Below are 125,434 nucleotides of genomic sequence, written 5' to 3'. Positions count from 1 at the left end.
AGAAGACTGTGTGATTGAATAAGCCTGGGGCACGATCCACTGGGAACTTCTCCTTCGTAAGCCCCATTTAGATTAATGGTTCTGTGCAAGACGGTTGTTGAGTTCCCATTCATTTCACTGAGGTTTGCGCAGGACACGTTCTAAGCCAAGTGTGCACGGCTGGGGACTGGTAAAAGCTGGCGTTTCTTTAACGCAGCTTATTCGGATGCTGCTCTTACTTATTTCAACCAACTGGGACGAATAATTTCAAGGGCAATATTCCAGAGAGCGAGAGCTATGGTTTTCTTTACTGTTATGGGAGAGAGATGCTGAAAATCTTTATTATCCCTCCTAAAATTTGTTCCTAGAATGTTGTAGTGTAATACAACACATTTGTTCCAAACTCTAGAAGCTCTCCAAAGACAGCCATTCAGCTGTCATAAAATCAGCTTGGCATTCCCGTCAAGAAACCTATTGCTTGGAAGAAAGTCCAGTTAATTCCAGTGAAACTGACTTTTCACATTACAGAAATACAACCAGGGAGCAAGACGGGTCAGCTTCCCCAGTCACTGGCAATGTTCTAAGCACATTTCACAAGGAACGAATGCTCACGTCCTTTCCTTAACGTGGCTGTTTTATTAGTTCTGGTTAGACTCTTCTAGAAAAGCATACAGTTACTGTCCAGCATTGATCAAGTAGGAATGCTGCTGCAATTGGCAAAATGCAAGGCATTCGGTTGCCCCCCCACCCAAGCCTTTCAAAGCATCTGCTTGTTTACCTAGATAGCCAATATTGTACTAAAAGTAAATGAAGGCACAAAAATAAACCGGGAGGGGGGGATATAAAAGCAGACAACCACAGAATTTGCTCATTGTTGGCAGAACTGGAGCAGTATGACATTAGGAAAGGTCAGAAACGGTGTCTTTGTTTTTTTGTTTCTGTACCCACATCATCACACAACATACTCAGCCCCTGCCAAATGAGCAGAGTGACGATTTAAGGTCTGTGAATGTGAATATTAGGTGTTGTATGTCTATTTTCCCACTGAAGTTGTAACTTTTAAAATGACTGGAAGGTAAAAGAGGCTGAGCTGAATACTATAATGGAAATAGTTGGGCTGCAATTCTAAAATCCTTTTCCAGCTTCTAAATCCCCACTGATGCTCCTAAATAGAGGATCCTGAGTTGGTTGGAGCATCCGTCCATCTCCAAAATATGGTCCCGCTGCACATTCTGGGAAAGACTCTTTTGATCAGAGAAGGCTCCCATCTGCTCTCTGAAGGAAACCCTGTCACTTACCTCTGGCCTTTAGAAAAGATTCATATTTCAATGTAGAAATCTGTGCCTCATGTTTGTTCCCCCCCACTTTCAAAAGAAACATATTTTCATCTTTCCTAAAGCTGCTGGGATAACATTTTTGGACATTTCATGATACATGAAGTTGATTTACAGATGACATTACTTTGATGCTGGTCTTATTTAATTATGTTAATTGTACATTTGGTAACTGATGTCGTATGTCACTAGTCTTGTGCTAACTGCCAGATGTAAGAACAAAATAAATATTTTCTTTTTTTTTAAATCACCGTTTATTTGTGCTTTCCTAGTGAGGCCAACCAAATACGGCTCAGTCTAGTCAGTTATCACAGATGTGAATTGGTTGTGTGTCTGGGTCTCTTTTGGTATCCACAACACATACACACACATGGACTTCTGCTTCCCCCTGCCCCCCCCCCAGCAGTTCTTGTGCTGCCCCAGAAACAGTGGACACGTCTAGGCTTGCCAGGTCCCTCTTCACCACTGGTGGGAGGCTTTTGGGGCGGACCCTGAGGAGGGTGGGGTTTGGGGAGGGACTTCAATGCCTTAGAGTCCAATTGCCAAAGCGGCCATTTTCTCCAGGTGAACTGATCTCTATCGGCTGGAGGTCAGTTGTAATAGCAGGAGATCTCCAGGTGAACTGATCTCTATCGGCTGGAGGTCAGTTGTAATAGCAGGAGATCTCCAGGTGAACTGATCTCTATCGGCTGGAGATCAGTTGTAATAGCAGGAGATCTCCAGCTAGTACCTGGAGGTTGGCAACCCTAAACACGCCTGAATTTTGAAACTCCTAGCTTTTTGAACGTCTCTTGCCTTGAAAACCCTACAGGGTTGCCATACGTCAGCTGTGACTTGACGATAATTTACACACGTACAAGCAGTGCAGCCTTCAGCAATTTTAAAATTATTTTATTGACGTTATTTATAGTCCACCTTTCTCCCTGAGACTGAAGGGGGATTACACAATGTAAGTAAATGCATACAATCAACAGGATGGAACATCCAATAAACAATGCAACAGGAATTGGATTGCAGAAAAATGAAACTAAGTTGAAACAATGCTTAAGTATTAACATGACTAAGAATACAGAAATTACATAGTAGCATCAGACATACACCAAAAGACAGTCCGTACTATACATAATAGTAGAGTCCACTAGACCTGACTTGGATGGCCCAGGTTAGCCTCGCCAGATCTCAGAAGCTAAGAATAATTGGGTTTCACATTGTTTGGAGAAAGCCAGGAGAGAGGGACCTTTCCTGACCTCATCAGGCAGGCCACTCCATAAGGTGGGAGATACCACTGAGACACATGCACATGTACAGGCATGTGATGTTGCCCATTTTCAGGGTGGCACCTGCAGAAGGCCCTGCTCAAATGACTGAAGCTGTCCTGGTAGAACACAGGGGAAAAGGGGGTCCCGCAGATATGAACTATCAAGGCCAAGAAGGGTTTTATATGTGTTATATATAACTGAACCTTGAACTGAACCCGGTAACTGATGAGCAGCCAACAGAGTGACTTCTGAAAGGGAGTAATATGCTTGGTCCACCTAGATCTTGATAATAACCAAACTGTAGTGTTCTGCACCAACTGGAGTCTATGAGCTTACTTCAAGGAGAGACCTACGTGGAACGCATTACAGTATCCTAGTCTAGATGTTACCATGGCATGTATCCAAGTCACCAGATCAGCCATGTCAGGGTAGAGGATAGGAGTCCCAACCCCCAGGTGGTAGCTGGAGATCTCCTGCTATTACAACTGATCGCCAGGCAAAAGAGATCAGTTCCCCTGGAGAAAATGGCTGCTTTGGCAATTGGACTCTATGGCATTGAAGTCCCTCCCCTCCCTAAACCCTGCCTTTATCAGGCTCCACCCCCAAAATCTCCAGGTATTTCCCAACCTGGAGCTGGCAACCCTAGCTGAATGTGTGATACAAACCCCACATTTTCTCCAGGTGAACTGATCTCTATTGGCTGGAGATCTCCAGCCACCACCTGGAGGTTGGCCACCCTATTATGTTCAGCTACACATGCTTAGGCTGTAACATGAGAATTAATGCACACTGTACACAGATTGTACATGTGTTCAATGTAAAATGTGAACAGGGTGTCTGTCAATACTTCCCATCTCTGTGGAAAGCCCATTAACAGAAAGTTAAGAATGTGCTTCATAACAGAGGGCACACATGCGGCCCAATCCTATTAGACATGTTTACTTGGAAGTTAATCCCAAATAAATTCATAGTAGATATGCACAACAGGATCTAACGACAAGCCTATGGACGCTAATTCTGGATTCACACGTACAAAAGAATTGAGGTAGCAGAGACCAGAGGTGCGGACGTAGCTTGCCCCACTTCAGCCTGCGGATGGCAGACATACTTGAGAATAATTCACAGTGGGTAGCAGTGTTAGTCTGTCTGCAGTAGTAGAAAAGGGCAAGAGTCCAGTAGCACCTTAAAGACTAACAAAAATATTTTCTGGTAGGGTATGAGCTTTCGTGAGCCACAGCTCACTTCTTCAGATACAGCTAGAATGTAAATCCATCTGCTTTAAGTAGAGGAGAGTGAATTCAGACAAGCATTAGTATGTAAATGTTAACAGTATGTAAATGTGAATAGCAGGCGTGATGGGATTAGGTGTGGTATGCAGAAGAGTCTGTGATGTCCAGGGGAGAGATGGGTGTGGAGAAATCAGCTTTGGTAATGAGCCATGAATGCAAGGTCTTTATTCAGCCCAGGTCAATGCATTGACTTTAGTTTGAATATCAACTGTAATTCAGCAGTTTCTCTTTCCAATCTCCCTTTGAAATTCACATTCAGATGGATTCACATTCTAGCTGTATCTGAAGAAGTGAGCTGCGGCTCACGAAAGCTCATACCCTATCAGAAAATATTTTTGTTAGTCTTTAAGGTGCTACTGGATACTTGAGAATGTTTCCCTATGTTAAAGATTCCCTGCAATCAGAAAACCAGACCAGATAGGCTGCGGAAGGGAGAACCATTTCCCCTGCTGAGCTAACTTTGCACGCATTCCAAACCCAGAGTGTGATTTCCTGAAACCTCAAGGATCTCTCTCCCTTTACTCTCCTGCACGAGCCTCTTGAGTAAAATTCCAGATAGGGAAGCAAACCCACTGCCACCTCCATGACAAAAACTAAACATAAACATTGTTCGTCTTTAAGGAGGCCTATTGTTTTTATATATATATATATATATATATATATATATATATATATATATATATATATATATATATATATATATATATATATATAATTTTTTATTATTTTCTTCATTTAATATAACAGCATATAAATCAACATATATTACTAAAAATTGATAAAGTAATAAAAAACAAATAATAATAGTAATTTAAACTTAAAATGACTTCACTCTCACTCTCTTCCACCTAAAAATAAATTGTATATATTTTTGCTAACAAGGAGGCCTGCTGTTTTGTCACGCACGTTTGCTTATTAAAAATATATATACATATATATATTGGTTCTGCAAAGCAACAGGGTGCAACACGCCAAACAAGCCAACGCAATGCAGAAATTCCCACCGGGCACTGGGGGCCAGGCAGAAAGGCTAGCTGGCTAGCCGACGTTGCGCATGCGCGGCATTTGCCATCCGCGCATGCGCAAGGGTTCGCTCCTCTCCCTCGCGTTGAGCGCAGCGTGGCCGCTCCGGAGGGTGAGGGTGGACAAGCCTTGCTTTTGCGCACGCGCTCTTCGTCCCCGTGCCCTTCGACCCGGAAGCGGAATGTCTGAGGCGTGTGAAGGTGAGGGGGGGAGGGGTGGTCGTTAAAGTGAGCGGACCGGTCACCTGTTTGCCCTCGGAGGTAATGGGGGGGGGGGGAAGCATGCTAACTGGGGAGGGGGTTCTGTGAGAGGGGGAGGGGAGCCGAGGAGAAGGTTGGAAGGGATTTCTTACACTGGTGTTCTTGAGTCCTGGGTTCAAATCCCACCCCCGTCAGCCACGTAGCTCCCTATGTGTCCTGTGTGTCTCAACGCCTACACTACCTTGCAGGGTTGTTGTGAAGCCAGTGGACGAGGGAAGGATTAGGCACAATGCCTGAGTTCTTTGGAAGAAAGGGTGAGAATTACAAATGAAATAATAGCTGGAAGGGGAGAACACTTCATTAAGCTTAAAACCTTAGTTAGTGAGTTATAGAAACAAATTTATTTACTTTTATATTATTATTATTATTAACAACTTTTAAAACTGTTTAGACACTTCTGCGGAAGTCAGATGAAGGGTCACTTTTTAAGGTGGGTGGAGGGTCAAAAGAGTATTTTAGCTTTGTTGAACTTTATAACTTTGTATAATTATAATTGATACTCGTATTTTTTAAATTTTCTTTTAATTTTTTGTTATTGTATTTGTTTTGTTTTATATTATAAAAATAAAAAAATATATAAAAATAAGCTTAAAACCTCTCCCCCCCTTTTTTTGGGGGGGGGTTTTGCTAAAGATATCTCTGCATCCCTTTTCTCTGTATGTCACATTTCATCTTTTGTTGACAGCGTTGCCAGGACCCGAGAGAACTCAGGATCTGATCATTGCAGCAATTCCCGGCAGGGTTACTCAATTCTGAGCCCATGGATTTCAGTGGGTTTAGGCTGATGGTACACTGGGTTATGGTGTAAATTTACCAAATGTCTACAGATGCAGAATAAGAGCCTCGCAACCCCTTAAAGATTGTGGTGGAACTTCTTAGTCTGTCCGGTGGTGTGAGGCTAGTGTTGTTCTGGCTGCAGCAGGTTAATTGGGATAACCTCACAACAATCCTGCAAGGTAGGTGGTGACTGACCCAGAGTTGCTGAATGCTGCTAGTGGATTTGAACCAAGGTCTCCCTAACTTTTGTTTGATGTCCTGGGTGCGCCGGGCTGGTGCTTCAGTCATCTGGACTTGAGAATGCTACATGTGGGTTTTAGAATCATAGAGTTGGAATGGACCACCTGGGTCATCTAGTCCAACCCCCTGCACAATGCAGGAAATTCACAACTCCCCCCCACACACACACCCAGTGACCCCTACTCCATGCCCAGAAGATGGCAAAAAGTCCTCCAGGATGTCTGGCCAATTTTGATTAGTCCATGTAGGGATGTTTTGGTTTATTTAAAAGTATGAACTAACTCAGATAGTACCAGAGTGAGCTTCTGAAAAATAATGCGTGTGAATTCTGTAAATTTTTGTGAATTTGAAACTCGGTAGAAAATATGCCCAACTGCTGCTAATCTGGAAGATGTTATTTTCTTGACAATAGGAAGTAGAATATATCGCCATCTCCCTCTATATGAAGAGTTTGAGTGGGATAGTAACATAATATTGCAGATGCTATTTAAATATTCATATATTTTTAGGATCTTTGGTTATAGACAGATTAACATTGCAGTTGAAATGATGACTGTGCATGGTGGTGTTGTAGGTACCTATCCTAAAGGTGATAATGAATGGAAACTTTCTTAGTGGCATGCAGTGGAGAAACACTTCCTGGAGATCAGTTATCCGTTTTTTACATTGCCGTCAGAATATTTTAAAATGATGAAAGGATAGTGCTCTTCCATACATCCCAAATTTGTGGGCAGATGGAGACACTCAGTCTAAGTATAAATAACTGCTGAGGGTGTCCTCTCCATACGTCTCATAAAATAAGCTCTAACTCACAAAAAGCTTGAACTGGAATAAATTTTGTTAGTCTCTAAAGTGCCATTGGACTGATGTTTTATTTTGCTGCGACACAGCTAACCTCTGGAACGCTCAGTCTAAACAGTGAGTTGGATGCAGACTTAAGTTCTGCTTATGCCAGATACTCTGTTAGTGGAACAGAATGTTCCTGCTGTCCTTCAGTGTTACTACTCTGAAGATGCCTGCCACAGTTGCTGGCGAAACGTCAGGAAAGAAAATTCCAAGACCACGGTTACACAGCCCGGATAACCTACAAGAACCAAAGAATGTTCCTGCCTCTCCCCGCCACCCCCAGCCCACTGGTCTCCAGCATGGTGCAGAGGATAAGAGCGGTGGTTTGGAACGATGGACTCTGATCTGGAGAACCGGGTTTGATTCTCCACTCCTGCACATGAGCAGCAGAGGCTAATCTGGTGTCCCCACTCCTCCACATGAAGCCAACTGGGTGACCTTGGGCTAGTCACACTCTCTCAGCCCCACCCACCTCACAGGGTGTATGTTTTGGGAAGGGAAGGTGATCATAAGCCGGTTTGATTCTTCCTTAAGTGGTAGAGAAAGTTGGCATACAAAAACCAACTCTTCTTATTCCATAAAATGCTGCTCCTGGAGGAAAGGGGACAATCAGGAATAGTATGAGAGGCAAATTGGAATCTGCAGCAGAAAGGGAGGAATAGTGGAAATTAGCCCGTCTTTTCTGTTAGCCGTAAATGTAGCCTGGAAACATTCCCTGTTACGAACTGGGAGCGCCAAATAGCTATTTTGGAATCCAGGGTAAATCATGATGGTGTATATTTACTTTTCCATGAACTAGCAGTACAACACTTAAGCTAAATTAGTGCGCACCTTGAATAAGCCTATTTATTTCACTCCTAGCAGTCTCTGTATGTTGATTCATAATGTTAAATAAACCAATGTAATGAAAATGGAAAGAAGCATATCCATACAAACTGCAGCATGGAGTTAAATGTTTTCTTGGTATCTCAGCTTGACCTGGAATAACTGACCTGGTACTAGCTAAGAAAACAAAAACTAGCTAAGAAAACAATATGCTTTGAATGCAATCAGATTTACCTCTGAAGCTCTGCTGCAGGGTATGCAACCTTTTTTGCCCATGTGCTGAAAAAATACATCTACCTGTGAAGATGTTGGTGTGTCAGCAAATAAAGTGTGTGTGTGTGGGGGTGTGTGTGTCATACTCACCCAGATGTGCCTGGAGTGAGCCAAGCCCTGGTGGTAGGGATGCCAGTCTCCAGATAAGACATGGGGATCCCCTGGAATTACAGCTCATCTCCAGATTACAGAAGTCAGTTCCCCTGGTGAAAATGGCTGCTTTGGAGGGTGGACTGTATGGCATTATACCCCATTGAGGGCCCTGTCCTCCCCAGTCTCCATCCCCAAATCTCCAAGAGTTTCCCAACCTGGATCTGGCAACCCTACTCTTACCTCCCCCATCGTTGGCCAGGGTGGGCCTGGCAGCCCTACCTGGTGGTGCTAGTAAGTTGGGGATTTGCCTTGGATTTCAACTAGTGACTGCAGATGTGGAAGGTAGTGGTGGACATAAGCCATGCCTGTTGCCTTCTCCTACGACGCTGTCCCCAGCAGTACTACCACTGCCTCGGTTGCTTGCGTAGAGATCTGGCCCTGAGTGCCAAGCAGAAAGGTCTGTGAGCTGCTGTTGCCCCGTTTGCCTTCTCCTGCTCTAGAGGATGTCATCCCTTTGATTAGATAAGACAGTGCTATTAATTTTTCATTGGAGTCTGGTGCATCGCGATTATATATCCAGCTAGCTAGATGAATAACGTTCTGCTTTTATTTTTATTTTATTTTTCATCATATAGAGAGGGACAAAAAGATACCTTTTATCTGAAAAGAGTGAGTTGTACTTGCCTGGAGAAATGATGTGTGTTAGCTTCAACAGCAGTACACTATATACTGCTTTAATACACTATATAATTCAACAATAATACACTATATACTGCTTTAAAGGTTATTTGTAATGAACACATTTCAAACCTTTCCCCAGAAAAAGACGAATTCCAGATGGCGGCTCTATGCACGCTTCCACCCTGTTTAAGTGATGTTCAAGCCCTAGGTGGATAAGCTCTGCTTTCTTCCAATCAAAGGTAAATATTAGTAGCTAGTGTTTTGAGCTAGCTGTGATGGTTAAGCATTACCTCCTGTTGACTAAGTAGTTCCAGATGATATTTTGTGTCTGCTCTCTATGTTTCTAATCCAGTGGGGGTGAGAGAGAGAGATAATATTTTAAAATGCAAAATGTTAAACTAGGCTATGTTTCCCCAACACAGTAACCTCCCCCAACCCACCCAAAGACTATGTCAACCTGAAATTCAAGGACTCTTCAAATTATGTGAGACTGAAATAAACATCAATAAGTATGTCTTCGCAAGCAATGAATCTACTTCAGATGGAATTGTGAAGCTGCCTTATTTTGTTACAGTAAATTTGTTCAAGGGTTTCATGACTCGGTGAAAAATGGATTCTCTGGATCACATGCTCACTGACCCATTAGAGTTGGGGCCATCTGTAGAAGGCAATGGCACCCAAATCATGGAGGATTGTATGCTGGGATCCATAAGAGTCAGCCTGCCGGAAGACCTCCTGGAAGATGTAAGTAGAAAAAAAGTGAAGAGAACAGAAACAGTAGGAGATGTGAGTTGAAACGAATCACATCACCACTTGGCAAAAGTATTTTATCAGTTGACTTGGGGCATCTTTCCCCTCTTGTACTGAACTCACAACATTCTAAAATGTAGTCAAATCGTCTTCTAGTTTTGTGAAGTGATTGTCATAATAAGAATGGCTAATGTTGGATCAGACCAGGTGTCCATTTACTCCAGCTCTCTGTTGCAAACAGTGACCACTTGGGACCACTTGGTCATCTCTGGAGAAACGCAACTGACTTGTGATACTCACAGGCCGAGCTGAATGGAGATAACCATCCTTTGTTACTTGTGCATTGCATTTGATACTCGGTTCCGCTGCCTCTGAACTTGCTGCTTAGTGTGAAACCTCCCATTTTTTCAGAGCAACAGTTCATAATCAAAGAGAACTAAGTATAATAGATTTTGCATCATATAGCAATAAATTTGTTTCTAAAGCCTGTTTGGAAGTTTCCCAGATAATTTCAGTGGTAGTTAACTGAACACATTGTAATTTATACAGCTGTCGCAACCACTTAACGCATTTGAAATCCGCTAACGTGCCTGTACCAACACTAAGCCACTATTCAAGTCAGTTTATGTGCCTCTAGCATGTGAATTTTTTCATATCTATTTTTTCCACTATACTGGGGCTTTTAATATACTATCCTAATATCGCATTTGTCACCAGTAGAATATATTCATTACATTTTCAGGGATTCCTCTTTATTATTTAATTCCTCTTTCTCTCTTGTAGCCTGAGATCTTTTTTGAAGTTGTCAGTTTTTCAACGTGGCAGGAAGTGCTGGTGGATTCACAGCGAGAACACTTGAAAAAATTTCTGCCCCACTTCCCTGAAAACAACGCCGAGTACCAGAACAACCTTATTCTGTCTCTGTTCAGTGGAGAGAACTTCCGCTTTGGAAATCCCCTGCATATTGCCCAGAAGCTCTTTCGAGGTCAGTGGCAGCTGCCTTTGTAGTGGGAATTATAATGCTGCTGGCACATGCTTTTGATTCATTCTGGAACAGTTTTATAAGTCTTTATTATTTGTTTTAAACTTGTAAGCAGCCCTGGGAATCTGTTGATGGAGGGGTGAGAGATAGGCTGACTGTACGTACCATTTTGAACGGGACAGTCCCATTTTTATCATATTTCCCGGCCATCCCGTCTTTGTAATTAAAATGTCAATTTAGTCCCGTTTTGCACCTCATTACACTTCCAACGTTTGTTTCCTTCAGTTCTGACATTTCTTATGCTGCATGCAGGCACCGCTGGGTAAATTCTCATAGAAAAAGCGCTCTGATTGGGTAACACTAATATTACATAACCCCTGTCCCATTTTTGCCATCCCAGTGTCTCGTTTTCGTCTCAAGGAAATATGGTCAGCCTAGTGAGAGACATTTCTTAAATCTGGTTTAAAATACTACTTTATTTTTTAATTTATTTACGTTGTTTACAGTCCGCCTTTCTTACTTGGACTGAAGGCAGATTACGCAGAATGAGTTAATACAAAACAATCGACAGGAAAGGACATTCACTAAACAGGGCAATAGGAATTAAGGTTGTGGAACCAACCAGAAGTCTAGAAACAGAACTGAAGCAAAGCATAAGTATTAACAGGGTATATTAAAGGATGCGAAAATTATATAGTAGGATCCTAGTTTCAGCAAGCTGAACACAGTAGTATAGATCACAGTCCCAGTGTGGTGTAGTGGTTAGGAGCAGTAGACTCTAATCTGGTGAACCAGGTTTGATTCCCCACTCCTCCACATGAGCTGCGGCGCTAATCTGGTGAACCGGGCTGGTTTCCCAACTCCTACACATGAAGCCAGCTGGGTGACCTTGGGCTAGTCACAGTTCTCTTAGAGCTCTCTCAGCCCCACCTACCTCACAGGGTGTCTGTTGTGGGGAGGGGAAGGGAAGGCAGTTGTAAGAATATAGATTTTGTAGATAAATAATATTGCATATATCCATTCATAAATCAGGTTCTTTAAAATGTGCCCATTATCTTTGCGGTGCAATGTTCTGTCTCCTGTGCTCATGATTCCATTGGCAGCCTAGTGCCGAGTGTTTGTTATTCTCAGTAATCTGACACTGTTGTCATCTGTCATAGCATGAAGTTACTTGCACAGTTGAAGAAAAATGTTTCTAACGCTTCCCTTCTCTTGAGAACAGATTGGCATTAGTTTTTTTTTTTTTAATTGGCTTCTCTATCCATTGAGGGGAATATTCTCACTCGCAGTTCAGGGTCATGCAGCAAGGCCCAAAAAGAGTGGAGAGAGATGGGTTGTTCTTCTCGTTGCAGACGGGCACTTCAATCCGGAAGTGGTGAAATATCGACAGCTTTGCTTCAAGTCCCAGTACAAGCGCTACCTGACTTCCCAGCAACAGTACTTCTACCGCTTGTTGAAGCAAATCCTTGCCTCCCGAAATGTAAGTATTTAAAGAGACTGCTGTTGCGTAAATGCCGTATATATTACCAACACTGGAAAAATCTCAAGTGTACGGTAACTCCACTGCTGGAAAAGAGGCGATACAAAGAACTTGGAAATTAGTTTTGACCACTTCATCGGCCATCAGTGGGACTTGTTTCTGACCTTAACCATTTATTTATTTTATTTGTTCTATCCCGCCCTCACACCCCAGCCAAGGCCAGGCTCAGGGCAGGTAACAATAGAATTTTTTTTATATATATATATATATATATATATATATAAAAAAAAAAAAAAACATAAAAATACATTGTGTGTGGGTTAAGTGTCAAGTCGCTTCTGACTGTTGGCGACCTTATGAATCAGTGTCCTCCAAAACATCCTATCCTTAACAGCCTTGCTCAGGTCTTGCAAATTGAGGGCTGTGGCTTCCTTTATAGAGTCGATCCATCTCTTGTTGTGTCTTCCTCTTTTCCTGCTGCCTTCAACTTTTCCTAGCATGATTGTTTTTTCCAGTGACTCTTGTCTTCTCATAATGTGGCCAAATTACAACAGCCTCAGATTAGTCATTTTAGCTTGTAGGGTCAGTTCAGGCTTGATTTGATCTATAACCCACTGATTTGTTTTTTGGCAGTCCATGGGATCCGTAACACTCTCCTCCAACACCGCATTTCAACGGAATCTACTTTCTTCCTATCAAAATACATTACATTACAATCCTAAAAATACCAATAAGTTAATAAATATATCAAATACAACATACAACAAAATGGTGCTCATTCAGAGAATATCAGATACTGAAGACTGATGGAGCAGACGGCGTTCCCCCACATAATCCTTTTCCAAAAAGTAAGGGGATTGGTAGGGAGGCCAGCCCAGATGACAAACTGCGGCTGCCCTCAGTTGTAGGCCCGGTGGAACAACTCCGTCTTGCAGGCCCTGTGGAACTCTTTAAGGTCCCGCTGGGCCCTGATGTTTCTAGGAAGGGAATTCCACCAGGCTGGGGCCGGGTTTCAGAAAGCCCTGGCCCTTATTGTGGACAGGTGCACACTCCTTGGGCAGGGGACCACCAAAAGGTTGCTATCCATAGAGCACAGTGCTCTTTGGAGGGGTGTGCCAGGAGAGGTGGTCCCAAAGGTACAAAGGCCCCAGACCATGTAAGGCTTTAAAGGTCAAAACCAGCACCTTGAATCTGAACCGATACTCCAGCTGGAGCCAGTGTAGTTGACGGAAATAAAGCTGCCTTATCGAGAGCCACATCACTGATCCATCTTGGCCAGTGTGGTCTACTCTGGCAGCAGCTCTCCGGGGGGTCTGAACTGGAGGTGCCAGGCTGAACTTGGGACTTCTGGATGCCGGCTGCGCATTCCGCAAACGACCTCTTGCCCTGACCTAGTGCAACAAAGCAAGATGCTTTAGAATTGGAGGGGACTGTCAAAGGCAGACTTTGGCTTGACTTTTCCTGTTCAAAGGTGGGCATAAGAAGAACCCTGCTGGATCAGGCCAATGGTTCTAGTCCAGTGTCCTGTTCCACACAGCAGCCAAACCAGTTGCCCAGGGGGGCAACAAGCAGGGTTTAGAGGCCAAGGCCTTCCCGATGCTGCCTCCTAGTACTAGTATATTCAGAGGTTTTCTACTTCTGTACATGTTAGTTCCCTTGACTCACCAAGGCTATTAGCTGCAGATAGACCTAACCTCCATGAATCTGTCTAATCCCCTCTTAAATCTGCATATGCTTGTGGCTGTCACAGCTTCGGCTGGCAGCGAATTCCACATTTTAATTATTTGCTAAGTAAGGAAGTATTTTGTTTTTTATGTACTGAACGTATTGCCCATCAACTTCATTGGGTGCCCCCAAGTTCTAGTATTATTGGACCGGGGGTGGGGGGGATATGGGAGCAATGCGCAAAATTAAAAAACACACAGGGAATGTTGAAGCATTTGTCAAGTTTAATACATGGGTCATGTTATGTCCTAAAACCTTGATTCTCATCCTTGGTAATTATAAATATGGTGGCTTTCTTTTGCAAAGTCATGAAATTTGGCGTGTTGCTACACGTTTGTGTCTATTGCAGCACCTGTTAGAACTGGCTAGGAAGGGTGGTCCCGACCTAATCCTGAAGAGAAGACACTCGGCCGCTGCCTGTGCTGCAGAGGCCCGGGACAGGCGGACTCATCAGCGATACTTGAAAATCCTCCGGGAGGTGAAAGAGGAATGTGGAGACACAGCTTTGTCCTCTGATGAAGAAGGTAAACGAAAACAGCCAGGTGTAGACTGTATTGGAAAGTCATTGTGAATGCAGTGTTGGCTAAAATTGTCCTCCGGCTGGGAACCTCAAAGTGGAAATTGGTGGCATCCACAAGCCATCTAAAAGTTTTGTTGTGTGTGTGCTGTCAAGTCACAGCTGACTTACGGCAACCCCGTAGGGTTTTCGAGCCAAGAGACGTTCAGAGGTGGGTTGCCATCGCCTGTCTCCACACCACGACCCTGGTATTCCTTAGAGGTCGCCCACCCAAATACTAACCAGGGCCGACCCTACTTAGCTTTTGAGATCTGAGCCTGGGCCTCTTGCTGAATGAGTCAGAAACGTAGTTAGAAAATAGTCAGGACTACCAGTCCTTGAGTTCTGCCTGTATTTTTATGCCCGAGAGCCAGCATGGTGTAATGGTTAAGAGCGGTGGACTCTAATCTGGAGAACCGGGTTGATTTCCCCACTCCTACACATGAAGTCTGCTGGGTGACCTTGGGCTAGTCACAGTTCTCTCTGAACTCTCGTGGGGAGAGGAAGGGAAGGAGATTGTAAGCCGGTTTAATTCTTCCTTAAGTGGTAGAGAAAGTCGGCATATAAAAACCAACTGTTCTCCTCCTCCACCCCCACATTTACCCAGATCAATTAGTTGAAAATGTAAAAGTTCCCAAGTGCTTTAAATGTATAGGAGTGCGTGCTGTCTAGGAAAATCTTGTGTTCTGGTTTGTTGATTCTTCTCTGCTATTATGGAACCCCTATGACTTTACAGTTGCCGTTCCGCATTTCAGATCTAAGCTCCTGGATTCCAACTTCTCCAGCACATTGTCCAAGTCCCGCTGTTTCTCTCAGAGTGATCCCCACTTTATCAACCCAAGACATGAAAACAGCAGGTAAGATTCAGAATGGCTGGAAAGAAGTACCGATTTCTGGTCCACAATGAAAACTTTGCACAGTCAACAGCGTGAGGTATTTTTTTTAGCTCTGAGCTTTTTTTGATGTAGGATTTCTGGAGCTATTCCTTCCAGTATCTTTAAAGCTGCTAAAAGAAAATTTGCCCCGCTCCGATCTTGATGAATATAATTTCCTTCAACCTGCGGTCTCTATCTTTTTTTCTTTGAAGCTGTCCAGAGGATAATACAGAATACACACTGACCTGTTATACTATAAAAGTCAAGATTCATTCTGTTGCAAACATTTATACCATTGCCAGTAAGTAAAGGTAAAGGTTAAGAGCCCAATGGCACAGAGTAGTAAGCTGCATTACTGCAGTCAAAGCTCTGCTCACAACCTGAGTTCAGTCCCAACGGAAGTCTGTTTTAGGTAGCCAGCTCAAGGTTAACTCAGCCTTCCATCCTTCTGTGGTTGGTAAAATAAGTATCCAACTTGCTGGAGGTAAAGTGTAGACGGGGAAGGCAATGGCAAACCACCCCATAAAAATATAGTTTGCCTAGTAAACATTATGTGACGTCACCCCATGGGTCAGTAATGACCTGGTGCTTGCACAGGGGACTACGTTTAGCTTTCACTAGTAAGTAACACTTATTGTCAGAACCAGTGTAGTCAAGAGCCAGCATGATCTAGAGGTTAGAGTTTCGGATTAGGGTCTGGGACGCCTGGGTTCAAGTACCCCCTGTGCTATGAAGCTTGCTATAGGACCTTGAGGCGGGCATACCCTGTTGGCCAGCCTGCCTCTTAGAGTTTCTGGGATCGTAAAAGGGGGAATGGCTTATGCTGCCTGAGCTCCTTGGAGAAAAAGCAGGACAAAATGTACTAGAAAGACGTTGGCACACTATGCAAAATTACCCACAGGGTAGGCTTGGTCACTGGCTGGATGTCATGGTGGTGGAAAGTGCCATCAAGTCACAGCTGACTCATGGTGACGCAGTAGGGCTTTCGAGGCAAGAGACGTTCGGAAGTGGTTTGCTATTGCCTGCCTCTGCATAGCAACCCTGGACTTGCTTGGTGGTCTCCCATTCATGTCCTAACCAGGGCTGATCCTGCTTAGCTCATGAGATGGGATGAGATCAGGCTAGCCTGTGGCTATCCAGGTCAGGGCGGTAATAGCAACCGGCTCATGGCCATCCCCTAGGGTTTTCAAAGCAAGAGATGAACAGAGGTGGTTTGCCATTACCTGCCCCTGTGTTGAGACCCTGGACTTCCTTGGTGGTCTTGGTGGTCCAAGTACTAACCAGGACCAACCTTGCTGAGCTTCTGAGATCTGACGAGATCGGGCTAGTCTGGGCCAGCCAGGTCAGGCAGGGCTTCACATTAACTATGAAACCTTAAGTTTGTTGTAGGTGGAGGTATCCTAGTTCATTGTGTGTTGTGATGTGTTTGCAGTGAACTTTCAATAGGATTGAAGCCCTCCCCCCCTTCTTTCCCCCAGATAAACTGGAATTTGGTGAGAACGATCTGAAGATGATGCTGAAGAAGCACCATGAGAAGCGCAAGCGCCAACCTGTAAGTTAAGTAGGAGTCTGCTTTTTCCTCCATGCTTTCATTGGCTCCCTACAGTAGCAAAGTGAAACAGGGCCAACAACCTCACCAGATCAATGGAGAGGAGCAGGCTTTCATCCTTGAGAGCCCAGTGGGCCCAAGAGAACACAGTACTGTTACCTGCACGACCTTGGCAGCAGCTGTAAGCCTGTTTCACACTCCAGATTTTTAGGTAGAATATGGAAGTGAAGGGAACTACCTAGCTCTGATTCTAGACTCCAGAGGATTATACCTGCTGGTAGAAGACAACGATAGAGGTAGACAAATGAATTTCCGGGGAAGTGGGGAGGTTACCAAAGTTTTGGTGCCACAATTGAGAAGGCCTTATCTCGAGTTGTCGCCCATCTAGTCTGAGATGGTGGGGCACCCGAAGCAGGGCCTTCGAAGATGTCCAGAGTGGACAGCTAGCTTCATGTGAGGATATAAAGGGCTTCAAAGCCCAAGGTATATCAAGGTCAATACCAGCACCTTGATTGGGTCTGGAAGCAAATTGAGAGCCGGTATAGGTGGCAAAAGACTGGAGTGATATGTTCCCTACTCCTGTCAACATTCTGGCCACAGCGTACCAACTGTAGCTTCCATACAGCCCTCAAGGGCAGCCCCATGTAGAGTGCATTGTAGTAATCTAAATATTCTGATGGTGTGCCTCTGTCTCCTTTATATAGAACCACCCGGATTTAATGTCAGGGGACTTGACGCTGAATGACATCATGATGCGTGTGAATGCTGGCAAGAAGGGGTCTTTGGCAGGTGGGTGATTCAGGTGCAGCGCTCCTGTAAGACAGAACCTTTGCTCTTTGCTGCAGCTGCTTTTCATAGCTGTCACACTAAGGAGCTGAAACCATTCACAGATAGAAACATGGAACTGTTTACAGTGGCAAGCAAGAGTGTTTATAAACAGGCCATAGTAGCATCATGTTTTCCATACGGGAAAGCATCCATTTAACAAACAAAATGTCTTTATTTGGGGCTGTGTTGTTTGAGAAAGTGTGGTTTTAAAACATGCATTTTTTTTCTTGGTTTGAAATGGAAATTTGCAAATCCTTTGCAAAGTTCCCTGGAAATGAGAACATCTGTTCTCAGATGTCTCTACTCAAATGCAAAGAACAACAGGTCAACTCAGGCTTATATGATTTCTTGGCTTGTTATGATGGTCTGCCATTTGAGACCTGGTGGGAAACAGTAGAAATACTAAACGCTTCTGCACTTAATTGACATTCACATTATAAATATATTGACTATGATTCCAAAAGGTATATGCTTTGTAAACGTGGGCTAGTTGAGCTTGAAGTATGTGTCTAACTGTGGGAAAGCGCTGTATGGTGTGTTGCTTTTTAAGTGGGGTCTCACCCTGCTGTCATTTCACAGAATGTACAAAACCGAAATGTTCAGGGGGCATTTCTATAAAGGGATCGGACCTGTAGTGTAGTCGGTTGCAATATTCACTTTATGCATCACCTTCCTTTTATTGCATTGTCTTCTGTCTTTGTAACCCACTTTCTGCGTTATGGAATATCGTATACTGACAGCTTTTTCTTTTATATTATTGTTGTTTGAACTGTTTTCCGATTCTGTAACCCTCATCCATTATTGGAGGTCCTTGCTGTCCGATTGAACTGGGTTTTTTGTACTTAAAAAAATGTAATCCACCTTGTGTCTCAGTGAAAGGTGGGTTATAATCGAGGTAAAATTGCATAAACATGACAAAAACAACAACAACCCTGTGGTGCATGTGCAATCCTTTGCAAGCACATGAAGGTGCTCACTGGATCCCACCAGCTGTGTGTGAAGTTGCAATCCTTTGAACTCTTACTTAAGCCTGTTCCCCGCTAGTGTTGGTGGGACTTCCTTCAGAGTAAACATGCATAGGGCCAAGCTGCAGTTTTGATCCATTTGTTTGTGATCATTTCCATGCTGTGTCTGGGATTGAATCAGTTGTATTAGTAAGTTGCTGCCACTCATACATTTGTATACTCTGATAACAGCAAGAATCTGCTACTTTCCCTGTTGTAGCTAATAAGGGATATCCTGGTAACATGTCACATCTGACTTAGAAATCCTTCCTCTCTTTTTCACCTGAAGCCTTGTTTGACCTCGCTGTACTCAAAAAGAAGGTGAGGGAAAAGGAAGAAAGAAAGAAAAAGAAGCTGAAAGTGATTAAATCGGAAGTAGAAGATTTGTCTGAGTCCTTGGGCAACCCTGAAGGGATTCCACCCATGTCTCAGGATCCATCTCCTCTGCCACTTTCATCTGTCAAAGAAGAGTAAGTTAGTTCCTATAGAGACTGTCGGTATGATTCACTAACCACATATATAGCTACTTAAAATAATAATAATTGTGTGCTGTCAAGTCGCAACTGACTCACAGCAACACCAGGAGCATGGGGTTTTCAAGGCAAGAGAGGAGTAGAGGTAGTTTGCCATTGCCTGCCTCTGCTTAGCAACCCTAGTCTTCCTTGGTGGTCTCCCATCCAAGTACTAACCATGGCTGACCCTGCTTTCTGCCTAAACCAGAATGGTCTGCTTCTTGCCACATTCCCCCAAGCAGAAATGAGTGTTTGGGAAACTGGGATTGCAAATTCAAGCATCAGAACAAATCAGATGCAGACCCTACTTTGAAATCCTGGTATTCTTAAACTGTGGTCTATACCGGCTGAAGTTGCTCCCTCAGCACCCTTGTATGGACACATGAAGCTGCCTTATACTGAATCATACCACTGGTCCATCACAGTCAGCATTGTCTACTCAGACTGGTAGCAGCTTTCCAGGGTCTCAGGCAGAAGTCTTTCACATCACCTATTGGCAAATGCTTTAACTGGAGATTCTGGGGATTGAACCTGGGACCTTCTGCATGCCAAGCAGATGCTCTGCCACTGAGCCACGGCCTCTCCCCTTGGATCTACAGTATGGAGATAAGCTGGTGTTATAAGATTACTGCAACACTATATGTGCACAGATAGAAAATTATATTACTCAGTTAATCATCATCAATTTTAGAATGTGGGTTGTCTAGATGGCTCTTAAAAAAATCTCCCTTTCTTCAAAGGCCTCTTGAAGACATCAAGCCTTGCCTTGGAGTAAATGAAATCTCCTCTAGTTTCTTCTCTCTGCTTTTGGAGATTCTGCTCCTCGAAGGACCTGCTACTCTCTCAGTGGTAAGAGCATACACTTTCCCCCCCACCCGTAATTAGACAGCGCTCTGCTTGCAGGTTTTACATCTTTTTTAAAAATTCAATTTATTGTACTGTGTTTTCATTTGGAAGTGCTTTAGAATACGCTTATTGCTACCCATCAACCAGATAGGCGATCCTACTGGATGCTCCAGTTGGAAAAATGTACCATTGTGGGGCATGATGCATTTGCCTAGTTCTTAAACTGCTCATTGATTCTTGGGGAAAGTGGCTCTGAGCTTCCCCTTATATTTCAGACTGGGAATAAGGGCAACCCCTGGCACACATGCCAAACTGCTGCACGCCAGACCCCTTTGCCCAGCATGCAAGGCCGGATCTCCTTCCAGGTGATTGAGGCGAACCCCTGGGGGCTAGCCCTGCCAGTGGGGCTGGCGGCATGGGCATGGTTTGCATGTGTCATCCTCCCTCCCCTCCCTGGGTGGCAGCTAGCCAGGCATGAAGTGAGCCCCTGCAAAGCTGGAGAGCCACCGTGGTGTAGTGGTTAAGATCGGTGGTTTGGAGCAGCGGACTCCGATCTGGAGAACCAGGTTTGATTCCCCACTCTTCCACGTGAAGCCAGCTGGGTGACCTTGGGCTAGTCACAGCTCTTTTAGAGCTCTCTCAGCCCCACCTACCTCACAGGGTGTCTGTTATGGGGAGGGGAAGGGAAGGTGATTGTAAGCCGGTTTGATTCTCTCTTAAGTGGTTGAAAAAGTCGGTATATAAAAACCAACACTGCTTCTTCTTCTTTGTGTCTGATCACGGACAGTCCTCCGCTCTCCCACTGGTTTTGTTGACTGGCAAGCCAACTTCTTTACAACTAGATGAGCCCTCTCCACAAACACACACCGTTCGGGGAATAAAAGCTGCATGCCTCCGTTTCACACCATTAAGAGCTTGCCCAAGTGATTGTCCTCCTCTTTTGTTAAATTGTCCTCTTCTTTTGCTCAGCTTGAGGATAAAGTCATGGACTGGCAGTCTTCCCCCGCCAGCACGCTAAACAGCTGGTTCTCCTTTGCCCCCAACTGGTCCGAACTCGTCTTGCCGGTCTTGCAGTATCTCACGGGCGAGAGCAGAGGTAAGCCCTGCAGTCGAAACAAAAGCATGACTGTCGGAGCTGGCGGACGTTTTCAGCCCTGCTGCCATCATCAGGCTGGACTTGCTTTCTTGGACTTTTCCCAAGAGTGGAAATAGGTTGCCTCTCCGAAGTGGGCCCTGGACAGGTGGTCATTGGAAGCTGGAGGGGGAGAGATTGAAAACAGATAAAAGGAAATATTTCTTCACACAACGCATAGTTAAATTGTGGAACTCCCTGCCCCAGGATGTGGTGATGGCTGCCAACTTGGAAGGCTTGAAGAGGGAAGTGGACATGTTCATGAAGGAGGGGGTTATTCATGGCTACTAGTTAAAATGAATACTAGTCATGATGCATAGTTATTCTCTCCAGGATCAAAGGAGCATGCCTATTCTATGAGGTGCTTTAGAACACAGGCAGGATAATGCTGCTGCAGTCGTCTTGTTTGCGGGCTTTCTAGAGGCACCTGGTTGGCCACTGTGAACAGACTGCTGGACTTGATGGACCTTGGTCTGATCCAGCATGGCCTTTCTTATGTTCTTAAGACTCCCTGCCCCAGGATGTGGTGATGGCGGCCAGCTGGCTATAAGAGGGGAGTGGATATGTTCGTGGAGGATAGGGGTATCCATGGCTACTAGCCCAAATGGATACTAGTCATGATTCATACCTATTCTCTCCAAGATCAGAGGAGCATGCCTATTATATTAGGTTCTGTGGAACACGGGCAGGATAATGCTGCTGCAGTCGTCTTGTTTGTGGACTTCCCAGAGGCACTTGGTTGGCCATTGTGTTGACAGACTGCTGGACTTGATGGGCCTTGGTGTGATCCAGCATGGCTTTTCCTATGTTCTTATAAGTCGTTTGAGACTCATACGGTCATGAGTCCTGTAGGGGACTTTGGGAGCAAGCCTAAGCAGGTCTTCTCTGAAGTAAATCCAATTTTACTCAATGGGGCCTACTCCTAGGATAGTGTTCACCGAATGTAGTCTAGAGTATCCTCTCCTGAATCAATTCAGTTAAGACAAAAGGCCACCTTCCTATTGAATCTGCTTCTGTTTCCAGCAGACCCAGATTCAAACCTTTTCACCTTGAAAGTTAACATATTCAATAATCCAGCAACTCTGTTTGCAACACTGGTATTTAATTGGGCCCCTATAAGTATCGCTTTAGACATGAGCTGTATGGTAACTTGCTGTTGGATTTTAGCCTGATTTTATAACCTGAAATTACAGAAGCAAGTTTAGGTATTACTTTTAAAAGAATAAAATAAGTGTTTATATAAACAGCATTTTGAGTTTATTTCCATCACAAGAAAGGAACAGGCAAAATGAACAGCTAATATCAACAGAAGTAAAATGGTGGGCTGACTTGCTTCATAACAATAAGCAGAAATAAGGTATTTAACAACGTTTGCTTTCTGTTGCAGATACTCCTTCCAGTTTTTCTCCATTTGTTGAATTCAAAGAGAAGACCCAGCAGTGGAAACTAATAGGTAATGTAACTTGCCTTGCTTCTCTGCTTCTGTTAGTAAACTACATCAGCTGTTTTCTGAAGTAATTTGTTTCCCATTAAAAGTTTTATTGTTTTCTACGTTTTTTGCCATCAAGTCACATCTGACTTGAACACATGAAGCTGCCTTATACTGAATCAAACCCGTGGTCCATCAAAGTCAGTATTGTCCACTCAGACTGGCAGCAGCTCTCCAGGGTCTCAGGCAGAGGTCTTTCACATCACCCACTTGCCTAGTCTCTTTAACTGGAGATGCCATTGATTGAACCTGGGACCTTCTGCATGCCAAGCAGATGCTCTGTCACTGAGCCATGACTTATGGTAATCCCTGGTGTGGTTTTCAAGGCAAGAGACGTTCAGAGGTGATTTGCCATTGCCTGCCTCCGTGTCGTGTCCCTGGTATTCCTTGGAGGTGTCCCTTCCAAATACTAACCAGGGTCGAGGCTGAGAGTGTGTGACTGGCCCCAGGTCACCCAGCAAGCTTCCATGGCAGAGTGGGGATTCGAACCTGGGTTTCCCAGATCCTAGTCCGACACCTTAACCACTGCACCACGCTGGCTCTTGTTTTCTGCATAGGGTAGTAGATATAACATTAAAAAAAAACCATGGAACCCAACCCTTCTGCAACATAATTCTTCCCTATTCTTGCCCACTTTAAAAAAATCTCTGCTCTCAGCTGCCTGTATGTGCAGCTCTTTCTTTATCATCCCTTACTTTCTTCGTTGCTGTTGGGCTGTTACCACCACCCTTCTTTGACGTGTAGTCCCTCGCCCATGTGACAGCGGCATATCCATCCTTCTTTGTTTGTTCTTTAATTTCCACACATGGATCTTGCATTGCGTTACACCCGAGGGACAAAGAGACACCCCAGTTCTCTGGTATGAAGCAAGTAAACTGTTTTTTATAAACAAGGGGATCTGTGAGGGACTGAGGAAACCAGTGGTCAAAACTCAGAGTGGAGAATAAACCTTGCATTTGTCAAACTGCAGCTGTGAGGTTTGGCCACTCAAGAACAACTTTCATAAACTGTGACAGCTCTTACGCTTGCAGCTTAACTTCGTTGGATTCAAGGTAGCGGGAGGAGCCGTGGCTCCAGTTAAAGGGTCTCAACAGGAGGTGTTGGAAAAGAAAGACCTTTCTCTGCCTGAGGCCCCAGAAAACCTCTGCCAGGCAGACCGCTGGTCTGACTTGGTATAAGGCAGCTTCCATTCATCCTTTTCTGTGCCAAGGAGAAAGATTTAAATAGACAAATGTGCTTGCTTCTCTTCAGGGATCCTGGAATGGCTTCGCTCTCCTTTTGCACAGTGGCTTGTATATCCCCCACCGTCTTCACTACCGTTAATGTAGTCTGGGCATTAGCAGTAGGTGACAGCCCTCTCTGTCTTCTCCGTTTCTAGGCTCTTTTCAAGACCACGAGAAGGAACTGGCAGCGCTCTTCCAGCTGTGGTTGGAGACCAAAGACCAAACGTTTTTCAAGGTGAGGTGGAAGAGTTCTTGCAATAAAGCACATCCCGGTTGGCTCTTCCACTAGGCTGACGTTAATCTCTCATTAATTGGCAGGATAACGAAGACAGCTCTGATGCCACCACACCCGTCCCTCGAGTGTAAGTACATATGAAATGGGCTGAAAATCGGGAACTAGTGTGTGCAGTATATTTCCAGCGTTGTGTAGTGGTTAAGAGCAGTGGTTAGGAGCGGCAGACTCTAATCTGGTGAACCGGGTTGGTTTCTCCACTCCTCCACATGAACCCAGCTGGATGACCTTGGGCTAGTCACAGCTCTCTTAGAGCTCTCTCAGACTCACCTACCTCACAGGGTGTCTGTTGTGGAGAGGGGAAGGGAAGACGATTGTAAGCCGGCTTGATTCTTCCTTAAGTGGTAGAGAAAGTCTGCATATAAAAACCAACTATTCTTCTTTCTTAAGCGTCCGGGCAGCTTCATTAACAACCAACACTATGTACCCGTTGATAAATAAGTTAGTGCAAACTGGGACTGTTTGTGGTTGGTTTTGTATCTTGAGGGCGGGGCGGGGGGGGCAGAATCTCTTGCATCCAGTGGCTGCTAGACAAGTAACTTTGTGAAAATGGTTCCTAATTTCCAAGAGTTGCCTCATGTGTGAGTCATTGTGCCAAACTAGCTCATTCCAACTTTGGTTCTCATTAGCCATATTGAGCCAATGCAGCTGCAAGGGAGAATGAGCTTAGATCCTGTCCTTTATCATCAGTGTCAGTTTATTTCTGCTTGTAAAGTCTTGGCCACCAACAGTGGTACCAGAGGCAGAAGGATCTTGGTCGGATTCCAGGTAGCATATTGGCCAAACAGCAGCGTTGCCATTCATTTGGCCTGTAATTTTCATGTTGGATTTTCCTTTTCTTCCAAATCTCAGTTGCTGCAGAGAGTAACTGTATAAAAAGCTGCTGGTTTTTTTTCATCCAAAGAATTGCAACATATGGTGATGAATAAATGATATCTCATTTTAGTCTAGTAATTTTTTTTTTAGTGCGTCGGTTGTGGGGGCAGGGTTGTTTTTGCTTATTGCCAATTAGTGATAACTTCTTCATAGTTTGGCAACTGCCTAGTTTTTATCCTATCCAGTGTTAGGAAGGGAAAGTGTTATAAATGAAATAAAATCCAATAAAATAAAACGCTGGATTATAGTGTTTTGGTGTATAGATGACAAAAATGAAGTGGAGAGAGGTAGCTGCTAGGAAACATTTCTAGAATGATTGCATCATGTTAATACTTCTGCTGTGCTTCAGTCCTTTCTGGTGGTTCCAGACTTCTAAAATTCTAATGCATTGGGTATTAACTGTCCCATTTTGTTAATTGTACTGACTCACTATGTGTAATCCACCTTGAGACCCCATGAGAGAGGCGGACTATAAATGACGTAAATAAAATAAATAGAAGTATTGTAAACAGTCCAGCAGTTGAACCTGTGGTATGCTCCAAGCTTCTAGACATTCTCCCCCCTCCCCCTAGTAATTTGGACTGAAATTGCAAGTACAACATATTCTATAAATCGACAGTTCTCAGAAGGCTACACAGAAGTTGGCTAGGTGGGACGCAGGGCTTTCATAACAATTACCAACAGTTTGCTCTCCCTCAATCCCCATGTCCATCTGACATGCCCTCTCCTGCCCACCCACCTGCCACAGATTACCCATCTGTGACTGTTCGACCTGTCTGTCATAACCTGGTACACCTGATCCCTGTTTGATGTGCCACTTCCTGCCAATCTTACCTGCCAAGGATTATCCATTAAAGCCATAGCAATGACATCGAACAACTTCAGAGCAAAAGGTTCAGTTACTCTTAGAGGACTCTGACCCTCAATGTACTTATTTTGTTGCTCGTTTTGTAGAGGCCGCACAGAAGAGTTGAATGGAAGTGTTTTTAGAGATGGGTCCTATTTAAGTTTTATGGTTTCATCGTTCAAGACCTCAGTCTAAGGACGGGGGGTTTGAGTTAAAAATAACATTTACTCCCAGCAATACTATTGCAACTTTTTATGTCCTTAAATTTTACCATAAATGAGAAATATAGCAACAGAATGCCTGTAAACATATAGAAGTTCCGCTCAGAGAAAGTGGGCTTTTTGTCTCTTATCACGGCGGGACCCGGGTTCTTTGACAGAGTGATCGGTGGGACGTAAGATACAAAAGGTTGAGAACCGCTAGCGTAAAGTACAAATTGCTTTTTCCTCCCCTTTCATGTAGTGGTCTGTTGAGGATGTTATAAGGACTCTGCAAGAATTCTTTTGTGGTTACACTTACATTGTAGTTACCCAGGCCTCACACTGGTGTTTGTTTCAGAAGGACTGACTACGTGGTCCGGCCTAGCACTGGGGAAGAGAAACGCATCTTCCAGGAACAGGTGACGAGCTCGGCCATCCTGCCTAGTTTATTGTATATGTTTAATCAATATTAGATGACACAAAGGATGTTTTGGCCCTGACTGGGCTAGTCAGATCTTGGAAGCTAAGCAGGGTTGCCCCTGGTTAGTATTTGGATGGGTGACCCCCAAGGAGGTCAAAGATTGCTATGCAAAAGCAGGCAATAGCAAACAACCTCTGTTAGTCTCTTGCCTTGAAAACCCCAGGGGTGTCGAACTCATTTGTTACGAGGGCCAGATATGACATAAATGTTACTTGGTCGGGCCAGGCCATGCCTCGCCAGCCCAGATTGGGACTGGGGGGCTGTGGCTGGCCCGTGGGCTAGATAAGAGCTCTCAAGGGGCCAGATCCAGCCCACGGGCCATATGTTTGACACCCCTGCCCTACGAGGTCACCATAAGTCCTGGAGATTTGGGGGTGGAGCCTGGGGAGGACAGGGACCTCAGTGGGGTACAATGCCATAGAGCCCGCCCTCCAAAGCGGCCATTTTCTTGAGAGGAACTGACCTCTGTAGTCTGGAGGTGAGCTGTAATTCCAGGGGATCTTCAGGTCCCACCTGGAGGCTGGCATCCCTAGCATCTGCTAATCCTCACCTCCCCAGCCACACTTGGCCTATTCCTGGGGAGTGATGATTGCTCTCCCCTCCTTCTTTCCCCCTGCATAGCTGCTAGCTTTCCCTCTTCTTCCAGCCACTCCTCCCATAGTCTGTGACCTGGGGCTGGCTGAGATAGGCTGTAGGCCTTCTCGGCTTGCCCCTGCTTCCCTTGAGCTTGCCCCTCCCCAGGCCTCAGTGCCTGGGCCGCTGCCGGGCCCAACAGGAGCTGGGCGACTCCTCCCATCCTTCCCCCAGCCTCCTTGGTGGTTGCTGGCACTGACACCTCAATGGAGCTGCCCTGAGGCTGGGCCCCAGACAGCGCAGACTGCAGAAACCGCTTCGCCAATGGGGGCAGCTCAGAGTCCGACACTGTCCCCAGATAGTAGTGTCTGCTGGAAATTTTCTCAGCTCTCCCTTTGCTTCGTGAATCTCTCGCTCAAATGGATGCTCTCCAGAGACCAGCATGGAGTAGTGGTTAAGAGCGGAGGACTCTAATCTGGAGAACTGGGTTTGATTTCCCCACTCCTCCACCTGAAGCCAGCTGGGTGACCTTGAGCTAGTCACAGTTCTCTTAGAGCTCTCAGCCCCACCTACCTCACAGGGTGTCTGTTTTTGTGGGGCGAGGAAGGGAAGGCCATTGTAAGCCAGTTTGATTCTCCTTAAAAGGTAGGGGAAAGCGGCATATAAAAGCAACTCTTCTTCTTTTCGCACGCAGGAGCGTTATCGATACAGCCAGCCTCACAAAGCCTTCACGTTCCGCATGCACGGCTTTGAATCGGTGGTAGGTCCGGTGAAGGGCGTATTTGACAAAGAAACATCTCTGAACAAAGCTCGAGAACATTCTCTGTTGCGTTCAGACAGGCCTGCGTATGTCACCATCCTGTCTCTTGGTAAGTTGGCGTTCAGTGTGGTGGAGTATTTCTATACATTGTGCAGTCTTCCAGATTTTTTATATTTTATTTTATTAAACTTGTATCCCACCCCCACAGCAAAAGCCATAATAGTTCATGAAAGGGGATAGGGCATAGCCATAAAGCCCTGAAGTAAAGATTCATAAAGTCCAAAGTTCAGTCATTGGTATCTCCTGTATGATTTATATGTATAACGTCCCAGGTTTAATCCAGAGAGCCATTATGGTGTAGTGGCTAGAATGTCAGACTAGGATCTGTGAGACCCGGGTTTGAAACCCCACTCCATGAAAGCTTGCTGGGTGACTTTGGGATCAGTCTTGTCTCTCAGCCTAACTTACCTTATAGACTGCTGGTTGTGACAAGAAGAAGAAGAGTTGGTTTTTATATGCCGACTTTCTCTACCACTGAAGGGAGAATCAAACCGGCTTTCTGTCTCCTTCCCTTCCCCTCCCCACACCGGACTCCCTGGGAGATAGGTGGGGCTGAGAGAGCCCTAAGAGAGCTGTGACTAGCCCAAGGTCTCGTAGCTGTCTTCATGTGTAGGAGTGGGGAAACCAACCTGGTTTTCCAGATTAGAGTCCGCCCCTCATGTGGAGGAGTAGGGAATCAAACCTGTTTCTCCAGATTAAAGTCCACCGCTCCAAACCACCGCTCTTAACCACTACACCACACTGCCATAAAATGGAAAAGGAGAGAATGATGTTATAAGCTACTTTGGGTCTCTTGGGGAGAAAAGCAGAGTATAAATATCGAAATAAATAAAATATTCCTGGCTTCCTATTAAAGGGTCTCGGTTAGTAAAACTTCTCACATGGAGAACTGCCGCCTCTCAGAATAGACCATTCCTGTAAGATAGGAAGGTGTCTAATAAACGGTTCAAGTAAATAAATAAAAATAGTATTGGGTGAAATGGATCAGCGCTCTGGCTTGATATAAGGCAGCTTTTGTTCGTTCAAAGAAGATTGCGGTGTTAAGCTGCCGACAGGCTGCTAGAACTGGGAAGCGCAGTCGACAGAAATTTCCGCACCTGGAATCAACCAGTAAAAGTAGGAGCTGAACTGAGAACATGGCACGGCACCTTCTTTGGCGTCGAGTTGATGATGGCTGTGGAAAGCTTGAAAGCGAAAGAAGCTGGGTCGTAGAATAGGGCGGAACTTTTCTGTATTTGAGGAAAGGACAGAGGGATTTTGGCTGCTGCAACCACGCTTGGCAGCTGTCTGTTGAGAAGGCTGTAGGAATCAGGACAGAAGCTTCAGCTGAAATGGCAACAACATGGAAACTCTTGTTTGTACAAGATTGCGGAAGGTCGGGAGGAACTACCGTCAAAACAAAAGAGTTGCATTAGGCGAAGTAGGGAAGCTCCAGGGCAGATGGAACTCGACTGGTTCGAGGACGTGTGTTTCAGTGTATGTTTCTGCCATGCTCTTGACTGTGCTTTTTCCCTTAGTTCGTGATGCTGCAGCTCGTCTCCCTAATGGAGAGGGAACACGCGCTGAGATCTGTGAACTGCTTAAGGACTCGCAGTTTCTGGCCCCTGATGTCACTAGCGCTCAGGTGAGCCAAATTAAGTGAGGGCCAGGTTATCCTTTGTCAGAGTTCCATGCCTGAAAAACTTCCTGTTGAACACTGGCAGTGTTTTGTGATGGGTTTTAAGGCCCACAAGTCACAAGGTGGGGTGGAAAGCTGCAAACCGGCTGATGATGCCGTTAGCAAAATCTCTTTTAAGATCTAGGGTAGTGGTTCCCAAAGTGGGCAGTACCACCCCCTGGGATTACCTAAGGGTGCACTAAGAGGCAAGGGGGCAGCAGTGGGGCGCTAGAGGTGTGCCCCTTCAACAGTTGTTGGATAGGGTAGGGGGCACTGGGGTTGAGTTTGTGGAACCAAGGGGGCGGTGGCCAGAAAAGTTGGGGAATCACTGATCTAGGGCTTTTCCACATGTTTTTTTTCTGCCGGTACTGGCTCCTTCCAGCTTTGGTTTATCCCCTGAGTTTATCACACTTTTTTTTCCCGTTAGTTTTTGCTTTGTTCTCCCCCCCAGGGGGGGGGGGTTGGGCTTTTGAGACCTGTTTTACCCTTATCTTTTCCTGTAAGCTGATTTTGAGTTGGTTTTTTTCCTTCTGCTTAATGTTTCTATTGGTTTTCTTTGTCCTGCCTGCTCCCACCCACCTCCAGCCCACTTTTCAATTATGGGCTGCAGTCATCATCAAACCACTCCCTCTCCTCGCCCTCCCAAAAATGAGTGGTTTCATTTTTTTAAAAAGGCACTAAAATATTGATAATAATATTGTAGTGATAATTTAAGCAGGTTCTCTGAATTCTCAGCTTTCTTAAAAAAAAAAAAAAAGTCCCTAAACCTTTTGTTCGCAGAGATATAAGGGAAAAGACATCTTTGTGAGGGAGGGGGGTAGAGACTTACTTTTTTAAAAAAAGGAAAGTGGAATTCAGAGAACCTCCTTAAACTGTCATTACCAGGCTGTGTCAATATAAGCACGCACAAAACAATAAGAAGGAGAGGAGCTGTGATGCCATCAATGACAACAGCACCCTCCCTTGAAAATTCTCATTTTTAAAGCATGTGCAACTGAAAATGCAGAGGGAGGGCAGGCATGTGGAAGAACTGATTCCAATGATTGTGGATGGACTGCCAAGAAAATCAGGAGTACATCAAGCATGCAGAAAAGCCCCTGAACATGGACACAGCAGTTGGTGGTAGCCTGCAGAAACATAAATATATAATGCAGCCGGTGTCATTTTGGTTGCAGACCTATAACTTCAGTGCTTGAAAGCCCTCTCTCTGTCTGCCATTGGAATAGGTGTTGTTTTGTTCTGAATAGCCAGAGAAATCCACACGTATTCTGCAGATGTTTTCATACCTCGTGCCAGGGATGGCTTAGATATTTGACTCATTTGCGTGTGTGCTGCTTTTTTCCTCCCAGCGTGCCTAAGAACACGCTTGCTACACTGATTCTTTTTTAGATCCCTTATTTCAACACAAGATCTCTTCTCAGGTTAACACCGTTGTGAGTGGCGCGCTGGATCGACTGCACTACGAGAAGGATCCCTGTGTAAAGTACGACATCGGCCGCAAACTGTGGATATACCTGCATCGAGACAGGAGTGAAGAGGAGTTTGGTGAGTGGTCCCTAGGAGGGTCTTACTGTATCCAGTGTGCAGGAACATTGGGATATCATGGGATTTGTGCGGGCTTGCATTAAATGTAGGGAAAAGGGCCACTGTTTAATTAGAATTTCTCTGTGGAGAAAAGCTCACAGCATCCCAGAAATATAGGGATGGGAGCAAACTGTAGCTTCAACTCCTTGGCCTGGAAAAGTATCCAACAGTGCCATTTGTGTTACCTGGGCAATAGTTTGGATAATAGTTCAGTGGCTGTTTTTCCAAATAGTTGGATAACACACAGAGAGACCAAGGAGTTCTATGCTAATCAGGTTAAAAAAATAGATATATCTAACTAAAACCCTGGCAGGTTAGTGGAAATGCAAGGTAAATATGTTTTTACCCTGTTTAATGTAAATTCTGCCATTACAGGGAATGTGTGTGTATATATACATATAATTTTTCTCTTGTTCCTGTCTGACGAGCAATCACTTTCATTAACTTGTCGTGCTAGTTAAATGGCATAAAAGCCTCCCTGGGAGCACGTTTAGGAGGACATTGTATACATGCATCCAGAGCTTTGACCATTTCCATGTAAGACCTGCTTCTCTCTGACTAGCAAGTTATCCAGCTTGGGTGCGTTTTCTCTCGATCACAGAGCAGAGATTCTTGGAATTGCTAGTGTACGCCCACGGGAAAAGGTTGACTGCGTAGACATGCAGCGTCCATGTTAACATCTGCTTGATGATTTGTTACCTATTTTTGCCTACAGAGCGGATTCATCAGGCCCATGCCGCTGCCGCGAAAGCCAAAAAAGCCCTCCAGCAGAAGCCCAAACCTCCTGCAAAGACAGTAAGTTGCCTGGTGCACATGCATGGGGCAGAGGTGCTTTAGACTTCTGTAACTGTTCTCAGCTGATAGGACTACACCCCCTCGCTGGCTGTCTTCAAGCAGGACGAACACTTGTCTGGGATTCTTTAGGCTGATCATGCATTGAGCGGGGGTTGGATTTGATGGCCTGTATGGCCCCTTCCAGCTCCATGGTTCTATGACTTCCAGCTGCCCTGCCTCAAGGGTTCGGGGTGGATAACAGTTTGCTAACTATTTTACCCATATGAGCCCTGTGGCGCAGAGTGGTGAGCTGCAGTACTGCAGTCGAAAGCTCTGCTCATGACCTGAGTTTGATCCTGACGGAAGTCGGTTTCAGGTAGCCAGCTCAAGGTTGACTCAGCCTTCCATCCTTCCAAGGTTGGTAAAATGAGCACCCAGCTTGCTGGGGGTAAGGTGTAGACGACTGGAGAAGTCAATGGCAAACCACCCCGTAATTAAAGTCTGCCTAGTAAACATCATGATGTGATGTCAGCCCATGGGTCAGTAATGACCCTATGCTTGCACCTTTACCTAAGGATTATTTCCCTTTCCTTGCCCCCTCCTTTCCTCTCTTTTGGTTTATTCCCCCACCCCACCCCCTTTTTTTAGTTTTCTGTCTCCTCTCAATGAAGTTATGAGATCTTTGACAGCTGGGGCCCGCTTGTTGTCACTGTAGCCTCCCACCTTGTGGAATATTTTCCCTTTTAGATATGGTAGGGAATAAGCTAATTTAAGACACCATCAATATGTATTTGATATTTTTAGATTAGGCTTTAGGAGAGCCAGCGTGGTGTAGTGGTTAAGAGTGGTGGTTTGGAGCGGTGGACTCTAGTCTGGAGAACTGGGTTTGATTCCCCACTCCTCCACATAAGCGGCAGAGGCTAATCTGGTGAACTGGATTTGTTTTCTCGCTCCTACGCTTCATCCATCAGAGTGCCTCTTCCTTCTGCTTCCCTTCTCTCCCCCCCACCCCCTGCCCAGCAAGCTCAGTGCATTTGTTGTTCCATTGGTGACGATTTTTTGCTGTTGCCATCGCAGAAATCCAGCTGCAAGGAGAGTTCGGTGAAAGTGGCCAGTGGTAACACCTCTGAGCCGAGCCAGCTGAGCCTCAGCGACTCCAGCATGCCTCCTACCCCAGTGACACCCACGGCCCCTCAGTTGCCGGCAATGCCCGTTTCCCCACCCCCGGTCTCCGTGGTCAGCAAAAGTATGCCGAGTGTTACTCCAGAGCAAGCGAAACCCAACCAAAGGTAAGCCATTCCACCTTACTTGACAAAAAGTAGAGATGCATCCGTTCACTGAATTTGAATTAGCCCCCAGGAGTGAGGTGTTCAGACACGTATGGAACAATTTTAGAAAACATAGATCTATCTAAAGCAATTACAATTAACCTTTATTGCTCACTGACAAACAGAGACATAAACAATTTTACAAATTTAGAATAAACACAATTAATAAAGGCTTCATCCATTTGTGATAACAGGGTAAACTTGCATTATCAGAGCTAAACTATCTAAAGCAGGAGTTGCCAACATGGTGCCCATGGGCACCAAGTCAGCACCAACTCCTTTCCTGGCACCCACCAAGTGTTTTTAGGAAGTAGGGGTGACCAGGTGGGGCCTTTACCCAGCAGGTCGTCTGATCGGCCATTGGAGATCTGATTGTGCAGATTGAAAGAAAAAAAGATTGCTTTGGCAGCCGCCGCCACCACAGTACAAGGATCTACATAGAGGCTCAAGTAAGTTACGCATAAGCAGGAAAATACGTTTATACAAGAGTTTTATTTTAAAAAGGCTTCCTGTTTAAAAAAGACTTCTGCCTGAAATGTTGCTGTTGATGCATGACATTACTCCCTGACATTTCATGGTTGGCTCCAACTACAGAGATAGGCATTTTGTTGTTACGCTCAACACCTGTGTCAGAATTCCAAAGGTGCTCACAAAGGCTTTAACGGGTCGGGGACCCCTGATCTAAAGAGGAAGATGCTGCAGGGGGAAACCAGCATGCAGTTCTAAGGCAGAATCTTAATTCAAGGTGACCATTATCATCCTGTTAGGTCTGTGCTACCGGGGCGGACCAGCTGCCCTGCAAGGGAAGGATGTCTTGAAACAATCCTGGTGGCTCAATAAAACCAAACCACACTTGTAAGCAGGAAGGGTGGAAGAGGCCAGAAAGTCTCTTGAGCTGCTCATGGCTCTTTTTGACACGTCTCTTGTGGGTTCATTTTTTTCCAGAGAGTTAATAATGGTTTGCTTTGAGGAGAAAATGATCTCTTGTATGCAGACGCTACCCTCAGTGTAGTGGATGGGCAGTAGATTCAGGACAGACAAAAGGAAATGCTTCTTTTCACAACAAGGGGTTAGGGTTAGGGGGCCAGCGGGATGCCGCTGCCAGGCTGGTTAGGGTCCCAGAGGATGTCGTGATGGCCACAGGCATAGACAACTTTAGAAGGGGGTTAGACAAATTCCTGGAGAACAGATCTATTAGTGGCTACTACCTTTGCTGACTACAAGGAACCTCCACGTTTATAGGCAGTAAACTTCTCAATTCTAGTGCCAGGAGGCAACATCAGGGGAAGGCCTTGGCCAGTATGCCCTTTTGGCCCTCCAGAGTAATTTGGTTGGCTACTGTGTGAGACAGGATTCTGGACTAGATGGACCACTGGTCTGATCCAGCAGGGCTCTTCTTTTAGATTCATTTTAAACACCTGAATAATTTACTACATTAACAGCAAGGAGTTGACCAAGATTGGTCATTGGAACCGAGAGCTGTGTTGCTTCTTTTCAAGTTAACCAGATCATTTCTCTCTCCTCCCCCCTCCATTCCTCCACAGCATCCTTCTGGTGTCTTCTCCTACCATGCCGCAGCTTGGGACGTTGCTTTCCACCACGCAGAATACCACCCAGACTCAGGCTGGCCCTCCGCAGCCCCCCTCTCGGGCAGCTGGCCACACCGTCTCCTCTGGACTCCCGCAGGTCCGAGTGGTCACGGCCCAGGCCAGCCTGCCAGCTGTATCTCAGCCGGCCCCAACGATAGCGCAGCCGCAGCAGCCACTGCCGCCAACATCTGTACCGCAGATCCGCATCCCTGCCACTTCCGCGCAAAGCAAAGTCCTGCCTCAGGTGAGGAATGTCTATGAAAGCAAGTAAAAGAACTCGCGTGGCCCGTCTCCATCCCAGACTGCTTTCTCCAGCACTAATCTCTGTGATTTTACACTTTTTAAGACAGCAATTGAATACAGTGCAGTGCCCTTAAAATGAGTACACTTTTGTTAAACACCATGCAACGTGTAGTAATGCTGCTGAACACCATTGATCTCCAGTAGAGCCAAATAACCGGGGTAGAAAATGTATGGAGTCTCCCTCGCCAGAGATCCTGAAGCTGCCTTATACTGCATCAGACTCTTGGTTCGTCAAGGTCAGCGTTGTCTTCTCAGACTGGCAGTGGCTTTGCAGGGACTCAGGCAGAGGTCTTTTGCGTCACCTGTCACCTGATCCTTTTAACTGGAGATGCCTGGGATTGAACCTGGGACCTTCTGCATGCCAAACAGATGCTGTACCACTGAGCCACGACCCCTCTTCCAGCAAAGGCTTGGACAGCCGTTGGTCAGAAATAATAATAATAATAAAATTCTTTCAATTTATATCCTGCCCTGCCCAGTTGAAGCTAGGCTCAGCTCTAGCTTTGGATTGCCTGCATTGAATGTGGGGTTGGACTAGCTGGCCTCTAAGGCCCCTTTGAACGCCCGAAGTATGACTCCTCAAGTGGGTAACTTGCAAATACATGCAGAGGTCATCATTGTACAGCAAAACATTTCTAGAGAAAACGGGCTTTAAGCAGTTACCAAAAGGATGCATTCGAATGAGCAGTTTCCAAGAGTTATCCTGAAAGGAGGGAAGGTCGTTGACTCACGGGTTCTGATGCGTTGAGCAGTCTGGAGATGAATGCAGGGATCTCTCAAGTAATGTGTGTGACGTCTTGTCTGTTTGCTCTTCCCATTAGGGTGTTATGACTGTCCCGGTGAAAGCTCAAGCCAACCCAGTCCAGGTGCAACGGCCAGTCGTTTCAGTAACGGGGCCAGCCCCTGTTGCTGGGACAGGGATTTCTGCAGCGCCCAGTCCCGCCCCAAAGCCAGCCACTAGTTCCCCAGGCAGCTCTACGCCCAACTCCTCTGCGACTTCCTCCTCTTCCACCTCTTCCTCCTCCTCTTCATCCACCGCTGTCCTCCAGAATGTCGCCGGCCAAAATATCATCAAGCAGGTGAGGATCGGCGCTTTAATGAGAAATGGGGTTAAGAAGTAAATACAAAAGTGTGCTCACTTCGACCATGGGTACATCTAGCCTAGCATTCTGTTTCCAGCAGGGGACAGTCAAATACAAACTGAGCCAGGTTTCAGATTAAGTAGGTCCCTACAATTCAACTAAGTGTTGTACAAGCAACAGGCAATACACAGAGCCCCAAAGGCTTTACAGTTTGATAGAGACAAAGGGAAGAAGAGATGGGGAAGGGGAGTGGGGGCAACAGTGTTCCTGCGTTGCTGAAGGTTGCATAGTGCCTGTTGATGGAGGAAAGGTTTCCTTGCTGCTCTCTCCCGGTATCTGGCTTTTTTGTAATGAGGTTTGTTACGAAAAGCTGTGCCTGTATTTTCTCTCTCCTTTTTCCCGTAAAAGAACGGCCTCCGTCAGCATTCCTGGTACTGCATAACGTTCTCTAGCAGCGATAAGGGCATGGGTTGATTTGACACACTGAGCTTTGTGTGTGCTGGAGAGCCAGCATGGTGTAGTGGTTAAGAGCTGTGGTTTGGAGCGGTGGAGTCTGATCTGGAGAACTGGGTTCAATTCCCCACTCCTCCACGTGAGCAGCAGAGGCTAATCTGGTGAACTGGATTTGTTTCCCCACGCCTACACATGAAGCCAGCTGGGTGACCTTGGGCTAGTCACACTCTTTCAGCCCCACTTACCCCAAAGGGTGTCTGTTGTGGGGAGGGGAAGGGAAGGTGATTGTAAGCCGGTTTGATTCTTCCTTAAGTGGTAGAGAAAAGTCAGCATGTAAAAACCAACTCTCCTCCTCCTCTTCTCCCTCCTCTTCCTCCTCCTCTTCTTCTTCTTCACAGGTGGCCATTACTGGACAGCTCGGCATGAAAAACCAGCCTGGCAGCGGCATCCCGCTGGCCACCTCCAACTTCCGTATCCAGGGCAAGGATGTGCTGCGCCTGCCTCCCTCCTCCATCACCACTGACGCCAAGGGGCAGACTGTCCTGCGCATCACCCCGGACATGATGGCGACCCTGGCCAAGTCCCAGGTCACCACTGTCAAACTGACTCAAGACCTCTTCTCCGCTGCTGCCGGAAGCGCGTCCACCGGGAAAGGCATCTCAGCGACTCTGCACGTCACCTCCAGCCCCATCCAGTCTTCTGACTCGCCCGCCAAGACCAGCGCTCCCAGCTCGGCTTCGCCAAGCCCGGCAGGGCCCACGGTGGTCAAAGTGACTCCTGACTTAAAGACGATGGAATCCACCAGCTCAGCATTCAGACTGATGCCTGCCCTGGGCATGACCATGGCTGACCAAAAGGGCAAAGTCATGACCACCGTGGCATCCACAGAAGCCAAGCCCGCCGCTACTATAAGAATCGTGCAGGGGGTGGGGGTCATGCCCCCCAAAACCGGGCAAACCATTACCGTTGCCACTCACGCCAAGCAGATGTCCTCTTCGGCTGCGGTGAGTGTGCCAGGTACCGTCCACACGTCAGCTGTTTCTTTGCCGACCATGACCGCTTCCGTGTCCAAGGCAGTTGCTGTCATGTCGGGAGGAGCTGGGACACCCATAACTATAGGAACGGGAGCAACCACGATGCGGCAAGTCCCAGTCAGCACCACCGTCGTCTCCACCTCCCAAGCGGTAAGTAAGGCTGCCGTGCTGTGGATTAAGCTGGGCTGGAAAGTCTCTACAATGAGATGCCTTTGGTGTAGTGGTGTAGTGGTTAAGAAGGGTGGTTTGGAGTGGTGGATACTGATCTGGGAGAACCGGGTTTGATTCCCCACTCCTCCACAACCAACTCCTTCTTCTCCTTCCTCCTCTTCTTCCTCTTCCTCCTCTTCTTCCTCCTTTTCTTCCTCTTCCTCCTCTTCTCCTTTTCTTCCTCTTCCTCTGATCTGGAGAACCGGGTTTGATTCCCCACTCCTCCACATAAGCGGCGGAGGCTAATCTGGTGAACTGGGTTTGTTTCCCCAATCCTACACATGAAGCCAGCTGGGTGACCTTGAGCTAGTCACACTCTCTCAGCCACACCCACCTCACAGGGTGTCTGTTGTGGGGAGGGAAAGGTGATTGTAAGCTGGTTTGATTCTTCCTTAAGTGGTAGAGAAAGTCGGCATATAAAAACCAACTCTTCTTTTTCTTCTTCTGCCTCTGAGCTTTCCTCTCAGTTAAAAGGCTTGAACAAATGCTGATGGATCATTGCTTTAGCATGCTCATTGCTCCTTCCATAACACCAGAAGTTATAGTTCTGATATCAAATTCAGGAGGAACTACAGTCCCATAACAGCAGTATTCTAGTGTGGAAGTATGAGTTTCAGAGAGGCATTGGAGCCCTCTTCTTCTATGGCAGAAAGCGCTCTATGGAATTCCTGGTCCTGATTTCTTCTGTTTATCCAGGGGAAGCTGCCTGCCCGAATCACAGTGCCTCTCTCAGTCATAAGCCAGCCCGTGAAAGGCAAGAGTATGGTGACCGCCCCCCTTATCAAGGGCAACCTTGGAGCCAAGTGAGTAAAACGTGGGAGTCTGTGTAATGTTTAGTATTGCATTTCTGATAAATACAGCTGAGAGACAGGGTCAGAGTATGGAAACCTAGTTGCGTAAGATGGCTTGAAAGCACTGACATTTACAAGTCCTGTTTTCAGGCGCTGAAAATGTACCTAATATATGTTAGTATTCATTGAATACTAAACACAGTCTCTCCCCCTGTATCTTTGCAGTAGTGAATGACCCCGAGTTTCCGTGAGTGGTTGTTTTATGTGTCTAATGCAGCGGTTTCCAAACTTTTTTAGTCATGGAGCACTTTTCAGAAGAGAAATTTGTCACAGAGCACTAATTTTCACCCAGCACCCATATACTAAACCAAATTACAGTAGTATTGTCGATAAAAGGTACACACGAAGCTGCTTTATACTGAAATCAGACCCTTGGTCCATCAAAGTCAGTATTGTCTACTCAGACCAGCAGCGGCTCTCCAGGGTCTCAGGCAGAGGTCTTTCACATCACCTACTTTCTAGTCCCTTTAACTGAAGATGCTGGGGATTGAACCTGGGACCTTCTGCATGCTAAGCATTTAAGTAGTTTAAGTAGTTTAAGCATCTGGACATAATAATTTCTACTCGATACTTACCTACACACAGTTCATGCCCACAAAAATTCACAATTTTGAGATCTTGTCACATGTATTTGTTTTTCTTTCCAATCTCTTCACGGAGCACTAGGAGATGTTTCGTGGAGCACCAAGTGCTACGTGGAGCACAGTTTGGGAACCGCTGGTCTAATGCAAAGCTTCTTAAACTGTGGGTCGCGACCCCATATAGGGTCGTGTAACTGAATGTGTGGGGCGTGAAAAAATTGGCAACACTAAAAGGTTTCTTTATGATTTATTATCAGTAAATGCTTGATTTGTATACCTATTTTATATACCTATACACCAAGGGTCACATAAAAATTTCTCAGGTGAAAAGGGGTCGCGAGTGGAAAAAGTTTAAGAAGCCCTGGTCTAATGGATAGTTCCTCTCTTTTTCAACTGGCCCCTGTTTGTTTAATAGCAACAATTCACATGTGACATAATATGCATCCCTGTGCTTTCAAAGTCTTTATTTTCCCATTTCTGCCTTTGAGATGCTGTTAAAAGAACAAAGGGCAGCCTGGTCAGTTTGTAACCATCTCAGGTCCCGACTAGACATGACGACATCTCCAAAATCACCATGGGGACACTGATGCCATTTTAGAAATTAAATTCCCTTTGTTTGTAAAATCTGCAGGGGGCAGATCCTGACTGGGACTGTGGCATGGGGGAGGGGCACCTGCCCCCTCCCCCGCCCACTGTTTTCAACAGCCCAAATGCTGGGGGTTTGGGCTCTTCAAAACAGCATGGGGGAGGAGACCCCCCTTCTTCCCCCTGTGCCATGCTCCTGATCAGGATTGGGCCTCCCCAGGTCTTGTAAACAAAGGTAATTTAATCCCTTAAATAGCAGCCCCGTGGTGAATTTGGGGACATCGTCATGTCTAGTTGGCACCTGATTTGTCAATCCTGTTCCCCCTTAAAGAAACGATCGCTCCCCCCACCTTAAAGAAACACCATCGAGTGCAGAGCTTCCTAGACCAGAGGTTCACAAACTTTTTGAGTCATGGAGCACTTTTCAGGAGAGAAATTTGTCACAGAGCACTAATTTTCACCTAGCACCTATATGCTAAGCCGAATGACAGTAGTATTTTTCTTCCCAATCTTTTCATGGAGCACTCGGAGATGTTTTATGGAGCACCACGTGCTCCACGGAGCACAGTGTGGAACCTCTGTCCTAGACCATCTTTGCAAGAATTTTTTTTTTAAGTGCACACAGTCTTTGGTCTAGAGCTCAGGACTGTGTTTAGAATAGAGGTGCTCATGAGATTGTCGCATTTTATCCTCACCCCATAATAAAAATAAAAACACACATTCAATAGCTGACAAATTTGGCTAAATGGAAGACCTGTTGCAGTGTTGTAAACTATAACTGCTTAGCCGCTCCTGTCAAAGAACTGGGTGGCGGTCCTGATGGAGGCCGAAAGGCCGGTGCGTAGGCATAATATATTTTCCAGGCCTTGCTGCACTACAAGGGGTACTTGAGAGCAATCGGGCATCACCAGTAACTCTTTGATGGGTTTCTTTCCTTAGCATCAGCGGACTGGGTAGGAATATCATCCTTACCACGATGCCGGCCGGGACAAAACTGATTGCTGGGAACAAGCCCGTCAGCTTCCTCACGGCGCAGCAGCTGCAGCAGCTGCAGCAACAGGGCCAGGCAACACAGGTAAGGATCACATCTCACCTTCTGCTTCAGTGGTGCAGCATCACTTGGAAGGCTGTGTACAGTTCTGGTTCCCACACTTTAAAAAGGATATTGCAGAGCTTGAGAAGGTGCAAAAAAGAGCAGTCAAAATGACCAGGGAGCTAGAGCAATTGCCCTATGAGGAGCGGTTAAAACGCTTAGGGCTGTTTAGCTTGGAAAGAAGAGGTCTATAAAATTATGCATGATATGGAGAGAGAGACCTGGATGGGCCAGGCTAGCCAGATCTCGTCAGATCTCAGAAGCTAAGCAGGGTCAGCCCTGGTTAGTATTTGGATGGGAGACCATCAAGGAATACCAGGGTTGCTGTGGAGAGGAAGGCACTGGCAAACCACCTCTGTTAGTCTCTTGCCATGAAAACCCCAAAAAGGGGTCGCCATAAGTCGGCTGCGACTTGACCGCACTTTACACACACACACACACACACACACACACACACACACACACACACACACACATGGAGAGAGTGGACAGGAAGAAGTTTTTCTCCCTCTCCCATAATGCCAGAACGTGGGGTCACCTGCTGAAGCTGGAGGGGGAGAGATTCAAAATAGATAAAAGGAAGTATTTCTTCACAGAACGAATAGTTAAATTGTGGAACTCCCAGGATTTGGTGATGGCTGCCAACTTGGAAGGCTTTAAGAGGGGAGTGGACATGTTCATGGAGGGGAGGGCTATCCGTGGCTACTAGTCAAAATGAATACTGGTCATGAGCCATACCTATTCTCTCCCGTATCAGAGGAGCATGCCTATCATTAGGTGCTGTGGAACACAGGCAGGACAATGCTGCTGCAGTCGTCTTGTTTGTGGGCTTTCTAGAGGCACCTGATTGGCCACTGTATGAACAGACTGCTGGACTTAATGGGCCTTGGTCTGATCCAGCATGGCTTTTCTTATGTTCTTAAATAAAATAAATATCCCATGGCTATTCCTTACATGCAGGTATCATTTGTTGGGCCCTGACCTGGATAGCCCAGGCTAGCCTGATCTAGTCAGATCTCAGAAGCCAAGCAGGGCCCATCCTGGCAAGTATTTGGATGGGAGATCTCCAAGGAATACCAAGGTTGCTACACAGAGGCATACAATGGCAAACCACCTCTGAACGTCTGTTACCTTGAAAACCCTGGGAAGGGTTTCCATGAGTCAGCTGTGACTTAAGAACAAAAAAACCCCAAAACCCATTAGTTGGAAGCGTATCTAATGCTCACTTTGTGGTAGTGGAAAGTGCTGCCAAGTCATATAGTGACCGCATAGGATTTCGAAGGCAAGAGCTATTGGGAGGTGGTTTGCAATTGCCTACTTCCACCTGGGCTGAGAGTTCTGAGAGAATTGTGACTGGCCCAAGTCACACCCAGCAGGCTTCATGCGTAGGAGTAGGGAATCAAACCCTGTTCTCCAGATTAGAGTCTGTTGCTCTTAACCACTACACCACGCTGGCTCTCATGCTCACTTTACCTTTATGCTAGAAGCCTTGCTTTAAACATTTGTTAACGGGCAACTTTGTGAAGAAAGGTGACCGTTTCCGTTCCAGTCTCACTAAGTATCTGTGCTTTTTGTAACATGACTGAGGGTGGAGCTGGTAATTAAAACTAACCTCTGCTTCTTTCCCATTTGCACAGGTGCGAATTCAGACTGTCCCTGCTTCGCATCTCCAGCAGGGCACAGTGTCCAGTTCTACCAAAACAGTCTCCACGGTGGTTGTGACCGCGGCGCCATCTCCCAAACAGACACAAGATCCACAGTGAATGCAGCTGTGGAAGATAACTTGTTTTCAAAGCTAAGCTAGTCCTCTTCTCTCAGTTCTGTTCATCTTGGGTTAGAGCTGGTACCTAGAATACTGGAATCTCCCACGAGGAATGTTTGCCCTTTGATTGGACAGAGAATGAAACACAAACCCTCAAACAAGCACCAGAGGGTACTGTGTTTAACAACATGATATATTCATGTTAAGATGCAGGACTGGCAGTCCAGGGTTTTATGTTTTCCTTTTTGGGGGATTTTCCTTCCAAATAGCCTTTCAGTTCTTGGTATGCTGCCGACACTCACAGTCAAGTTTGAGTTTCAGCAGAGTTTACTGAATACAGCGAGAGAAACCGTGAAGGCCGTGGAATCAACTGGGCAAAATGTCTTGGCCTTGGACTTAAATTTTATCCTGTCCATCACTGTTCTGGTGTCTGTTCAGATGATGGATTTTTAATAGTTTGATGCAGAACCATTTGTTTATGTCTCTTGTCTGTTTTATAATTTTAGTTGTTTTTAACAAAGGCATTTTTTCTTGCTAACTGTCTGTCCCTCTGTCAGCACTGAAGTCTACCTGCTTTATCCTCATCAGATTTTGCACATTGTGATATACAGAAGACCATATGTGAAATGCATCCTGGAGGAAAGGCTGAGAGAAATGTTGGGGGGGGGGGCAAAGCCCAAAGCACACAGCCTCTCTAGGAGTCCCTTAGCAGCAGCATCTTCAAAATGCAAAGGAGTAGAAACTTTCTTGTGTATTCTAGGCTCAGTTCTTCTCCACCAGCCCATTTTAACTGTTGTTGGTCATAACTGTTGATTTTACTTTCCCCCAGTTACCAGAAGACATCTTCTGTCATTGGTACCCTTACCCAAAACTTCTGTCGGTACATTTAATGCAGAAGTGAAAAGAGGCATCTAGTACAGTAAAAGATGGGTTTGTGTCCCTAGTTAAGTTTGGTTTAGGGCTGCAGAAAAAAAGGTGCCCATACACCCTGATGTAAAATATTTATTACCTAACCTGTTACTAGTCTTGACTCATTCATTTGTAAAATGGTTTCTTTGACACTGTCTCCTTGATTTTTTTTTTTTTTTAAACAGTTTGTCTTTCGGGCAGCCTTGGAGCATATTCCCATTAAAGCTAATCTACTTTTGTTTCTGTTCACTGTTTTGCCAAACTCAAAAACCTTCTGCTGTAGCTCCGCTTGTGGGGGGGGGGGCAGCTGATGGGGTACCTGGAGGCTTGGTCAAGGCTCAGCTGAAGCTATGCCTTTGTTTGGGGAGAATGGCCAGCTTTGTGAAGGAAAAGCAGGATAACCATGTGGCAGAAATATCTCAGCAAAACACACCAAAGATTGAAGGGGGAGGGAGATAATTGTTTTCCTGATTTGATCGAGCATTTTTCCCCACAGTACTACAGTGTATTAATAGTGTCACCAGAAAAAAAATTATAGGAGCTATCATATCACCAGTATTTATCTTGACTGGGTTTATTAGTCATGCTGGCTCAAAAATAAAAAAGCGGGGTCATGCCAATGCTTTTCTTTCAAATTTAGACTAAAAGATCGTGTTCAAGCCTTATTTCTTCCCATGTAAATCTGACATTATCACCAGATTTGTCTCTCAAAATTTATTGAGAGCTGATAATGTTTAAAGGCCTATTGCAGGGGTGTCAAACTCAATTGTTACGAGGGTTGGATAAGACATAAATGTCACTTAGTTGGGCCGGGCTATGCCTCGCCAGCCCAGATCAAGACTAGGGGGTGGGTGGCTCGCACGCCTTATGTTTGAGACTCCTGGCCTATTGCAAAAATATGTATTTCCAATCTCTGTCAGGAGTGTGGATGTGGGCAGGCCAAGTTTTCAGTTTAAAATTTTAGAAATTGACCAACATAAAGACTCTTTGCTGGAAATTCTGAAACAATGGAAGATTAAAATTTCCCATCTCCCGCCCCGCGCCTTCATTTAAGTCATCTATTTGTTGAATGCACGTACAGATTTTCAGCTTGTGTTGACAAAAACCACTAGAGCCGTTTAAGGTGGCAACATAAAACAGCTCCCTGCCTCAATGCCAACAACCAGTGTACCAGCAACAGTAAAACTACAGTAATCATAATAACAAATGGGGTAACTTGTGTGAGCACAGAAAAACATAGTTATTTTTTCTTGTGGAATGCCATTTACTGACTACATAAAAAGAAGAATTCTTTAATTTATCTCACAACTTCCCTGTGCTGCACCGTTAGATGTATTATATTTGCTTAAAACCACAGGTCGGTTATCGGTACACGCATTTGACCACTTTATTATATCTACAAGGTTGAAGCGAGATTACGACATAAGCAGGTGAAAGCAGCTACCTTTGACCGCTGCATGATATTGCACAATTCGCAACGGCAGTAGGGTCACAGCAGAGGGATGGCTTTAACTGCATTTTGTAACTTTAGATCAAACAAATGTCTCAGCAGCAGCCAGCTGGGGAGATTTCGTAGAGGGTGAAACACTATGGCTTAGGTCCAGGCTGGGGTTGAAGCAGGAAACGAGTGGGCATCTTTGCCAGTGCCCCTCCGTGTTTATTCACATGCATATACTTAAAACTGGGAGAAGGAGGGGTTGGTTAGAGGCAATTTTGGTCTACCTAGTTGTGTGTCTGAGCACTAGTAAATCAATATTCCATTTAGTTTGAATAGGTTGGTCTCTGTTTTTTTTTCTATTGGGAATACTGAGCAGGAATAACACCTGCGTACAGATGGGCAAAAGATCCCTTGTTTATCTGGCTGGAGACCTTATAACATGCTAATTTCCCCCTCTCTGGGTCCAGTTCGGGTAACATCTACCCCTAGCAATGGCCCTCGCCTCTACCGGATGACCAACTGTGCTCTGCTTTTGGACCACGCTCTCATTACGTAACACACTCCTTTACTGTTTATTTTCTTCTGAATGACAGTTTCTAGTGCAGCCCCTCCCAGTGAATCATTCCCTTGTTTGCTCTTTGAACCAGAAGCTAGTGCGGCTGCCTAGCTAGGTCAACTCTCTCTCTCTCTCTCTCTCTCTCTCTCTCTTCTGTTTTCATTTAAACACCACAGGGCTAACTTAGAGGGGTAATGCTAGAAGTGTCGGCAGCCCTTTCCGTTTGGCACTGTAGGGCCAGTTCCTCATACCAAGGAGAGCCCCTAAGGCACCAAGCTCAAGTCTTACACATGAAGCTGGCTTATTCAGAATCAGGCCATCGGTCCATCAAAGTCAGTAATGTCTACTCAGATCAGCAATTGTTCCCTAAGGTCTCAGGTGGAGATCTTTCACATCACCTACTGCTTAAATCTTTAACTGGAGATGCCAGGCTGGGACCTTCTGCATACTCAATAGATGCTGTACCACTGAGCCAAGGCCCCTCCTCAAGTTTTATGTTCTTTGGCCATAAACAGTATCATAATCACCTCGGTGACCTACTGGTGGTCAAAGCAAAAGGTAGTCTAGATGTATACCCATTTTTTTAATGTCTTGCTGGCTTCAAACAAAAATATTATATTAAAGCACAGAAGCTGCAAAATAGCATTTGCTCCTTCCCCAAAATAATTCTGAAAAACAGGACATAAATAGTTTCTTAGATTCCCCATTTATGCCTCTACTCAAAACACTTCACAACACAAAATAAATGCCAGAAGGGGTTTAAATTAACTAAACATAGATTACTTTTCACCCCCTCCCTGCAGTTTTTAGTGGTATATCCCTGTCCCAAACTGTGATTCTACCATCTTATTCTGATGTCTCCTAATCCTATAAACTAAAGCAGACCTATAACGCAATCCTGAGCCACGTTTGTCCAGTCTAAACCCAATGGAATCAGTGGGCTTAGACTGGAATAACTGCCCAGGATTGCATTTTTATGGAAAAGCATGGTCTTTTGTGGGATAGAGCTGCTGCTTCCACAAAGGCTGTAAGTAGGGTTGTCATCCTCCAGGAGGGGCCTAGAGCCTTCCCAGAAATACCCAGCTGAGGCCCCTCAGGAGTCACCCCCAAAAGTCCAGGAATTTCCCAATTTAGAGTTGACCACCTTAAAAGTCCATGCTTGGCTTTTGGGGTCAGTATTCATTCCCTTTTATCTAGTTTGCTGGGGAATAACTGCAAGTGAAATTTCAAATCAAATCAAATCAGACCTTTATTGGCATAAAAATAAATACATATTGAAATTAAAAGGAGGTTTTAAAATTTGGAACAAGTCTCTTCCTTAGGTCATATATGAAGTTTATTTTTTTAAAAAAAATAAGTCCCAAGAAGCTAGCAACCCCTGCAGTAACCTGAGGATAGCTGTCATTTAAAAGAAATCTGACTAGCTCCTTATCGGTGCCACCAGGGCAATCTTTCAAGAGGGGTTCAATGATCAGTGACCGTAAGGGTGAGCCAAGCTCACAGTGTAGCAGTACACCGTTTCGACTTGTCCAGCGGCACAGGAACATAGCCTTTTCTCGTAGGGGACCTTGGCATATCTGCCCATGGTCCAGGCTGTGGAAAGGAAATTTAGGCAAGCTTACATAAAAAGGCGTCTCAAGAAAGGGGAGTTCAGAGTGTAAAAGTAGCCAGGTAAAGAACTTGGGGTCATATGGATACCATAGGTTAAAGGTGAGCAAGAGCTTGTAGCTCTAGCAAGGAGCATTTGTTTCCCAAGGTCGGTGATCCTTAGTTCTAAAATTCTGAAGGCTTGCGTCTCATTTCAGGGGAGTAGCGCCTCAAAGGACACCCCTATGGATTTAATTTTATCACTGATGGTCTTGCTCCAGGGTGAGACAAAATGGTCTGATCGCATATGCCGCGTCAGTCTCGACAGGGTGGCTCTATAGTGTAGCCTCAACCAGAACTTAAAAATAAGCAGCCAGGCCCTGGTTTCTAAAAGATCTAGCCCTGTCTCTAAACAAAGAGCGGGGTACGAGACACAGTTGGGAATTCCCAGTAGTCGTCACAGGAAAGTAGACTGGGCTGACTCTAGCTTCTGGTTGTGAATTGACCCCCAAATAGGGATTCCATAGAGTAGCAAGGGGAGCAGTTCGCTTTATAGATTCTAAGAGCGGCTGGCACGTATTGACCACCCACAAGTGAAATTTATTACTTATGAGCTGTGAGATTTTTTTTTGTTAAGCTGTAGAGTTTTCTTTGAGAGTCAGCATGGTGTAGTGGTTAAAGTGTTGGGCTAGGATCTGGGAAACCCAGGCAGATCTACATATGAGCTTTTATAAATGGTTTTCAAATATCTTAAAAATACATTTTAAGGGGTACATTGAGGGTTATCTTCCTTTGTACTAACTACCATGAGAGCCAGTGTGGTGTAGCCGTTAAGGTGCTGGAGCAGGACCCGGGAAACCCAGGTTTGAATCCCCACTCTGCCATGGAAGCTTGCTCGGTCATCTTGGGCCAGCCACACACTCTCAGCCTCGACCCCGGCAAGTATTTGGATGGGTGACCTCCAAGGAATACCAGGGGTGTGACGTGGAGGCAGGCAATGGCCAACCACCTCTGAACGCTTGCCTTGAGAACCCTTCAGGGTCACTGTAAATCGGCTACAACTTGACACCCGAAAACAAACAAAATCCAGTTTTTTAAAAAAAAAATCCTTAAAAAAAAAACGTTTAAAAAAGTAGAAAAGAGCAAGAGTCCAGTAGCAGCTTAAAGACTAACAAAAATATTTTCTGGCAGCGTATGAGCTTTCATACCAAGGCCGTGACGCAGAGGCAGGCCGCGGCCAACCACCTCCCAACATCCCTCGCCTTGAAAATAATACAGAAGTGAGCTGCGGCTCACGAAAGCTCCTACCCTACCAGAAAATATTTTTGTTCGCCTTTAAGGTGCTCCTGGACTCTTGCCCTTTTTGACGACTTGAAAATAGTAATAATTTTATGGGAAAATGATAAAAATAATAAAATAACAAAATATTTATTAAAAAAAGAAAAAAAAAAAGAAAGAAAACCTTACAGGGTCGCCCCGAGTCCCCTGCGACTCGACGGCAGAGAAGAAAAGGGGAGTCTTCGGTCCCTTTATCCTCCTTCAATCCCTGCTTTAGCCAGGATCGAACGCACATTCGGCGAAACGCCTCCTGCGCTCGATCCTGGCTGAAACAGGGATTAAAGGAGGATAAAGGGACCGCGCGTTCTCGCCCTTTTGGGAAGCCTCTCCGGGGACGCGCCTGTCGCGCCCGCCGGGTCCCACCTGGGCAGGGCTGCCGCTTCCTGCTCCTCTCACCTGCCGGGAGGGAGGGAGGGAGGGAGGGGCCCAGGTGAGCTCGTGCGCGCGCCCCGCCCTCGAAACTGGCTCCCTGCGCGCACAGAGGCGCAAAAGGGCCGAGTGGGAGCAAAAGCGCCCAGCCGTCTTGGAGGAGCCGCCGCCGCCTTATTCCGGGACCGCATGCGGAGGGAGGCTTGTGGCCGGGGTCTCCGCGCTGCCTGCCCTCCTGGGGCCGCTCGGGGGGTTTCTTTTCCCGGCAGGGGCCGCAGCCCCCCCGTCCCACCCCCATGGAGGGGTAAAGGTTTCGCTCCGCCGTCGAGGGAGCAGGAAGGAGGCGGTGCGCTTTTGCAGCAGCAGCGGTAGCGGCGCCGGACGGAGGGGGGCGAAAAAGTTGGCCGGACTTTCTCCCTTCTTCTTTCCCCCTCCCCGACGGGGAGGCCGAGAAAAGCCATGAAGGATTACCGGCTTTCCGACGACGGGAGCCTGAGCCGTTATAAGCCCCCGGCGGGGGCGCAAGCCATGGCGCTGGGCCTGAAATACAGCAGCAAAAAAGAGGTACGCGCTGCTGCCCGCTCGGTTGGATGGCGAGGCTGGACCTCTCCCCCCCCCCGCACCCCCAGTCCGAGGAGTCCTTTCTAAGGCGATGCGACTTTGTTTCCCAGTAGGTCGGTGGCGAAGGGCTGGCCCGGATCTCCTTTCCCTTCTCTTTTTTCTTGAGTAGTAGAAAAGAGCAAAGAGTCCAGCAGCACCTTAGAGACTAACAAAAATGTTTTCTTTGCAATCTGAGTTGGGCGGTGGTAGAAAAGAGCAAGAGTCCAGTAGCAACTGAAAGGCTAACAAAAATGTTTTCTTTGCAGTCTGAGTTGGGCAGTGGTAGAAAAGAGCAAGAGTCCAGTAGCACCTGAAAGACTAACAAAAATGTTTTCTTTGCAGGCTGAGTTGTTCAGTGGTAGAAAAGGGCAAGAGTCCAGTAGCACCTGAAAGGCTAACAAAAACGTTTTCTTTGCAATCTGAGTTGGGCAGTGGTAGAAAAGAGCAAGAGTCCAGTAGCACCTTAGAGACTAACAAAAATATTTTCTTTGCAGTCTGAGTTGTTCAGTGGTAGAAAAGGGCAAGAGTCCAGCAGCACCTTAAAGACTAAAAAAAATATTTTCTGGCAGAAAATATGTTTGTTAGTCTTTAAGGTGCTACTGGACTCTTGCCCTTTTCTACTACTGCAGACAGACTAACACAGCTACCCACTGGGAATTAACTTTTTTCTTGAGTCATGCACAACTCAGATTGCAAAGACGGGAAAATGTTGGCGTCACTTCTGTCGGCGTGAGACACCGTTGGCAGCAGAAGCCGTTGATGCTCGGGGGGTTTTGCCTTGGGTTTGCTGCTCTGTGGATGCGCGTTTCCCCCATCTGAATTCTCAGAACTCCAAAATCAACCCCCTTGCAGAGTTTTGAGAATTCAGATGGGGGAAACGCGCATACGCAGAGCAGCAGATCCAAGGCAAAACCTCCCCGGCATCAATGTCCAGAACCGAATTCCAGCCAGACATCCAGACTTGGTTCAGCCAAGAATATAACATTGTTGACTCAAACGTTGTAAGCCTCATAAGTGAATAGATTGTAGCGCTGGGCTCTTTGTGTGCTTTTTGCACAGCCCAATCTTATGTAAGTCTGCTCAGAAGGAAGGCGCACTAAATTCAGTGGCGCTGACTCCCCAGTAAGCATTTTGGCCCTTTGTTTTGAAGGAAGCGTTGAGAGGATTAGGGTTAGGCCTGCTATCAAATTCAGGGCTTTGTTGCCTTGGTTGTGAAAATACGCCAAATGGTCAGATGGGGGTATTTTTAGGGGGTTTAGCATGCAAGGTGCCACAGCAATCCCTGCAATGCTTTGTAGGAAACTGGGGAACAATATTAGAACAGCCCACCCCCCCCCGTGTTAGGGTTGCCAACCTGTAGGTGGAGCCTGGAGATGTCCTGGAATTACAATTGAACTCCCGATTGCAGAGGTCAGTCTCCCTGCAGAAAATGGCTGTTTTTGGAGGGTGAACCCTATAGCTTTATACCTAGTGGAGGTTCTTCTCCTCCCCAAACCCCACCTTCCCCAGGCATCAAACCCAAATCCCAAGGAATTCCCCAACCAGAGCTGGCAACCCTAACTTGAGAAGTGCCAATGAGATGAGGTTGTCGGGAGCCTGTTCTAGGAGTTCTCTGATAACTGGTGCAAGGTCTTCATGGTTTAGGAGGTTCTGTTGATGATCCGTAATGCCCTAAAGCTCCCAGGTGTGGCATAAACTTGAGACCACCTATGTTCAACTGCTGCATGGGAAGCCATCCTGGGTAATCACACCATCTATTCAGTAATGGCTTTAGAGGGCCCGTTCTTAGTGGCTGCCTTCCCACTTTGGAATCCTTTCCCTGAAGGCCTGCCAAAGTCTGAGCCTGTGTTTCTTCTCCCGGAAGCAGAGCGAGACGCAGTGTATTCAAGCAACCTGGCTGGGGGATACAGAAGCCAAATGAATATAAAAAGTGAGCTTACATGGCCAGTTATTTAAGGGGAAATCTCATTGTCAGGGGATCTGTGGTGTCACTTCTAGATCATGCTCTGCTGCCCAGCATTTTCTGCAACACTGAACGGGGTTTGGGGGTGCAAACGGTTCTGGGGTGCACTGCCTGGCATTGGTGGCAAATTAGGTGGGTTCCCCTGATCACAAACAGATTTAAATTTTCTCCCTCATAATAACAGAACGCGGGGTCATCTGCTGACGCTGGAGGGTGAGAGATTCAAAACTGATAAAAGGAAGTATTTCTTCATACAACGCATAGTTAAATTGTGGAACTGCCAGGATGGCTGCCAACTTGGAAGGCTTTAAAAGGGGGAGTGGACATGTCCATGGAGGAGATGGGTATTCATCGCTGATGCATACCTATTCTCTCCAGGATCAGAGCAGCATGTCTAATATATTGGGTGCTGCTGCAGTCGTCTTGCTTGTGGGCTTTCTAGAGACACCTGGTTGGCCGCTGTGAACAGACTGCTGAGACTTGATGGGCCTTGGTCTGATCCAGCAGGGCCTTTCTTAATGTTCTTAAATGTGGCTTTTTCAGCTGATGGTAATTGCAAATGTGACTCTCCATGGCTCAGAGTGTTCTTATGGTGGCTGTTGCTGGTTTTTGAAGTAGATCTTCAAAGCTGTTGATACTTTTCAGCCTCCCAGAATGGTGTTGGCTTTTGTACAATGCTTTAAATTAAAAAAAAATGCTTTAAATTAAAAAAAAAAACCACACACACCTGTCGACCTTTCAGCTCAATCTCTTTTTATGGTGCCTTAAACCATAGTTACTTGAGGTTCAAAGCTAATCTTGGTTGAGGATTTTTCTTCCTGTGGTGTCCTTTGTGTTGTGAATGTAAGGGTTAATCTACCTTCCTCTTGTTAACTTCAAGGGCCTCCTTGTTCCTATGGAAGTAGACTTTCCAGTTGAGCGGGTAATCATAAGTCCACGGTCAGAAGCTAGGTAGTTGCCTCTGTGGGTGAGGTCACAGATGGCCTTATCATTATGTGGAAGAGTGTGGGTTTCCTTTAATCAAAATGAATGTAATTAAAATAACCGTAATTTTTAAAATTAAAACCTCTGGGATTACACCCGTAACGTTCTTAAAAGCTAAGGTGTTAAGCAGAAGAAATTTAGCCTTCTCTGTTGATCTGAGTTGCAAAGTAAATTGCGGCCAGTTCTTCTGTTGCCAGAAAGGACTTTGACCTCTTTATTATTAAAGTCATAGAGATGTTCTAAATCAGGGGTGTCGAATTCATATGTTATGAGGGCTATATTTGGCCGGACCTTGCCTCGCCAGCCCAGATCGGGACTAGGGGATGGTGAATGGTTTTGTATGAGCCTTATTGTAGTTTCGGCCTCTTCCTATAAAATTCCTTATTTTATTTTTTTTTAATTTCGAAGGCCCGATACTGGGCCTTCTCACCTTAGAAAACATCCTGGATTATTTACACGACTCTTCTTTCTGTGGTGCTTTCAACAAGAAAGTTAATTAGCTAACCTGTGTAAGAGAACCTGCACAGATGGATTGTTTGACATTATTTCCTTTGCGTCTCCTAATCTTTTATTTCATTGTGGAGGGGAATCAGCGCAGGACACTACGGCACCTCCCAGCCTCTTAGCTGGAATTAATATCTGATTAAAGATTCCCTTTTTGTATAAAAACGGAGTTCGAATGTACCAGTGTCTGGGTAAGATCAGCTTCGCTGTGCTTATAACATGGCCTTGTGTGATTCCACTTGCCTGGGGCAAGTATCAGTCACACGAGGGCAAGCCCTCTCCCCCAGTGGCAAACTACTTGGTGTGGTGGTCTTCCTTGTTTTGGCGTTGCGCTGTGTTAGGCAGCTCTGAGCAGGCTCTGCCTCTCTTCCCTCTTCTAGTTTTAGTACAATGGTGGAAAATGCCACCAAGTCGCAGCTGAGAGCCGGTGTGGTGGTTAGGAGCGGTGGACTCTAATCTGGAGAACCGGTTTGATTCCCCCACTCCTCCACATTGACAGCGGACGCTAATCTGGTGAACCGGGTTGGTTTCCCCACTCCGCCACATGAAGCCAGCTGGGTGACCTTGGGCTAGTCACAGCTCTTTTAGAGCTCTCTCAGCCATATCTACCGCACAGGGTGTCTGTTGTGGGGAGGGGAAGGGAAGGTGATTGTAAGCCGCTTTGATTCTTCCTTAAGTGGTAGAGAAAGTTGGCATATAAAAACCAACTCTTCTTCTTATGGCAACTCCTTGTGGGGTATTCAAGGCAAGAGATCCAGAGGCGGTTTGCCATTGCCTGCCTCTGTGTAGCAGCCCTGGACTTCCTTGGCGGTGGTCTCCCATCCAAGTACTAACCTGCTTAGCTTCTGAGATCTGATGAGATCGTGCTCGCCTGGGCCAGGCTAGGGCAGTTTGAATATACGAGCAGTTTTATAGCAGGGTAGTAAACAGAGCAGGGAAGGGGCAAGCAGTTATTTCTAAGGCTGTGTTATGTCATAATAGCATTTATGCAGCACTTCTCAGGGCATGCCACAACAACCCTGCACGATTGTTCAGTATTGCCATCGCCACATTGCAGTGGCAAGAGAGTAGCTTGCCAGGTGTGGACATGGCAGAGATCAGTTGCTTGAAACGGAAATTTCCTGGTCCAGTGTGGGTTTAGAGTTACACCACACAGAACAACTGGAATGTCTTCTGTGGAATCCTTCGACTTCTTACTTACAGGACAAGCTCTTGTGGAACGAGACATCCAGTCGCTTTGTTCTTCAGCGTGCCTCACCCAGGCGGCTAAGAAAGGAGTCCAGCCTCTGTTTTGCCCCTCCCCATCGCATGCACACCCACAGTGCAAACGCAGGACTCATTTTACTAGCCCTCATTAAACAAGCGGTTAGGTTAACCCTTGATTGTTCGGGTTGCAACGAAAAGCGAGGATTTGAAACGTCGATTTACCGAAGAGGACTCGATCAATCTTGTGGCCTTTCTTTATTGGGTTAGATCCCTTCCTGTTTCTCATATAAATTCGTTGCTGTCTTACGCACCATGGCTTCAATGTCAGATTTCTCTAAGAAGATATTATCTGCGACCATCCACTCAATTTTGTGATCCCGAGAACACTTAAGGAAGCCGCTGATCAGCAATTAGAGGCTTCTTTGAGAAGTAGCTGCTGCTGCTAAGGTGGTTTACCACCAAGTCCTGCAATCATAGCAGCAGCGGACTTTCACTACTCTCGTTTGGCAACTGGAGGAAGGTGCACAGGCATTAACCCTGAAGAGGCTAGATTTGTCACCATTAGCTTTGGCTGCAGTTTGTCTTCATAATGAGGATGGGGGATGCTCTTTTGGAAATCTGGGTATTGATTTTGAAGGGCGTGATGGTTCCAGACTCAACTTCTGGTCTCTGTATGGAGGCACGGTAGCAGCATGAATAACCCAGCTTAGCCCGAACTCTTCAGAAGTTGGAAGCTAAGCAGGGTCAGCCACGGTCGGTACTTGGATGGGACACCACCAAGGAAGACAGGGGTTACTATGCGGAGGAAGGCAATGGCAAAACCACCTCTGCTTATTTCTTGCCCAGAACATCCCACGGATGGGGTCACCATGAGTCAGTTGCAACTTGAAGGCATATTCTTTTTCAATGGTTCGAAGGCATGTTCTTCAGTGGTTCCTGGGTGAATAAGTGGCATGTGGTACATCAACCCTGCGGAATCTCAGCACTCAGTGCCAAGATAGGAAACTTCCAAGGAGCTTCATATATGCGTCCTTAAGTTCAATAAAGAAAGAGAGGTCGGTTTATAAGTGTAATCAGAATTCACAGAGCGAGGGGTGTCCCAATCTCCGAAACACAGGATACCTGCTGTTGGTTTTCTAGGAGCTTGAGATGGAAGTTCTTTGACATTAAGGCAACTCAGAATATCAGAGAAGTGAGATAATGCAGAAACCTTGCTGGTATGAGTCATGCAGTGGTATGGGAGGAGGGTTGTCCTTGATTGCCTTCTTCCTTGTTAATTTGTTAAGGCGGCTGCATGTGGTAGTGAGAGTCTAGATGAAAAAAAGATTCTCGACTATCAAGGCTGGTTTATTAAGGAGCAAGTCCCACGGTGTTTTAGTTGGCCTATTTCCAAGCAGTTCAGGACTGTGCATGTGGAATTCTTGTCTGGGGGCTGTCTGTAAGTTTCACATCCAGACTGGGAAGTTACCCAACCCCCTTAGTGCTTTCTGTAGTATTGGCAATGCACCTGCTGGTGATGGAGACATCAGTTCCTCTTCACATATTTTAAGTGTGTATGTGTGTGTTGTGTGTTAAGAGCAATCAAGTTGCTTTTGACTTATGGTGACCCTAGGAATCAGTGTCCTCCGAAACATGCTATCATTAACAGCCTTGTTCAGGTCTTGCAAACTGAGGGCTATGGCTTCCCTTATTGAATCAATCCATCTCATGTTGGGTCTTCCTCTTTTCTTGCTGCCTTCAACTTTTCCTAGCATTATTGTCTTTTCCAGTGAGTCTTGTCTTCTCATAATGTGACCAAAGTATGATAGCCTCAGTTTAGTCATTTTAGCTTCTAGAGAGGGTTCAGGCTTGATTTGATCTAACCCCACTTATTTGTCCTTTTTGGTGCTCCACGGTATCTGTAAAACTCTCCCCGAACGCCACATTTCAAGTGACTAAACCTTCTTCCTGTTAGCTTTCTTCATTGACATATGGGAAGTATACACCGCAAAATGTAAAAAGTTTGTGGACATGATTAGCCGGGATACAGGAGATTTGTTCTCAGAAGGTCATTAATTTGCACTCCCAAGAACAGTTGTAGGGTGGTGATGGATAAGATTGGAACCATGGCATGTTGGCAAGGGAGAGATCCCTTTCCTTCTGTGCCATTTCCAGGATAAATAGCAACAGATTGCCTGTGTCATTTTTTGGAAATCCCTCCAAGATTAATAGCACAGTGGAGAAGATTACCTGGGGGAGGGAGGGCAGACAGGGGGAAGTTATGCCCTAGCATGTCACTACTCGCCCCCCCCCCCCGCTCCCCTGGAAGCTGCTTTTAAGAAAAAGAAGAGTTGGCTTTTATACCCCACTTTTCTCTCCCTTTTAAGGCGTCTCTAAGTGACTTACAATCGCCTTTCCTCCCCCCTTCCATTAACAGATACCATGTGAGGTAGGTGGGGCTGAGAGAGTTCAGAGAGAACGTCATGTGGAGGAGTGGGGAATCAAACCCACGTCTCCAGATTAGAGTCTGCTGCTCCTAACCGCTATACCACGCTGGCTCTAACCACACTGGCTCTTAAAAAAGTCATCTCCATATACTGTTCTCCATATACTGTTCTCCAGTGTCTCCCTTGGTGCAGCTAAACACTATGACGTAAATGGGTGCAGGTATTTTATTTTTATAAACATATTTTATTTTTTATAAACAGAATAGAAAGAGAATGAAACCATCTCCAACAGCGATTACAATTACATAAAAATAGAAGAAAAAGTATACATATAATAAACAGTGATATAGTAAACACTGTACAATAAAAGATGATAGCAACAGTTATGACCGTAAATATTGATATAATAATGAGCATTAAATGGTAATGAAAAGGGTGGGCAAAATTAGATGAAAGATTGACCCCCTCGCTCATACATTTCCGTAACCTGAATCAACACCTCACATAATTATTTCTGTTTTTAAGAAATGCTCAGAAGGCTGATCTGTGTTTTAGACAACAACGGTGGTTTTCTGGGAAAATAGGTATAGGAAAATATTCTGATTCAAATTTAAATTAATTTAAATATTTAATGTTAGCAGAATTTAAATAATACTCCATGTCCAAGTGCTGGGGTCTGCCAGTGTTTCATATGCCACATTGAGCCCATCTAACATGATTGATTTGCAACATAGCAGCTCTGATAACTATAGATAAGCTGCATTTACACATAACACGGGGCAGAAAGTTTTCCAAAGAATATAGGTTTCTGGGAACATTTCTGTTGTGGACATTTTTTTCCATCCTGCATTACTGGTTTTAAGTACATTGCTGCCTCACCTTCCCTTCCAAGGATCTAAGGACTGTGCACGTGATTTCCCCCCCCCTTTTCCTACTTTATCCTCACAACAGCCCTGTAGAGTAGGTTAGTTGGAGCAAGAGTGACTGGTTCAAGGTCGCCTAGCAAGCTTCATGTCAGAGAGGGGATCCAAACAGTGGTTTCACACCAGATCTTGGTCCAAGACTCTAACCACTGCTGCTCATGGCTCTGAGTAGGAGGCTGTCAAAGAAGTTCGTTGCTGAGATAAGAATTGAACTCTTCCCCACATGCATACGTATACACACACTGCCTACTTCTCATACAATCCTCTTTTTCTGCTCTGCTTTCCATATAGGGTTGCCAGCCTCCAGGTACTGAAAACCAAATCAGACACCTCTATACACTTATCATAAGATGAGAAATTCAGTATAGGAATAGCTATGAGCAATGCCAACAATATTCTGGCTATATATTCACAGTACGTGGTAATATACCCACCAATGACATATATTCCCAACAAGCATATGTATTTATTTCTTTTCCATGTTAAATTTCCCCAAAGCACAAGTTCACAACAATTCCTATGTAAGGTAAGTATGGAATAAAGTCAATTGAAATGTCTTTAAAGATGTACTTCTTTTCTTTGCAGCAGTTGATTAATTGCAGGAGAAGACGATCGTTTCAAGGCACACAGCCCAATTCTTCCTCAGTTCTTCCTATGTAATACAATAAATAAAACTCTTTCATAGTCACAAATATCTTTAAAACCCATTTCATATCAAACCACAACAAATACTACTCCTAACATAGTTGGTAATAAATATATACAAAAGTCCATCATATACTTACAAGATTATATTGCGTGCAATTATTCATCATCATCCATAGTCTCCAGGTACTAGCTGGAGATCCCCTGCCATTGCAACTGATCTCCAGCCGATAGAGATCAGACCACCTGGAAAAAATGGCCGCTTTGGCAGTTGGACTCTATGGCATTGAAGTCCCTCCCCTTCCCAAACCCTGCCTTCCTCAGGCTCCACCCAAAAACCTCCTGCCGGTGGCGAAGTGGAACCTGGCAACCCTATTCCCGTATTCTTCCCTTTCTGTTTCAGTGGAATGGGTTGACAGTCAGCAAATGGAAACTCTGACGGGATATTGCTCATCAGTGATTTCACAAAGGGCCACTGGGTTTGTGATGTGCAAGAAGCGGCCATCGGTCAGAGGCTGGCTTCCCTCCTGCGCAGTGTTTTTTTCTCCTCCATCAGACTCCTTCCCTACGCATCCTCATGAGGGTTACTCAGAAACCCAGAGTTTGCTGCTTGACGCAGAGCAGTTCTCCTGGCCTCCTTCTCACCTTTTCTTGGAATCTCCTAAATCTCCGCTTGTTCTTTGGAGTTTGCCAAGCTGTCTCTCTGTCCTCGTAAAGCAAGAGGGTGTGAGAGTGAATCTTGGATGAATGCAGCACACCATGCTGAGGGTCAGTTGCTCCTGTGGCCAAGGTGCGGCACATCTGCTGCACTCCAAAACTGGTTCTGGTCCCTGTGGATGGTTGTGACTGCTGGAGAATTGTCACAGGCTGGTTTGTGCGTGCATCTCTCCGTATTTGACACTTGTGCCCAGTCCGCATGTTCATGCACATTGCTTGCTTGCTGTGCACTGGATTACAGCCAGCTGACTATGAGAACCGACTCTATGGGAGAGCATTATGTTTAGGGTGGTGTCAAGCAACAGGAAGTGGAATGTGGATTTGCAATGGTGCATTCACTCACACAAGGCATCACCAGGTGTTGCAGGCCGCAAACGTAGAGTCGGCACACAGTGACTCTGCTGAATGTGTGAATAGTTTCGTCCTGAACTGTGTTGTGTTTTGAGTTGACACTGGGTAAATGTTCCACTGCCCTGACCTGGATAGCCTGATTTCATCAGATCTCAGAAGCTAAGCAGGGTCAACCCTGGCAAGTATTTGTATGGGAGACCTCCAAGGAATACCAGGGGTGTGACGCGGAGGCAGGCAATGGCAAACCACCTCCGAATGTCTCTCACCTTGAAAATCCCACTGGGGTCGCTATGAGTCAGATGTGACTTTACGGCAATAAATAAAAAAGATTCCACTTAACGGTGAGTATTTGGATAATTCACACATGCAGTCATCACTTGATGGCACCACCAATGGACAAGCGTTAGTGCACAGAAAGGGTTTCTGATTCAGCATAGTAAGACAGCATCCAGCTTTATACTGTTATCTGGTTGGTTCTAAGGCCTGCCATTTATTTGCCCCAAGGGACACCCTACAATGACCTCATCTGCTTTTAGTTAGATCCTTGCTCCATCTATGAATTTTGGCAGGGAGTGAGGAATCGGCATCCCTTTGCAACGTGGAGGGGGGAGTATTTAAGAGAGGCTCCCCTTCCAAGTAGTAGAAAAGAGCAAGAGTCCAGTAGCACCTTAAAGACTAACAAAAATATTTTTTGGCAGGGTATGAGCTTTCGTGAGCCACAGCTCACTTTCGTGAGCCACAGCTCACTTTGTGAGCCACAGCTCACTTCTTCAGTACCCTTCTTCAGTACTGCAGTCCAAGCTCTGCTCACGATCTGAGTTCGATCCCAACGGAAGTCGGTTTCAGGTAGCCAGCTCAAGGTTGACTCAGCCATCTATCCTTCTAAGGTCGGTGAAATGAATACCCAGCTTGCTGGGGGTAAAGGGAAGATGACTGGGGAAGGCACTGGCAAACCACCCCATAAACAAAGTCTGCCTAGTAAATGTCGTAGTAGAAAAGAGCAAGAGTCCAGTAGCACCTTAAAGACTAAAAAATATTTTCTGGCAGGGTATGAGCTTTTGTGAGCCACAGCTCGCTTCTTCAGATACCAAAAGCTCATACCCTACCAGAAAATATTTTTGTTAGCCTTTAAGGTGCTTCTGGACTCTTGCTCTTTTCTACTACTGCAGACAGACTAACACTGCTACCCACTGTGAATTAGTAAATGTCAGGATGCGACGTCACCCCATGGGTCAGGAATGACCCGGGGCCTGCACAGGGGACCTTTACTTTACTACTTACTCATTCCAAGCCCTCTAGTACAGGATGCCATGTTAGGGATCCCTGCCCTAGGAGTAACCGTTCCATTCCTGTGACACTGGGGGTCGATCCAGACAGCTTATGGGCTGATACAAAAGGGATAAAGGGTCTCCTTGATTACCCAAAAAAGTTTTCATCCCGGCATGGACGAAAGCCCTGTGAGCCAGAAGCTGCAATGAGCAGGGGGATTGGTTGAGACTGAGTGGAAAAGCTAGTTGGATCCACTCCGCCCCAAAAACCTCCCGCCGGTGGCGAAGAGGGACCTGGCAACCCTGCCGCTGGATGTTGTTCTTTGATTACATTGATCATTTAAAAACAAACAAACAGTGACTGCCTTTAACGGTTAGTGGTTCCAGCATTTTCCAGCTAGATTTGGATCGACCCAGGAAGGGATTTTTAACGGCTGCTCTTTTGCGGTTGCCCCTGTTACTTTTGTCATTCTTCTGTGTCTGTTTTAATTGATTTTATTCATTTGGTGGTAGTGTTCTCTTCGTAAGATTTTTAAAAAAGTAGAGGAGCAGCAAATCAATCAAATAAATAGACACATACACCCCTGCCCTTTGACTACTGATTTTGTGCCGCATGGGAGGCCGCACCAGTCTGAGAGGGCCAGATGGCCTTTGCCTGTTGCAGGCAGAAGTGTGCGGAGGAACCAAAGGACAGCGTGCCTCTTCTTGGTCAAGCCCTCAGTTGGCAGGAGTTGCTTTTACTGACCGACTGATCCACATAAGTCCTAACTTGGACATGCGTCTCTACTGTGCATGTTGCTTGCACGGTGAGTCACCGCAGGGAGAGTCGCAAGGCAGGTCGGATGAAACCAGATTGCAGATTACGCAACCACATGGAGGGACTCTGCGCTGGAGATAGGAGGGAGCTAGATGAAAGATCGGAGGCTGTGGACTTGGAGGAGGGAAGCTTTGCCTTTAAGCCCCCGTGAAACGTCCCGGGTGGTTTCGGTCAGTTGCTAAGCCTATGGCTTCCTTGCAGGGTCATTCGGAAGGTAGAAGAATGCAATTGTCCAGCTTTTTGAATGCTTTTTTTTCTAAAATAAAGCCTCATAATGAGGGAAGGGTTGCTGCTCCCCCCCCCCAGTAGGTTTTTATCTCTTGGGTACAGTGGGAAGTGTTAGACTGGGATCTGAGAGACTCAGGATCGAATCACCACTCCGCTGTGGAAGCTTGCTGGGTGGCCCTCACACACTTTCAGTCTAACCTACCTCACAGGGTTGTTGAGAAGATAAGGTGGAGGAGAGAAGAATGATGTTAGCCACTTTGGGTCCCCACAAGAGCGGAAGGTGGGGTATAGACTATGTAAATACTTCACTGGGTTCTTTTGGGTAGCTGGCTAACTTTTAGATAGGCAGCGAATTGTCCAATGTTTCCCTGTGAATTTTGTGGCAGAATGAGAATTTGAATATGTATCTCCCAGATCCTAGTCCAGAACTCTAACCACTACGCCACACTGGCTCTTCCGTAGTGAGGAGGAGAAGTAGCATTGCACGTGTGTGTGTAAAGTGCCATCAAGTCGCAGCTGACTTACGGCAAATTGTATACAGAGCACCAATAGCAAGAGCTCTGCTTCTGTATTCATCCTTGGAAGTACTTGCCATAGGGATGCCAGCCTCCTGGTGGGACCTGGGGATCCCCTGGAATTACAGCTTATCTCCAAACTACAGAGATCAGTTCTTGAGAAAATATGTGCTTTGGAGGGTGGACTCTATGGCACTGTACCCCACTGAGGTCCCTGTCCCCCCCCAGGCTCCACCCCCAAATATCCAGGAGTTTCCCAACCTGGATCTGGCAACCCTACCACCCATCCCCATTTTGGTGGCCAGGGAGACCTGGCAACCCTAACTTGCCAAGAGGTGCCTCCTAGTATGGAAAGCGAGAGCTGCCCTCTAAAAGGCATTCTTCCCCCCCCCCCATATCTTTTTCTTAAAAGTCTGTTTTCTTTTGCTGGAATCACACTGCGCCTTCATGTGTCTGCCCCAAGCCAAAGGAAGCAGACGTATAACTTTTCCTTTCTTGAAACTGCGCCCGTACTGTCTGGTCTGTCTTTACAGGCTAAACTCTGCCACCTCTGCACGCTTGATCCCCAAAAGCGTCTAATGCACAGGGTGTGACCTGTTGTGGTGCGATCTGCTCTGCAGCGTGTGGGTGGGGTTGGAGACGAGCGCCAGCCAGCTGGGGGAGGCAGGGGTGTTGTTCTCTACAGGAAACGGAGTGCCTGAAACTCTGCAAGTGTGTGAGCAAGGCTTGGATTTCTCAGCGGTTTCTGGGTTTCTCGGCGGTTTCTGGGCATGAGTGTGTACGATGCTGACGTTGACTCGTCTGTCAGAGTTTCTGCATCCTAATGAGCAAAAGGGGAGCGGCGGTCTGTTTTTGTTTCCTGATGGGGAGCTGCTTTTTAAAGCTGGTGTAATGTCAAAAAAGAGAGAGAAAGAGCTGAGCTATTCATTAGACTTACCGCAGTCTCATGATATTTACTAGCATTTTCAAGACGGCTTCCTTTCTGGGACTGGTTTTAAGAGGGTACCGTGTTCATCTTGATACATTCATTGAGGCGGTTAGATGATTCGGGTCTAGTAGATGATTCGAGTCTCCAGGATCAGAGGAGCATGCTGACTATATGAGGTGCCGTGGGACACAGGCAGGACGGTGCTGTTGCAGTCGTCTTGTTTGGGAGCTTCCTAGAGGCACCTGGCTGGCCACTGTGTGAACAGACTGCTGGACTTGATGGGCCTTGGTCTGATCCAGCAGGGCCTTTCTTATGTTCTTCTTGTGTTCTTATGTTGTAGCACCTTAGAAACTAACAAGATTTTCAGGGTATAAGCTTTTGAGAGTCAACGCTCCCTTTGTCTGACACGAGTAGGGATGGAGATCTGAGTCTTTTTATCCACTTTTAAGAGCCAGAGTCAACTTTTGCCAGATGTGCAACGTAGTCACAGGATGGTATATCACTATAATGATATTCTGGTGCTGATTTTTTATTTACGCCTTCGCTTTAGTCTGTCTTTATTGAACACATTGGGACTGGTTCGCACATCCAAATGATTTTTCACCCTCATCCTTCCTGCTTCATTCTGGATACAGAGGTTGTGTTGCTTGAGAAACGGCATGAGCTGTTGCTCCAGAAATACTTTTCCTGCAGAAAGTTCTGTGATCCTCATGGGTCCAGCAAGCACCAAGGTCATCCACAAATTGTTCCATGAGCGAGGATCAGACGCAACACGATCTCATTCGAGAAGTGCCCCGCTGTTTTTTTCATATGAATGTTACTAAAGCGGTCTGTACAGAGAAGTGTTACTTCCTCCGTAGAAAAGCAGATGGCCAGAAATCTTCCTCTTTCTGCTTGTAATTCTAGGAATGGGGTGGGGGCGTTGCTTGCGTATGAAAGGAAATGCATCCTTGCGCTGTTTAAAATCCAGGTATGGACTTGGTTGCCGTGCGGAGACGGTTGCTAGTTTGGATGGCTATGAAAAAGCATCTGATACGTTGCAGTCAAAGAGAGCGTAGCTTCTCGTAGATGAGATGTTGAAGAAAGCACATTCATATTTGTGCTACTTTTCTGGATTTGTTCTCTGGCTTCCCTGTCTGCCAGTGACACCTTGTTTCTTCTTCTTCTATCTCTTTGTTACCATTAGGGCTTCAGTGGAGGGAACCGTTTGGTGGGGTAGTTCCACTTCTTGAACCACAAACTTTACCTTAAAGCAGAGCTGTCAAATTCATTTGTGAGGAGGGCCGGATCTAACATCAATGTCTCTTGGTCGGGCCGAAGATGGGTGGCCTCCGTGTGGTGGGGGAAATCCCCAATGGGAAGCTTCCCCCCCCCTCACGGAGGCCAGGTCTACCCATTGGTTTCTATGGGCCACCATAGAAACCAATAGGTAGACCTGGTCTCCATGGGAGTCTCAGTCAGGAAGCCAGGTCTACTGCCATGCAAACCAATGGGTAGACCTGGCCTCCAGGCAGAGACGGTTCCCCCCCCCCCCCACAGAGGCCAGGTCTACCCATTGGTTTGCATGGCAGTAGACCTGGCCTCCCTACTGAAACCCCCACCACGGAGGCCAGGTCTACCCATTGGTTTCTATGGGCATAGAAACCAATGAGTAAACCCAGCCTCCGGGGGGGGGGAGGAGAAAGTCCCCATTGGGAGGCCAGGTCTACCGCCATGCAAGTGGCGACCTGGCAGTGCCCAGGAGAGTGGTGGGTGGTGGTGGGGAAGGCAATCTTGTCCCCCGCCGGGGCCAGGAGTGCCCAGGAAAGGGGGGGGAGGTGGCGGGGAAGGTGCTCCTGACTCGGCAGGGCCAGGAGCGCCTGGGAAATTGGGAGGGGGATGGCGGGGAAGGCGCTCCTGGCCCCAAGAGGGCCAGGATTGCCCGGGAGAGTGGGGGGGGGGTGTGGGCTTGGCTCACGGGCCGGTGAGGAGCCCTCCGGGGGCCGGATCCGGCCTGCGGGCCGCCAGCTTGACACCCCTGCCTTAAAGGGTTTGACAAATCAATGGTGGGTAGACTTATCAGCTGCGATTAACCATTCTAGCTGAATGGAACCGCCACGTGCAGGGGCAGTATATCTCTGATGCCCAGATACCAGGAAGGAACAAGAAATGATGTTTTCATGATGTTTGTGTATGTGTGTTCTCTGACTCATATTGAAACAATTTTGTTCATCTTTAAGGTGACGCTTGATTTCTGTTTTATCTAGCTGCCTGACCCTACTGAGGTCCCTCCCCTCCCTAAACCCCACTCTCCCAGGCTCCACCCTCAAATCTCCAGGTATTTCCACACCTGAAATTGGCAACCCTCCTTCTGGAGGACAGCCCTCTTCATATACACCCAGTATCCCACTCTTCTGTTGCAGATCAATATGACTCCCTTCCTGAAACTGTCAAAGGAGGAGTTGGGTCTCAGATCCTCTCTCCGGCGAGGAGTCTGTTCCAAAGTCCAGCGCTGGAGGCATCCTGATGCTTGCTTTGTAAGCCTCCAGAAGGCATGCCAAGGAACAGATACTGGACTTGAGGAAGTGTTAATCTGATGCAACAAAGTAGTGAGAACGTTTGTACTTTCTGTTGAGCGCAGCCTATAGTTCCAGGGAGGTGGAGAGAGTGGGGAATACCTATTTCGGCTCTTTCCCAGCCAAAATCTCTCTCACCTGCAATCTGAAGAGATAGTACCCATTTACTACCCCCTTCTGGCATGGCTGATGCCTAAGTCACTGATCTCTGGGTTGTATTTCCTTTGACAAAAGGAAGTTAAACGATAGTATCCACTCTGATTCATCATATCTGCAGGACTGCATCTCTGCCTGTGCTCCATCGCGACAGCTTCGTTCATCTCAGCAGGGCCTTCGGCAGGTGTCACCTTGCAAATGGGCAAAATCAACAACTAGCCTGTACACGTGCCTTCTCTGTTGTGGCCACTGCTTTGTAGAATGGCCTGCCTGAGGATATTAGGAATGCTTCCACTCTCCTGGCTTTCTGCAAACTATGCAAAACTGAATTGGTCAGCTGGGCTTTTTAAACACAGGTGATAGGGCTATACTGTAATGGAGTGGTTCAGAAAGATTCTTTGGTAAAGGAATAGGGATTGTGTTCTGTCTCTTGCTGTAAGTATGCTATTACTATGTAATTTCAGCATCTTTTAACACGTTTAACACTTGACTTGGATGGCCCAGGCTAGCCCAGTCTCAGGAGGTCTTGGAAGCTAAGTAGGGTCGGCCTTGGTTAGTATTTGGAGACCACCAAGGAAGTCCAGGGTTGCTATTCAGAGGCAGGCACTGGCAAAAACCACCTCTGTTTAGTCTCTTGTCTTGAAAAACCCTATGGGGTTGCCATGAGTTGGCTGTGACTCGATGGCACTTTATACACACACTTAACACTTAAGCTTTGTTTTCAGATCCGTTTTCATATTTCTGCAATCCAAACTATATTTCACTGTTTATTGCACGGCCCATCCTATTGATAGTATTTGCCTTACACAGTGTTAATCCACCCAGAGTCTCAGTGAGAAAGGCGAGCTATAAATGTAAATAAAATAATGTGAACCGCTTGTGGTTCTGTGGCCTGACCGTGTCTCTTCTCTCCTTGTCTCTCCCAGGACATGAACGGCCTAGAGGAAGGGGTGGAGTTCCTCCCCACCATGAACGCCAAGAAGTTGGAGAAGCCTAACCCGAAGCACTACATGGTGGTGGCTGCCATCCTTGCGGTCTGCCTGGTTGTTTCCTTATTGGTGGGACTCCTGGTCTGGCACTTCGTATGTAAGTTAGTCGGAGACTGTACCAAAAGCTGGCATGGAATTGTTGTGCTTTGGTGCTGGTTGACTGATAGAGAAGGGGAGAATAGTACAGTGCTCCTTCCAATGAGAACAGGGGTGTTCGGAAAGCATGTCCATGTTTTCTCCTGTGAATTGCTGAAGGATATGCCATTGATTAAGCTGGTTATGGTTATTGGGGAGGGGTCATGGCTCAGTGGTAGAGCATCTGCTTGGCCTGCAGAAGGTCCCAGGTTCAATCCCCGGCATCTCTAGTTAAAGGGACTAGGCAAGTTGGTGATGTGAAAGACCTCTACCTGAGACCCTGGAGAGCCGCCGCCAGTCTGACTAGACAATATTGACTTTGATGGACCAAGGGTCTGATTCAGTTTAAGGCAGTTTCATGGGTTCGTGGTCTCAGTATCTGCATATCGAGAGAGCCAGCATGGTGTAGTGGTTAAGGTGTCGGACTAGGATCTGGGAAACCCAGGTTCAAATCCCCACTCTGCCATGGAAACTTGCTGGGTGTCCTTGGGCCAGTCACATGCTCTCAGCCTCGACCCTGGCAAGTATTTGGAAGGGAGACCTCTAAGGAATACCAGGGGCGTGATGCAGAGGCAGGCAATGGCAAACCACATCCAAATGCCTCTTGCCTTGAAAACTTTATGGGGTGGGGGTGGGGAAACAATCTACATATTATGACAACCTCTGAGTAGGTGCCCCTTTTGAAGATACTGAAGTTAACTTGGAGAAAAACCAAGGTTAAATCAGCAAAGCTATTGGTCACAGGTAGAAGTAAAGGCAAAAAATAATATGGAATGAAGCTACACATGTGTAGGCTTCGGGGGGGACACATGCAGGTAGGGTCCTCCATCTCCCTTGCAGAGATGTGTAGGCTTTAGGGGTGGAAAAAATTGAATGGCCCCAAATGCTTGATGTTTCTACTGCTTGTGGGGTCTTTTGAGAAAGTGCAGCCCTTAGCCCAAACGTAATGGGGAATTTCATTGTTGAGAATGTCTTGTTGAAGGTCAATTGACTGCTGGTTTTCTGAGGGTCAGCACAATGTCCGGAGCCATTTCTAGCTTTGTGGTGTATGCCATATTCGGTTCAGCATTTTCACGTCTTCTTCCCTCCCCCATGGCCTCTTTCAGACAAGAATGCCCCCGTACAGAAGCTGTACAACGGCCACCTTAGGTTCACGGGCTCTCGCTTCATAGATGCGTACGAGAACTCCAACTCCTCGGAATTCGCTACCCTTGCCGCAAAAGTAAAGAAAATGGTAAGGACTTCTGAACTCCTCACGCAGCCATGGGAGCACCACGGATTGCAGCATAAGTCCCCTTGCTGTGTTGTGGTCGATATTCAGAATTGACTTAAATGGGCCCGTCTCCACCACCCATATAAATCTACCTTGTGCTGCTCGGTCTGCCAAGTGCATTGAAGCCAACTCTAGTTGATGTTAGCTGTGCACTAGGGTATTTTCCCAGATGTGCTAGGGAGTTAACATCAGGGAAAGGCCTAAGACATCTGTAGGGTTGTCAGGGCCAAGTCTGGCAACCAGAGGGGGTTTGGGGGGGGCAGGGACATGGGCGGGCATGCCCCCAACGGCTATGTTGCCGACATAACTACAACTGGGTTGTACCCAGAAGTGACAATGGGTAGCTCTGGGAAGTGTAGGAAACTCTATGGTGAAGAGTATTTTTGTTTTTATGGTTTTCCTGCCACCCAGATCAGTGTGAGGCCTGGCAGTTCTAGGCATCTAATTGGCTACTGTGGGAAACAAGATACTGGATTAGTTTAGACCTTTTCTAGTGCAGTCTTCCTTTATTAGACATAGCAGGGTTGGATGCATCTGTAGTCAAAACTGCAAGCCTTCAGTAAACCTGGTTACCGATGCAAATTTCCAATCTTATCTCCCCGCCCCCATCCTTGTTCACTGTAGTACAACTGAAGGTGACCAGACTACCTGTTCTGTCTAACCTCTGTGTGTTCCAGTTTGCTAGTGAGAGCAGGGATTGGGGCCACCTGCGAATCAGGCTTTTCCTTTCCTTTGCTGCCTCTAGCTGATGGATTTACAGGTTTTCAGCTTTGGATGTGGTGGTCCACTTTCCTCTTCTTCCCAATCTCAAGTCCCTTAGAGTCTTTCAAGTCTACTCTCAACTCAGTCTTATTTGTTTGGAGATGGTTGCTGTTGCTCAAATATGGGACTTCCTTGGAAGCAGGTCTCTTGATATCACTGTGTAAATCTGGCCTCCAGTATTCCATTTTTGTACAAGGTCCTGAGACATGTATTGATTCTGGAGCTGAGTCACCATCTGGATGAGTTTCTGGTTCTGTTTCACTCTGATTTCTGACCTAGTCTGAGGGCTGCCTTGGTTACTCCGGTGAATGACTTGCACCAGGAAATGTACAGGGGGCTATGCATTTCTTTTGTTTTTTGGGTGTGTGTGATACCAATAACTGTTGATACCATTGATTCATATCCTTCTTGAAAGCCTGGCTCAGTTGAGTCTAGTAGTGGTTTATACTGGCTCTGGTTCTTTCTGGACAGTAGATCTCTCCCAGAAGTGCAGGGGAGCTGTTAGTCTATCCAAAGGATCCCCAACGTGGCAGCCATAATTGTACCGGTTTTCTTTTAAACATTGGGATTTAAAACTTTAAAAATTATCTATGGCAGGGATGTAAAAGTTAGTTTTGGTCGTGAGCTGCCCCGGGGATACCTATTGGATACAAATATTTAAGGCAATATTTTCTATGATAGTTGTGGAAGGTTAGAATACCAATGGTTTATGTACATATGGATGATGAGGTCTAGCATTACAGAAGCCATTTGTAGTACACCAGCTACTAATGCACACAATGTGAAAAATCAGTATAGTCGGAATGATCCCATCCCTTCTAACATCTGACTTTTCTAGACACTGATTTGAGTTCAATTTTTATTTCATTATCTTTTTCTTTTCAAACTAGATTATTGATATTTATAAAAATAATCCGGATGTTGGCCCGTTCCACAAGGAGACTGTGATCACCTCATTCAGGTGGGTAATGCATTTTTTAGACCTTTTGGAGTGGCTAAAATGTTAGTGGCATAAATGAAAACTGGACGAGAGCGAAGGAACAGTGACCCTGGATCCCAGTGCACTTGACTTCTTCAGACACCAAACTTGATTCCTACCCTTTGTTCTCAAAAACCACCACTAACTTCAGCAAACTGGAAACAGTTTTATGTTTACTTACATGGTCTGTCGTAACTGATCACCATAGAGTCGTTTATTTGGGATTTGCTGCCCAGTAAGTGTCTGTTCCAGTTCATGATTAGGGTTGCCAACTCCTGTTTAGGAAATACCTGGAGATTTTTGGGGTGGAACCTGGGGAGGGTGGGTTTGGAGAAGGGAGGGAGTTCAGTGGTGTGTAATGACATAGAGTCCATCCTCCAAAACAGCCATTTTCTCCGGGGGAGCTATTCTGTGTCTTTTGGAAATTGATTGTAATCCCAGGAAATCTTCAGCCCCCAGCTGGAGGTTAGGAAAACAGTACAGGTTTTCCTAACCTAATTGGTATTAGTATAGAGGTGCCTTTTTCTTCTCCCCAGCTGGAGGTTGGCAGCCCTATTCATAACACTCTGTTGGGTGACTTCTGTCCAGTGAGCCGCTTAGTCAGTGGAATGGGTTTATGATTTGCAGTTTAGCAGTCCCGTGGCCTTTATGTAAGACTATTGCATCGTTTTGATTGCTGCATGCCCTTTTTAAAAACTGCTTTTTATAACATGGGTATCTTTTCACAAAACTAGGGTCAGTGTACACATGTAGGATTTCCAGGTCCCTCCTGGCAACTGGTGGGAGCTGTTGGGAGATGGGTACAGGGGACGGTGATCTGCATGTGCATGTGATGATGTTATTTCCAGTGTGACGCGGAAGCACGAGCATCAAACCGGGGGATGCTTTAGCACTTGCACCAAAATTCTGTAGTTTCTATAGAGTTTTGGGGAGAGTGCCAGAGCACCTCCCCCCTGGTGTGATGCCGGCACTTCCGCATCTTGCTGGAAGGGACGTCATTGCGCACGGACACGGATCGTTCCTTTCCCTTTTCGGCTGGCCTGTTTCTGCCCATCAAACATCTGCATGTCGGCGGGCAGCATCTCCCCAAACCCTCTCTCCCCAGGAGATTGCCTGCCATTAGTGGGCACCTGGGAACCCTATACATATGTAAGTGGCTGGTAATCTGGGTTTGAGCAGACATTAGATGTTTGTGGGACCTGGAAACTGAAGCGTGTATGCAGACAAAAGAAAATGTAAAGTCCTTGTCCTGAATCATTTAGCTATGTATTTGTAAAAGTGTAACAATATGGACTCAGAACTTTCATGCCAAAAAAAAAAACCCTTAAGAGGGACTATCTTCTATGGCTTTGTCAACATGGTTTCCATAGTCTTCCTTCTTTCCACACCCTTAGAAAACCAGTGAAATTGAGTTAGTTGCCCAAGTCATCTCTGTGGAACTAAAGCGGCCAACTGCCTGGAGAGAAAATGTCCTGTTCCTTTAGTGGTGGCTTAGTAGAATGTTATTTACCTCCATGCCATGAAAAGCTTCAGCTGTCCATTTCCATACATTAAGCCTCTGTTCAAGGGATAGAACTCTGTTCTCCAGTCCTGCTGGTAGCTTTATGTGGAACCCTGATTGTTTGGTCCAGGTTCTAACCTATCTGCCAACTTGTTTTCCTCCATGCAGCGAGGGCAGTATTATTGCTTACTACTGGTCAGAGTTCAGTGTACCCAAACTCCAAGCGGATGCCCTTGATAAGGCCATGGCAAACATCCAGGCTTCGAATCAAGCAACACCGATGAAGTTAAGGAATCCTGACTTGAGAGTTGATACAATCGTGGCTTTCTGTGAGTCTCTCTTCTGACTTTATTGACCCCCTTCCTTCCATCCATCTCCTCCTCGGCCTAGTTAGGGTGAATCTGAGCATCTGGTGCCAGGGAAACGTATATAATTTGGGTGTGGCAAATAGGAGAATTTTTTGCACAGAGGCAGAGTTATCCATCTATTAGAAATCTGTGAATTGAAGCTTGGGTTTCTATATTTGGCTTTAGCTGCAATTTGGAGGACAACATCTAATCTATGCTTCGATTCCTAACTTTTGCAAAAGGGCAGTGGAATAATTCCACTACACCTGGTACCACAACTGTTCAGAACTTTACTTTCTGGGGTCGAGGTTGAGAGTGTCACTCAGCAAGTTTCCATGGCAGAGTGGGGATTCGAACCTGGGTTTCCCAGATCCTAATCCAACACTTTAACCACTACACCACACTGGCTCTCTCAAGTAAGCAATATAGTAAAGGAACATCACCAAATTCAAAGCTCCCCAAGATATATCACAGCCAGGATTGGTTGGTTAGGAAAGGTGGGTAGAGAGAGTTCCACCCTTAAAGGAAAAGTGTTGGTATCCTGATGCTTCCTGACTTATTTCTTGGAGCTTTCCTGCTTGGGTCTGAGATTTAAAATTAGACTCAGAGGTTTCTTTCTTTTCTTTGGAAGCAAGTTAGTAACCCATGAGGGGACAGGGATCAGAGTGGACGATAAATTCAAAATATATTTTCAGAAAAAGAGGTACAAAATGGCGTTTGCTCACAGTTTTGTTTTGAGTGGAGAATGTTTGATTTCCACAGAAATGGGACGGACCACACTGGTAGAATTTAAGGGAAGGATAGAGAAAGCAGAGGCTGAATATTATCTTGTAGTTAATTTTAATTCAGGTGATTTCCAACATCCTCCCTCCCCCATCATTAGACCTATAAACTGTTCTTAGTTCTTAAAGAAGTTTTGTGGGAAGCCAAATTCTGGACCTTCTAGATCCTGAGAAGTATGGGCTGTTTCCTCTTTATCTCCTGTAATTCCAGCTTGTACATTGCTATGATCAGGGTGTGACTTTCTTACAGTTTCTCGGAGCTGGTTTTTCATCCCTAAAATAGAAATTTACAGGTAGTGTTTGATGTTGTCCAATAATGGACATCCTGTGGTTTGAACAGGCCAAATGTATGGCCACACTGATTCTTCAGACTGAACGAGTCTTGTTTCGTTCTGCCTTCCCTCCACCTCCACTTCCCCCTCAAAAAAAGCCTCAGCAAAAACTAGTTGGCCCTGTAAGTTTTGCAATTGAGAACCTTTCACTCTGGATAATTAGAGCAAAGATTTTGCTGCATGCCGTGATGAACGTCCCCTTGGGTGCTTTCTTCCTTGACCACAAAAGCCCTTGGAGAGATGAATTTTATTACCAGAATTTTAGGTTTTCTCCAGAGCACTTACTAGGGGCTGTGTTTCTTTTCAGCCCTACAGAAACTAGGGGTCTTGGCCTTACTTAATCACATTTGTATCAGAGATTTGTCTGTGCGGTTTTCTTGGGTTATCCTTGCAGCAACCCTGTCAGAGAGGCTAGGCCGAGAAAGAGGGACTGGCTAAAGCTACCTCAGCTGAGTGCAAATTTGAACCTGTGTCTACCTCATATAAGCACCAACATTTGCTCAGTTATACTATATTGGATCTAAAATAAAATTGCAGGAAATAAAAGTATTTTAGTTAGGTGGTCATCTCTTCCCTTTTCCATTTGATTCAACAATATCGGTTTAAATTGGGGAATACCAATGGCAAAACTGGAATACTAATGAGATGGGATTAGTTGATGAATGTGGAAATCATGCTGCATCGAAGATCAGTTCTGTTCAGATTCTATGGAGTTGCTTTATGGTTGAAAATATGAGGGTTTAGTGGGTTGCAGCAAGTAAAAAAGGGATGTTGTGGTAGCTAAAAGATTATTTATATAAACCAGGGGGCCCTCAACTCTGTGGAGCCTATGGGCACTTCTGAAACTTTGAGGAAAGGTTGTGGGTATCTTCACAAAATGGCGGTCACACAGAATGTTGTAGGGCTGCCAACTCCAATTTAGGAAGTAGCTGGGGATTTGGGGGGTGGAACCTGGGGAGGGCAGGGTTTGGGGAGGAAGGGAGCCTCAGCTGGGTATGATGCCCCAGAGTCCACCTCTCAAAGCAGCCAGGTTCTCCAGGGAAACCGATCTCTGTAGCCTGGTAATCAGTTCTATTTATGGGAGATAGCTAGGCTCCACCTGGAGAGGGTTGCCAACTTGAACTGAGAAATTCCTGATTTGGGGGTGGAACCTAGGGAGGGAGGGGTTTGGAGAGGGGAGGGATTTCAATGGGGCATGATGCCATAGAGTCCACCCTCCAAAACCACCATTTTCTCCAGGGGAACTGACTTCTGTTGTTTGGAGATCAGTTGTAATCTGGGGAGGTCTCCAGCCTCCACCTGGAGGTTGGCAGCCCTTGAATGTTGGGAGGTTCCAAGCCAAGCATCATCCTGTGATGGAGGCTGTTTCCAAATGGGGGCTTCCTGCAGAGCCAGACCAGAAGGTGATGATTCCTGGGGTCTTCTGAAGCACCTCTTGCTCTGGTGAGGTGGAATAAAGCCAGAAGGGGTTCTGTGCTTTGGGGGAAATACAGGTGGGGCCCAGAAAGCTTATCAGGCATCACGGTGAGCTGCATTGTGCTTCACTGCTATACATTTTCATGGGCGAGAGCCCCGTCCATTGATGTGGATTGAAACCTCATCTCATGCAGTTGTTCTGGGCTGACCTGAAATTCAACCGAATTAATAATTGGCAACTGGTGGCATCAGAGCCAGCGTGGTGTAGTGGTTAAGAGCAGTGGACTCTAATCTGGAGAACTGGGTTTGTTTCCCCACTCCTCCACATGATGCCTGCTGGGTGACCTTGGGCCAGTCACAGTTTTCTCCAGACTCTCCCAGCCCCACCTACCTCACAAGGTGTCTGTTGTGGGGAGAGAAAGGGAAGGCGATTGTAAGCCGATTTGAGTCTCCTCAAAGATAGAGAGAATCAGGTTATAAAAACCAACTCTTCTTCTACATCATCATCAGAATGGTTACCACCTGGCCTACTACCAAGAAGCAGGAGAGGGGATAGGGTCACGGCCACAGAGGTTTGGGCAACAGGGGCAGGGATCCTGACCTGCCAACCCTCCACTCCTTCTTCCAAATGTTCATCTAGTAAAGCTAGTTGCTAACTAAGGAGATGCAAGGGTGTCATTTGGCTTAACCTTGTTTACAGCTGTTGGATGAATTCGGGGGGAAGCCGCGATAGCAAAATGCTGGAAGATTGAGTCACGATGACTCCCTTCCTTTTGTTGAGTGGGTTGGTGGGGGTTCTCACAGACAGTTCCCGAAAGAAACTATATGGCACCCTTTGTATTACATTTGTGTACAGAGTATTCTGACCGTGTGGGATTCCCCTTCACAGTGTAGGTGAAATCAACACATTAGTAATGGTTTCTTTTTTCTCTCTCTCTCGTAGCTACCAATCCGGAGACAATTAAGGCTTTACAGGACAGTAAGTAACATGTAGCTGCTTTTTAGAGCAATAGCAACCCCCCCCCCGACAAAAATATAGAATGCGCTTTCTGAATATTGGGGTGTGTTCCTTTTGTCCGTGGGAGAGGTGGTGTCCATCTATTGTAGGTGAGAAGAGCTCTTTTTTTTTTTTTTTTGAAGAGTAGCCTCCAAATATACTTTATCTAGCACTGGAATTAAATTTATGTGGACAGAACATCCTAAAGCAAAGTCCCCACAGCTCAAATTGGCTTTCAGAATGTATATTTCACATTCTGAATTCTTCACGTTTCAAGGTGGTGGGAAAACTCTCACCTAGGTATCTCTCTCCCTACCATCTGGTCCTGGCCTTTTGATTTTCATAGCGAATCTCAAAGTCCATTACTACTTTAAATTGCACATCTTGTCCTTTTTTGCTGGGTGGCTGCTGAGTCCAAGATGTCTTAGCATTCTCTTCTCTCCTCCTCCTTGTGTCCTCGGTAGACAGCTGCAAGTATGCTTTGCATGCAAAAGAAGGATTGATCACCAGCTTCACCACGCCAGGATTTCCCAACAGTCCATATCCACCTAACGCTCGATGCCAGTGGGAGCTGAGAGCAGACGTAGACTCGGTCATCAGCCTGACCTTCACAACGGTGGACCTGGAACCATGCAAATTGGGGAGCGACACACTCGCGGTGTATGACTCGCTCAGTGCCCTGGAACCCCATGCAATGGTCAAGTAAGCTTGTTTCCTTGTTAAAATTAGTGGGGCAGGACCTGGGTTTCTCTGGGTCCACTATACAAGTTGTGTGTGTGGGGGGGGCAAATGGTTCAGGATTGTACGAAGCCCCTTCTACCCACTTGCATCAATATCTGACAGTGAGATGAGAAGAGTTATTTTATACAGCCCACCGTGAGGATAGAATCCCAGATCCTATTTCTGTAGTATTGATTGAGATTGATATAGGGCGGAGGGTACCTTTTCATGCTTAGTGGCCTCACTGCTCTCGACTATGATTCATTTTCCTATTTGTTTGTTTGTTTATTACTTTCAGTTTCTATCCCACCCTCCCCAGCCAAAGCCACGATCAGGGCGGTTAACAACATTAAAACCAGCCAACAGGCACAATAAGTATTCATTAAAACAATCATTAAAACAGTTTTAAATAAACATTTAAACCAACGGATTACACCAAAGATGGTCGTCGCTAAACTATGGCACCAGATAACCTCCTAGGTCATACACCAGCTAAAATAACATGGGGGGAAAGGTAGGGAGGCCAGCATAGTTGACATCAGTTGCTGTCCTCAGTTGTAGGCCTAGTGGAACAACTCCAGTTTACAAGCTCTGCTGAACCCTTTAAGGTCCCGCAGGGCTCTGATGTTGCTCAGGAAGGTGTTCCACCAGGCTGGAGCTGGCCCAAAAGGCCCTGGCTCTTGTTGAGGACAGCCGCACACTCTTAGGGCTGGGGGACCACCAGTAAGTGTGTTATCAGATGAAAGTAGTGTTCTTTGGGGGGGGGGGTGTACCAGATGAGGTGGTCCCTAAGATACAAGGGTACCACCTCTGTACCTGCTGGAGTCTTCGAATCAGTCTCAAGGGCAGCCCTACGTAGAGCCCAGTGTACAGTAATCCAGCCTAGAGGTGACCGTCTTAGTGGATGTGCTCTTCACTCTTCCAGCATTTGTAGAAGAGCAGCTACCACAAAGCATTTGGGGCCTTCACTCTCTTTTGCGCTTCTCTCTTCCCCAGGCTTTGCGGCAGTTACAGTCTATCCTACAACCTGACCTTTGTCTCCTCGCAAAACGTTATGCTGGTGACTCTGATCACGAACGGTGAGGGGCGAGACCCCGGCTTCAGGGCGGAGTTCTTCCAGATGCCGAAGATGAACAGTAAGATTCAGCAGCTGTTCTCTCTTTGCGGGGTGAAGGACCAATTGTGGAGAGGGGCGGGGGACATGTCTTCAAAGGGGAGCTGTTCTGATACCTTGATGATAAATATGCACTTACATTACAAGGACAGACATTTATTTTTCAACCTTACCCCCACCCCTCCCAGTAATAAACATCTCTCAGCTTCTCTAGTGATGCCTCCTAATGACAGATGGACGGGAATTATCTTAGGTTAAGCCGGAAGACTGAGGGGCGTACATGAAACTTAATTAGTCTCCTGGGCTTCACTCTGTGTCTTGGAGCAACTCTGGTCCCTCCAGAGGCCAGCTTAACTTCATTAAAGGCTGCCTCTGCAGTTGTCTTGTCTTTCCTGAAAGCTCTGAAAGGGAAGGAACTTGATTCATTTCCCCTCTTCCTTATTCTAGCCTGCGGTGGAACCTTGAGAGGGATAGCAGGAAACTTCACCACTCCGTATTTCCCAGGTCATTACCCTCCTAAGATGAACTGCACTTGGAACATAGAGGTAAGCAGCCAAGAAAAACACCTGCTTGGTTTATCCTAGAACTTTCCATGCAGGATGACAGATTGGGTCTAATTTGTATGTGATGTCACCAGTACTGACGATGAAAAAGTGCTTCTTCAGGATGTGTAAAGCTGGAAATAACTTGCATCAAAGGTACGCCACTGCAAGGCAGTTCCCAATGCATTTGTGTGAAACCAGAAAAATCTTAGCTTGTGAACCCCAGCTTTCGGGTTTCTAAAACGTTTCTATAGTCCCCATGGTGGTAATCTACTTATTTTTATCATGCCTCTCCCAAAAAAGCTTACAGGAATTGGAATATAATATGGATGAAAATGTCCAGTACAGAATTTCCTTGTGAAAAGGATTCTTAACTGAACGGGATTTAGCCATGATTCTGGGATGCATGGCTGGCTTCTTCCCTCTCTCTCCGGCAGCTGCATTGATTGCAATCAGGAGTTTCAGGGAGGGATGTTATCAACTTGCATGACTAGTGGGGGATGAAAATTTCATATATTCCCCCTCCCCAATTTCTTTCTCCCTTGCTTAGCCCCTTCCTCAACTTTCCTAGTTGCATGCCTTTTTTCCTCCCTCAATCTTTCCAGTCACATCTTTCCCTCCCCCTGGAAAATCCCTACCTTCAAAAAAATACTTCTTACTTTTTTGCACATCTCCCTTGAGTCTCTCTGAGAAAGGTAGGCTATAAATGAAAGAATAAAATAAATGTTTGCAATATCTCTGCATGCACAAACGTTGCAAGTTGTGTGTATTAACCAGCTCTCTAAAATGTTTTCTTTAGATTTCTCTACAAACCTGGGCGGGTTCCTCCAGGATTGCAGAAACATCTGCCCTATCCTTGGCTAGCCAAGCTGGGGATTAAATATCTGATATATGCCAGCCTGTAGAGGAACATTGTAATAACACACCAAAATACAGCATGATTATTACAGGTTGAGTATCCCTTATCTGGAAAGCTTGGAGCCGGCAGTGTTCCGTATTTCAAATCTTTCCATATTTTGGAATATTTGCATATACATAATGAAATATCTTGAGGGTGGGACCTGAGTCTAAACACAAAATTCATTTATATTTTAATGTTTTATATACACTTTGTATACATAACCTGAATGTAATTTTAAATAATAGTTTTAATAATTTTCTGTATGTTGAACCATACAGAAAGCAAATTGGCATGCTACTGATGGCGTGTGAGTAATACCTGCATTTTGGCTCAAAACTTCCAGTTTTCGGATCTTTCCAGTTTTTGGATGTCTGGTTAAAGGACAGTCAACCTGTATAAAACCGAGGGAGGTAATCGCTAAGATATGTAAGGTCCAGGCTGCTTAGAGCTTGAAGGCTGCTTCAGATTCTGCCCAGAAGCAAACGGGAAGCCATTTTAGGCAAGCCATAATGGGAGTAATTGATTCTCTATAACCCAACTACAACAGGTGCCGAAATTCTTCACCAGCTACAACTTCCAGCCAGCTTTTGCATGGGCTGTAGACATGGAAACCGCCAAACACTTCCACTGACAGAACACGACTTTTTCTTCCCCTGACCCAGTGCAGCCCCAAGTCTCCTGAAACCCTGCTTCTGGGGGGCGTGGGACTGCCAGAAATGACAGTCTGGAGTGGAAGAGGGGGATTGGCGAAAAGCACCCACCCCCATCAATGGGAACGCTTGTTGGGTTGCCAGCTAGAGTGTGGAAGTAGGCTAAGACGGTTGGCTGGTTCCTTTTGCTGCTGCCGAAATCGCTGGGGACAGTGATGGCCGAAAACCTCAATTTGTGATGACCCTGCTCTCTCTTTCCTCTCCCTTCTCCCCCCACCCCCGGGTCATTGTCCTCAGGTTCCCCGTGACAAGAATGTGAAGGTGCGTTTCCACAATTTCTTCCTCGCGGAGCCCGGAGTCCCAGTTGATTCCTGCACCAAGGACTATATGCAAGTCAACTATGTAAAGTAAGACTCAGTTTGGAAACGTCTAGTGATTGCAGTCTTGAGACTTGGAGATGAACATATTTGTGGTGGGGCTAGTTGGTTGCCTGTAATTAGGTGACTGGCTGAGGCAGTCTTTTGAAGGTTTTAATGCTTCAGGTTTTTATTTATTCACTTCATTTATAATCCACTTTTCTGCTCAAAGCAGCTTACACCATTCTCCTCTCCTCCATTTTCCCCCTCACAACAATCTTGTGAAGTAAGCTCGGCTGAGAGCGTCTGACAGGCCCAAGTTCCCTCAGCAAGCTTCCATCACAGAGTGGAGATTCGAACCTGGGTCTCCCAGATCCTAGCCCAGCACTTTAACCACTAACAAACTGTAGTGTTGTTACCTGTCGTTGGGAAATATTTCTGATGGGCTGAGGTAGTCGTTCTTTTGAAGATTGTGATACTTCAGGCGTTAAAAAAAAAAGTGTGTAATTATATTTTGGAAAGGACACGATTATGAAACAGCGTGACATATTTTTCAATTCCTGTTTCAGATATCTTTCCGACCCAATTGGAAATACAAATAAGCCAATAGTTCAATGTTTCAAATAAACTTTTTGATGGAAAAATATTGGCTCGTTTGTAGGACTCCTCCATAAAGTTGTTGAGTATGAGGTTTTGCAAGTAGTCTATCTCTCCTGCAGGGGTATTAAAAGTTGCCGCAGGGTCCGGATCAAAATTCCTTCAGTCCCTCTCCCCCCAATCATAACACCAGCAAGAAGTTTGATTAGACCACACGTGTGTTGCTATTATCTTCCACTAGTGTTTTTCCTGGAGTGTGATAACTCAGATAAAAAAATTTTTTTTGGGGGGGTGGCTACCCCTGTTTTTTCCTGATTTGTTTAGTACAAAAATTGCAAAATTTAGGGGGGGGGGCCACTGGCAAAAACCATCAGTTTTGGAATGAGTAAAATGTTGCTAAGCAACTTAGGCAACAACAGGTCGTACCTCACAGCTCTCCTGTGGATTATATATTTTGTTTGTAGAAAAGTAGGGCATTTTTGCTTTTAAATCCCATAAATATGCCACAGTACAATGTTATATGCTGAGTTATAACTGATGTATTGTATGTTGCATGGAGTAGGATAGTAAGTACTGGATATATTTAATTTCATTTTTTCCCCAGGGGGAAAAAAAAGAAAGAAACTGTTTTTCATGGTTTCAAAACTTCTAAAACTTTTTAATCTCTAGGGTGACCTGGGATTTTCTGCTCCTAATCTCCCCCTCCCACCGTTCCCTGGGCTGCTTTCCTGCCTTCTGATCCCCCTTTTTTTGTGTGGTCCCTGCAGGCACTGCGGATCAAAAAAGATGTTTGTGGTATCAAGTAAAACCAACAAAATTGCAGTCCATTTCCATTCAGACCTTTCGTTTGTAGACACCGGCTTCTTAGCAGAGTTCCTGGCATATGATTCTGGTGACCGTAAGTAGAAATGCCGTTTGTCAAGTGGAGTGGGAAGGGAGTGACTCCTTTCCTATGAGGAAAAGGCTAAAGCATTTGGCACTTATAGGCTGAGGAAAAGATAACTGTGACTCTATAAAAGAACCACAGCCTTCAGTCTGCAAGACCCGAGCAAGGCTGTTAACGGTAGGACATTTTGGAGGAGATCAATTCATAGGGCCGCCATAAATTGGAATCAATTTGATGGAACTTAACACACACACACACATACACACACACACACGAGGACATGGTGATGGTTTATGACATTATACCTGAATTGGGGGAAGAATTAAGCTATAGAGCTCTCTGGATACATTAAAAAAAGGGTAGGCTAAAAAAAGAAAAGAAGGTTCTTGACTGGCAACAGTGGTGCTTGTCACTATCGGGAAGGTGAACACCTCTGTCCTTTTCCTCTTTTCCCCTGGAATTGCTGACGAGTAGCTTGCCCAGGCAAATTCACCTGCAAAACTGGCCGTTGTATTGAGCTCAAGAAACGCTGTGACGGCTGGAACGATTGCACTGATGCCAGCGATGAAGTAAACTGCAGTAAGTCCTCTGACTTCACTATCCCTTTTCCAGTGTTGGCCATGTGGATACGAGAGACAAGAACTTGTATATTGGGGAGGGGGTGCTTTAAAAAAAAATCACGAATTCTGCACTAACGCAATCTAGATTCTGTGACCTGCATGTTATCCAATTTTGAAGCAAACTTGATTGCATGTTTTTTAAATCTGCATCATGTTCTGATTCAGCTTGTCAAGGAGGGGGATGATTGGGTGGCTAAAGATGGGTTTTTGCATCCCAGACTCTGGAACAGGATTGCTTGCACCCCTTGAAAATGCACTGTTGTACTGACGAGGACTAGAAACATGAGTTTAAAAAAATCAAAACCTTCTTGGGATGCTGAATTTGCCACAAGTAACCAAGTTTTGTGGCATTTACAGAGAAACTTAGTAAAAACCCAGTTGAAGAGCTGATCTCAGACCTTTTGGTTTCTTTTCACTGAAACCTTCAGACAGCCTAGGCCGGTTATGTACATGTCAACAAGGAAAGCCCCACCTCTTACATTTCGGAATGGTGTGCTGATTAAAAGTGAGGCCAAGCTTTCCCAAGCTGGGGCTACTGAGCTTTCCCATCACTCTGTAAAGCCCCTCTCAAAGCTGTGTTTGCAGAATCGCTTGTGGGTTGACAGCGCCCAAGGATTCCCTAACTGATATTCCACCTCCTTACACAGCCTGCACCGAGAAGCAGTTCCGATGCAACAACGGCTGGTGCAAGCCGAAATACTGGCTCTGTGACGGCGTGAACGACTGTGGGGACATGAGCGATGAACTCCAGTGCCGTGAGTAATCCACCTGTGATGGAGAGCAGTCAGGGCCTTTTAGGCACTGTGGAACACAGACAGGATAATGCTGCTGCGGTCGTCTTGTTGGTGGTTTCCTAGAGGCACCTGATTGGCCACTGTGTGAACTGACTGCTGGACTTGATAGACCTTGGTCTGATCTAGCATGGCTGTTCTTAGGTGCAGTGGGCAGCTTTGATTAAAGTCCTGGCTTCGGCCATTCCAAGGACCAATATAGAAGTCAACTTTAGCACAACTAACATGCAGCTTCTTTCCCCCCATTTGTCAGAATGCCCAGCTAACAACTTCAAATGCAGCAATGGCAAATGCATCTTGGAGTCCCAGAAATGCAACGGCAAAGATGACTGCGGTGACGGCAGCGATGAAGGGGACTGCAGCTCAGGTAAGTGGAGCAAATGAATGGAGGAGCAAGCCCCTGTTCACCTGCCCAGGTTGACTGTCTTTGGACCCAGAAGTGAAGTACAGATATGCCGCTTTCCCTGCTAACGTTTTTTGGGGGTTGGGTTAAAAGTAGTAGAGACCCTGTTGCTTCTCAACTTCGCTTTTTTATAAAACACATCAACACTCCAGCTGGTCACGTTGACTAACGAGGAATTGTAAACAGCCATGTCAATCCCAAAGCAACCCCCTCCCAAAAAAACAGAACATAATTAACATAATACTTTTTTTATTAGGACAAACCAAATGGCACATTACAGCATGTGAGCTTTCAAGTTCATCAGAGACCCAGTGTGGTGTAGTGGTTAAGAGCGGTGGTTTGGAGTGGTGGACTCTAATCTGAAGAACCCGGTTTGATTCCCCACTCTTCCACATGAGCGGAGGACTCTAATCTGGTGAACTGGATTTATTTCCTCCTACACATGAAGCCAGCTGGGTGACCTTGGGCTAGTCACAGCTCTCTTAGAGCTCTCTCAGTCCCACTCACTTCAAAGGGTGTCTGTTGTGGGGAGAGGAAGGGAAGGTGATTGTAAGCCAGTTTGATTCTTCCTTAAATGGTAGAGAAAGTCGGCATATAAAAACCAGCTCTTCTTCATCAGACCAGAAGTTAACAACAACAAAAAAATTAAGTTTGAAAGCAGACAGGAAAATTCCTCAGACATAATACTGAGTCGTGGTCACGTCTGCATTTTGTGGTCTAATTGTGGCTCAAATTGGCAGTGCCTTTCCTGGAGGTCAGTTAGATCCCTTTGGTATCACCTTCTACCTCACCCTTCTAGCTAGAGGTTAAACCTGAGTGCATCTTCATGTAAAGTAGAGGCTCTGTCGCTGAGCCACAGCCCCTCCCCTAAAACAAGAAGTTGCCTTATGGTCCATCGAGGTGAGCATTGTTTACTCTTACTAGCGGCGGCTCACCAGGGGTCTGTTACATCATTTACCATTTGATCCTTTGAACTGGAGATGCTAGGGATTGAACCTGGGACCTTCTGCATGCAAAGCGGGTGTTCTACCACTGAGAAGAAGTTAGTTTTTATATGCCAACTTACTCTACCGCATAAGGAAGAATCAAACCAACTTACAGCCATGTTCCCGTCCCCTCCCCACAACAGACACCCTGTGAGGTAGGTGGGGCTGAGAGTCTGTGACTGGCCCAAGGTCACCCGGCTGGCTTCATGTGGAGGAGTGGGAAAACAAATCCAGTTCACCAGATTAGTCTCCACCTCTCATGTAGAGGAGTGGGGAATCAAACCCAGTTCTCCAGATCAGAGTCCACCACTCCAAACCACCGCTCATAACCACTACATTACGCAGCCTCTCTGAGTCACAGCCACCCTCTATGTTTGCCTCCCTGTGCCATAGTGTCCTCTCTGAACACACGGGCCATGAGGTTACCCTAATGCAATCCTTTTCTGATACTGAGCTCCTTCCTCCCTGCTTGACTTACAGTAGTCACAGTTCCCTGCAAAGAATACACTTACAAATGCCGGAACAATCTGTGTGTGAACAAGGAGAACCCCGAGTGCGATGGGGTGAAGGACTGTGGTGATAACTCAGATGAAGACAACTGCAGTGAGTTACAGTGCTGGGTGTTGCATTCGCATGTGGTGGTGGTGGGGAGCTAAAAAGTTGGTGTCTGGCTGTGTCAGGAAAATGGCTTTATATCTGTCTTGGAAAATGTAGGTCTGTTATCTAAGATCTACCTGAGAAATGCCAGGGAATCCATAATAAACCACCTGTGTCTTTTTTTTTATTTTATTTAGTTTGGGGTTTGGCTTAAGACATTTTTTAACTAGCATCAAAAATATGAGGTCCATTGTCTGATTGATTGCTTATTAGTTGATCCAGCATGTTTTAGTTGATCCAGCATGTGACTTTTATCTAATTAATTAAATGTAAAGTACCCTTTCACAATTTGGAGCACTTTAGTAAGAGTACCTTCTTTGTTGAGAAGTTAAAATGGGGATAAGGTAAAGGTAGTCCCCTGTACAAGCACCGGGTCATTACTGACCCATGGGGTGACGTCACATCATGACAATTATTAGGCAGACTATGTTTATGGGGTGGTTTGCCATTGCCTTCCCCAGTGATCGACATTTCTCCCCCAGCAAGCTTGTGCACTCATTTGACCGACCTCGGAAGGATGGAAGGCGGAGTCAACCTTGAGCCGGCTACCTGAAACCGACTTCTGTCGGGGTTGAACTCAGGTCGTGAGCGGAGCTTTGACTGCAGTACTGCAGCTTACCACTCTGCGCCACGGGGCTCTAAAAGGGGGATTAACGTAAATTAAAAACAAAGAAGCAAATCTTGCTTTTTTGTGATTGGATGGAAGGGAATCCATATCAGAGTCCACTGCTCTTAACCACTACACCACGCTGGTATAGTGGTGATTTGCAAAAGCACCTGAAGGAAATAGCCCTTGTAAGGTATAGTCTTGGAGTGATGGGGTGGGGGGATTCTAGAGAATCACAGGAGGTAAATTTACTCATCCTCTGTTTCCTTGGGGTCTCGGAACCTGGCCTTTTCTAGACTGTGGCACACGCAGCTTCACCAAGAAATCCCGGATTGTCGGTGGTCTCGACGCCGAGGCAGGCGAGTGGCCGTGGCAGGTCAGCTTGCATGTGGGAAGCGAGGGTCACACCTGCGGAGCCTCTGTGGTATCTGAGAAATGGCTGGTGACAGCGGCGCACTGCTTTCATGATGCAAACTTTGCCAGGTGGGTAGCTGCAAACTCACCTGTATCTTACAGGCTACTGTGATTGTTGCTTTCTGCAGTTTAATTTTATATCTCTGTTATACTTCATGCAAGCCGGTGCAATGAGCTGGCGTATTTAGCAGTTAAGACTATCATCGTGTGTTAAATGTGCAGATGGGCAAATGAGTACTAACTACGGGTTGTAGACTTTATGAAGAAGAAGAGTTGGTTTTTATATGCCAACTTTCTCTACCACTTAAGGGAGACTCAAACCGGCTTATGATCATCTTCCCTTCCCCTCCCCACAACAGACACCCTGTGAGGTAGGTGGGGCTGAGAGAGCTCTAATAGAGCTGTGACTAGCCCAAGGTCACCCAGCTGGCTTCGTGTGGAGGAGTGGGGAAACAAATCCAGTTCACCAGATTAGCCTCCGCTGCTCATGTGGAGGAGTGGAGAATCAGACCCGGTTCTCCAGATCAGAGTCCACCGCTCCAAACCACTACACCACACTGAAATGTGGATTAGATGTTGATTTCCCCTGTTCTCTCTAGGTTACCTTGCTAAGCTATTTATCTGTTTCTCAAGTGTGGCCCCCATCTGTGGATATCTAAATCTGTGGATTGGGGCCACACTTAACACTAAACAGATTTTTCTACAAACTTGGGGGACATCCCCCCCCCCAGGTTTGCAGAAAAGTCTGACATCTTAAAAAAATATAAACTGGGGGGTTTAAATTCCCCCAAACGTAAGAGAGCGCATTTTCCTTCAGCATAGTGGTTGGTAGCTTTGTGGGGTCCCAGGAGTCACATCAGGCCCAGCAGTGGCTGTGGTGGGGTGTAGAACCCATAGCAATTGTCTGGGAGCCGTAGCGGACCTGGCAGTGGCTGCCAGAGGGCCAGGGAGCCATGCTTGGGCCTGGCAAGGAAGTTGGGGAGTGGGGGAGATGCGATTTCTCCCCCACCAGTCTTGTGGGCCTCCCACTGAGCTGGCAAGGAGGAAATTGGGTGTTGTGTGTGTGTGTATGAGTCCTCTGCTCCCCCTCCCCCCAAGCTGGCAATGAAGGGTTTTGTGCAAGGGGGCGTGGGATTCTTCACTGCCCCTGGCCAAGCCAGCAAAGCCCACTGAGCCAGCAAAGAGGGAATCAGGTGGGTTGTGTGTGTGGGAGCCCTTGCTGTGTCTCAGTGGTGGAGCATCTGCTTGGCATGCAGAAGGTCCCAGGTTCAATCCCCGGCATCTTCAGTTAAAGGGACTAGGCAAGGAGGTGATGTGGAAGACTTCTGCCTGAGACACTGGAGAGCTGCTGCCGGTCTCAGCAGACTTTGATGGACCAAGGGTCTGATTCAGTATAGGGCAGTTTCATGTGTTCACTTCCCCCCCTCGCTGAGCCAGCAAGCCCCCCCTCCCCGCCTGCTGAACCAGCAGTTGAGGGAATTGGGCAGTAAGGACCTTCTGTGTTGCAAAGCTGATGCTCTACCACTGAGTTCCAGCCTCTAGTATCTCTAAAATGCAATGTGGATTGTAGTTTTGCTCTTCTAGCCTAGAGTTTGCTCTGGGAAATTTCCACCTTCCCAGCATTACTGTAAGCTTTGGGAGATATGGATCTGTGATGCACAATTACGCCAGCAAGAGAAAGAATGGAGAGCAGAGTTAAACCTGGAAAACCTTGCTTGAAATCCTGTTTTTTGCCACTGGCTTTTGGTGCAGTCCTGTCCAAAGTTTGTTTCGGCAGAAGAACTGAGGAAGTGTCTAGTTTTGTAAGCCTCATGATTGTATAATAGCGTCAAATCTGTATTGTTTGCATATCCATTCCATGGTACTAAAAGACATGCGGTTTATCCTATACCGTCAATATATACGATAAGCCCCAGAGGGGGAACTTGGAGAGATTTCCTCTGATAGACATGGATTTCCCAGGCAGTCATTAGGGTTTCTGCTCAGCTCTCCTTCATCATTTGGGAGGAGGTATAGTTTAGTGGTGGAACAGTTGCTTTGCATTCAGAAGGTCCCAGGTTCAATCCACAGTATCTCTAGTTCAAGGATCTTGGTTTGAAGGTGTTGGGAAAGACTCTTCTCTGTTTGAGTCCCTGGAGAGCTGCTGCCGATTGGTGTAGACAGCAATGAACTGAGTGGATCAATGATCTGACTCGGTAGTAGGCATCGATGTTCATGATTTTTGAAAAACACTCAAGACTGGTAGGTTTTGTCTGTTAGGTTTGACGCAGTTCTGCAAGACCTGTAAGACCAAAATGTTCTGCCAGGCCTATGGTTGAGGGCAGCAATGATGTGTTATCATAGCTGGCCTCCCTTCACCCCCTCTGTCTTTTCCGTTCCATCTTACCGAATTCAAGTGGGGGTCCCGATTGTCATCCCCTGGCTCATTAGAGACCAGTGTGCAAATAATAAGCGCAAATTGGTAATCTTATGTCGAGTTTTTTTATTGAGTTTTATTGGATTTTGTATGTTGTGTGCTGTGTTCTAATGGGTGTGAGCCGCTCTGAGCCCAGCCTTGGTCGGGATGGAGAGTGGTGTAGAAATTTAATAAATATTAGGGTATGGGGGGGGGGGGATTTACAGTAAGAGTTGTCCGACAGTGGAATCATCTACCTAGGGAGGTGGTGAGCTCCCCCTCACTGGCAGCCTTTAAGCAGAGGCTGGACAAACACTTGTCAGGGATGCTCTAGGCTCTAGGATGATCCTGCATTGAGCAGGGGGTTGGACTAGATGGTTGTATGGCCCCTTCCAGCTCTATGATTCTATTATTCTAAATGAATAAATAAAATGGTCACGTGACTAAAATATTCTGCCCAGGGGTTGCTGCCGGCTCTGTTCCTTCAGTACCATATAACCTTTCTGCAGATTCTCAAATCCCAAATCGTGGATAGCATTCATGGGGCTTCTCGACCAGCGGGACAGAAGCAATCCCAGCGTTCAGCGGCGGGGGATCAAGCGCATCATCACCCACCCAGACTTCAATGATTTTACCTATGACAACGACATCGCTGTGATGGAACTGGATAGCCCAATCACCTTCACCAAGCAAGTCCAGCCCATCTGTCTGCCTGATTCCTCGCACAAGTTCCCGGCTGGCCAGGTCCTCCACGTGACTGGATGGGGAGCCACGGCAGAACACGGTAAATGTGGCAGCTTGACCCGGAGAGACAGAATCATAGAAGCTGGGGACAGAGAGATTGCCCTGCATTAGGGTATGCAGGAGGGGGTAGAATTCTGCACAATATAGGGCTGCAATTTTGCTGTTTTCGCTATGAATTTTTAAAAACTTGGGCATGAACACCTGAAGCTGCCTTATACTGAATCAAACTCTTGGTCCATCAAAGTCAGTATTGTCTACTCAGACGGGCAGCGGCTCTCCAGGGTCTCAGGCAGAGAAAGGTCTTTCATATCACCTACTTGCCTAGTCCCTTTAACTGGAGATGCCGGGATTGAACTTCTGCATACCAAGCAGATGCTCTACCACTGAGCCATGGCCCCTCCCCAGTTACGTACATAGCTGTATACATGAGTCTGTGAAATTTACAGCTGGAGAAATCCCAGGGAGGTTTGCATTAATGTGGAGGGTTGTGGTGCAGGGAATTCTCGACCGCCCAAGTCCCATGCATACCGCTGTGGTTTTTGGCAGGTGCTGGTGCCATCATTTTGCAGAAGGCGGAAATCCGGGTCATCAACCAGACCATATGCGAGTCGCTGATGCCCGGCCTGCTAACGTCGCGCATGATGTGTGTTGGGATCCTGGAGGGAGGAACCGACGCCTGCCAGGTAGGAGTCTGGGAGATGTTGGTCGGTGGGAAGAAGGGCTCGGCTGTGTGCGTCTCAGACCGGAGCAAGGTTTCCCTTCCTCACTGGTTGTGTCGGTGTGGGTGACCTTTGGCCGCCTTGGAGGCCAGATGGGTTTAGAGACTCTTTACTTCCCCCTCCCCTCCTTGCTGTGACATGTTACTGCCCTAACTTGTCTTTATGTAAACGTTCCCTCCCTGTCAGCAGAGTTTGTGCAATAAAAGCAACAGCAGCTGCTGCATGGAGTTTGCAGACAGCCTCCAGCACTGACTGATCATTTCTCTCATAGTTTTCATCTCCTGCTGCAGCTTTCGGGCCTGGCCCTGTAAGGATGGCTTGTCCTCCAGCTCCTCAAAACAGCATTTACTAACGCGTTCAAACAGACCCCTCTCTCTGCTGCTTTAACTGAACTCAGAGCAACCGCCGTCTTACTCTTTTCCCTGTATTTGGTGCTGTGAGCTTTGACTCACAAAAGCTTATGTGCTGAAACATTTTGTTGGTCCTTAAAGTGCTTATAGTAAGAGCTTCGTGGCACAGAGTGGTAAGCTGCAGTACTGCAGTCCAAGCTCTGCTCATGACCTGAGTTCGATCCCAACGGATTGGGTTCAGGTAGCCAGCTCAAGGTTAACTCAGCCTTCCATCCTTCCAAGGTCAGTAAAATGAGCACCCAGCTTGCTTGGGGGTAACGTGTAGATGACTGGGGAAGGCAATGGCAAACCACCCTGTAAACATAGTATGCCTAGTACGACCTGGTGTTTGCACAGGAAACTACCTTTACCTTTTTAAAGTGCTGCAGACTAACACAGCTGCCCACCCAAACTGTACTTTTTTCTTGTCACTCTTAAACAACACTGGGCTTGTTCCTCTCTCCTGGTGCAACTGGTAAAGTGTAAATTCTCACAATTAGTGAGGGGGAATTTCTTTAACAGTCCCGCCTCCTCTTCTGCTTCCTGCTCTCTCTCCACATCTGCTTCAAACCCCTTTTGGGACCAGGTTATCTGTTAGGATCCTTCCATGTTCCTCTGAATCCACTGTTTACGCGCTCTAGTTCTCATAGACGTGAAAGAGATTCCTCAGTAGCCCCTGCCACCACCCAAAGGACTTTTAATTTACGAGTAGCTTGCTCAATCATTCTTCAGCTTGGTGTGAGATAAGGAAGGGCTCCTCCGGTCCTTTTGAGTTAGGCTCAAAGCAGTCATCTCGTGGGAAAGTTAACTTAGATAATCACCCAAAGCCAGGAGTACCAATTATTTCAAAAGATTTATTCTGGACAACAAGACAAGGTAAGGAGGACGTCTAACAAGGTGAAACAACGGAGAACGCAGTTTACTTGCCAACTGAAACTTTAAAGAATCCAGACTTCCCACCTCCTTGGAAAATGGATCACCTTTTCCACAGCCCACCCCAGGATTGGCAAAAGAGATCCAAAGGGTGACAATAGGAATTTACTTGGGGCTGGTACTAGAAAATAGGGACCTATGTAAGGACAAAGGGGGGGAGCATATGGAAGACTCTTCAATCTGTGCTCTCTTTTCCGCAGGGAGACTCCGGCGGGCCCCTTACCAGCATCGAGGCCAATGGCAAGATGTTTCTGGCCGGTGTGGTGAGCTGGGGGGATGGCTGCGCCCGACGGAACAAGCCTGGAGCCTACAGCCGAGTCCCTCAGTTTCGGAACTGGATCCGAGAGAAGACGGGGTTGTAGGCGGTCGTAGCAACGGGGCGATCCCCCACACGCCTGATTTCCCTGTGTCTGGGTCTGTGAAGCTGGTGGCTGTAGGGCTGTAGACATTCCCACATGATGTGAAGAGAACTCTGCGAACCTTGTTCGCACCCTCCATGGTGTTTTTTTTTTCCGGGGAAGAAATGCTGAGCCTAGATTCATCCATCCGATGGGCCGAGTCACTGGTTTCAGGGCCCTTTCCCGCTCCTGGCAGTGCTTTCCACACCTTTGGTCTCCAAGGACTGTTTGAGCAAATCTTATTTGAATGTGAACTTGTTTCCTGGTGGGTTTGAATCTGTGGGGGGGGGGGGCTGGCACTCCACAAGGCAATCCTACCTCTGCCCAGGCCATACAAGGCCAGGCCCTGGGATGGGGGGCATTCTGCTTTTGAGACAGGGCTGCAGTGCTCAGTAGGACTGTGATGGAAGAGGCCACATTCACCTATCGACAACCAACTTCTGTGTGTGTTTCTGGAGACAGAAGGGAATGTTAATGGTCCTGTGGTTTTCTGACTAATCTTGTACAGCCAACACCTGTAACCTGTTTTATTTCCTCTTTACACCCAGAGAGGTCCACCCTGTGAATATGATTGTTACCTAGGATGTTGTGGTTTCCCCCTCCCCCCGCAAAAAAAAAATTGCTGGTCAGACGAAAAGAGCTGTCTTTCTGTCTGCTTTTCCCAGCCTGCAAGTGTCCAGGTGTGGAATATTATCAGGAAATGGTGTGTCCTTTTTCCTCTGCTGGGTGAGCCATTTGCTAACTTGGGTTTCCAAGGATGGATAGATGGGTACATCTAGCCTCACTAAAGCAGTCTTTCAAGTAGGATCAATTCTCATTATTTTAGTACTCCAGTTTTCCTTTAAGTGTGGTATTGCTGTTTTATCACTGCAGGTAAACCACCCTGCAGTCAACAGGGGTGGCAGACTTGATTAGTACCTTAGGTCCCACTTCCAGCTTTAACATTCTTTCCAGAAATTCTTCTTTCAACCCTGGAAGTTCCTTCTCCATAAACAACCCCCCTTTTAAAGAGAATCTTCAGCATCCACCATTAAATTTTGTCTGTCTTGGATTTAGTTCTCTTCCATTTCTGATTTACTTATGGCTAGACCATGGGGATCAAGGAGACCCGCAGTTGGCACCTTCCTTCATGGCATGATCTCCTGTGCTGGCACACTTTTCAAAACCTCTAGCCAAGATCATTGTCACTCTTAGGGCAAATTCAGGGTATGCCACAGACCCTGTGGGTTTTTTTGACTTTGCAAACCTTTAAGGATGCCTTTGTGACCTTTACCTGTTTACGACTTTTATCTGTTTAGAACCAAAGATGTGACTGGTGATCCTATCATGTAAGCCCCATTGAAATTAGCAGGAATTAGTCATACCTAACTAGCTGCCCTATTGATCCCCATGAAGGCAGAGAATTGTTCTTAAAATCTCTGTAGTACGGAATAGTTAAGAGATGCTCCCTTGCGGGCATTAGGTGCAAGTGGGCTTTTGCCAATGTTGTAGGCACGCTGTTGTGAATGAAAATAGATCTTCGTTTAAAGGGCTTGGTTGCCCTTTGCAAAGGTGTGGTCTTATACCTAAGGCTGGAATCGTTCAGTCTTGTCAAGCTCTTGAACAAGGAGGGTATTCAGACAATGCCTGCTGTAGAAGCTTGATGTTCCAGGGTGAATATAATAGCATGTTTGAAAGCCAATTCCAGCTGTGCCTTCCAGTTTTGGCCCCTTGAATGTACCACACTACTGTATCCGACGAACGGCATGCTGGGATTTGTAGTCTCCAAGGGTTCCTCCCAAAGTGCCAGTGACTATAATACATTTAGACACTTTAGCACCATGTGAAGGATTGCGTAAGCGTCACAAGACTGGGCTTCATGGACCACATACCCAAGACAATGTTTGCACTTTTAATTCCTTCTCTTTCCCCATCTCCCCATTTTTATATAAGGGTGTTGTAGATAGATCTTCTCTGTGTAGGGGGTTAGATGGGGGTGGGGAGTAGAGATTGAATATGCACATGAATGTAGGAGATGAATGAATGTTCTGCCCCATTGAGGGTCAGATTGGCATTGCCACAATGTGCCTTAATATAAAGCCTTGTTAAATGTGTGCCATTCTTTGGCATCTCTTTCTTCTGTGCCTTCCTGCTTTCGAAAAGCTGCTTTCTTTGATGCTTTGAGCGGGGATGCTTTGAACGGTGTGGTGCTGGACTTTCATTTCAGTTTTGAGACCAGTATGGGAGGACGAAGAGGTTATTCACAGTCTGGGTTTTGCTGTGTACAGACCTGAAACATTAAAACAAACAAATAAAAAAAAAAACCCATTTTGGAGTCTCAGTAGGGAACAAACAACGTTGAAGAGAATACTTGGCTAAAAGAGCTCCAAAATATAAGTAGTTGGGGACAGGCTATTCTAAGAGCCTCCTTCTCCGGGATACCTTAGCTAATTTTCGCTTTGTGTAATGGTCACAGCATTCTTTGTTTGTGATGCTTGCTTTTCCCATGGGGGGAGAGGTGGCCGAAATCTTCTTACACAAATCTATGCCACTGAAGCTCAAGTTCTATTCGTATCTTTCCTATGCTTGGGTTGAAATTGTGGGTTTGAGAACAGATGCAGAGATAAGAAGGAGCCGTTTCCAAAACTGGGGAACTACTTATTTGTTTTAAAAAAGTGTTTTATAAATAGTTTAAGGAGTGCTTCAGTACACCCATTCTTTGCAAAATGAAACATTGACAAGGGCGGATAGATAAGGGATTTCTTCTGCTCCTCCCAATAATTTATCTTTCTTTTTTTTTAAAGAAATTTTGAAAAAATTGTTTTGAATTAGCTGCTTCTATTTTGTTTCCTGGTGTATATGTGTGTATGTATATACAGTATCTTTTAAAAAAAATACAACCCTGTAAATATGCTAGAATGAATGAATCTTTATCCACCATGATTTTCCTTTTTTTTTTTCTTTTTGAAAGTTTGAATGAAATGGAATTTTTTAAAATCTGTATTAAACCTGGATTTTTGTATTAAGCATTCGTTGTGTTTGATCAAAGCATTTTGTAGAAAACTGAAAAACAAAAGCCTTGCCTGTGTCAGGATGTGAAGTTTGGTGGTAAAACAATCATACATAGATACCCCAGTTAAGCTATGTATATAGAGAGCCAGCGTGGTGTAGTGGTTAACAGCAGTGGACTCTGACCTGGAGAGCCAGGTTCGATTCCCCACTCCTCCACAGGAAGCCTGCTGGGCGACCCTCGGGCCAGTCACAGCTCTCTCAGAACTCTCTCTGCCCACGCGGAGGCAGGCAACGGCAAACCACCTCTGAACCTCTCTTGCCTTGAAAACCCTACGGGGTCACCATAAGCCAGCTGTGATTTGACAGCACTTTCCACCAACAAAGTATGTGTGCATTGTTACCATTGTCATGTTGGGGGAAACAGTGCCTTTGGAGTGTGAGTGTTCCTCACACATGCCCTCGCTGGCCTATATTTGCATAAATGTACAATAAAACCAATACTGCAAGCACAAGGGAGCCATCGTGGGGTGGTTAAGAGCGGTGGTTTGGAGCGGTGGACTCTGATCTGGAGAACCGGGTTTGATTCCCCACTTCTCCACATGAGCAGCGGAAGCTAATCTGGTGAACTGGATTTGTTTTCCCACTCCTACATGTGAAGCCAGCTGGGTGACCATGGGCTAGTCACACTCTCTCAGCTCCACCTACCTCACCGGGTGTCTGTTGTGGGGAGGAGAAGGGAAGGTGATTGTAAGCCAGTTTGATTTTGCCTTAAGTGGCAGAGAAAGTCGGCATATAAAAAAATCAACTCTTCTACAACTTTGGAGGAACACCCACCACCTAAGAACACCCCAGTTTTTGTGACTGCTCTCTGTTCATGGATAGGAGCCCTGTTGACTGAAGATGGTAGCCATCAAACTTTCCATCTGCCCTTACAAGTCTTCTGGCATTTGGTTCTATAGATGTTAAATAGTGAAATGTATTTGAACTCTCACCCATCTGCTAGGGTTGCCAACCCTCCAGGTAGTAGCTGGAGATCTGCTATTACAACTGATCTCCAGCTGATAGAGATCTGTTCACCTGGAGAAAATGGCTGCCTTGGCAATTGGACTCTATGGCATTGAAGTCACTCCCCAAACCCGACCCTCCTCAGGCTCTGCTCCAAAAGCCTCCTGCCAGTGGCGAAGAGGGACCTGGCAACCCTACCACTCGCACCTACAGGATTGTTGGGAGGTAGAGAGCTAGAGAGGAGGCAGCTCACCTGGTGACCTTGACTGCTGAATGAGGCTTTGAAACAAGATCTCTGCAATCCTTCTCTGAGATTGACCACCACACCAGGCTGGCTCTGCTTATCCCAGATCCCCCTGTACGGGAACTGCATGCACTGACCTACAGCGATTCTAAACAAATCCCATGAAGCTGCTGTTGGCTTACTATTTGCCTTGAAAATGAGGCATCTGCTGCTGTGTAGGGCAGGGAAGGGCTGTTCTGAGTAACTTCCTGCTCCAGGACTGCTTTGTGTGATGCAGGCTTTTGTGAGCGTGTGACGTGGTTTTTGTGTGTCACTTTATTGAGGAAATGCTCGTTCTGCGGCTCACAGAGACTCCTGTTTGTGATTACTATCAGTAGGGTTGCCAACCTCCAGATGGTGGCAGGAGATCTCCTGCTATTACAACTGATCTCCAGCCGATAGAGAACAGTTCACCTGGAGGAAATGGCCGCTTTGGCAAATGGACTCTATGGCATTGAAGTCCCTCCCCCAAACCCCGCCCTCCCCCAAACCCTGCCCCAAAAACCTGCTGCCAGTGGCAAAGAGGGACCTGGCCACCCTAACCATCAGCCATCCATGATCCCTAGCATGAGGCTTACAACTCAGGGAGGGCTGCAGCTTTTCTGATCCTCCAGAACCAGTTGTTTGGGGGAACTAATTGCCAACTACTGGTCCCATTGGGCAAGGGGCTTGCCCACTTTCTTGAAACAGGCTGGGTGCCGCATTGAGAAATGGTGCTCAGATACAATTGCCAGCTCCGGGTTGGGAAATACCTGGAGATTTTGGGGGTGGAGCCTGAGGAGGGCAGGTTTGGAGAGGGGAAGGACTTCAATGCCATAGAGTCCAATTGCCAAAGCGGCCATTTTCTCCAGGGGAAGTGATCTTAGTCACCTGGAGATCAGTTGCAATAGTGAGCCATCTCCAGCCACCACCTAGAGGCTGGCAACCCTATGCTCAAGAGGTGGCTCAGAAGCCAATGAGTATGTCTGCTTTATTGTTTTGCGGACTTGAGGGGAGGAAATACCAGTTGTATTGTGACAGGTTAGCGTGGCAACCCTATCTCAAAAACTTAAAAATGCCCATAAGCTCTGCATGGCTGAGAGTCCTTTGCACTAGAGAGAACCTTGCTCTGGTCTGTGCATATGAATGCTCATTTTAGTTCTCTTAAAATTTTATGTGAATGATTATTAAGAAAACTTACTTAAATGAAACTGCTCATTGGACCCAATAGCCTTGAGCTGTAGTTAAGAAAACAAGAGTGTACTCTACTGTTTTTCCAGAAGATGGCACTCTAGCACTCCACAAAGCCGGAACACAGCTGAGGCTTGCTACAACCGGCTTATGTTGCTGTGTATTTCTGTGCTTTCTACTTCCACTCAGTTGGGCTTTTAACAGACCTGAGCCCCTGCTGTGACTTTTGTTTGTGTTATTTGGAAAACAGCAACAACAACACCCTGCCCCACCTTATTCTTCATTCAAGACGGCTTACAAAGCCTACACAATTTTAAAGCTTTGCAGGTTCACGGAGCTTGAGAAGGTGCAGAAAAGAGCAACCAAAAGGATCAGGGGACTAGAGCACCTGTCCTATGGGGAGCGGTTAGGACGCTTAGGGCTGTTTAGCTTGGAAAGAAGGCGGCTGAGGGGAGACATGATAGAGGTCTATAAAATTATGCATGGTTTGGAGAGAGTGGACAGGGAGAGGTTTTTCTCCCTCTCCCAACATACTAGAACACGGGGTCATCTGCTAAAGCTGGAGGATGAGAGATTCAAAACAGATAAAAGGAAGTTTTTTTCACGCAACGCATAGTTAAATTGTGGAACTCCCTGCCCCAGGATGTAGTGATGGCTGCCAGCTTGGAGGGCTTTAAGAGGGGAGTGGACATATTCATGGAGGAGAGGGGTATTCATGGCTATTAGTTAGAATGGATACGAGTCATGCTGCATACCTATTCTCTCGTATCAGAGGAGCATGCCTATTATATTGGGTGCGGTGGAACACAGCAGGATGGTGCTGCTGCAGTCGTCTTGTTTGTGGGCTTCCTAGAGGCCCCTGGTTGGCCACTGTGTGAACAGACTGCTGGATTTGATGGGCCTTGGTCTGATCCAGCAGGGTCTTTCTTGTGTTCTTAACAAACAAACAACCAAACAAACAACCTAAGGAAAAAAAGCATTGCCTTGCAAAAAAGCACAAGTGAGGGTTTTATTTATTTACTCAACTATTAAAATTTAAAATTTTATACCCCACTTTTCTCCCCCAGCTGGGATCCAAAGCAGTTTATAGCTATGCTTTCCCCTTCATTTTTTACTCAGCAACAGCGCTGTGAGTAGGGTTGCCAGCTCTGGGTTGGGAAATACCTGGAGATTTCTGGGGCAGAGTCTGAGGAGGGTGGGGTTTAGGGAGGTGAGGGACCTCAGTGCCATAGAGTTCCATGCGTTTGAAGCTGCAAAGAGCAAGACCTTGCTGATGAGGTCCATGCCTGATGGATGGAAGGCGCTGCTTGAACAAATTGTGGTCATGATCTAAACTGGCATATGGGTCATATTGGGGAACTGGTCCTTCAGGTGAGGAGGTCCCAAGCCAGCATGGTGTAGTGGTCAAGAGCTGTGGTTTGGAGCGGTGGACTCCGATCTGGAGATCCAGGTTTGATTCCCCACTCTTCCATATGAGTGGCAGAGGCTAATCTGGCAAACTGGATTGGTTTCCCCACTCCTACACATGAGTCTAGATGGGTAACCTTGGGCTAGTCACAGTTCTCTTAGAGCTCTCTCAGCCCCAGCTACCTCACAGGGTGTCTGTTGTGGGGAAGGGAAGGTGATTGTAAGCCAGTTTGATTCTCCCTTAAGTGGTAGAGAAAGTCGGCATATAAAAACCAACGGTTCTTCTTCTTCTTCCAAGTCATGCAATTGTAGTACAATTATCCGAAAATGTCACCAAGTGAAAAAGTTCCACTATCAAATATCAAAATTTCAGGGGTCTTTGGTGTGCTGCAAGTGAGTGCACTTTCCAGGAGATGTATAATACCTTCTTTTCCCCAACTCCCAATTTTTATTTTTATATTTTGGTAACTAGGCTTGAACATTCCACATACTCAGCACTTTTGATTTGTTTCAATATTAATTCTACATGTGCTGCCTTCATACCACCCACTTTCATACTTACTAGGAAAATTCTTTTTTCTGGATGTAAATAACTGATAGGTTCTCTAAAGCTCGACTCCAGATAAATGTAATTTATTAAACCCTCTCTGTATACATAACAGATGAGCTCTGTTCAACTCATTGGATGTAGTGTTTATACTGGAATGTACAGTGGACGGGTATGCACAGAGGGTGTGTATTTTTATTGTGCAATTTAAAAAAAAACCGGATTCTCCATTTCTGTGTAGTTGATACAGTGCCAAATCTTTCAGTAAAAGTTGCCCTTATTGACTTTAAAATGAATGCATAGATAAAACAGATCTGCCCCAGCAGGTCTACTTGTGAGCAAGCACTGCAGGGTGTCCTCTGGCATGTTACTTGACCCTTCGTTTCTTCCTGGGCTGTTCTTAGTATAAGCTTGCAGGGTAGGGTTGCCAACCTCCAGGTGCTACTAGAAATCTCAAGCACTTATGGCAAGAAAACAATTACAGAAAAAAATATGCTGTTAGGAGCATATTAACAGCTAGGAGGCGGGCGGGGTGCACAGAGCCGGCTTGCGTCGTTCCAGCACGATGCACACGCACCCAGCCGGCTCTGTGCGGCCCCGCCCGCCTCCCAGCTGGCCGTCGGGGCAGGGAACCCCGGCTCGCGCCGTCCTGACGCGCATGCGCCCAGCCGGCATTCACTCCATAAGACAAGTTTTTAGAGGAGGAAAACAAGATTTTTTCTTGTTTTCCTCCTCTAAAAACTAGGTGCGTCTTATGGAGCGGTGCGTCCTATGGAGCGAAAAATACGGTAATAGCAAAAATAAAAATAAAAGGAATGATTATTAAAGGAACGAAACCCCCTCTTGCATTTTGTCAACGAACAGTTCTCAGAGTCTAAGATTCGTCTGGAAAGTTTCGCTGTTTGGAAAAAAGCAGGAATGTTTTCTATAGACGTCCCCGGCCCCGAGTCGTCTCACTTTCAAATCTGGGCTCAGCAGTTCTGCCTACTACCCATTCACTGACACCACCTGTCGGCTTGAGCCCCTTAGCCGACTAAGCTGCCTTTAAGGCTCCAAATAGTGGATTACAAGAGTCACTCCGAGTCAGTCACAGAAATCTTTGGGCCTGGAATATGTCACGCCACTGCTAGAAGCCAAGTGTGGGTTGAAGCTGCCGCCGAAGAATTCCCTCGTAAACAAGGGGCTGCGTTTCAGTGGATAAGAAGAGAGGGGCTCGTAACAGTGGGTATGAAATAAGGAAAGGAGAAAAATAATGTTGCAGACACTGTCTTCGACACGTAGGCAGTTGTACTCCTTAGGGTCTACCGGCATCATCGGTCTCACTGGAAGGGGTGGGAGGGATGTGACCTATTGTTCTTTATTTATTTCTCCCCACTGAGGAACCAACTGGCTTGCAACATTTCTCTCCTCTCCCCTATTTTATGCTCACAATACCCGTGAGGTAGCTGAGGTTGACAGTGTGTGAATGGCTATCCAGTGAGCTTCCTAGGGTTGCCAAACCCCAGGTACTGGAGAAGAAAAAGGCACCTCTATACTAATACCAATTAGGTTAGGAAAACCATACAGGGGTAACAGTCATGTACAAAAAAGTGCAATTTATATAAGCTACTGAAGTGAAAACATGTACAATATTGTACATGTTTTCACTTCAGTAGCTTATATAAACTGCACTTTTTTGTACATGACTGTTGCCCCTGTACTGTTTTCCTAAACTCCAGGTACTAGCTGGAGATCTCCTGCTGTTACAATTGATCTCCAGCCAATAGAGATCAGTTCACCTGGAGAAAATGGCTGCTTTGGTGATTGGATTCTATGGCATTGAAGTCCCTCCCCTCCAGCATGGTGTAGTGGTTAAGAGCAGTGGTTTGGAGCACGAGTCTGATCTGGAGAACTGGGTTTGATTCCCCACTCCTCCACATGAGCAGAGAAAGGCTAATCTGGTGAACTGGATTTATTTCCCCACTCCTCCACATGAAGCCAGCTGGGTGACCTTGGGCTAGTCACACTCTCTTAGCCTCACCCACCCCACAGGATGTCTGTTGTGGGGAGGGGAAGGTGACTGTAAGCCAGTTTGAGTCTCCCTTAAGTGGTAGAGAAAGTCGGCATATAACAACCAACTCTTCTTCTTTGTAATAGCAGTAGTAATAGCAGTAGATGGATGGTGGAGCTTTTAAAAATTCTCTTCCACTTTAGCTGCTGGTGTTACAGAAACAGCACCGATTTCTTTCTAGTCCTGATATCTCACTCTATAAGCTGCTTGGAATGAACCCAAGGGGACTGGGCTCTCTCAAACCCCCCTCCCCAGATACACTTTGGAGCTTTCCCCTGCTTTGGCGCTTTCTTCTCAGTCCCCCTAAAGTAAACAGCAGATCTTATGATTGGCACAGGGGAACCCTACTAATCCTAGATAAAGTTAAGTCCCCAATCTGATACTGCAGCAATTAAGTGCAGACAAATCCAATTACAATCTGGCCCCCTTTAATTGGCTTGGAGTAACGGCGGGCCTGACACTGCAGGCGGGGATTACTGATGCTGCTGAGCCCTGCTCAGAGGTCCAAAGGACGGTGAGATGTGGCTACAGTGAGACGTGGTCAGACATGGAATTGTGTCTGGTGGCAGCTGTCTCTAGGCAGAAGCCATAGCAGGTCTTGGGATAGCCAGGAGGTGCAGACCAAGTAGGGTTGCCAGGTCCCTCTTTGCCACCGGCGGGAGGTTTTTAGGGCAGAGCCTGAGGAGGGTGAGGGTTGGGGAGGGGAGGGACTTCAAGGCCATACAGTCCAATTGCCAATACTACTGTGAGCTCAATACTATTGTGACTGTTCCAACGTCTTCCAGACGCAAGTTGGCGAGATACTCGCAAAAGACTTTATTGATTTGAAATGCTTGTGATTCAACAGCACATATGTGATTTGATATGATTTAGATTTTTCATGATTTTGGCATTATTAATGAACACGTTATTTGGAACTACATATGCCTAATTGAATCAATTTCCTAGTGAATGTTTTCTGCTATTTTGGGTTTTGCTAACTACCTGGAGGTTGGCAACCCTAAGACCAATGATTGTTTTTTTTCCAGGGGAGTCTGGGATGGAGCACAGCACAGCAGCTGCATATTATTCTAAGGTGTACAGCTTTTAAAAAAATGAATGGTGGTGGTGAAGGAACCACACTTTTCTGGTACAAAAAACTACTGATTTTCTTCCTGTTCTCCACTATTGGTTGTTTGGCAACCTTGGATGCTTTGGAGGGGGGATTCTATGGCATTGTACCCCACTGAAGTCCTTGTCCTCCCCACGCTCCATTCCCCAATCTCCAGGAGTTTCCCAGCCTGGGGGATCTGGCAACCCTACTCCCCATTCCCCGCCAGTGGCCAAGGGGGTATCCTGGCAACCCTATCAGATTGGTATCTTGTGAAGACATACATTTCCCTCCTAAGTAGCAAGCCTTAGAATAGCCTGCCGGTAGGGCTTCACAGAATGAATATGTATTGCCAGAAATCACTCTAGGATTTAATGAATACTATGCAACCCTTGTTGCAGGAGAATTTGAAAACGAAACAAAACATGGGCATCACGTGAAGTATGATGTCACTTCTGGGAAAACCAGGAAGTGACATCACATTGCTCTAAGAATTGCTGAAAACTCTAGGGTTTTACCATAGAGTGTCCAGCACTTATCAGAGTGATGTGATGTCACTTCCAGTTTTTCCCAGAAGTGATGTCATGGCACGCACAATGCTGTCACCCCCTCCGAGCTCCCACTTGGCAACCCTAGGTGAGCATATACAACACTACCCTTGTGACACCTTCTTTGTCCTTGAAGAGCTTCTGACATTGGAGGAAGGCTTTCTATGCCATAGGAATACACTGGTATTAGCTCAACATAATGCTAGGATATAATTTAGGATTTTGTATCATTTTTCTGTGAAGTTCATTGTACTTGCCCATTCTATAGAACAGTTCCAGGGAATCTCTCTGGTCTGGTTGTCAATTGTGGGTTTGGTAATTTCTGGAGACTTGGGGATGGATCCTGGGAAGGGCAGGATTTGTGGAGGGGAGGGACCCAAACAGGATATAATGCCATAGAAACCACCCTCTAAAGCTGTTCTCTCCAGGGGAACTGATCTCTCTAGTCTGAAGATGAGTTGTAATTTTGGGAGGTCTCCAAGCACCACCTGGAGGCTGACAAGCCTAGGTCTACTTCATACTCTGCAAAATATCTGCATGGGATGTGTCCTCCTCATCCAGGACTTAATGTGTTGCTGTAGATCACTTGTTTGGGGAGAAAGTGTGGTGGTGATGAAAAGTGCTGTCAAGTCACAGCTGAATTATGGCTACCTTGTAGGGTTTTCAAGGCAAGAGGTGAACAGAGGTAGTTTGCCATTGCCTGGCTCTGCCCAGTGACCTTGGACTTCCTTGGTGGTCTCCCATCCAAGTAGTAATGAGGGCCGACCCTGCTTACCATCCAAGATTGGATGAGATTGGCCTCGCCTGGGCCATCCAGGTCACAGCCGGAGAGTAAGTATACTCTGATTAATTTGTTCTCTTTTATATTTTATGTGTTTGTATGTTAAGTGCCCTCGAGTCACTTCCAACTCATAGCTACCCTACAGATTAATGACCTCCCAAATGTCTTACATTTAACAGCCTTGCTCAGGTCACGCTAGATCTTAAATCCTAGCCCTCTCTGCCACTTCCCAAGGTTTACCACATCCTCTCACAAACTGTTTTTCCAATCGGTGTCATCACTAACCATGAAACCTTCAGGCAACAAACTGCGAAGCTTCCACATTATGGCTTTTACTTACTACCTTGAGGTCCTTGAGAGATAGATGTAAAAGATGAGAAGTAAATTAAATGCAAGCGGAAAATCTATGACTTCCACTGTCAAAGTGGTGCTTCTCACAGGCTGCAACTGAGCGCATCAGCCCTTCACAGAGAAGAAGATGCTTGCAGGAAATCAGAAAAACCTTCCAAAAAACCACAGGTTTTGCAACTTAAGTTGCATATGCAAAATGTAGCTCCTGTGGCCCTTCACAAACTAGTGTGATCAGAGTAGGATCCACTTTTCGCTGGATATTACACTATCACAACCATTCCCTTTTTTTTATTTCCCTCTTCTTGTGTGGCTAACAGCAGGTTTGAATCCTAATGGTTTCCGCTTTGTTTTTGTGGGATAAAGCAAATTGGCTGCAATTCTCAAATCTGGGAAGGCAGAAAAGCTGTTTCCCCCCAAAATTGGGGTCACCAGGGGGCAGGTTTCGCATCCATGACAACAGTGTACTGGTTCAGTTGCCCTTGACTGAGGAATTTTTCCCTACCAAGGAGTAGAGAAGGACAAGATCAATCTGTCACTTAAGACCATCTCTAGCTCTCATCAGATTTCATCTATTCCACGTTCCTTTGAAGTGGGAGAATTGTTAAAAGCCTTTTTGGCACAGATACGAAATTCATGTACCTCTTTATGAAAATGATTTCCCTTCTACTCCCGTCATGCGTGTGACCTAAGTAGGATCCTATTTTTATCTAATGATGCATGTCTTGTGATGGGCAAATGTACAGGGTTTGTCCTTTGGCCTAGGAAGAAACACAGGCTTAGTAAACAGGGTGTGGCTCCATTTGATGCACAGCGTGGTTAAAAGTAAAGTGTGCCGTCAAGTTGCAACTGACTTATGGCGATCCCCACCATGGGTTTTTAAGGCAAGAGATGAACAGAGGTGGTTTGCCATTGTCTGCCTCTGCGTAGCAACCATGGACTTCCTTGGTGGTCTCCAATCCAAATACTAAGCAAGGCTGACCCTTTTTAGCTTCTGAGATCTGACGAGATCGGGCTAGCCTAGGCTATCCAGGTAAGGGCCTAGAGTTGCCAACCTCCAGTCAATAGCTGGAGATCCCTCGCTATTACAACTGATCTCCAGCTGATAGAGATCAGTCTACCTGGAGAAAATGGCCGCTTTGGCAATTGGACTCTATGGCATTGAAGGCCCTCCCCCCTAGGATTGCCAGGTCCCTCTTTGCCACTGGCTGGAGGTTTTTGGGGTGGAGCCTGAGGGTGGGGTTTGGGGAGGGGAGAGACTTCAATGCCATAGTGTCCCATTGCCAAAGCGGCCATTTTCTCCAGGTGACCTGATCTCTATCAGCTGGACATCAGTTGTAATAGCAGGAGATCTCCAGCTAGTACCTGGCAGTTGGCAACCCTACTCCCCCCAAACCCCACCCTTTTCAGGCTTCACCCCAAAAATCTCCAGATATTTCCCAACCTGGAGCTGGCAACCCTATTGATAGTTCCCATGTTATGTTTCATTTTCATGTATGTACAATTATCTCCCCAACAGTCCATCCTAATTTGGCTTGAGAAAATAAAACAAACAAATTAGACCACAACTGGGGCGGGGGAGAGAACCCATGCAGGAAATCCTACAATTAGTGTTGCCAGCTGTGGGTTGGGAAATACCTGGAGATTTTGGGGATGGAGCCTGAGGGTGGGGTTTGAGGAGGTGAGGGACTTCGATGGGGTATAATGCCATAGAGTCCACCTTCCAAAGCAGGGAAACCGATCTGTCGTCCAAAAATCAGTTGTAATAGCGGGAGATCTCCAGCCACCTGGAGGTTGGCAGCCCTAGCTATAGCAGAGCACAGGGGTTCTTCAGGAGGCACAGAAATGCTGGAGGGCGGAGGGCAGAAAATGGGGAAACTAGAAGTTCAGATCAAGGTGATGAATAATGGCCAGGTTCTTTAGCAACAGAGGAACGAGCCAGGTCTGAGAGTTTATACCACATCTCAAATTTTGCAGCCTTCTAGAAGAGCAAAGAATTTTTCACCCCTTCCCTGAGCTTTACATCAATGGTAACATGCTTTAGCTTGCTGCGGGGTTGGGGGTGGATGGGGTGGGGGTGAGGGTTACAGTGCCAAGAGTGGGATTCCAGCAACAGACAAACCTTAAATCTAAAGATTAGTCCTAGCTCTGGGGAGCCAGGAGATTACAGGTGGTGGTCTGTGCTGGTATGTGTGTCAAACAAGCAGGGCCTGTGTATTATCAGAAGCTGCCGCTAATATTGCAAATCATTTCCATGTATGGTAGGTGCATCTATTTCCTTTTTCTCTGAATAACCCCAGAAAAGGCAGGGCGGGGTGGGGGTGGGGGTGAGGGATCACTTAATGTTATTTCTTTGCTGTGGCTCAGTGGTAGAGCATCTGCTTGGCATGCAGAAGGTCCCAGGTTCAATCCCCGGCTTCTCCAGTTCAAGGGACTAGGCAAGTAGGTGATGTGAAAGACCCCTGCCTGAGACCCTGGAGAGCCACTGCTGGTCTGAGTAGACAATACTGACTTTGATGGACCAAGGGTCTGATTCACTATAAGGCAGTTTCATGTGTTCATGTGTGTTATGGCCACTTTTCTTTTTATCCCCCACTTCATTTCTGGCAATATAGTACTTACTAACCTGAACTCCCCTCAAAATCATCTCCATTTGCCCCCCCCCCCCACATTTCCCGTCTCCTGGTTTCCATCATGATGTTACCAGAAAGCAGTCACCTTCCATGATCAAAGAACCAAGGCGGTATATTTAGGGTGGCCAACTGCCAGGTAGTAGCAGGAGATCTCCGTCCCAAAAATCTCCCGCCGGTGGCGAAGAGGGACCTGGCAACCTAGGTGTATTAGAAGATCAGACTAGGCCTGGAAAGACCTAGTTTCATGTTAGGGTTGCCAATTCCAGGTTGGAAAAGTTCTTGAGATTCGGAGGTGGAGCCTGGGGAGAGTGGAGTTTGGGGAGGGGAAAGAAGTAGGGTTGCCAGCTCCGGGTTGGGGAATACCTGGAGATTTTGGAGGTGGAGCCTGAGCAGGGCGGCGTTTGGAGAGGGGAGGACATATGAATGGAGGAGAGGGGTATTCATGTCTGTTAGTTAGAATGGTTACTAGTCATGCTGCATACCTACTCCGTAGTATCAGAGGAGCATGCCTATTATTTTGGGTGCGGTGGAACACAGGCAGGATGGTGCTGCTGCACTCGTCTTGGTAGTGGCTTCCTAGAGGCACCTGGTTGGCCACTGTGTGAACAGACTGCTGGACTTGATGGGCCTTGGTCTGATCCAGCAGGGCCTTTCTTATGTTCTTATGAGGGACTTCAATGCCATAGAGTCCAATTGCCAAAGTGGCCATTTTCTCCAGGTGAACTGATTCACATTGGCTGGAAAGTTGTAATAGCAGGAGATCTCCGGCCACCACCTGGAGGTTGGCAACCCTACCCCAGGGACTTTGTATCATGTGAATTGGCCCTCACTCTTGGAGTAATTTGTTGAGAATACAAAACCAGGGTTGCCTGCTCCAGATTGGGAAATACCTGGAGATTCGGGAGGTGGAGCCTAAGGAAAGTGGGGTTTGGGGAGGGGAGGGACTTCAGCGGGGTATAATGCCATAGAGTCCAATTGCCAAAGCGACCATTTCTCCAGGTGATCTGATCTCTATTGCCTGGAGATCATTTGTAATAGCAGGAGATCTTAAGCTACCACCTGGAGGTCGGCAACCCTAGACAGAACACATACAAAACTTTGAACTCCTTGGAAGGAAAGGCAGAATTAAAATGTCAATTGTATGTTTAAAGAGTGAGCTATAATTATCTAAAACTCAAACTTAGTCAAGAAAAAAACTGAGGCCGTTCACAGTTGCAGTCATTGGCAATCCCCTTCAATATTGCTAAACTAGTCATGGGTGTCGGGTGACTCCTTCCAAGCCCTCCACTAGATGTCTCCCTTGGATAAAGGATTTCAGGTCTGCTGGATAATTTGGACGGAAACATCTGCAAGTCGCTGCCTCTTCCTACCATGATCCTTTCTTTCCAAGCCCAAACAGGTTGCTCACATGAAGCTGCCTAATACTGAATCAGACCCTCGGTCCATCAAAGTCAGTATTGTCTACTCAGACTGGCAGTGGCTCTCCAGGGTCTCAGGCAGGGGTCTTTCACATCACCTACTTGCCTAGTCCCTTGAACTGGAGATGCTGGGGATTGAACCTGGGACCTTCTGCATGCCAAGTAGATGCTCTACCACTGAGCCATGGTCCCTCCCCATTGCTGAGCAGGACCAAACCTCCAAGGCCGGTTGTGGGCTCACTAGGAACATGTAGGACCTCTGGAGGGGTGGTTCAGTAGGTGGTGGAGAAATGTTGCTCATGAAAATAGAGTCGGCAAATAAGAGGCAAGGCTCTCAAAGTTTGCTGACAAAGACCTCTAGTCCCTAAGGATGTGGCTTTAATAGTTGTATCAGGGCAATTTATCAGGGCAATTTATTTATTTATGAAGAAGAAGAAGAAGAGTTGGTTTTTATATGCCAACTTTCTCTTAAAGATGAATCAAACCGGCTTACAATCGCCTTCCCTTCCCCTCCCCACAACAGACACCCTGTGAGGTAGGTAGGGCTGAGAGAGTTCTAAGAGAGCTGTGACTAGTCCAGCTGGGTTCATGTGTAGGACTGGGGAAACCAACCCGGTTCACCAGATTAGCTTCCACCACTCATGTGGAGGAGTGGAGATTCAAACCCGGTTCTCCAGATCAAAGTCCACCGCTCCACTGCTCTTTACCACTACACCATGCTGGCTAACACGTTTATTGTAGCAATGGCTTTTGTAGGCAACAATCGACTTGGTTTAATGGACATACTGTATTATGCTGAAATAGGGGAGGGTTTCCAGGGAAATTATTTCTCAGTTTAGCCAGGAAAGGAAAACTCTCTGATTCCAGGGATTCAATTGCCGTTCTCTCTCAGCCGGTATCCATCTCCGCCTCCCAGCGCTGGGGAAATTACTTCCAAATGTTTGAACATATGTGGGGTTCTTTCCTCCGTTTGATTCATCATGTGTCATTTCTCCAGGGGCCTTTGTGTATGTGTGTGTGTGTGTGTTGCCATCTCTCGCAATCTGTTTGAGGTTGCTGTGGGGTCGAGATGGAGACGGTCCGTGTATGGACCCCTCCGAGCCAAAAAAACACAGCTCTGACCAAGTGTTCTGGAATTCAAGGGCTATGAATTATGAAATTTTGCAACCCACAAAACAAAATGGTTGTTTGGTGTAAATTATTCCAAACTGAGAGTTAAAAAAGATTGAAATAAAATACACATTGATGCTTATTTTTGACTGCTGGCAGGAGCCATAGCACAGAATTAATCAAGCAAACACTTTATTTTCATTGCTTATGTGTGTGTGTGTGTGTGTGTGTGTGTGTGTGAGAGAGAGAGAGAGAGAGAGAGAGAGAGAAATATCTACTGTTCTATGTAGAGAATGGAAAAAAGGGGCCATTTTCTCCAGAGGAACTGATCTCTATCGGCTGGAGATCAGTTGTAATAGCAGATCTCCTGCTAGTACCTGGAGGTTGGAAAGAAAAAAGACATCACTGTGCATGTACCTGGAGGGTTTGGAAATCAGCACAGGAGCGAAAGAATGTTACAAAGTGCAAATATTTATATAAATCGCTACAACATAATAACATAAAATCACAACTATTCACTTACTGAAACTAACAACCTAAACAATCTATCCTATTATATACAATGTATATTACAACAATCAGGCTGGAACAAACCAGACTGAAGATTCAATGTGTAGGTATAGTCCTTAGGTCATTTTCAATCATCACAGGGAAGTTCTTGGTTCCTCTTCAAGTTTTGTAATAGTATTTCTGATGTTACCATGAGATGATGCCAAAAACAGAAGAGGGGATACGTCCGTTTCGAATTCTTTGGCTTTAAATTTCTTCATCAGTCCCTCAAAAATCAGTCGTCATGTAATATCTCCAGCTTCCATATTGCATGTTTGCTAAAAATTCAAGCAGGATAAATTTCAGCCAGTTCCCACACAGGGTAACACAAATGTGTAGCTTGAACCATATCCTGAAACATGAAAGACATGAATGACAAAAATAAGTGACTGGAAATACACCTATTGTACACGCACACCCATAATGCATAATGTGATGGTCCTTCTCTAGGCGGATGTGTCTATTCCTCAGCGAGCCCCATTCCAGTTCTTCTTTTCTTGCTTCATTCTCAGCCTTTGAAATGCTGTCAGGTTTCCACTTTTGACCTCACTGTTTATGTGACCTGTATTGGGGTGGGGGCGAGGTCAGAGGTCAAGCGGATGATTGCTTTCACATCCCAGATCTCTTTACTTTTCTCACCGTTTCTGCAGCAACCCGTGCAATAAAAAACAGTCGGGGTCCGTTACAATTTTTGTACAGGAGACAAGTCTGATGTTATACCTACCTTTGCAGACAAACCTCTTTCCCCCCTTCCCTGTGCCTCTCCCCCACCCAGCTGCATTTGGGCTACGCTGTGTTTTTTTTCCTGTTTCAGATCTACCAACTCAACATCTCTATCTTGTGTAATGGCTGGAACACCAGGAGGGAGCAGGATCTTACGAGGTACACAGATTGGGTTTGGGGTTCCTATCCTCGATAACAGGCATGAGTTGCCGGTGTCCCTCAGTTCCTGCAAAGAGGGTGCCAGTTCAGATTGGGACCATGATGTGCATGGGTAGGGTTGCCAACCTCCAGGTACTAGCTGGAGATCTCCTGCTATTACAACTGATCTCCAGCTGATAGAGATCAGTTCACCTGGAGAAAATGGCCGCTTTGGCCATTGGACTCTATGGCATTGAAGTCCTTCCCCTCCCCAATCCCCGCCCTCCTCAGGCTCTGCCCCAAAAACCTCCCGCCAGTGGCGAAGAGGGACCTGGCAACCCTATGCATAAGGAAGGGGCTTCAGCCTCTCCACCCATACTATTTATTGGGGAAACCCATGTGTATCCCAGTGCTAGGGTTGCCAGGTCTCCCCTGGCCACTGGTGTAGGTTTGCCATATCCATGTTGGGAAACTCCTGGAAATTTGGGGATGGAGCCTGGGGAGGACAGGGATTTCAGTAAGGTAAAATGCCATAGAGTCTACCCTCCAAAGAATCCGTTTTCTCCAGGGGAACTGATCTCAGTAGTCTGGAGATGAGCTGTAATTCCAGAGGATTCCCAGGACCCAACTAGAGGCTGGCATCCCTACCTAGTACACACATGGGTTTTCCCAGTAGACCAAATAGCACCCCATTCTGGGGAAGTCTGAAACCTCTTTTCCACATATGCCATGCTCCTGATCCAAATTGAGTACCCCCATGGGAATGGATGAGAATCTGCATCTCATACCTGATTGGTACACAGGGTGGGGACCCCACACCTGATCTGTGTACTCTGTAATGTGTGAATCAGCTTCTTCTGCCCTGCAAAAGGGTCTTTGTGGCTCTGCCCATGAAGCAAATGTTTTAAAAAATCCACATGCTCCAATGCTCGCTCCTCCAAAGAGAATCTACCCAGGCAAGCTCTGCCTGAAAAAGTCTCACTACTCGTATAAGAAGGGAATAGCAAGCCAACGCAGACAGTGTTTGACTAGCTTTGAACACGCATGAAAACATGAAGTGCCTTATACTGAATCAGACCCTTGGTTCATCAAAGTCAGTATTGTCTACTCAGACTGGCAGCAGCTCTCCAGGGACTCTGGCAGAGGTCTTTCACATCATGCTAGGGAAAGTTACCTATATATGTAACCAAAGACTGATGTCCTTTGATGCACAGCTTTTAATATTTATGATTTGATTAAGGTTTGGGGAATATAGCTGTAGTGTTTTTTCATTGACAATGATAATTCCGTATATAAGGTCTATTTATTATTTATTTATTTCATTGAATTTTTCACCCCGCCCTCCCCAACCCAAAGGCCAGGCTCAGAGCGGCTTACATGATCCAAAATATAATAAAAACAGTAAAACATTTAAAATAGCCCAGACCAATCTAATACATAGCACAATAATGCCCCTGATGGTGCTAAAATAAAAAAAAAATAGCCGTCTGCAGCTGGGCAGATGGATCTGACCACCCCCAAGATGGTATAAGTGGGGGTGGCGCTCAGTAATGGGTTTTTTTCTCTCTCTTTTTTTCAATCTTTTTGGTTACCTGGTCTGCCCTGGGTTGAAAATTTTTCTTCTCCCCTCCCCACATTTTTGGGCTTGTTTTCACAGTGTTTTACTAGCAACAAGTACCAGAAAATAGGGACTGCCCATAGTAAGTAGGGAAAGTTAGAATAATGCACATAGCCCGGGAAGGCAGTATTGAAATATTCCTCCCTTTATAGGGCATCTTTTAGATGACTTCATCCTCATTGCAGGGGAGGGCTTTTTTTATCTCTGCTGCAACCGCCTCCTTTTGGCCGCCTGCCCAAGCATGAACACCGAGCTGCCCAGCATTCCTCGGCCACCAGAGACGAGGTTATGAGTTCAGATCAAACACAGAGACTCCTCTGGTGCATTCCTGCATGAATGGCTTCCCCCCCCCTCCCCACTCCCTGGCAGGCCTTTCCTTGTCTTTATGGGGACAGGTGGGAACAATAGAACTCTGCAAGGTTGAACTGTCAACTCAGATTTGTTTTCTAATCCCAGAAGGAATAAATAGACTTGAATTCGCACCCTCTTCTTGAACTAGACCACCATTGGGGTGTGCACTTATGCGCGCACGTGTCGCTTATGGGAAGGCCTGTAGATGGTATGTGCAGCTGAATCTAGCGTACTGCAGGGCACAAACAGCAGATGGAGTCTAATTTAGAAGTCTGCCTATTTATATTGTTGCTATTGAGAGGTTATATCTCTTTATAAAACCCACAGCAGTGCAAAAGGTCAGGTGTCTTTTGCGGGGGGGGGGGATTGCTCAAACATGTGGAGCTGCCATAAGCTGAATCAGACCATTGGTCTGGCTAACTCACTGCTTCGACTCTGGCTAGCAGTTGCTGTCTAGGATCTCATGCAAAGAAAGGTCTGTCCCAAAAATATGCTACCTGCAGCCCTGTAACTGGAGATGCCACAGACTGAACCTGGAGCCAGGCCTGTGCAGCGTATGTGTCAGCTACTGAGCCACAGAATGGATTCTCCCTTTGGTGCATGGGTCTGATGTTTAGAAGCAGGGACCTTCTGATGTTCTGGACCAGGGAGGAGGAGGAGGAGGAGGAGGAGAAGAAGACTTTCTCTACCTTTTAAGGAGAATCAAACCAGTTTACAATCTCCTTCCCTTACTGTTCCCACAACAGACACCTTGTGAAATAGGTGAGGCTGAGAGAGCGTGACTAGCTCAAGGTCACCCAGCCGGCTTCATGTGTAGGAGTGGGGAAGCAAATCCAGTTCACCAGATTAGCCTCCGCTGCTCATGTGGAGGAGTGGGGAATCAAACCCAGTTCTCCAGATCAGACTCCACCTCTCCAAACCACCACTCTTATCTACTACACTATGCTGAATTAGTGCCTTATCCAGTTCTCTGCCTTGTCATGACCATACTTGGCTGTAGGTCAAAGTATGAAAAGATACCCTGGCTGGCTCTGGAGTCAACGGTGGTCCTAAATAAGGCATCAGTCCCTTCCCTTCCTCCTCTAGAGTTGACAAGGGGATTGTTGCGAAGCCTGTCAGGGCTGCAGAATCATTTTTTGCAGCTGCGAAGCAACTCTTCGCAGAAGGACAAAATGCCAAACGTCTTCCCATTGGTGAACGAGACAAACGTTTCCCTCCAACCACACAGTGCCCTTCTCTCTGGGGAAGGGAGGTTGGCAGGCGTGGAGGCATGCCTCAGCGCCATCAGGATGCAAAAAAAACCAGCAGATGACAGGACCCCAAAAGAGCAAGCAGCTCCTGCCAAGCCTGTGATCTCAGCTGGGCGAATTATGCTATCAAACATTCCAGAAGGAAAGTCTGAGAGCTTTACTCACTTGGCGTCTTGCAAACTGGGACTTAGAGAAAAAAAATTAAGTAGCAATTGTTTTACATTCGCTGGCTTCATCTCTCAGTGTGTAACCGGCACATGTGCCCAGTAGGAAACTTTATTCTCTCCCTACTCCATAATCACCCAGAGAAAATTGTGTGTTCTTTCACATATACACAACATGTCGCAATTGTTCCAGTGCCTGATCTGGACACTGTGAGATATCAGAAGATCTGTTCTCTCTTGAGTGACCAACCATTATATTCTCCAGTGGTACAAGCCAATGGCCCGAGCAGATGTTCCACAGCAGATGTTCAAACAGATGTTTCCAGGGCCTGGGAGCACGCACTTAGAAAAAAGGTCACCCAAATTCATACAACTGGAATCCCAGTCCTTCTCAAACTAGGGCTTGGCCTACCCATACAGTTGGAGGGCGTGGTGGAACCCTGAGGTGCTAGAATGGACTGTACCACTTCAGGCTGCAGGTAGCCAATGCTGTACCTAGAATCATAGGAGCATAGAATCATAGAGTTGGAAGGGACTACCAGGGTCATCTAGTCCAACCCCCTGCACAATGCAGGAAATTCACAACTACCTCCCCACTACACACACCCAGTGACGCCTACTCCATGACCAGAAGATGGCCAAGATGCCCTCCCTCTCACGATCTGCCTAAGGTCATAGGATCAGCATTGCTGACAGATGGCCATCTAGCCTCTGCTTTAAAACCTCCAGGGAAGGAGCACTTACCACCTCCCGAGGAAGTCTGTTCCACTGAGGAACCGCTCTAACTGTTAGAAAATTCTTCCTAATGTCTAGAAGGAAACTCTTTTGATTTAATTTCAACCTGTTGGTTCTCGTCCGATCTTCTGGGGCAACAGAAAACAACTCGGCACCCTCCTCTATATGACAGCCCTTCAAGTACTTGAAGATGGTTATCATATCTCCTCTCAGTCTTCTCCTCTTCAGGCTAAACATACCCAGCTCCTTCAACCTTGAATGTTCCCTGATAAGAAAACGTTTTGCCAGCAAACACAGATTAGCATGTTGGGGAAGAATGGTAATACCCAGATCACTGGTTGTGATAGTTTTCTACTTGTAGGAAAATTAATATGCAACGGAGGGTTCAAAAATATGATCCCCCAGGTGAGACATGGCGACCTCCTAGAATGACAATGGATCTCCAGGCTACAGAGATCAGTTCCCCTGGAGAAAATGGCTACTTTGGAGGGTGGACTCTATGCCACCACGTCTATGCCGAACTCTCTCCCCTCCCCAAATCCAGCCCTCCCACCTCCAAATCACCAAGAATCCCCCACCTGGAGTTGGCAGCCCTGGATTCCCCCACTCCTGGTGTGAATTAATACAGTCCAATCTCTGCTGTATGTGTAGACCTGGTTTATCTCCTTGGCTGGCGCTCAATATTTTTCTTACCTTGCCTGAAGGCATTGAAGTTCTGGCACTTTTCCCTCTGCCAACTTACTGCCAGATGGACACAGGTGTTCTGTAATGAGGAGGGGGCAACAGGGGCCGTTTCCCCAAGCTTCATACGAATATACAGAACTGCCTTGTATTCAGTCAGACCATAGGTTAATCTAGCTCAGCACTGTCTACTCTTCCAGTACTTGAAGGGCTGTCATATAGAGGAGGGTGCTGAGTTGTTTTCTGTAGCTCCAGAACCCACAGGTTGAAATTAAATCGAAAGAGTTTCCGTCTAGATATTAGGAAGAATTTTCTAACAGTTAGAGTGGTTCCTCAGTGGAACAGGCTTCCTCGGGAGGTGGTAAGCTCTCCTTCTCGGGAGGTTTTTAAGAAGAGGCTAGATGGCCATCTGTCAGCAATGCTGATTCTGTGACCTTAGGCAGATCATGAGAGGGAGGGCACCTTGGCCATCTTCTGGGCATGGAGTATGGGTCACTGGGGGTGGGGTAGGGGAGGTAGTTGTGAATTTCCTGCATTGTGCAGGGGGTTGGACTAGATGACCCTGGTGTTTCCTTCCAGCTCTATGATTCTATGATTCTACTCTGACTGGCAGAGAAGTCTGCTCAGACAGAAAGATGTTTCCAAGTATTTGCTATCCATGACTCTTTTAATGGGCAATGCCAGGGATCGAACCTGGGACCTCCTGCATACAAAGAAAGTGGTCTGCCACTGAGCTATGGCCCTGTCACACCTATGGAAGGGGTCACATCAATTGTTTTTGCCGTCAAGTCACAGATGACTTATGGCGACCCTGTAGGGTTTTCAGGGCAAGAGACCGTTGGAGGTAGTTTGCCATTGCCTGTCTCTGTGTCACACCCCTGGTGTTCCTTGGAGGCCTTCTATCCAAATACTTGCCAGGGTCGAGGCCGAGAGTGTGTGACTGGCCCAAGATCATCCAGCAAGTTTCCATGGCAGGGATTTCAACCTGGGTTTCCCAGATCCTAGACCGACACCTTAACCACTATACAACACAGGCTGTCTGGTCACATCAATATGGACAAGCAATCCAGTGTTTCAATTTTCTGACCGTTCCATTTCTTTCCAGGGCAGAAACATCGGCCAGGGAAAACATCAGGATGAATTTCGTTGGTTTGGGTTTGTCCTGAATTGTATTTACTGAACTATTTAGGGATCTAATCTGACCTGCTCTGATCTGACATGGAGGCAATTAATTAATTTCCTTCTCCTAACATTTCCCAACAGAGCAGCATCTCAGTGGCTAGTTCAGCCAGAGAACAGGGCTATGAACAGCCACAAGGAATACTTACCAACTTGTTTGAAGAGGCACCAGCTCCAAGTTGGGAAATACCTGGAGATTTTGGGTGTGGAGCCTAAGGAGGGTGGGGTTTGGGGAAGAGAGGGACTTCCCTGGGTGACCTTGGCACAGCTGCTCTCTCTCTCAGCCTAACCTACCTCATAGGGTGGTTGTTTAACCATGCAGCTGCCTGGTCCAACCACTGCTATTGGTCAAGCCGAAGCATTTGATATTCACCCCTCTTGTTCTGCAGTCTCTTCTGGCTTCCACGCAAAGGCTTAACGTCATGGAAATCAGAGCTGGAAAAGACGAACAAGATGGAACAGGCTAATATCAACTTATCCAGCCACCCCCGACTGTGGCAGATTCCTTCCTGTATTCTGGATTTTCCTGTGCTGTGTCCAGTTTTAATTTGCTCAAAACGGGAAGCTTCCAACCTCCTCAGTTCCACAAGCTGCCAGGCTTTACACTGGAGCAGCCAACCCACACTGTGTCTTCATTTGCTAGAACGTCAGAAATATATTTTAAAAAAGCACCCTGAGGATGAGCGTGCGTGGAGAGGGCGCATCAGGGGCATGTGCCTGCCAGCCTTCTCTCAAATTTCAGTTCCCTTTTCCAAGGACCAATTCACATACTAGCTGGACTCTCTCCAAGTAAAAAAAAAAGGTAAAGGTAGTCCCCTGTGCAAGCACCAGGTCATTATACGGACTCATGGGGTGACGTCACATCAGGATGTTTACTAAGCAGACTCTTTATGGTTTGCCATTGTCTTCACCAGTCATCTACACTTTACCCCCAGCAAGCTGGGTACTCGTTTTACCGACCTTGGAAGGCTGGAAGGCTGAGTCAACCTTGGGCTGGCTATAGGGTTTCCAGGTCCCTCTTTGCCACTGGTGGGAGGTTTTTGGGGTGCAGCCTGAGGAGGGCGGGGTCTGGGGAGGGGAGGGACTTCAACGCCATAGAGTGCAATTGCCAAAATGGCCATTTTCTCCAGGTGAGCTGATCTCTATCTGCTGGAGATCAGTTGTAACAGCAGGAGATCTAGAGCTAGTACCTGGAGGTTGGCAACCCTAGCTGGCTACCTGAAAACGACTTGTCAGGCTCGAACTCAGGTTGTGAGCAGAGTTTTCACTGCAGTACTGCAGCTTACCACTGTGCCACAGGGCTCCCTCCAAGACTACTCCCCAAACCCTCTTCTTCAGATAGCTGATTGCTGCAGCAATGTTTACATTCAGGATAGGCATCTCCAGCCCTAAAGTTGTCCGGTGCGGCTGCCACGCACAGTCCCTGATCCCAAGCTTTCCCCCCATCCCAGGGTCTCACTTCTTTTGTCTGAAACTGTGCAAAAGCTTCTTTAACCTTTCTTTCCTGCCATGGCACAAACAACGGGGGAAAATGCCAGCAAGCCGCAGCCAATTTACTGCAATCCCATGAGGTTTACAAGGCAAGAGATGAACAGAAGAAGAAGAGTTGGTTTTTATACCCTGCTTTTTCTCTACTTTTAAGGAGTCTCAAAGTGGCTTACAGTCTTCTTCCCTTCCCCTCCCTGTGAGGTAGGTGGGGCTGAGAGAGCTCTAAGAGAGCTGTGACTGGCCCAAGGTCACCCAGCTGGCTTCATGTGGAGGAGTGGGGAAACCAACCCAGTTCTCCAGAGTAGAGACCGCCGCTCATGTGGAGGAGTGGGGAATCAAACCCAGTTCTCCAGATTAGAGTCCGCCACTCTTCACCACTGCACCACACTGGCTCTCCAAGCAGAGGGGCTTTTGCCATTGCCTGCTTCTATGTAGCAACCCTGGCCTTTCTTGTTGGTCTCCCATTTTAGATCTAACCAGCGCCTAGCTTAGTGTCTGAGATCTGGCAAGAGCGGGCTATCCTGGGCCCTTCCGGTCAGGGCTGTTTTTCATTGCTCCCATTTATTTCAACAGGAGTCATGCGGGAAAAATTCTGGATGGCTCTAACTTAGCCAGTATCTGTCCCTAAAACTTTTCTCCCAATTGCCTCTCTAGAAGAGACCTCCTGAGACTTTGGGTTCCTTGATTTCACAACGGCTCTAGTATGTACTGAATTTCCAAATGTCAGAATTTTAGAATTTTATATTGATGCATAACAATAAAAAATACAGAGTTAAGTGGGGAAAATATGCTTTGGGGGTTGTAGGGAAACATGTATTTGCATTTAGCCTTTCCAAAAGCATTCACTAGGTCACATAATTGGGTGACATTAAAAAATCGGTGTTTGGATACACTTGCATGTAAAGGAGTGGGGTCCTAAATGCCCCATCACATTATGGACCATGGAATCGACTCTCTGCTGTGCATGTGTTTGACAATTCCACACCGAAAACACTTGCAGCCAGTCCATGCACCCATAACTGTCCTATTAGGAGCAGTTAAAACACTGAGGGCTGTTTAGCTTGGAAAGAAGGCGGCTAAGGGGAGACATAATAGAGGTCTATAAAATTATGCATGGTTTGGAGAGAGTGGACAGGGAGGAGCTTTTCTCCCTCTTCATAATACTAGAACGCGGGGTCATCTGCTTTCTTCACACAACACATAGTTAAATTGTGGAACTCCCTGCCCCAGGATGTGGTGATGGTTACCAACTTGGAAGGCTTTATGAGGGGAGTGGACGTGTTCATGGAGGAGAGGGATCTTCATGGCTACTAATTAAAATGGATACTAGTCATGATGCATACCTATTCTCTCCAGGGTCAGAGGAGCATGCCAAATATATTAGGTGCTGTGGAACACAGGCAGGATAATGCTGCTGCAATCGTCTTTATTTGTGGGCTTCCTAGAGGCACCTGGTTGGCCACTGTGTGAACAGACTGCTGGACTTGATGGGCCTTGGTCTGATCCAGCATGGGCTTTTCTTATGTTCTTATGTTCTTAATTGAGTCATGTAAACATCCTCCCAGCAATGCATAGCAAAGCTTCTAGGGCAGCCACTGTTTCTCTTTGGTCTCTACAGGGATGGCATGATGTAGGGGTAGGGTTGCCAGCTCCTGATTGAGAAATTCCTGGAAATTTGGTGGGTGGAATCTGGGGAGGGCAGGGTTTGGGGAGGGGAGGGACTTCAGGGGTCATGCCATAGAGTCTGACCTCCAAAGACAGTGTGGTGTAGTGGTTAAGAGTGGTGGTTTGGAGTAGTGGACTCTAATCTGGAGAACCAGGTTGGTTTCCCCATTCCTGCACATGAAACCTGCTGGGTGACCTTGGGATAGTGACAGCTCTCTTAGAGCTCTCTCAGCCCCCCCTACCTCACAGGGTTGTTGTGGGAAGGGGAAGGTGATTGTAAACCAGTTTGATTCTTCCTTAAGTGGTAGAGAAAAACCAACTCTTCTTCAAAGCAGCCACTTTCCCCAGGGGAATTGATCTCTCGCCTGGAGATTAGTTGTAATCCCAGGACATCTGCAGCCACTACCTGAACCCTATGTAGGGAGCTGAACTAGTGCAGAATCTGTTGCATCAGAACAGTTCAGTGGTTTGCCCGACAGTAGGGATGCCAACCTCCAGGTGGGACCTGGGGATCTCCTGGAATTACAGCTCATCTCCAGACTACAGAGATTGGTTCCCCTGGAGAAAATGTATACTTGGGAGGCATTGTACCCCACTGAGGTCCCTGTCCTCCCCAGGCGCCACCCTCAAATCTCCAGGAATTTCCCAACCTGGATCTGGCAATCCTACCTCCCCCCCCCCCCCATCCCACATCAGTGACCAGGGGAGACCTGGCAACCCTACCTGTCAACGTTACTAATTACCTGGCACATCTAGTTGGTTAGAAAGTCTACGTAGATCTTCCATCTTCAAGGTCTCTGGAAAACGGTTCTCAGTGTTTTACAGAGGTTCTCAGGAAAACAATAATCTTTATTCCAACTAAACCCCAGGGATGATTTCCATGGAAATAGGTTGTGTAATACTGCATCATCTCAACCATTACCCCTTCCACCCCAAGTTCCTGTTCTCCTCTGCTTTTCCAAGGTTAAATTCAGATTTGCCAGAAGGTGAACTTTTCCCCGCATCCCTTGAGGGATTATGCCAAAGTTTAATCCATTTTCCCATTAAGGATTTTTCCTTTGATTCAGTTGAAGTTTCTCTGTTCAGGGATTTCCTAGCATGACTATTGTTTTTGATAATTCCACTTTTGTTAATAGTTCTGGACATCATGCATTTGTTCCTTTCATATAGGCAGAATGCTTCAACTGTCCCTTCTACCAGGACAGTCCCAATTTTCTGGTCTCTGTTCCCGGAAAATCACTAGCCATGTTTTCTTCTTATTGTTGCCTTTTGGAGTGTCATGGTAAGTGGTATTAACGTGCGTTTATTTAGTACTTTTAAAAATCTTGTCCTTCCTCCAAGGAACTTAGGACAACTTACACAGCTCTCCTGTCTTCCATGGTGTAGTGGTTAAGAGCGAGCATGGTGTAGTGGTTAAGAGTGATGGTTTGGAGCGATGGACTCTGATCTGGTGAACCAGGTTTGATTCCCCACTCCTCCACATGAGCAGCGGATGCTAATCTGGTGAACAGGGTTGGTTTCTCCACTCCTATACATGAAGCCAGCTGGGTGACCTTGGGCTAGTCACAGCTCTATTAAGAGCTCTCTCAGCCCCACCTATCTCCCAGGGTGTCTGTTGTGGGAAGGGGAAGGGGTGATTGTAAGCCGGTTTGTTTCTCCCTTAAGTGGTAGAGAAAGTTGGCATATGAAAACCAACTCTTCTTCTTCTTCCATGACAACTTTGTGAAGTACACAAATGACAGTTTTGAGACTACAGCATGGAACAATCGCCATGGATGAAAGAGCAGAAATCGACAAACAACCAAATGCTTTTTCATAGTTCAGACAGCTGGCAGAGAAAGAATTTTTTAGAAGTCACTGACTTCCAATTGAGGGCAATACCAAATCCAACTGGAAATTAAGAGTGGGTCTAGGTAAAAGGCTAGGATTGACCACAGCCATCTGTCTCTCTGACCTGTCCGTCACAAAGAAACAATTTGGCTGAACTCTGACATAGAAATCAGGCTTCTCAGGGATGAAGGTGGGCTAGGTCCCCTGACATGCTAGTTTTCTCGTGCAGGGTTTTTATTTTATCTGTATAATCATCCCGTCATAAGAGTCCCTACCAGCAGTCTGAAGTGATATAGCCCCAGCTCAGATTTATCTGTCCTGGTATGCTCCCCAGAGAATATTAACATCTTCAAACACAAATCTGCTGGTGGTCCCCGGCCCAAAGAGCAACAGGCTGGCCTCGACCAGGGCCAGGGCCTTCTCTGCCCTGGCACCTGTCTGGTGGAATAGCCTCTCAAATGAAAGGTCTTGCGGGACCTTAGGGCTTTCTGCAGGGCCTGTAAGACAGAGGTATTCCACCAGGCCTAGGGATGGGGTTGCCAGGTCCCTCTTTGCCACTGGCAGGAGGTTTTGTGGGCAGAGCCTGAGGAGGGCAGGGTTTGGGGAGGGACTTCAATGCCATAGAGTCCAATGGCCAAAATGGCTATTTTCTCCAGGTGAACTGATCTCTATCAGCTGGAGATAAGTTGTAATAGCAGGAGATCTCCAGCTAATACCTGGAGGTTGGCAACTCTACCTATGGTTGAGGCCAGCTACGATTTTTCTATCAATGCTGGCCTCCCTACCCTACCCTGCACATCCCCCCCACGAATTGTTGTCATTGGGGGATGTGGAATACATAGGGTTGCCAACCTCCAGGTACTAGCTGGAGATCTCCTGCTATTACAACTGATCTCCAGCCGATAGAGATCAATTCACCTGGAGAAAATGGTCGCTTTGGCCATTGGACTCTATGGCATTGAAGTCCCTCCCCTCTCCAAACCCCGCCCTCCTCTGGCTCCTCCCCAAAAACCTCCCACCAGTTGCAAGGAGGGACCTGGCAACCCCAGGAACACAGCAGGCACTTCTGCTGCCTATATATCATGCTAGTTGCGCCTCAGAATAATACTATTGTTAGGATTGTACGGAGTGTTTTTAATTACTATTTTAACTGCTTTATGTTTTATTATACAACTATACTATGTGGGTTGCCCTGAGCCTGGTGGATTATAAATTTGATAAATAAATAAATAAAATTCAAGAGAGAATCTCTTGCCTATGGCAACCAATTTTATTAATTGTGCGACCGCTCCGTGCCGTCTCGCAACAACGGTTGTGTTTTCAGAGTTTGCCGCTGGCGCAGCAAGTAGGCAGCTCTGCCGGACCCTTAGGGCGCTACGGAGAAGCCAAACATTTGTGTTTCCCCTGGCCGGTTCCATGCTAGGATGCACTTAAGAAATCTCTTGTTTTTCCTCAATGAAAGAAGGGGGCGGGGTGAAAGCATGCAAAGAATTTAACAAGTTTCTGCTGTAAAGATGCAACCGAGGACAAGAAGAGCTCTCATTGCACAAATATTCAGTTGCTTTACTACACAGTTGTCTTCCTGCGGGGGCAGGCACGGTGGTGGTGGGGGGAGGGTTGCAAAAGTCCCTGGCTTTGTCAGTATGGTCAAGAAGATAAATCTGTCTAGAGTGGTTCAGAAGGTTTTTTTTTTACAAAAAAACAAACAAACCCAACAACAACCAAGAGCGGACAGTTGAACCTGGGACCTTCTGCATGCCAAGTGGATGCTCCACCACTGAGCCACAGCCCCTCCACAGCCCCCCCTCTCTCAGAAACTAAGCAGTGGTTGGCCACTGAGCTATCCACTAGGATAACTCCCAAGTGCCATTTTCAGCGGCGTCCACACAATGCTAGTGATGGCGTAGCTCCCTGCCTAGTATTCTGCTGAGATTATTGACCTAATTCATCCATGCGTTCAACTCAACTAATTCAGGTCACTACTAGACGCAGTCATCTGAAGGCACCCTAGCGATGACAGATATCTCTTCACAGGGGAACGCTGAGACTATAGTTTCCTAAAGCTCTCCTGCAATATCTGCTTTCCGTTCACCAAGAAACCCGATGGGTGGGAAGAAGTGCTCAAGGGGTAAGTGGGTTACGTCCCTTCACAGCATCAAAGCTCTCTTACGCAGGTTGGCTGTGGGGACCGAGCGGTTCCACTGTTTTCCTCAGACCTTTATTTTCTTTGGAACATTACTAAAGCCCGTGTGGGACATCTGGCACAAAGTTTATATGACAGTTTGCTTTGGCAGCCGTACGACTTGGCGCCTGGCGGTGTTTAAATAAGATTGCATGAATTGAAAAGCACCCCCCCTTTTCTCATTTTATTTTCGCAGTGCTTCAAATTAAAGCCTCCACATATGCGTTTAATAGATTCACTAACACACTTATTATATATTAAATAAATATCAGCTGATGAAATAAAGACCGTTCACTGAGAAATAACCGACGTATAATCCAGCAGATCCAATGCAGCTGTTAAACCTCAGTAAAACCTTAATGCCATAATCATGGATTTTATTAGGATAATTGCCCCAGTTTATGATAATAAAATGAGCGAAGACTGGTTCGCGTAGGTGAAGAATCTCTTGGCGTTCACTGCAGATGATCCACTGGTACATGAATTGTTTGGAGAAGCATGTTGTATCTACAACTGCCTTATGCAAAGTCCGTTAGAGCATCTAGCTGAGACCTGTGACTATCTACTGTGACTGTCAGAAGCTCCCTGGGTCTTTCCCACCTCCTGCTACCTGAGATCCTTTATGGCACAGGTTGGATCTGGGACTTTCAGCATGCAAAGCATAAGCTTTTCAACTGAACCACCACCCCTTCCCATCCGTCTCCTTCTGAGTGACAACATGAGATTAAAACCCATGTTCCATGGGTTTAAGCCAAGCACCTTGCTTAACTAGGGTTGTCAACGCCAGTTTGGGACATTCTGGAGATTTGGAGTCGATGTCTGGGGAGGTCAGAGTTTGGGTAGGGGAGGGAACTCAGCAGGGATGTCACTCTAGGACTTCCACAGAGTCCACCCTCCAAAGCTGCTGTTTCCTCTAGGGCAACTGATGTTTGTAGTGTGACGATCAACTGTAATTCCAGGGGAACCCGAAGCCCCACTTTGGTAACCCTACAGTCTTTTATGCATGGCTGTTTCACTCACCATCACCCCTCCAATGACTTCGGGTCTTTGAGTTGATTATGCATGCTGCTTCCAACCATCAGAGATCGCCTTGCTCTCCCCCTGTGTTTCCCTGTGTTTTGTCCACATTTTCAAATTCAAGATAAAACAGGTCTCTGAAAATGCGGGCAAAGTGTGAGGAAAGTGGGAGAGTGAGGCAACTTCTGACAATCAGAAATGGCATGCATAATCAACACAAAGACCTGAAGTCGTCGAAGGGGTGATGGTGAAAGCAACAGCCATGCATAAAAGACCTATGCTTCAAGAATAAGAAGGAGGAGGAGGAGGAGGAGGAGAAGAAGAGATGGTTTTTATATGCCGACTTTCTCTGCCACTTAAGGAAGAATCAAACCAGCTTACAATCACCTTCCCCTCCCCTCCCCACAACAGACACCCTGTGAGGGAGGTGGGGCGGAGAGAGCTGTGATTAGCCCAAGGTCACCTGGCTGGCTTCGTGTGTAGAAGTGGGGAAACAAATCCAGTTCACCAGATTAGCCTCCACTGTTCATGCGGAGGAATGGGGAATCAAACCTGGTTCTCCAGATCAGAGTCCACCGCTCCAAACCACTGCTCTTAACCACTACGCCATTCTGGCTCTCTCAACTCAAACACCATGCCACAACTTCCTAAATTACAGTTTGCTTGGCAAATTGGCATCTTGTTCTAGCACAAGGACCCTGTTAATTTTTCCACGGTAAATTCTGCAGATAAACTCCTGCTTCCTGTACCACGATTAGAATTCCACCTGTTGAAGCCACCACAATAATAGATACTGCCTGTTTCCATGGAGTTTGGATTCCTACAAAATGTTTCTCATGATGATCTGTACCTGGGGATTGCCAAGAGAGGCTGTTCTCCGGTGTGAACCAGCTCTGAAGCTTTGCACTTGCAGAGCATTGTAAGATGGAAATGTCAAAAGCAAAGCTATCAAGCCATTAAACCCCCCCCCCCGAACATTTCAAGTTCAAATTTGGTTTATTTACATATCTCCCTTCTTTTCATATAAATATACCTACAAGGCAGCTTGCAATGCCTGACTATAGAAACACATTAAAATATTCGGCCAGTTCTAGCTTGTCAAAATCCAGTTTTGAAGATTTCAAACATTCCCCCCCCCCCTTTCCTGAGATGCATTTTGGGAAAGTCCACATTTAACTGGATGGCAGTTCACTAATTTGATTGTATTGTATGCAAGAGATTATAGAATCATAGAATCATAGAGTTGGAAGGGACCACCAGGGTCATCTAGTCCAACCCCCTGCACAATGCAGGAAATTCACAACTACCTTCCCCCCCCCACACACACCCCTAGTGACCAGAAGATGGCCAAGATGCCCTC

The 125,434-nt window shown here is 46.3% G+C and overlaps 2 protein-coding genes across 2 annotated transcripts; both read left to right on the top strand.

The window, feature by feature from the left end:
• The first annotated feature begins 9,473 nt into the window (after positions 1-9,473).
• NFRKB (nuclear factor related to kappaB binding protein) lies at positions 9,474-42,825 on the top strand. The gene is made up of 25 exons (XM_056860285.1): positions 9,474-9,623; positions 10,413-10,614; positions 11,964-12,091; positions 14,166-14,340; positions 15,128-15,229; positions 16,726-16,799; positions 17,501-17,585; positions 18,918-19,098; positions 19,881-19,989; positions 20,956-21,082; positions 22,506-22,571; positions 23,986-24,065; positions 24,149-24,192; positions 26,404-26,464; positions 27,794-27,968; positions 29,437-29,543; positions 30,998-31,121; positions 31,876-31,955; positions 33,012-33,223; positions 34,807-35,095; positions 35,976-36,233; positions 37,088-37,873; positions 38,630-38,736; positions 40,890-41,025; positions 42,681-42,825. The coding sequence occupies exons 1-25, from the start codon at positions 9,489-9,491 to the stop codon at positions 42,804-42,806; spliced, it is 3,969 nt and encodes a 1,322-aa protein (XP_056716263.1). The 5' UTR covers positions 9,474-9,488; the 3' UTR covers positions 42,807-42,825.
• Positions 42,826-66,717: 23,892 nt separating this feature from the next.
• On the top strand, positions 66,718-91,095 carry ST14 (ST14 transmembrane serine protease matriptase). Its single transcript, XM_056860533.1, has 18 exons — positions 66,718-66,874; positions 68,019-68,146; positions 69,838-69,908; positions 71,596-71,756; positions 75,248-75,283; positions 75,766-76,003; positions 77,018-77,157; positions 77,583-77,680; positions 79,526-79,635; positions 80,949-81,079; positions 81,542-81,646; positions 82,335-82,442; positions 82,732-82,845; positions 84,348-84,470; positions 85,428-85,614; positions 88,450-88,724; positions 89,231-89,367; positions 90,926-91,095. The coding sequence occupies exons 1-18, from the start codon at positions 66,718-66,720 to the stop codon at positions 91,085-91,087; spliced, it is 2,481 nt and encodes an 826-aa protein (XP_056716511.1). The 3' UTR covers positions 91,088-91,095.
• Positions 91,096-125,434: the final 34,339 nt, after the last annotated feature.

The sequence above is a fragment of the Euleptes europaea genome, chromosome 14, assembly GCF_029931775.1.
Source record: "Euleptes europaea isolate rEulEur1 chromosome 14, rEulEur1.hap1, whole genome shotgun sequence".
Lineage (NCBI taxonomy): Eukaryota > Metazoa > Chordata > Lepidosauria > Squamata > Sphaerodactylidae > Euleptes > Euleptes europaea.
Note: the sequence above shows the minus strand (reverse complement) of the source record. Positions and strands in the feature narration are given on the sequence as shown.

Bases quoted from the DNA above. Each gene is read 5' to 3' on its own strand.
- ST14 (XM_056860533.1), top strand. From the start codon at position 66,718: ATGAACGGCCTAGAGGAAGGGGTGGAGTTCCTCCCCACCATGAACGCC. The intron at 71,757-75,247 runs GTGAGTCTCTCT...TCTCTCTCGTAG, and splicing joins TGATACAATCGTGGCTTTCT to CTACCAATCCGGAGACAATT. The intron at 77,681-79,525 runs GTAAGCAGCCAA...CATTGTCCTCAG, and splicing joins ACTGCACTTGGAACATAGAG to GTTCCCCGTGACAAGAATGT.
- NFRKB (XM_056860285.1), top strand. From the start codon at position 9,489: ATGGATTCTCTGGATCACATGCTCACTGACCCATTAGAGTTGGGGCCA. The intron at 22,572-23,985 runs GTAATGTAACTT...CTCCGTTTCTAG, and splicing joins CCAGCAGTGGAAACTAATAG to GCTCTTTTCAAGACCACGAG. The intron at 41,026-42,680 runs GTAAGGATCACA...CCATTTGCACAG, and splicing joins AACAGGGCCAGGCAACACAG to GTGCGAATTCAGACTGTCCC.